The 143632-nt window shown below is 43.8% G+C and overlaps 1 protein-coding gene and 1 long non-coding RNA gene across 13 annotated transcripts; both read left to right on the forward strand.

The window, feature by feature from the left end:
- The first annotated feature begins 46633 nt into the window (after positions 1-46633).
- On the forward strand, positions 46634-120302 carry RNF152 (ring finger protein 152). 12 transcript variants are annotated; one of them, XM_078060227.1, is made up of 6 exons: positions 46634-46908; positions 48145-48268; positions 49074-50787; positions 56900-56992; positions 57386-57483; positions 112529-120302. In XM_078060227.1, the coding sequence occupies exon 6, from the start codon at positions 112688-112690 to the stop codon at positions 113297-113299; it is 612 nt and encodes a 203-aa protein (XP_077916353.1). In that variant the 5' UTR covers positions 46634-46908; positions 48145-48268; positions 49074-50787; positions 56900-56992; positions 57386-57483; positions 112529-112687; the 3' UTR covers positions 113300-120302. The 12 variants fall into 12 exon arrangements, with proteins under 12 accessions (XP_077916353.1, XP_077916348.1, XP_077916354.1 ...); XM_078060222.1 differs by lacking the exon at positions 57386-57483; XM_078060228.1 differs by lacking the exon at positions 57386-57483 and having other exon boundaries at positions 56904-56992.
- A 15199-nt stretch (positions 120303-135501) lies between these two features.
- On the forward strand, positions 135502-136988 carry LOC144379766 (uncharacterized). Its single transcript, XR_013443131.1, has 2 exons — positions 135502-135580; positions 136209-136988. It is a non-coding gene; the product is annotated as an uncharacterized LOC144379766 (long non-coding RNA).
- The last annotated feature ends 6644 nt before the right edge of the window (positions 136989-143632 follow it).

Here is a 143632-nt window from a genome sequence, read left to right on the forward strand (position 1 = left end):
TCTTTCAGAAGACTCAATTTCTGATCTGCTCTTGTAGCAAGGACCTTTAGGTGAGTGAAAGGGAAAAGCAGAAAATGCTTGTGGAGAGTGACTCTAAGGCTCCAGTTAATTTATGATGACAATCAACAACATCAGAATGCAAAAAAGTAGAATCCTCTACTGAGGTGCAAGAGGCAATCAGTTTATAAGGATTTAGTTAATCCTTATCCTGAGGGTAAGGAAACATTGCAAACAGTAAGGACATTGTCAGATCTCTGGAGTCTTTAATTTATCCCATAAAGTATATTCTGATTGTCATCAATTGACAAGTATTTATATAGGAAATGTTTACCTAGCAAAGAGTATGTATATAGAAAAATCAAGATGTCTCTCTTTATTTATTGACAGTTTTTGTGCCCATATTTGCACATGTACATAAGTATGTTTCAGACATAAAATTTCATAATTACTGAAACATTTATATTGGTATCATTTTATTTATATATAATTAATACAGAGAGATTTAGCTTTTTGACTTGCTGGGTTTTTTTTCTTTTTTAAAGATTATTTATTTATTTATTTGACAGAGAGAGACACAGCGAGACAGGGAACACAAGCAGGGGGAGTGGGAGAGGGAGAAGCAGGCTTCCCGTGGAGCAGGGAGCCTGATCCGGGGCCCGATGCAGGGCTTGATCCCAGGACTCTGGGATCATGACCTGAGCCGAAGGCAGACGCTTAACGACTGAGCCACTCAGGCGCCCCTGACTTGCTGGTTATTCATATTGTGGACATCATATTGTTGAGCACATTAAAACTAGAGAATGCCAGATTATTTCTACTCTCTCTTCTTTACAAAGGTGAAAGATTGAATCTTTGTGACACCCACTGGACGTCTGGGAAACTCCAAAGATAATGTAAGTATAATTGAAATCTTTACAGTTTTGGAGTTCTGATTTTGGGTTCTGAATTTGGGAAAGGCAGTATCAAAAAGAGTTAAAGGAGACATGATATGAGCATTAGTCATAGATGCGCTGGAGACAAGAAATGGTTTCAGGTAATCTTTTTTTTTTTTAATTTTTTTTTAAGATTTTATTTATTTGCGAGAGAGAGAATGAGAGAGAGAGAGCATGAGAGGGAAGAGGGTCAGAGGGAGAAGCAGACTCCCTGCTGAGCAGGGAGCCCAATGCGGGACTCGATCCCGGGACTCCAGGATCATGACCTGAGCCGAAGGCAGTCGCTTAACCAACTGAGCCACCCAGGCGCCCTCAGGTAATCTTTAAAGGAAACACAGCAATACATAAAAATGATTATTTGGCCCTCTATTTCAAAACTAAAGATGTTTTGTTAAAATTGATTTAAAAGTGTGACAAACACAACCAGTTTACAGAGCATTTTAGTAAGAAAGAGAACTGCTGGTATCTGGGCACAGAACGCCTTTTAACTCTTCTTGTCTCTCTTTGTTTTTGTTAGGAGCATTCTATCTACTAAAGGATCAATTTACCATTTTAACAGAGAGAGAGCCAAATTCTTATTTTACTCTTTTTGATTACCATCCATGTAGCAATTTGTAGTAAAGGATGCACAAGCCTCTTTCCACCTTACAAATAAATCAATTATCACTGAGCCAATTTTGCAAAAAATTTTAAGATATTCCTTTGTTCGTGTCAAATTCACTATATGCAGGCATTATAAGCCTAGGCTCTTAAGTTTACTTTTCTTTTTTTCTGTATTTATGACATATCCTCAAACTGCCTTCTATTACCTTCTGTCATGTTCTGGCACAACCAGACAATTTTATTTAAAATGGAACAAAGGGGCGCTTGGGTGGCTCACTTGGTTAAGCATCCAACTCTTGATTTCGACCAGGTCATGATCTCAGGGTTGTGAGATCAGACCCCACGTTGGGCTCTGCTCTCAAGTTGGGAGTCTGCTTGAGATTCTCTTCTTCTGCTCCTCCCCCTGCTTGCACTCTCTCTCTAAAATAAAGAATCTTAAAACAAAAACAAAAACAAAAACAAAATATATCCATCATCTTGCATATATATCTCTCTATAATCAAATACATCTTTAAAATGAATTTTTTTAAGATTTTATTTTTAAATAATCTCTGTACTCAACATGGGGCTCAAACTTACAACCCTGAGATCAAGAGCTGCGTGCTCTACTGACTGAGCCAGCCAGGTACCCCTAAAAAAATTCTTAAAGTAGTAAATTTATACATCCATTTTAACCTGCTAAATGATGGCAAGAGGATAGTAAAACTAGTGTTTTCAGGTGTGCAAGATAAGTATTAATACCTCGATTTACTGTTAGTTCAAAGTCTTAAAGTTAATTGGTGGGGGATATAAAATGGTGCGGCCACTGTGGAAAACAGCTTGATAGTTCCTGAGTAAGTTAAACATAGAATTATCGTATGACCCAGCACTTCCAATCCTGGGTATATACACAAAAAGACTAAAAACAAGTATTGAAACAAGTACTTGTACATAACATGTTTACAAGAGCACTATATTTACAATAGCTAAAATGTGGAAACAACCCAAATGTCCATCATGGAAGAATGAATAAGCAAAATGTGATATATATATATATACAATAGAATATTATTTGGCTGTAGAAATGAATGAAGTCTGGATAAGTGCTACATCATGGATGAACCTCAAAACATCATGTTAAGTGAAAGAAGCCGGACACAAAAGGTCACACACATATTGTATGACTCCATATGCATGAAATATCCAGAACAATTAAATCCATAGATAGAGAAAGCAGACTGGTTGTTTCCAGGGGCTGGGGATAGGGAGAAATAGGGAGTGACTGCTCAATGGGTATGAGGTCTGCTTTTGGGGTGATGAAGATACCATCTCATTTGGAACTAGGTAGAGGCTGCCATTGTACCACATCATGAATGTACTAAATGCCCCGGACTTATATGCTTCAAAATGGTTAGTTTTATGATCCATGAATTTCACTTCAATTTAAAATCCCTCTAAAAAGTAGGGATTTCATATATATATATATGAAATATATATATATATATATGTTAGCTTTACATTTTTATAACAAAAACTTTCTTGACTCATAAAATTTTAAAGCATTCAGTTTAATTAAGCTTTTGTGATTAAAAAAAACCCCAAGTTTTGTATAAACTAGAATATTGGTTTTTGTATTGTGATAAAATCAAGAAGAAATATAATTGCTTTGAATAAAAATTTTCACCCTGAATAAGACTATTTCTTAGACTTTTCCATAGATTTATAAACACTTATATTTATAAAGCAAATATTGAAATTCTTTAAATTGTGTTTGAAGTCCCTTAGCATTCCTTTGCTTTTTATCTTGTAAACCATAACCAAGGCTATTAATTTATCTGAGAGTTAAACTTTTTCATTCCTCTGAGGTATAGATTTATCAAGCTTTTAAAGTTTTCTCTTTCTTTTTTTCTCTCTTTTTTTTTTAAGATTTTTTTAAATTTTTATTTATTTGACAGAGAGAAAGACAGTGAGAGAGGGAACACAAGCAGGGGGAGTGGGAGAGGGAGAAGCAGGTCTCTCCCACTGAGCAGGGAGCCCGATGTGGGGCTCGATCCCAGGACCCTGGGAACCAGGACTTGAGCTGAAGGCAGATGCTTAATGACTCAGCCACCCAGGCGCCCCTAAAGTTTTTTCTTAAAGAACCATTACATTAACAACATTAAAATTTGATTTCTCCTTTCTGGAATTACTTTTATATTTATGTTACACTTTTTAAAATTATTATTTTAAATTTAAAAGAGTGTTTCTATATGCCAATGAAGACAAATGCTTTGATAAATATAAGTAACTTTACAATGTAATCTGTTAATTATTTTCCCTCTTTCATCTGACTAGTTTATCCATGGAATGCACATAAAATGAAAGATCTTTATTTTTTTTTTAAAAGATTTTATTTACTTATTTGTCAGAGAGAGAGAGCACAAGCAGGGGGAGCGGCAGGGAGAGGGAGAAGCAGGCTCCCCGCTGAGCAAGGAGCATGATTTGGGAATCCATCCCAGGACCCTGGGATCATGACCTGAGCCGAAGACAGACACTTAACCAACGGAGCCACCCAGGCACCCAAAATAAAAGATCTTTATAACCAATTAATCTCCACAACTTTTTGTAGGGGGAGGGGAAGGAAATGAAAGTGGGGAGAAGAGAGGGAGGGGATAGCCACAAATACAGAATGTGATAAACAAAATATTTAATTACCTTCCTTTTGCATGGAGAGAACAAGAAAAAAATTTTTTTTCCAAATACCAAAAGTACTAGTGGGGGCACCTGGCTGGCTTAGTCAGGAGAGCATGCTACTCTTGATCTCAGGGTCGTGAGTTCGAGCCCCAGGTTGGGACTTAAAAAAAAAAAGTACTTAGTGGTTTCAGTTTTATAACCTCAGCTGGGGATAAAAAATAAACACAAAAGCTCACAGGTCCAGCCACTGTAGATCTCAAAAGTTTGTTTGCTTTTCTAGCTGGCACAGGAAACTTTCTTGAGCGATAGGATCTCACAGAAGAGGCAGCGTTGCTGGCTGATGACTAGTCAAAGACTAGTCCCCCAGAAAATGAGAGGGAGAGGCAGGCAGGCCTTTGTCCCCAATGGGCCCCAGTCAACCTTCAGCTGGGGCCCAAGAAACTTGGCTCATTGTGAGTTAGGTTCAATTTTGCCCAGGGCCCCACAACACTTCTTTCTATATCCAATCTGTCCATAGCTTAGACTATTTCTACACGTCTCTCCTCACTTTATAGAATGTTTGTATTCACGTTTCAGCAGTAGAAGACATCAGAATCCCCAGGTCAAACAAACAAACAAACAAAAGGACAGATAAAAAAGATAGATGAACCAGTCTCTGTTATTTGCCGCCTGACAGAGATCACTAGAAACCTACATTCCCTCCCTTTCAGTCATCAATAGGGAATAAATTGTTGCCCATGCTCACACCACAACTGGGACTAGACTTGATCCACAAATGCACTTAGAAACATCCAGAAAACTGCAGAGTTAGGAAGGAGAAAAACAAACAAGAAGGCGGTGATAGTAAAGCTCTCTTGCTGCGTGAGATTAATTCTAGAAACCAAAAAAAAAAGCCTGTCTTGGTTCCCACAGTTTGTGAGGTAAGTGCAGCTAAGGTTGGGTCAGTCAGCTCTGGCGGGGAGGCCCCTTCCTTAGGTAAATCTCACTAGAACCTCCAGAACTGCAAAGAGACTCAGACACACAAGCATTTGGAAAAGAAAAACATATCTTTTCTTTCATTTTCAAAATGCAAGTGTATCGGACTTCAAAAGGATTGATGTGCCAAATAAAAAACACAGCAGGGGGCACCTGGCTGGCTCAGTCTGAGGGGCATGCGACTCTTGATCTCGGGGTTGTGGGTTGGGGCCCCATGTTGGGTGTAGAGATTACTTAAAATAAATATAAAAAAAAAATCCAGGTGTTTGGTAGAAAAATATCACAAAGATTAACAAGATTATCAAATTTAGACTATTGGTTTATGTGAATACTATATTTATATTTATCATATTTATTTATATTAATTTTTGTTATCTGTTCATAAGGAGAAAAGAATAATGTTTCATGTGATCATCATATTCACAGAATTTAAATTATACCTATAAACACTATTACAAAAGTCAAAGGTAAAACTTCCCCTCTGCCCCCCTTTTCTTTAAAGAAAATTAAGTTTTATAGGACATGTTCAAGATTTTATTATCTTGGGGGCCATAAGGGCAAAGATCTTTTTTTTTTCCCCCTATGTTATATCATGTGCTTAATTACGTTGGAAGCAGGAAAATGTGACAGCTTTATGGGTATAACAATTTGCAGTGTTTTCTGGAGACTTTTGGGGTTCCTTTCACACCTGTTATGGGCTGAGTTGTATCTCCCCACAAAATCATGTGTTGAAATTTTGAAATTCTAACCCTTAGTACCTCAGAGTGTAACTATATTTAGAGATAGGACCTTTAAAGAAGTGATTCACTTAAGGGGCACCTAGGTGGCTCAGTCGGTTAAACGTCTGCCTTCGGCTCAGGTCATGACCCCAGGGTCCTGGGATCGAGTCCCACATCGGGCTCGGGCTCGTTGCTCAGGGCGAGCCTGCTTCTCCCTCTGCCTGCCGCTCCCCCTGCTTGGCTCTCTCTCTCTCTCACCACATAAAGAAATAAAATCTTAAAAAAAAAAAAGAAAGAAGTGATTAACTTAAAATGGGCATTAGCTTAGGCCCTAATCCAATCTGACTGGTGGAAATTTAGACACACAGAGAGGCACCAGGGATGCACACAGAGAGGAGGGACCATGAGAGGACACAGTGCGAAGGCAGCTGTCTGCAGGCCAAGGGGAGAGGCCTCAGAAGCCACCAACCCTACCAGCACCCTGATCTCAGACTCCAGCCTCACAACTGGGAGCAAGTTAAGTATGTGTCGCTTAGGCCACCCAGCCTGTGGTACTTTGTCATGAAGCCTGCGCTGACTCATACCATGCCCTGCATGTCCACCGAAGGATGAGCAAGTCCCGAAAATGAGGCAGGGTGGGCAGCCAGCTGTGGTGACTTCAACAGCCTGATTTTTCAGGGTGGGGCTTCTCAATCCTGGCCGTACACTAGAGCTACCCAGGGAGTTTTTAAAAATAAAAATTCTCAGGCCTCACTTCCAGAGAATCTAATTTAATTCATTCTGGGGTGGGTCTGGACATGGGTGTGTGTGTGTGTTTTTTAAGCTCCCCAGGTGATTCCAATATGTAGCCAGTGAGACCCCACATCTGCAGCCCCAAGGTCTTACAAACGCTGTTTTAATCTACCTAAAGCTAGTCTACCTAAGCTTCTGAGTTGTGGTGTGTGTTTTTTAAGCTGCATCAGCATATTTTCCAAATCCTGCTGGAGAAACAGGAAACCAAGTTTGTGTTCCAATTTGTAAACCTAGAGTAGGGCACCCTAAGGGACTGTAGACAGTGTCTACTCCTAGGAGCTGGGAAAAATAGTTTGGCTACACATATTTGAACTAGGAAGAAATCATGAAATCATTTTTTAAAAATCCATCATCTATATAATTTCTTGGTCTTTGAAATGGATTTATACATTTCTGTAGGACCTTAATATTTGATCCTGGATGAGGGCACAGAGTAGAATGGACCATCTTGGGAAATCTCCAGAGCAGTATTTCTCAGAGTGTGCTCAAAGAGAAAAATGGCTGTAGAAGGAAGAAATCTCCAGTTAGCTAACTCTGGGAAATACTGCCTACAGTGTCTTCTCCTGGTGATTCATAATGCACGCAAACATTTTAAGGGATCTAAGAAGTGCAGTTTCCAGACTTCAGTGACCAGCAATTACCCTCCCTTTTGTTTTTCTTCCCTTTGGGTAACGGGCTGTTACCATCCTGAATCACCGAGTGGTCCTTGGAATACACCTAAGGCGATGTTAACTTCCAGGATTTTATCTCCAACTGTTTGCGGGGAGGCGCTAAATCTTCGATTTATTTGGGAAGCAAATGGCTTCCTGCTAAAGCATTTTTGAAGCTTCTAAGCCTAATTTAGGGGGTGTGGCCCGGGCTCAGGCAGGAGGTACCCCCCCTGGCACTTTGTCTAACGGCTGTATGATGGTGTATTTCCCATGCACTGTGTTGTCTTTATGGCCATCTCTGCCATTGGACTCTGAGATACTGAAGAGGGTCCTGCGTGCCGGCCTGTGGGAGGTAATAAGTGTTTGTTGAATGAGTGACTACATCAGTGGTGGGACACTTACACCATTGCCACACCCCCTTCACCATCCTGAAGTTCTAAGTCCTGAAAATTAATATATCTCTCTTGTTCCGACAGAGCTGGCTGAAGAGGAGTTATTCTTATCTGGTGACTCGCCATAAACCCGGTCCCCCAGAGAATGAGAGGGAGAGGTAGGCAGGCCTTTGTCCCCTATGGGCCCCAGTCAACCTTCAGTTGGGGCGCAAGAGACTTGGCTCATTGCAGGTTAGGTACATCCTTGCCCAGGGCCCAGTGACATTACTTTCTATATCTAAGCTTGTTGCCGGCCAGGAGTATTTCTAAAACATGTGTCTCCTCATTTTCTAGGATGTTTGTACTAACATTTCAGCAGCAGAACATTTTCAATGTATTACTGAAATTACTTTTATCTTCCACATTGTTTCCATGACAAATGGCTTGCAAGATTATAAATCTCATGAAACAGTAATGTCAAGACGACAGCAATCTTCTGCAAAATTCATAAGTGTTGTCTGGAAGAAGTTAGCCGGGAGAGACAGGGCTTAAATGTGATTTTGAGTGTTGTCATTACTGCAGGTGATTATTATTAAACCATCATCTTGATATATTTCAGACTTGTCCAAATAATTAATTGCTGTGAGTTAACTAGTCACTATGCATTTATCGAGAGCCAAGTCCTGCATTAGAGGATAAAGTAAGAGAGAAAACAGATCCTGCCCCTGGAGAGTTTCCAACCTAGTTAACAAGACTAAATAGGAATAGAAGCAATAAAGGTATCCAAAAGCAAAGCCAGTGAGTGATTGAGGCTACATGATGTATCTGCGACTAAGGTCTGTAGACCAAAGAATGGAGGTGGGGGCGGTAGCAGAGTTAATCCAGAAAGATGGAAGAGATGGGTTTTAAAGGATGAAGGGAGGAATGGCAGCATTTACAGCTAAGAGAAACAAACCTGTAAGAGGAATAGAGACCAAACTCAGAAAGGAAGTAATAGGGTTTTTTTGGTTTGATTTTTGTTTTAAGTTCAACATGGGGCTTGAGCTCACAACCCTCAGATCAAGACCTGAGCTGAGATCAGGAGTAGGATGCTCAACTGACTGAGCCACTCAGGTCCCCCAGGAATAATGGTTTTATTAAGTGAATTATTTAGAATAGCACTTGGACATCAAATAAAGAAAAATGTTACTTTGCCAATATTTTCAAAGATTTGCTCATGCATTTAATTTTGAAGTGGGGATGTAAGTGATCTATGGTGAAGGTCTTATGAATGTGACACCTAGTGCTGTCAAATCTGATGTCTGATGAGGAATGCAAATCACCTAGCTAGAAGGATTAAAATCATTTCAGATCATAGTCTCTGTCCTATTGGCTAGGAGGCAGGGAGAAAGCACTGGCTCCTAAATAGGGATGTTCACCCCCAACCTGCCTTTCTTTCTCAAACTTGCACTGGAGGCAAATATTTTTCTCCAGGCCCAGGATTTAACGCACCAAGACTAGGAAACAGTTTAAAGCCTATAATGAGGAAATCGAATCTGAGAGCTCCCTAACCCTTTCAAGACGTCGATAACTTTCTAAATTTAGTTTGTATAAGGTGAAACTCTTATAGGAGAAAGCAGCACTCACTCTGCCCTGTGGCAGTTTGAGATGTTTACAGGTAGGAATTTGATGTTTGAGTGAAGAAAAATAGTGGCACCATGAGGTGGGCCTGGCATTGGGGAGTGGGGGGGGGGGGAGTTGTCAAGAAGAATTAAGAGAGAGGAAGAAAAAGAAGTTTTACTAGTTGCATCTATATGTCCTCTCAATTCTGTTCCATACAGGATGGAATTTGCCAAAGGGCAAATTCAGGGAATGGTTGTGAGCTCTGAATATTGTGGTTTACCCAGATAGTTTTATATATTGTGAGATGCTAAAACAAATCCCACGCAATCCCCAGTAAAGAATGTTGGATTCAGAAAAAGAAGAGAATTATCGGGGTTGCTGTTTGATGGTTGTGGTTGGGAGGAGATTGGAGAGTGCAGATTACTGATATTCACAGGCTCTTTTTGTTTGAGGAGGATCTCAAGACTCACAGATGACAGGACAAAGTGATATTTAAAGACTCATATTAATGTCCACACTGCTAAATCCTTTGTCAAGCCTGAGGTTAATTCTAACCTTGGGACCGAGGTAATCCCTCCCCTCCCGCTCTTTCTCTTTGAACATCCTTAGTGCTGGCTCATCTTCATCCTTTGAAGGACTGTCCTGAGGATTGAAGAAGATAATATTCTTAAAGCACTTAGTGCAGTTCCTAGCCCTGAATATGAGGGAAACATTGTGGCTTCTTTTGACAATTATTAATATTAGATTTGATTTTTGTAAGCAATCAAAAGTAATTTAGAGGGAAGTCTGATGTATAAGGGAATGGGTCAAGCCAAAACTTGACATTTGGAGCCCAAAATGCAGGCTTCAGAAATGGTGAGGTTGTTTCATGTGGTTCATAAGCTGAAAGTGAGAGATTATATTTCACTAAAAATTACTGGAAGAGAATGCTTCGAAAATATCTTGACAGTAAGTTTCTGCATGCTTAAGGTGACAAGCTTCACTTGGATGTGTCCATTCTGGTAAACTTTCTGCAGAGCAGTATGGGGTGTTGAAAAGGGAATTAAAAAAAAAAAAAGTCAGGGTGTTCTCTGTTGCAGGGGAGAGTTGGGGATGAGGGCTGGGGTACAACCCAAAGAAACTGAGGAATAGGATCTCAGCTGGAGGCCTCAGTACGAGCCTGCTGTTGCCACAAGTTCAACTGTCCCTCTTGCTCCTGACAGGGGCCTTGGGGACTAAGAGAGAACCCCATCCTCTCCTCTACAGATGAGCTGGAGGAACAGCCTCCAAAGGTAGCCTCTCTTTTCACTTGGGAGGGCAGAGTTTGGGTGGTAGTATGGACCCGGATTTGGACTCTGGCCCCACCATGTATTAGCAATTGGGCAAGTTATTTAGTCATTCTGAATTCACTTATCTTTTCAAAAAATTTGGGCCATTTAACATGTTCTTCAAAGAAGTTTCTTCAGGGGTGCCTCAGTGGCTCGGTTTAGCCTCTGCCTTCAGCTCAGGTCATGATCCCAGGGTCCTGGGATGGAACCACCCCCCTGCCCCCCATCAGGCTCCCTGCTTCTCCCTCTCCCTCTGCCCCCTCCTCCTGCTTGCTTTCTCTCTCTAGTGCTCTCTCTTTGCTCTCAAATAAATAAATAAAATCTTAAAAAAAAAGAAGTTTCCTCAAAGGATTTTTATTTTTTGTTATCAAAAATTTTGAGGATTCCATAAACAGAAGAGTATACATAATAACCCTTCATGTATTCATAACCCTGCTTCAACACCTATTACTTTAAACCAATCTTACTTTTTTCCTACTTCTACCCAACACCCCTCCCCCCACTCCAGATTATTGTAAAGTAAATCACAGGCATCTTGTCATTTAATCTGTAGATATTTCAGTATGAACCTCTAAAAGATTAAGTCTCTTTTTAAAACTGTAACAACACGGGTGCCTGGTTGGCTCAGTCGATAGAGCATGTGACTCTTGATCTCTGGGTCTTGAGTTTGAGCCCTGTGATGGACAAAGAGTTTGCTTAAAAAATAAATAAATAAAATCTTTAAAACTATAACAACAATTCTGTAATCACCCCTAAAAATATGATCAGTAATTTCATAATATCAAATGTCAGCGGCTAAATCAGTGTTCACATTTCTCCATTAGTCTCCTCATGTTTTTAAGAGATGGTTAAAATTCAGAGTAAAATATGGTCTATTCTTTGCAATTGGTTGATGTATTTTTTTTACAGTTCATTTAACTAAAGTTTCTCTCTCCCTCTTAGTTTACTCCCTTGCTATTTCTCTTTTTCTTTTTCTTTCCTTCCTTCCTTCCTTCCTTCCTTCCTTCCTTCCTTCCTTCCTTCCTTCCTGCCTTCCTTCCAATTCCTTTGTAATTGTCATTTGTCTTGTAGAGGTTTCCCACAGTGAAGGTGTTTTAAAATGTAGAGTTTATTATTGTTCAGGTTTGGTGAGGCCAACAGATCAGGAGACACCCCCAAGAGGAGGGGGCGCGCCAGGCCAAGGAAGCCACACTGGGAAGCATCAGTGTCAGTGGGGAGGTAGAAGGACGGTAAGAAAATGTGGGCAAGAGCCTTTATTGTGGTCTGTGGGTAAGCAAGTTTGGCTGGCTGGACTAATTTCAGTGGGCTCTGGGACATAAGGGCTATCTCTAGTTGTTTGGTGTGACTAGGGCAAGGGAATATTTCCCTGAATTGTGAAAGCCCAGTAGAAGATGGGGGTGGGGTGGCTCTGTATTGGTTAGTTTGCATATGAAAGGTGTGCTTGAAGGTGAGTTGTTTACTCTTCCTAAGAATTGGTTAGCCGTAGGAGGACAGTCTCCCATGGTCAGTAAGACACCAGATGTCAAAATACTGAAATAAAAAGACATGCTTAATACACAAAATTTTGTCTGTTGCATCCCCATGTTGTCATTTTATATCTTTCTCTGTCCCCTGTATTTGCTACAAATTGGTAATGAAATTTAAAGCCTCAGGCAGGTTCAAATTCCGATTTTTTTTTTTTGGTGACTTCCATTCCAAAGAACATAGTATCCAATTATCTCTCTTTTTGTTATGCTAGCAGCCACCGATGAGCGATGTCTCGATTAATTATTTAATTAGGAATTGCAAAAGAGGGTTATTCTAATTCTACCATTCCTTCTTTATTTCCTAGCATGACAGTTTTTTCTGTAAAAAGAAATGTCTCCTCATCAACTATTTGGTAACTCAGAGATGGATTGCACAGGAAAGGTAGATTGAATGCTAGATTCTTTCCCTTCACCTGTTTTCAAAAATAATGCATTGTTGTTAGCATCCTCTGAAAGGGAGATTTAAACATACTTGATCAGTTTCAATCCACTGTAGTTATTCCTTTTTTTTTTTTTTTAAGATTTTATTTATTTATTTGAGAGAGAGAGAGCACAAGCAGGGGGAGCAGCAGGCAGAGGAAGAAGCAGGCTCCCCACTGAGCAAGGAGCCCGATGAGGGACTCGATCCCAGGACCCTGGGATCATAACCTGAGCCAAAGGCAGATGCCCAACTGACTGAGCCACCCAGGTGTCCCCACTGGAGTTATTCTTACTGATGCTGAAACTGTCCCATGTTGGGCCACTGGAAGCTTTTTCTTGCCCCAACTCTTTTTGACAGAACACCAGTGAGCTTCCTGTCTTCAGGGATGAGAAAAGTTCCGGGCATATATTATACATTTCCTATCTCAGACCTGGGCTCAACCGTATCTCCAACAAGCCCTGTTCCTTTTAATGGGAAATTATATTTGGAAACCATTATCTTATTGCTTTCCAGTGCTCATTACTTCTGAGTTGGTCATTACTTTTAGGTTTTATCAATGGATAGAACAAGGAAATACATGTATCAATAATTGGTTGGCGTGTCTATTAAGTCTCCCTTAAGTATTGTTTTTCCTTCTCATTTTTTCTTCTTAGATATGATGTGATGTGGACCGGGAAGAAACGGTCAGGAAAGAATTCTTGAGATGTTTTCGGTGCAAAGAGATAGTTTTATTAAAGTACGAGGACAGGACCCATGGGCAGAAAGAGTTGCACTGGGATTGTGAGGAGCAATCAATTATATATTTCTAAGTTGGGGCAGGGTAGAGGTAAAAGGAGTTTCCAAAAGGATTTTCATATGTTGGAGAAGACTTGCAGGATCCTGGAGGTCTAGCTGTTGTCAAGCTAAGGTTTGCGTTTTGCCTCTAGCAAAGCCTTAACTTTAAGGCAGTTGTGAGTTCCTTGAGGAATGTCCACTCTTGTCAATGGGCTGCAAGTTGTAAGGGAACTTAATTTTATCTACTTTTTTTTTTTTTTTTTTTGCCTTTGTTCTCCTCATCAGATAAATTCTTTCAGTTTGGTTGTTGAGTTCATACTGATGCTTCCAATTCAAATTTAGTTACTCAGGTTTTAAAATCCTGGTTGCCAACTCAAACCAGTATCCTTACTCATTTGCTTTATCCAAAATACAGACAATAGTTTCACAATAATAATTGCAGCACTACCACCAACAATGTGATAACTGAAAACAGTTTAATTTTTTTAATAGTTTGTTTTGTCCTTAGGTTACATTTCCCTAGAAGATGTTCATTTAAATTCTGTGTTTTAGAGTCATAGAATAATTCCTTTTGGTGAGGTTATGCTGTCAGCTTGATTCTCAGGTGCCCCTTCATTCACTTCATTGTGCTTTAGATTTTAAAGAATTGCATGTTTTTAAAATTTAAATTTGCTTCACAGTCAAGGTGTATTCATAGAAGGCTAGCTTTGAACCCAGTCTTCTCCATCCCATTTCCCTTACTTCTGATGTGAAATGCTTTGGGGTTGGGGAGCAGTCAAGAAAGAATTCTTGAGAGGTCTTTGATGAAAAAAAGGTGGTTTTAGTAAAGCACGGGGACAGGTCCCATGGGCAGAAAGAGCTGCAGTGGGGTTGTGAGGAGTGACTGATTATAGACTTTTAAGTTGGGAGGGGGTCAGGGATAGTGTTAAGTTTCTAAGGAATTTGGAAGTAAGGCTTCCAGGACCTTGAGGGGCTAGCTGCTGTTAAGATAAGATCGTTTACTAGTGTCTAGTAAAACATTAGTCATGAGACCCTTCAGATGTGTAGCAATGGACCATATGTTTGGAGGATGATTGCTAACATGTATCTTGGGGGGTAGAGATAAAGGAAGTTTCCAAAGGGATTTTTTTATATGTTAAAGAAGACTTATAGGATCCTGGAGGTCGGGCTAATGTCAAGCTAAGGTTGCCTTTTGCCCCTAGCAAAGTATTCACATTGAGACAACCGAGCTCCTAGAGAAAGGTCACCCTGCCTGTCCCAAGGACTTGGCAATGGGCTGTAAGTTATAAGGAGATTTAATTTTTTTCTACATTTCTTTTGCCTTTGTTCTCCACATCACTTCCACTGTTTTAGCTTTTGGTTTATCTTTTCTTGCGTCTCCTCCTCCTCTTCTTTTTTTTTAGTATGAGCAAATTTTAAAAAATATAAGCAAATATTCATTCCCTCCCCCCTAAGATAAAGGTAGCGTATTATACATGCTCTTCTCCACCTTGTCCAGCCTCATAGCTTGATGAGTTGTTAAATAACATATGGTATATGCACTGTATTACCTTTCTGAAACCTGAAAATTATGAATTCTGAAATATATCTGACTCTTTAAGGATTTCAGATAAGGCATACTGCACCCACAAAATACAAATCAGTTATTAGTAATTTTAGACTTTTTCCTTCTCCCAACATCTATTTTTGTTTTTTGTTTTTGCTTTTTTGTTTTTGTTTTCTGGTTTTTTTGTTTTTTGGTTTTTTTTTTAAGTAATCTCTATGATCAATGTGGGGCTGGAACCCATGGCCCAGAGATAAAGAGTCACACACTCCACCCACTGAGCCAGCCAGGTGCCCCAGATTTTTTTTTTAAAAGATTTTATTTATTTAGTTAGTTAGTTAGTTAGTTATTTGAGAGAGAGCGCACACAAAAGGTGGGGAGTGGGGAACAGAGGGAGAAAGAATCCCAAGCAGACTCTGTGCTGAGGGGGGAGCCCCATGTGGGCCTGGATACCACAACCCTGAGATCATGACCTAAGCTGAAACCAAGAGTCAGACGCTCAACCAACTGAGCCACCCAGACACCCCTGGATTTTTTTTTTTTTAAAGAATTGTATCTATAACACTTAGCCTCCCATTTTAATATAGCCAGGTAAATAATGTGACTCTCACAGCACAAGTTGAATGGGAACCAGAAATCCATGGGTTTTGCTTGCATAAGCCAAGACTGGGTAGGGTTCTGAGATTTCCTCCTAGGTAAAGTAACCTCAGGGGCAAAGATTTCTGGTGACAGGTTTGAAGACTCAGATTAATATTTTGAAATTTTAAGTATAATTATGAAGGAGATAACATTTTAAAGAAAACCCTGGCTAGAGTGTTTTCACAGAATTCTCAGCCTTTATTAACCCCCTCTGTGTTAGATTATCATAGAATTTTGATGGGGAAAGAACGCTACTAGTTGCTGGTATCTTCCAGAAACACTGGACCAACCATAACTTGAACAAGAAGCCATTCCTAACTTTGCTTGTTGCTTTTATGAGGAGCTATTGCATTTATGATACTTAGAGAGGGCAGGTATGAGCAACAACTATACTATGCTCCTTTATTGCCAAGTGGTTCCAGAATTATTAGATCATAAGTTTTATCTGGGAGGTAACTTAGGCCAAACTTTTTTCACAAGTGAGAAAACAGAGGCCTCTCACTGGGATAGATCATATAATGTGTATAATACTTGCTGCCCCTCCCTTATGCGAGGATCGTGTCCCTGTCCCATTGACAGAGCCATTTATCTTGCTCTGGCCAACAGACTGAGTGGAAATGATGTGGCCACTTCTGGAGAGATGCTTTTAGAGCCAGCATATTATTTTCCATGTGCTTTTTTCCTTCTGTCACAAAACTGGCCAGATCCGAGATAGAAACTGCTCCATCAGCCTCCATCTGAGAGTAAGGATGAGGTGGCCCAAAGCCACAACCTCCTGTGATGGACATGTGGTGTAAGTGGAAAACAATCTTAGTTCTAAAGATTGCTTGTTACCACAGCATAACCTAACCTGCACTGACTGATACCCTTGCCTACGGTCAAGCAGCCAGTGGTTAAATGTGATAGGCAGCCCCAGGGTCCTGCTGAGATCCTCAGGTTTCTGCTAGAGACAGTAAGTTATCCTTTGATTTTCTAAAGCTCACTTTCCTTACCTAGTCTTTTTATTTTTTTATTTTTATTTTTATTTATTTATTTTTTTAAATTTACTTGAGAAAGAACATGAGAGAGAGAACACAGAGGGAGAAGCAGACTCCGCACTGAGCAGGGAGCCCGATGTGGGGCTCGATCCCAGGACCCTGGGATCATGATCTGCGCCGAAGGCAGACGCCTAATGACTGAGCCACCCAGGTGCCCCTATTCTAATTTTTTTTAAAGATTTTATTTATTTATTTGACAGAGAGAGAGCCAGAGAGCACAAGTGGGGGGTGTGGTAGAGGGAGAGGGAGAAGCAGGCTCTCCAATGAGCAGGGAGCCCGACATGGGGCTCGATCCCAGAACCCTGAGATCATGACCTGAGCCAAAGGCAGAGGCTTAACCGACTGAGCCACCCAGGTGCCCTCTAATTTCTTTCTTTTTTTAAAAAAAACAGATTTATTTATTTTTTTGAGAGACAGAAGGAAAAAGAGAGAGAGAATATGATCAGGGAAGGAGCAGAGGAAGAGAATCTCCAGCAGATTCCCTGCTAAGCAGGGAGCCTGATGTTGGGCTCGATCTCATGACCCCAAGCTCATGACCTGAGCTGAAATCAAGAGTCGGACGCTTAACCAACATAGCTTTAGACACCTACTTCATATCTTGAAACTTTTTGAGATCCTATATATATGGCAGATACTAAGTACTAAAGCATCAGTATCGGTAGATATAGCAAGTATTAAGTATTACAAATATGCTCCCCATCAGACTGGGAGTGAAAACAAGGTGACTGAGAAATTAGTAATCTAGGAAGTAGAAGAAAGATGAAAAGGAGACAAGAAGTATATCATGATGGATGAATTTGTTTGGTATTTTCATTTTCCTTGCTCTGAACTGACAGAGAGGACTTTGGCAAGAAAAGTGCTTTCATCAATCTTTCTCATCTCTTTCACCAAAATAAGGAGATAGGAAGATTTCAGTTTATGAAAGAAAAAAAAAAAGGTCACTCCTAGGGTGGAATTATTAAAGTTCAATTTTGGAACTGTATCTTTTTGTTCTTATGTGCTCATATGAATATGCAGAGTTTGGGGGTTGAAGGACCCTTTCTCTTATTTCTCTCTCTCCCCCTTCCTCTTTCATTTTATTAAAAGAAAACCCTTAGAGCCAAGCTGTCATGTTAGTACCTGAGTCTATACCAGAGGGTGTGTGATAAAGGCTCTCGTAGCTCAGGTAGTGAGAAGTCTGGGATGGACTACTAAATTCTGTATCCTTATGAACTAGGTAACTGTTAAGGCCCCAGCATATTTATTCTAATATCTGTGGATTTTTGAGGAAATGAATTAAGAGGAAGAGATGATAATGATAATAAAGAAGCTGGAAGAAATCACTCCTTCCAGGAATTCTGTTCAGTGCTCCCTGTGATTCCAGTCACCCGAGTCAGTGTGGCATGGCCAGACATGTCTAGCTTCTACTGTCTATTGAAAATAGAAATTGTCTCAGCAAAAAAAAACTACCACGTGTATATACTAGGAGTCCATAAATATTTATTGAGTGCCTACTGTGTGCCAGACTTTCTAAGACTCATCCCCAAAATAAGCAATTTGGAATAACTTCAGGATTGGCACAAGATTCCACATCATCTTGGACCCAACTCATAATTACAGAACAATAGAAGAGATGGGAGTAAACCCTTGAAATACACTCATTTGGCTTGGCTTATAACATTTCAATTTAAAATGTGAACTGGGAAGTCAAGGAAGGCCCACAGATAAGCATCCAAATGGAAGAGGCTCAAACTGGGCGCTGGTATTGTGGTGTCTGGACTTTGGGGCAGCTGAGTGGCCAGAATCAGAGGGGCAAATCCACCAGCTGAGCTGCTCATGAACTCAATGACTCACCCTGAGAATTTTTATTGCCAGGTAAAGCATGCATATCTTTTGAGGGATAATTATAATCCAGTAACTGTGATGCGCCATGCTTTAATTAACTTGGAAGTTCCAAATAATGCAAATAATTTAAGAACATGGGGCGTATATATTTACAACCACAACCAGCATTCTATTTCACTCTCTAGTTCTGATAGGAGCTAGGTAGGAAAAAATACTCTTGATTCCATCCTGGTGTCAGTATGAATTCAATTCTTCAAGTCACCTATAATCTGAGGACAGCAAAATATCCTTTTCCTTCCATCAGCTTTTTCTCACTCATAGATAGATGTTTGAACAGGTATGAGAGGGGCGCCTGGGTGGCTCAGTTGGTTAGGCGACTGCCTTCGGCTCAGGTCATGATCCTGGAGTCCCTGGATCGAGTCCCGCATCGGGCTCCCTGCTCGTCAGGGAGTCTGCTTCTCCCTCTGACCCTCCCCACTCTCATGTACTCGCTCTCTCTCATTCTCTCTCTCTCAAATAAATAAATAAAATCTTTAAAAAAAAAAAAAAAAAAAAAAAAAAAAAAAAAAAGAACAGGTATGAGAGAAATGAGTTCTGGCAAGCAATAACTTGCAACTGCAGCTGTTTGGGGAAAAAAAGGAAACAAGGTAAGTTCAATCTACCACAAGAAGAAGGCTACTGGCTATTATCAGAGAAGCAGGATCAAGGACCAAAGGCTATCATCTCTCCACCCAACCATAATTTACTGTTTTATTACTTCCCCATAGCAGCCGGGAAGGCACAGGGACCCCTTGCCTTACGTAGAAATACTTGTCTGCTGACACATTAATTGGCCAGAGTCAGTGGGGTTGGCTGGGCTGTTTTGCCCAGGAAAGCATTTTTATGGGCTAGAGACTAATCAGTTGCATTTCACATATTGCTATTAAAAAATCATTTGTGAAAGGTGCTAGGAAAAGAAAGATAAAAGAGATAATTAATGAAACATATCAAAATAAAACCTTGCACTAATGCCCACTACCTCTGCCCTATTCTAAGTAAGACATTTATTCTATAGCTCTTGGGGCAAGGTGGCAGGGCCAACCATTGATGGGATTTAAGTCTCTGTAGTGCAGTCTTCAGTAGCATTTGCATTGCTGGGATTTGGGGTGCAGTAAGGTAGGTTAAAAACATGTGCAATTCAAGAAGTGGTAATGGAAGGTTATTGACAAATGATTTAGAATTTCACTAAGAACTAGAGGAAATTGGAGATTTCGTGGCAATGAATCACAAGAAGGAACTCTGCCATTTTTAGATAAAGAGTTGGCAAGTTTTGATGATCTAAGAAGACCAATCAGCCATGCATGTATTCTCCATGTATTAGTTATCTATTACTGTGAGACAAATGACCCCAAAACATAGCAACTTCAAAAAGAAAACCCAATTATGTATTCTCTCTCATAATTTTGGAAGGTCAGGAATCCAAGTGTGACTTAGCTGATGGTTCTGGTTCAGGATCTCATATGAGGTTGCTGTCAAGAAGTCAACCAGAGCTGGGGTCATCTGAAGGCTTGACTGGGGCCAAATGACCACCTGTCACCTAAAAGGATATTCTTCTTTAGTGCTGTCATGTAAACAAGATCTAAGTTTGAACTATGGAGAATGCATGAACAATTGCTTATATTAGATGATCAAAAATAGTAAGTTCTTTGCCAAAAAGTGACATAATTCTTCCTAGAACCTAGGAAGGCTTCCTAGAACCTAGAACCACCTCCCAGATAAACTACTAGCATTTGAATAAATCTTTATGACAGAGTCTGCGTCCTAGAGAACCCAAACTAAGACAGTGGATGATGTGACCACAGTCTTCAAACATATGGATGACTGTGAGTGATTAGATTTACTATTCAAAAGGGAGATGTAGAGGGTGCCTGGTTGGCTCAGTCAGAAGAGTATATGACTCTTGATCTTGGGGTTGTGAGTTCAAGCCCCATGTAGGGCATAGAGATTATTTATAAACAAACAAACAAACAAACTTTTATAATAGAAAAGGAGACCTAAGACCACTAGATAGTAGTTATTAGGAGGTGGGTTTTGGCTTAGGATAAGAAAGTATTCTAGAATAACTTAAGATGCCCATGACGATTAACTTTATGTGTTGACTGAGTTAAAGGATGTCCAGAGAACATCCCAGAGAACATTATTTGTGGGTGTGTCTCTAAGGGTGTTTCCAGAAGAGATTAGCATTTGAATCACTAGACTGAGTAAAGATCACCTTCACCTATGTGGGTGAGCATCATCCAATCTGTTGAAAGCCCTAATAACAACACAAGGCAGCCGCGGAATTCACTCTGCTTGAGCTAGGCCATCCATCTTCTGCTCTCAGACATGGATGCTCCGGGTTCTCAGGCCTCTGGTCTCAGACTGCTTTGAACCACCGGCTTTCCTGGTCTTCAGCTTGCAGATAGCAGGTCGTGGGACTTCTCAGCCCTGATAACTGCCGAGCCAATTCCTATAATAAATTTCTTCTAAGGTATATTTATGTCTATCCTATTGGCTCTGTTTCTCTGGAGAACCCCGACTAATACAATGCCTAAAAATGGAATGGGTTGCTTTAGGATGTAATACACTTTGGGGTGTTTTATAGAGGCTGGCTGACCACCAGGGGTACGTGATTGCTATGAAACCTAAACTAAGTGCTTTTGAAGGTCAGAGGTGGGCTTCCCGTGATGGTAATGAAGCTGAAACTTGTGTGTCGTCCTCTTCACAGACCCTTTTAAGTCCTAACAATGTGCTTACATGGCCACACACGTCCATAAATGTGCAGATCTTTGTATCACTATCGATTAAGGCCACTGATTGGTTTTGGTTGTGCTTTTTTTTTAGGTTTTATTTTTAAGTAATCTCCACACCCAACGTGGGGCTTGTACTCACAACCCCAAAATCAAGAGTCACATACTCCGTTGACGGAGCCAGTCAGGTGGCCCGACCACTGACTGTTTTGACTGCAACTTAATACTTTTTCTAGGAATTTCTTGAAACAGAATTTATCAGAATTCCAGGGTTTGTAGATAACACATGTGTAGCAGTGCTGGAAATGAGTACAATTCATTGTGAAGTTGCATGTTTTTATGGATTCCAACATATCAGATTGAATTTTAGAATATCTGACACGTCTTGTCCTGACAAAGCATGGTGGTTCCAGATGAAATAGCATGCAAAATTGCCACCCACACAGCAGAACAGCCTGAATAAACCAGTGACAGTGGCAGAAAAGAAAGCCCAGTGACAGAACTCTTACACTAAGAGTAATTTGGTTACTCTGTCACCTTTGCAATGTAACAGTAATTATAAAAGTATTCAAATTGCATTTGTGAATTCTTTGATTTTAGATTAATTTTTAATATTTTTCCAAAATTATTAACCAACCAAAATTTATTTTATTATTTTTTATTAAGTTTTAAAATTCCAGTGTAAACATAATGTTACATTAGTTTCAGGTATGTAATATAGTGATTTAACAATCCTGTTCATTACTCAGTGCTCATCATGATAAGTGTACTCTTTAAACCCCGCCAAAATTTTAAATGTGACAGACAGGAAGTATATTAGTGGAAACCAAAAAGGTAATCTGAAATAAAATGGTTGTCATATTTCCCAGCTTTTTAGTTTATATCTGTTGAAATTTGTTTTCTCATTTGAAATAAAATTCACTTTTGTACCTAATTTTGCATTCATAATGTGCCCCCCTCTTTTTCCTTTTATTTAAAGGGACCCACATATAATTGGGACCTACCACTGTCTGAGGTACTTTTGATTCTGAGATTCTGAGTCATGACTCTTTCTGTTACCCTGTCCTGAAGGGTAACCATATTGTTTACTATCTGATCAGGAACAATTTGTAGAGTGGAATAATGAGATGTGTGGCCTGCTAGCTCAAAAGTACAGACAAAATGCCCAGGAGTGCTTTTATTTATTTATGTATTTATGTATCATTTTCTAATTTTTAAGTAATCTCTACACCCAATGTGAGGCTCAAACTCATAATCCTGAGATCAAGAGTCACGTGCTCTACTGACCCAGCCAGCTGGGCACCCCTCCCAGCCATGGTTTTAATAAAATCTTAATATATAAAGTCAAGGCTGGAGAGACCTTTTGCTATCTATGCTATCTATGACCTCGTCCCTTTAGAGGGCTGTCATTTTGTTTTATGGGCTGTTTCTTTTTTTAAGATTTTATTTATTTATTTGAGAGAGAGAGAGAGCAAGCACGAGTGGGGGTCCGGGGGAGAGGGAGAAGCAGACTTCCCGCTGAGCAGGGAGCCCAACGTGGGGCTCGATCCCAGGACCCCGGGATCATGACCTGAGCGGAGGGCAGATGCTTAACCACCTGAGCCGCCCAGGTGCCCTGAGGGCCATCATTCTGGATGCCTATTCACACTTTCTACGAATCGCATGAACTAAAGGGACTCTATAAGAGTGTTATTGATAACAATGAAAGTGAAATGGTAAAACCATTCTTTTGAATGCTTTCCAATCTGTATAATACTGCCCTAGGGAAGAAGAAAGTCGGTGCTTATACAAATATGTATGAAAATATTAATCTGAATGATCAACATGAGGAGAAAACTGAATAATAAGACAACTAAAATTGGCAAGTTATAAAAGGGGCTTAAATATTCCTTGACTGTGAAAGAATAAGGTTACGTGGTTAGAACAGGAGTTAGCAGACTATTGTGCATAGGCCAAATCTGCGCCTGCCTCGTTTTGTAAATAAAGTTTTATTGAAACACAGCCACATTCACTTATTTCCATATCGTTTATGGCTGCTTTCACACTGTAACTGCAGAGTTGGTATGACAGAGACAGTATGGCCTGCAAAACTTAAAATACTCACTCATTGGTCCTTCATAGAAAATGTCTACCAACCTCTAGTCTAGAGATAATCTTTGAGCCAGACAAAATTTGTTTCTTTGGCAATTTGTAACATATATATGAATGGGGAATAATTCTTATTCTGTAAAAAAAAAAAAAAAAAAATCACAGTAAAAGATCTTAATTTTGTAATAAAAGAATTTTAAAAATAAAAAATTTTGTCAGGGGGCGCCTGGGTGGCTCAGTCAGTTAAGCGGCTGCCTTGGGCTCAGGTCATGATCCCAGGGTCCTGGGATCGAGTCCCACATTGGGCTACTTGCTCAGCAGAGAGCCTGCTTCTCCCTCTGCCTGCCTGCCTGCCACTCCCCCTGCTTATGCTCTCTCTTTCTCACTCTCTCTGTGTGAAATAAATAAATAAAATCTTAAAAAAAAATTTTTTTGTCAGTACAAGTTGTGAAGCTTCTCTATTCAGGTCAGGCTATTAGTGATAACTGCAGAAGAGGGGAAAGCTGAGGTTTAAACATAAGGCTTTAATGTTAATTGGCGCCAGATCTCAGCTTGACTGGGAAAGTTTCTAGGCTCTTTATTTAAAACTGCAGTTAAGATAGAGAAAGCTTCCTCTTATCTCCCCAGGGGTGGTGGCTTCCTCCCAGGCCACCCTTCTAAGCTGCTCTGTTCCAAACTACATGTTCTGTGTCCTGTTTTGGTCAGCGCCTGAGTCAGCTGCAGCCATCTACCTTTCCAGGATCACCAGCCCACGCTGCCCCTACAGCCCCCTGTGTGTACATGTCTGTGCATATGTACCTGGGTGTACATGAACATACACACACACACACACACCCCCACACACTGTGCTTTGGCTGCATTAATCTCATAGCTCTCTACATATTCCATAAACTTTCATGCTTTCTATGTCTTTGCTTTTGCTATTTTCATGCCTTTCTTGTGGCTTGAAACCACGCATTTGCCCCAAAAATCTAGCTGTGAAGAACATGAAACCAAATTCTTTCTCTTTTCCTTGGAGCATACTTGGGAAATGTGCTCCTCTGTTTCAGTCTCCCGTTTCTGAGCTTGCTTTCATTCCCACGCCTTCGGGCAAGTGAGAAGAAATTCCAAGGGTCCAATCGGTGCTCTACTGCTGGGGATCTTCTGAGCTACATTTTTAATACTTAGAGGAAAATTCTAAATTCACGAAAGCGCTAGCATCTGCAAACCACAGGGAAGCTTTCTGACTCTCTTTCAGGCAAGAACTAGTCTTTTTCACTTCAACCACAACTTCCCTATAAGCTCTGTCCGGGCAACGCTAATATCTCATTCCCTGAGTGGTCACTGATGCACTCAAGGGACTGGCTGGCATATGAAGGCATGTAGCCTATGTTTATTGTAGGAAAGAGTGAATGAACATGGAGGCACGGGTAGGAAGGTGAACTATTAGAGTCAGATGGTTGTCTGACATTTTAGTGGCCTATTAAACGACTCTAGCATGTCTGGCCGTTCCTCTTTGACAACCGTTTACAATTACTGCAATCCCATGACCCAGTGCAGGGTTGCCGTGTTACACAACTCTGGGATGTTCAGTGTCCAGGCTGACCCACCATACGCAGCTGGCTTGAGGTAGCGCTAAGAGCCTGGGTTTTGAGATGCATATGCCCAGATTTGATTCCCAACTTCAGCATTTATTAGTTTATTGACTCTATGTAAGTTCCTTAACAATCTCCATACTTTTACTTGTTCATCTTTACAATGGGTGATTTATCCATCATTGTGTTGTTATGAGAATTAAATAAAGTAAGGTATTGCACTTCAGAAAGTGGCAAATGCTTAATAAATACGCTTTTTGTGATAGGTGTTTGTGGTCAATTGTGAATCTTCATTGGAGATTTATGTCACTGTAAACTATCTTAGTGCAGAAAGGGTTCTGATGCTGTTATGAATATGTAGTGTGAGTGTAGAATATGAATGGGACCGTATTAGTTTTCTAGGGCTGCTGTAACAATTTATTACAAACTGGGTGGCTTCAACAACACATTTATGATCTCACTGTTCTGGAAGCTAGAAATCCAAGATCAAGGTGCTGGCAGGGCCAAGTTTCCTCTGAAGGCTCTGGGGGAGGATCCTTCCTTGCCTCTTCCAGCTTCTCATGGCTTCTCACAGTTCTTGGTGCTCCTTGGCTTGTGGCTACATTACTTCATCACCTTCTTCCCTTTCCTCTGTGTCTGTGTCCAAATTTCCCTCCTCTTATTAGGACATCAGTCATTGGATTAAGGCCCACCCAAATCCAGTGGGACCTCATTTTAACTTAAGTACATCTGCAAAGACCTTATTTCCAAATAAGGTCACACTTGCAGTTACTGGGGCTTGGGACTTGGACATTTCTTTTGGGGTGGACACAATTTAACCCACAATAGCGACCCTGAACATAGCCTGCCAGAGAGGAGAAGGTTTACTTCAGGAACTGGCTGTATAACCTCGGACAAGTCACTTAACATCCTTTGCCCTCAGTTTCCTTATCTGTACCATATGTGAAATGAGGAGCTTGGATTACGCACTTGCTCAGATCCCTTGGTCTTAACATTTTCAGGTTTCATGAAGTCTTTCAGATTCCAAATCCATGAAACCTGAACTCCTGAGGTTCTTCTCTAATGGTGGTCTGAGGTAACTGAAGGAAGGACATCGGCCTCACAGGTGAGTCTTGGGGCATCAGCCAGGATGGGTTCCACCTGAGGTGTTCACCTCCTCCGCGTCCCAGGAGCAGCTCCTTAGGAGCTGCATTCAAACCATGGGGGCCCATTTCCCACCAAAATTTGTTCTTTATTACCTCTTTTTTTCCCCATTCTAAACCACTGATACTAAATTTCATTTTGAGTTTTACAAAATGTGCCTCCATTTCAGTAGATTGCTGTAGGGTCAAACTGTATTTCAATCACTACTCTTGGCAACTTTTTTTTTTTTTAAGATTTATTTATTTTAGAGAGACAGAGAGACAGCACGTGCAAGCAGGGGGAGGGGCAGAGGGGGAGGGAGAAAAGCAGACTCCCTGCTGAGGGCAGAGCCCTACGCAGGGCTCGATTTCACGACCCTGAGATCATGACCTGATTCGAAATCAAGAGTCAGATGGTCAACTGACTGAGTCACCCAGTCACCCATGTTGGCAACTTTTGAACTTTTTTTTTTTTTGAGAGAAAGAGTGCGTGTGTGCGCATAGGGGTTGGGGTAGGGAGTGGGGGTGGAGAGGCAGAGGGAGAGAGAATCCCAAGCAAGGCTCCATGCCCAGTGTGGAGTCTGACTTGGGGCTCAATCCCACGACCATGAGATCATGACCTGAGCTGAAATCAAGAGTCAGATGGTCACCCAGGTGCCCCAACTTTTGAATACTATTTTTTTTTTAAAGATTTTATTTATTTATTTGAGAAAGAGAGCCCAAGATGGGGTAGGGTCAGAGGGAGAAGCAGACTCCCTGCTGAGCAGGGAGCCTGACGTGGGACTTGATCCCAGGACTCCGGGATCATGACCTGAGCCGAAGGCAGTCGCTTAACCAGCTGAGCCACCCAGGCACCCACTTTTGAATACTATTAAGAGCCAGGCTAGAACACGCAGATTTTTTTGGAGAGGGGTAGCAGATAGGAAAGCCCACCTAGGGAACTTCAAATGTATTTATGTTCATCCTATGCAGAGGAAGATGTCCCTGTGGTTCATTGGTTTAACAGTGGACCTAGAGATTCACACCTCATGTGAACCTGAAATCGGGGAAAAAGCCCTTTTGTCCAGCAAACACTCCATAAAGATTATTTGTTTCATACATATGAAGCAATTGACATATTTATAGCTTGGAAGAACACTTAGGATCTCCCTAGAGCTTTATCATTAAATAACTTTTAAATCCCAATGCTACTGGAGTCTTAGAAGTTGCAGTTTTTATTATGAATGATGTCATTACCTAGGAAATAACCATCTGAACCACATTCTTTGTAAGGATTATATAGACTATACCTCAAAAGTATAGATTTTTCTGTATACATGCATTAAACAATATAAACTTGCTAAAATGATTATGCAAATTTTGTAAAAATAAATATTTGGGGCATAAATATTTCTAGTATCTATACTCTATATTACATATATTAGGAGCTATATTTTGCCTTTTCATTAAGTTTTGCCAGCATGGATACAAAAAATAATGAAAACAGTCAATATAGCATTGCAGAATTTTAATTGAGAATAATATAGTGCTCTGGAACCTGATAATGAATATAATAAATCTCCCACAACTATGCGATTAATTTCCTGATTTATTAGGAAAGTGTTTGCAAAGGTAAAACTCAGCCTGGTTCCTATTAATATAGCACTGATTATGAATTAGTGGCATCTGAATTAATGAGGTTTTATTTTGAGTGAAACTTTACTTTTTAAAACAATTTGTTTTGATTATATAACATTTTTTGGTGGTTGCATCCATGATGTGGTCAATAACTGAAAGTGCCCACTCACGGGAGCCAAAGATATCACCCTCACTCAGGACCACCCTATCAGAGGCATCAATTGTGAAGACATGCCTAACTCACAGTATTAGTGATGACTACAGGTTATTTTAATCCTGAGCCAGTGGTTCGTGGTCTGCGCTCCCATGGTGGCTGGGAAGCAGTGGTGCCAAGTAAAGAACTCAGCCCCTGGAGTTAGACTGACCTGAGCTCAGATGACATTTCCACAGCTTCCTAGCATGTGATCTTGGCCTTCCTCAACTCCTTAACCCTCGGGGGGTCCTCATCTGTAAAATGGGTCCTATCACATAGGATGGTTAACAGGATTGAATGGGATAAAGCAGGGACAGCACTCTTCAGTGGTAGCCAGTGGTATGAATTAGCTCCAGGTTTTACTATCCTTTTTTTTTTTTAAAGATTTTATTTATTTGTCAGAGACAGAATATAAGCAGGGGGATTAGCAGGTAGAGGGAGAAGCAGGCTCCCCGCTGAGCAAGGAGCCCCATGCGGGACTCGGTCCCAGGGCCCCAGGATCATGATCTGAGCCAAAGGCAGACGCTCAACCAACTGAGCCACCCAGGCGCCCCAGGTCTTACTCTCCTATGTTTGGCAATGCCTAAGAGGCAGAACTGGCTTATAGGAAATGTTTATGGAACAAAACTGAAATCTCTACTATATAAGCTGGTGATTTCTGGAGGTGAAAAGGAAATGCGCCTTATTTGATCTTACTGTGGGATAGGTTGGTTTGAATTAGAGGATCTCACGGCCCTTTGAGGCTTAATGCTAGATGAGCCTATGCAGTATAAGAAATATGTGTTTGACTTCTGTCCCAGGTTCCTGGGGCAGAGCTCCTAAAACCCTTGGAATTTCCTGAGTTATAGGGGTGATAGGAGCATCTATTGTTATTTATAATAAGCTCCTTTGAACCACTCAACCTGAGCCTCTGCTAATGAGGTGACTTTGGGCAAAGTCCCTAGATAGCTTCAGGATGGGAGTTGGTGGCAGGAAAGACCAAACCATGATCAGAAGGTTGGAACTTTCAGCCCCACTGCCTGACTCTGAGGAGGGAAGAGGGGCTGGAGTTTGAATTCAGTCACCAATGGCCAAGGATTTACTCAGTCATGCCGACATGATGAAACCTCTTGACTCCCAAATGAGGGAGTCTAGGGATCTTCCACGTCAGCGAACACCTCCATGTTCGAGCGGCATGATGCACCCCAACTCCAGGGGAGCAGAGCCTCCTGTGCTCAGGATTTCTCTGGACCTCTCCCTCTGCACCTCTTCATCTGGCTGTTCATTTGCACTCTTTATAATAAACTGTAGTAGTAAGTATAGCATTTTCCTGGGTTCTGTGAGTTGTTCTAGATAACCATCAAAACTGAAAGGGGACATGGGAACCCTAGAATTTGTAGCCAAGTCAGAAGGAAGTGTGAGCAGCCTAGGCATTCCATTCGCGATTGGCATTTGAAGTGAGAGTGGTCTTGAACTAACTACTCCAGGGGTTAGTGTCAGAATGGAACTCAACTGTTGGATACCCACTTAGTGCTGGAGCATCAGGGAATCTGAGAGCTATAATGACCATTTCTGATAAGTTTCGCAACCAAACCCACCTGTGTCTCTTCTTTCAAACCATTAACTAGGATGGGTAGCTGGGACAACATTTCTCATGCTTCTAGGCTGCTGCAAAGGAGAAGTGTATGTGTTTCTTCCCAGAGTCTCCATGGTGTGTGTGCAGTGACACTGATGCGGAGGGGCGTCTCTCTCCTCTGGACAGCTGTTATCAGATGGGCATCTTAGGGCAAGAAATCAGTGGCCTAAATGAGCAACTAGGGGCCAAGGGTCAAGAAAATTGGGAAGTGAATTACCACAGCCAAGGTCATCCTTGAACTGCTAAAGGGGAAGCTGTGTGTAAGACCCCTCAGAGGTACCATACTTAGGATGACTGCCTAACCAGTATGTTCAAAACACCGCCTGACCCAGACTGGGAATACCCCCCTTATTCTCCAGGATTTTCTCAGTCACTACAATTCTTTCTGGAGGTGGGTAGGGTAGAGCAAACATAAATAAGCACATAAATAAATATATCTCATCTTCATTATTTTGTAACATTACTAGGATGAATCTCATTTTCAGGAACTTCCATGCCCTCGGGAATCATGTGTCTACTCCTGTGGTTCATATTTTCCATTTTGCAAAGCTTTTCCACAAACCATTTTCTTCTAGTTCTGGGCCTATGAAGCGAAATTAATTTACTCGCCTCCTTTCTGTGGTGTCAGCTCGGCCCTGTTAAGTTGGATGCTAGAGGACATGTGTTATAACGCTCCATGAGAACTAAAAAATGTTTTCCAGCTTCTAAATTGCTTTTTGTTTATTTAATTTTGTCTTTCACGGACTATATATTCAGCATATGCCTCTGGGGTCTTTTATACATTAACAATTCAAAACCCACTGACCTATAATCATATTAAAACTCCCATTTTATCTCCAGTTTAACCATAATAGAATCCTCTTACAGGAGTTGGGCAGAAGGCTTGTGAATAGATAATCTTGCCTCTAAAATGCTAGGGCTTTATGGAGTAAGTAGGGATTGTAAATTCAAATTGCAAGCCATTTTATTATTGTAGATTCTGTCATTATCATACAATTACAAAGCATTCCAAATGTTATTGGTTGATTCATTTAGCTATCTCCTGATCAGTTTAGTTTAGTTTTTGGTTTATTTTTTCGCTTTTTTGTTTTTTGTTTTGGTTGGGATGACTGACCCTGACAGCAGGGGGAAAATGAAAGCAGTTCATCGTGAAAGAGGTTGCTTCCAGGTTCCTTGCAGGTAATAGGTGAGAACAGGGCATCTCAGTGATTCAAAATCAAGAGGCCATTTTCACAGTAATTTGGGCAGGCTGTTGTCACTTAAGCATCTTGTCCTTCTAAAAAGTAGCTTAAGCCTGGGGCATTTGAAGGCAAGGCTAAAACGTGTTTCTCCAGCTAAACTTGGTCCTTACTGATCATGGAGGTTGGTCCCTCAGCCTGTTCCTGAGTGGAAAAGTATTTGCTTAAAACAACAGTTCCACCGAATGGCTGCCAGGTTTTGATGATCTGGACAAGTCATAATGTCATGTTAATGACAGCTTGGTCTAAATTTTATTATTCAGTTCTATTGAGAGTTATGAGGAAAAAGGGAAGAAGTCTAAAGCTGCACTATCCATGGCTATTCAACCTTTCGTGTGGCTGTTTATTTGATTTTTGCACTATTATTTGGGTTACCATGTCGTTAAGCCAACTGGGTAATTACAGCTGATAACAGAATCAGCTATGTAACAGCATATTTCTTTGGCCATGTTAGGACAAATGAGGTGATGTGTTAAGGCTGTGTAACTAGTTTATTACATGGAACGATCTCAGTGGATAGAAACAGAACATGGCGCGATTTCTTTTTCCTTTCACGGCTTTGCCAGATCTCTGCTCCCTGATCCATGATGGCACAGTGGGCACATCTCATTGCTTTTAAGTGGCTTTCAGTTATAAGAATAATCTCACTTAGGTAGCTGTGATTCATTTTCAAGAGTTAAAGTATCTCTTCTAGTCTAAATCAAAACTTCAGTCTCTCATTCAATCCGGAGTTTCTTCTTTCCCCTCTTGTGGCCTCACCCTCATGACTCAGAGATCCAGCAGGGAAGAACCCGCACCTTCATTCTTCTTCCCCCCTTTCTTTGTCCCCCAAATTGTCTTCTTGAAGACAACCCCAGCCTCTGTGAGGGGGTCTTTCAGTGCCCTCCCATTTCTGGCCTGGAGTGGGAGAAAGCTTTCCCTCTTTGATTTGATTACTTTCTCTGATTACTCTTTTTATTTCTAGTCCTTTTTTTTTTTAAGATTTTTTTAAAAAGATTTTATTTATTTGCGAGAGAGAAGGTGAGAGAGAGAATGAGCAGGGGGAGCAGCAGAGGGAGAGGGAGAAGCGGACTCCCCACTAAGCAGGGAGCCAGATGTGGGGCTCTATCCCAGGACGCCGGGATCATGATCTTTGCCGAAGGCAGATGCTTAACTGACTGAGCCACCCAGGCACCCCAAGATTTTATTTATTTATTTGAGAGAGAGAGCTTGCGTGCGCACATGAGCTGGGTGGGGCGGTGGGGGGGTTGGCGCAGAGGGAGAGGGAGAAGCAGATTCCCCGCTGAGCAGGGAGCCTAAAGATGGAGCTGGATCCCGGGACCTTGAGATCACGACCTGAGCCGAAGGCAGACACTTAACCGCCTGAGCCACCCAGGTGCCCCTATTTCTAGTCTTTCTTGAATAAGCTGCAGATGGACTTAGGACAACAAGGAAAAATCCCATTAAGCATCTGTTTACTTATATCACAGCACGCGTACATTCCAGTGTAGAAACCTTACCTCACACGGTTAGAGAGCTCTTCAAAGATCAACATAATTCCTCGAAGTACTTTAGTCTATTACTATGAAAGAAGTGACTATAGAAAGTGAGCGTTGAGACGAATAGCCCGTGTTGAGCTTTCAATGTTGTTATTTTGCCCTTGAAGGCCAGAGGATCTGAGTGTCTTCTTTGGTTTCTCCCTTTTGCGCATGATAAGGTGACACTGGTGTCCACAGTGACGTGGGTGGCTCGCATCTCACAGACAGAATCTGGGCCATCTGTCTCCTCTTGGCTCCACCTCTTAGGTAGTGGGTGGTCCGAATAATGTAGAGAAGAGTCCTGATCTTTGTGCTGTCTCTAATTTGTTTACATTTTCATTTAACTGCTCTGCTGGGAATATTAAATCAATGTGGATGATTTTTGAAGAATGTAATCTAGAAAATTCAATTATTTAGTGCCTGGAAGGGTTTCAAAGATTAAAATGCTGTGTAAAAATGTGTAAGCATTTATTATTAAAGTTAAATAAATGTTTGCTCCGTGCAATTAAATTGCATTGTCAAAATGGTGTGTTCGACTCCTCCAAACACATTTTGTGTTATTTGGACTTTTTCAAATGCTCCCGGGCAGAATTAGAAACTGCTCTCCTCTGTTGCTCCCATAGCTTTGTCTTTATACCTCTATTTTAGCTAAATTCAATTCAATTTGATTTGATTTAGCTTCAAATAACATTTATTAAGTATAAACTAGGTACTAGTTACTGTGCTGGGCTCCAAGGAACAAAAAGTTAAGTTGCACTTTCCATCAAACAGGAGTGTGTGCAAGTGCACGTGTGTGTGTGTGTATGTTTTAATTTTAATACAGTTGTTTCCCTGGTAACAACAAAACACAAAGGAGGCAGAGGGAAGGGAACCTGTATCAGTGTTCCAGATGCTGACAACTTCAAAAATGAATGATTTTGACTGCATTGAATTAGCTATGAAAGCTTTCAGCAAAACTGGGCCCTTGCCCTTGAGAAGGATTCAAATCTTTGTGGGTGGGTAGAGAAAGGACTTCTCCCACCCACCCCCATGGAAGAGGTACAACCAAGAAGTATGGTGGCAAAATTTTCCTTTCACTAGTTTTGCCCTTGAACTTGGTGAATACAGTTCTGCAAACTGGAAATATTTCTGAGGTTGCCACGTTGTTCAAGTTTCCAGCAAGTGTGCCACCCATGATGGCAACCTTCTTCCTGGAGTCAAGCGGTTTTCTCCATTTGCTCGTAACTCTGACTTATTAACTGAGGGATGACCCTTTTTTTTAAATTTTATTTTATTTATTTGAGAGAGCAAGCGAGAGAGAGAGAGAGCACGAGCGGGGGCAAGGGGCAGAGAGAGAGAGGGAGAAGCAGGCTCCAGGGTGAGCAGAGAGCCTGACCTGGGGCTCGATCCCAGGACCTTGGGATCATGACCTGAGCTGAAGGCAGATGCTTAACCATCTGAGCCACCCAGGCGCCCCGGGATGATCCTGAATATGAAACAGCTGGCATTCAGGAAAAAAATATTGGTGAAGAACAGCATTCATGATTATAAAGTCATTGCGAATATAAGAATTGCAACATCAAGATTTTGGCCTAGACCTTTGAGTATGAGCAGAGATTTTTAAGAGGGAAGGGCATTAAATAAACTAAACTAAGCCAAAAAAAATTATGTATTAAAATTAAAATACAAAAAGACAGGATAAAAATCACAAGTGTCAGCTACTCTTTTGCCTGTGTTAAAAAAAAAGCAGGATAGGGTCACCCACATTATAGATATTTATTATGGAAAGTTTGGATTCTGAAAAGGATGAGAAAATCATTTTCTGGCTTACCTCTTATCTATAAGCCTGTGTCACAGCCTATTCAAAAATCCTCAGAAGCAAAAATACTTTAAAGCACTTTGGTGAGGCTGCAAGTCTGATAGAATATGAGGTTAATCGAGTGTAAAAGACCAATAAAATAAATAAATGGTGAAAGTTAGGGGCAAAAGAAAGTGAAGGGAAGGATCACAAAATGAATGGGGTAATTGCCATTTTTATGTGCTCTGGAACAAATTGTGGAGGGTGTGGATCTTATTCCTTGAGAATTTGAAAGAATCTGTTAGTAAATGATCTGGTTCTGGAGGCTTTGTTGGGAAGTAGTTCTTTGATAGTTATTGTTATTACTCTACTAGTGCATTATAGTATTTCTGGTTTCAATTTTGGAAATTTACATTTTTTTCAGAAAATTGCCAGATTTTGAAATTTATTAGCATAGAGTTGAATATGATCTGAGAATTGCATATGCAAGTCTATGCTAGTCTATTCAAATTCCCCTCCATATTAATTTTCGCATACTTTGCCTGTTCTAAATTTGTGGGTTTTTAAATATTTTTTCACTTAATTTTTCAGAGATAGGCCATTTTGGTTATTTGTTCTCACATATAAAGCTCTTGAAGTTGTTTACCAATCCCTAATTTTATTATTTTGGGATTTTTACCTCTATTTTCTGCCTTTTCTTTATTTTAGGTATCTTATAATCTTTTTCTAGCTTCCACATTCAAATGATTAAGTTTTCTTTTTTCAACCTTTCTTGAATAACAGTGTAAGCTTTTAAAACATCAAATTTGTGTCTGGGCACAATTTCAGCCAAATATCCTAAGTTTTAATATGTGTGTTTCTAATTTTTGTTTTTTCTAAATAATTTTTATTTTTATGATAACGTAATAGGATGTGTATTAGTTGCCAGATGGTGGAGTGTTTTTTGTTTAAACTTCTATTACTTTTTTATTTGAATTGATTGTTAAAAGAGAATGTGACCTATATAATTTTTACTATCTGGAATTTATTGAAATTATCTTTTTTTCTTCTTATATGTTTAATTATTTGTGTGTGTGTACTTCATGGATACCTGTAAACTGGTATTCTGTTTTTTAAAAATTTCATTTATTTATTTTAGAGAGAGAGAGAGAGAGAGAGCATGCACATGAGTGGTGGGAAGGGGTAGAGGGAGAAGGATAGAGAGAGAGAATCCTCAAGTAAGCTTTGGGCTGGGCGGGAAGCCCAACATGGGGCTCCATCCCAGGGCCTTGAGATCATGATCTGAGTCATTCTCTGCAATTTGGTCCTTGGGTCTTTTCTCTTTACTTATGGAATTCCTTGGTGATCTCATTCATATATAAATTTTAACCAGTTTCTACCTGGTTTGTTTTAAAATCTAGCCCAGACCTAACCTAACCTCAAGTGATTCAGTCTCTCAGCTCCAAATGCTTGCTGATCTTTTCCACCTGGATATGCCACCAGCATCTCAGATACTCTGGGCTCCTAAGTTCATCATCCCATTCAGCCATCCTCCATAACTGACTGACTTAACCTCAAGGATGGCACTGCTACTGGTTTTCCCATGGATCGCTAACGGAGATAGTTGTGGGAATGCAAAAGAGGAGGTCTCTTGTGGAATGTTTCTAAGGATGCCATTTAATGTCATTGAATGGAAGTCTGTGGGACAATCCGGAGGAAACGTTGTCCGTATCACTACCTTTAGAGTTAGCCATCTCCTCTCCCCAACACTTGTCATACACTTGCCTGTTACCATCTGTGGATGACTATTTGAGATCCCATCAAAAGCAGCCATTTTCCATTTATTCTAACCCTGAATACAGCTGTTGCAAGTGTGTGCATATAATTCTGTCCTGGTCAGATGAGTTTGTTGGGGAGGTTAGTCCCTCAGGCTAGAACCCTGTTGTCACATTGGTATTTTTCTGCAGTTAGTCATTGGGTCTCATCGACTCTGCCTCCCCTTCCCCTCTCTAGAGGTTCTCAGCCTGGCTGCAAGTTAGAATCCCTGCGGAGCTTTCAGGAACTCCCTCACCTCTGCCTCACTGAAGACCAAATAAGTCAGACTATCTGGGATAGAGCACCTAGACATCTTATTGTTTGGAAGTTTATCCTGTGACTCTAATGTGTAGTCAGCTGGTGCTGGTAGATGAGAAACAGCATTGCCTGGGATCTGATGCTGACCTGGCCTTTAATTACTCTGACCTGGGGAAAATTCACACTTTCTGAGAATCAATTTACAATTCTGTAGAAGGTGATAAAACTTTCCTAGCAGAATTATTGAAGGGGCAAATGAAATAGTGGTGTGAAAAGGCATGGTAACTGTAAAGAACTAGGTACTATTATGATTATCACGCTCCTGGCGCTGCCAGTCTGATTTCCAGCCCTGATCACCTCCACAGCCACTAGGGCTCTCTTCTGTGACCCTTGTCTCCAGGATCTCTGCTTCCAATGCCACCTATATACCAGGGCCACGTCAGCTTTTCTAAATTACTCTCTTGCTCAAAAACTATCCTGCTTTCCATTTCCCACCAAACTGATACATCCTCAAATTGAAACCCAAATTACTTTTCTAACCTTATCTTCTATTTCCTAAATAGGGTTCATCTGCATCCAGGCACCACCTATCTAGCCAGCCAGCCAGCGAAGGTTTTGAGTTCCTATCGTATGAAGGCATTGAGCTAGAGCTTTGGGGAAATGCAAAGATGAACCAGAGGTAAGTGAACCAAGAAGCTGACCATCTAGGAGCTCATATAAATGATTAGTTTTAGTTAAATGTAATCTCTGAAGAATAAAGAATGCCTGAAATTCAACAGAAACAAAAAACAAACAACCTGATTCAAAAATGGGCAAAGGACTTGAGCAGACACTTCTCCAATAAAGAAGGTATACAAATGGCCAATAAGCACATGAGAAGATGTTCAACATCACTCATCCTTAGAGAAATATAAATCAAAATTACAATGAGATATTATTTCACACCCACTCGAATGGCTATTGTACAGAAAAACCCTAGAAATAGTGTTGGCAAGGATATGGAGAAATTGGAACCCTTGTGCACTGTTGATGGGAGTGCAAAATGATGTCATTATGTAGTTGCTGTGAAAAACAGTATGGATATTTCTCAAAAAATTAAAAGAATTAACAGGTGATCCAGCAATTCCACTTCTAGGCATATATTAAAAGAATTGAAAGCAGGGTCTTGTACAGATACTTGAACACCCACATTTATAGCAGCATTATTCACAATAGGAAAAAAGTGAAAACAACCCAAATGTTTATTTGATGAATGGATAAATTAATGGTAGGTATATCCATACAATGGACTATTATTCAGCCTTGAAAAGGAAGGAAATTCTGATACATGCAACAGCATGGATGAACCTTAAAGACATTAGACTAAGTGAAATAAGACACAAAAGGACAAATGTATGATTCCACTTGTATGAGGTACCAGAGAAGTCAATTTCATAGAGACAGAAAGTGGAATGGTGGTTGTCAGGGACTAGGAGGAGGGGGAATGGGGAGTTATTGTTTAATGGATACAGAGTTTCAGTCTGGGATGATGAAAAGTTCTGGAAATGGCCGGTGGTGATGGTCACACAACAGTGTGAATGTACTTAGTGCCACCGAACCATATACTTAAAAATGGCTATAGTGATAAATTTTATGTTATGTATATGTTATCACAATGAGAAAAAAATGCTGTTTCTGTCTGTTAGGACTTTGAAACTCTGCATGACAGTCAACTTGGCGTTATTAGTTTCTCATAAAATGATGTAAATACTGTTCTCACAGTGGAAAATCCAAGCATACGTGTGGAAGTGGCATATTGGGATGATTTTGGCTATAGGTAGTAGAAAACAATGGGAAGTGTCTTATACAAAAAGGGGATTATTTATGTAAGTTGCCCAGGATCATACTTCTCATAAGATTCAGTGCGTGGCTATAACCTGTTAGTCTATTTTGCTCTTCTTCCATGTAGCATATCCCTTCTTTTGTTGTAGCATCTACCCTATCCCACATGATTTCAACAATCCCAGCTTGTCATGTGGTCACTCGTGGTGGTACCATTTCTCTTACCAGGATTGGTTTAGGGATGAGTATGTGACACAGTTCTGGATTATGAGTCACAAGAGGAAGTTGGCTGGAAGGCTTCTAGAAAAGAGTTCGTCACTCTGGGAAGAAGTAGTTCCCTTTTTTGTTGCTGGATGTTACCTGATCTCCATATGATGTCAGAATGGGGGCAACCATCTTGTAACAAGGGGAGTTTTCCCAGAGAACGCTCGAAAGGAAGGAGGAGAGTAACAATACCCACCTCAATTGGGTGGATGGGAGGATTAAGTAAGATGATGTTTGCAAAGCACCTAACAGTGATTAGACACATTATTGTATTAAACATTATTTCATTACTCACACAATAAGTGCTTCACAAATGGTAGCCATCATTGCTCTTCTTCTTCTCCCAAACATGTAAATGAGGATTTGCTTGGTTATCTTTTTTAGCTTTGCCACTGTAGGTAAGTACTCGGGAAATAAATGGCCCCTGGATATTCCACCATGGGTTGTGGTATCCAATTCTATGTGAGCAGGAGTCCTAAGGTGTATTCGTTTGCTAGCGCTGCCATAACAAAGTACTGCAAACTGGGTGGCTTCCACATCAGAGATTTGGTTCACAGTTCTGGAGGCCAGAAGGCTGAGATTGAGGTCTTGGCAGGGTTGGTTCCTTCTGAGGGCTGTGAAGACGGGACCTGTTCCAGGCCTCTCTCCTTGGCTTGTAGATGGCCATCTCCTGCCTGTCTTCACATCTTCTTTCTTCTATACGTGTCTTTGTCCAAATTTCCCCTTCTTACAAGGACACTGGTCATCTTGGATTAGGGCCCATTTTAATATGTAATATTTTAACTTGATTACCTCTACAAAGACTCTCGTCCAAATACGGTCACGTTCTGAGGTACCGGAGGTTAAGACTTCAACAAACAAGTGCTGAAAGGACACATTTCAACCCATAACATAGGGTAAGAATAGCTACTGGAAAGTCCATTTTCCTGTAGAGCCCAGAGAGAATTTTCATGTCATAATTCTTTATCCCATCTCTACCCACCCCCCACCCCCCACCCCTTGGGATTTGGAAATAACCCTAAATCCCACTTCGGCTGAGCTGGAGTAGCTAGGTTCTTACAGATTTGTGGAGAAACAACTTAAAGAAAATCCTCTGAGAGGGGATGTAGGAAGCATGACTCTTATTAAGCACTGAGTGTGCGCAGGGCAGGAGCACGCTAATCTGTATGATGCTGGGGCATGTGTGCCTGGGTGGATGAAGTAAATAAACCAGAATTCTAGTCTTTAAGGACCTGTTGATGGGATAAATATGTGAGCAGCTGTAAGGCAGATGTAAGGCAGAACACAGGAAGTGCTAAATAAAAGAACGACTGATGGGTCATAAGAGTTCACAGAAGGTAAAAATGAATCTGGTTGGAGAAATCTGAGTGTGCTTTGAAGGGACACGAGGCCATGGTGAGAGACAGAGATGTATATACCCTTGGAAACTTTGAAAGTACCAAATCTTTAGAGATTGGCCATTATAAGTGTAGGCCACGTGGTTGCGTAAGGTACAAAGGAAGTGTGACGGTGAGGCTAGGGAAGAGCAAATCCTGTTGAAATCTGGCGGACACTTGGGGCCCTGCAGTACTGTGAGCCACAGTGTCAGCCTTGGAAGCCACTTGCTGACCTTGAGCTACAACAGGAGCAGCTTGGAAGAGGCTGAGATGCATTTAAGCCCAATCAAGTGGAATTACCTGGAATTACCTGGAGAGCATAGTCTATGGCAGATGTTCAGGGGAAGGACCTTGGGTTTGGCAGACCTCCGTCAAGTTTGTGCTCACCATTTACTGGTCCTGTCTTCTTGGGCAAGGTGTGTAAATGGTGTAGGCATCAGTTTCCCTGTCTGTGAAGTGGGGGTGATCATACCACTTCTCAGGTTCTTGTGAGTATGAATGGAAATACTCTGGTAATGGTCAGCAACACTATTTGGTACACAGGCCCAAGAACCGTTCACAGCAAAAAAAGAAGTTGCTCTTTACTGACTTCGGACTTGACTATATCTCGAAGTTCTCTTGCCCTGTAGCAGAATAATTTGTGTTAAAACAGATATGTGAACGGGGAGATAGGAAGCACTCAAGCAGAAAGGTTGAGAATGCAGTGGGGCGTGCTTTACTACACCCCCCTTCCCAACACGCTCCACCCACCGGGAGGGAGAGAAGTAATAGCAGAGGAAAGACGTTAAAGCAAAAAGAGGTAGAAAGTATATGGAGAACATCCTGTTCTGCTTTGCCCTATCCTGACCTCCACAAAGGGTCGGACCTCTCGGAGACGCAGCCAGGGGTTGCCATCTCTCCTCCTGACCACTAGAGGGTGCCCTGATTTGACCCTTGGGATCCAGAAGGGCCAGAAACAGATGCTTGCTTCCCTTGTGTGGGAAAGATTGCTGCTCAGAATGACTGTGGCTCAGAGCAAAAACAGCGGGGAGAAGGGGTGGGTGAAGCCAGGTCTGGACCTGGATCAGGTAAAGGGGTGCCAGGTCAACTTGAGTAAGATGCAGGCTAGGAATGGAGTCCACAAGATGGAGCCAGCTTCTTGGACCAGCAGAGCAAAGCATTAGATTCAGACTTGGGTCTGAACAATGGAGATGGAACGTCCTTGTTCTTTTTTTTCCTTTTCTCCTGTCTCAGAGCTGCACTGCTGTACCATCTGGCAGCTGGATCAGCGGGTTTAGTGGCCGAAAGGAGGGGAGCCAAGTGGGTTCCAGGAACCTGACAGCTGATGGAAAGGAAACATAGGGAGAACAGTGATTGATGGGCATGATGAAGGCACACCTGGAGGGAATGATAATAGGACTGTTGATAAGGGGAGGGACAGTGAATAACACAGGAGCTGCATTATTCCAAACCTTCCCTGGCTGATCAAATGGAGTCACTCCAGCCCTTTAGGCAGTGAGAACAGTGTCTCACGTCGATCATACACGGCAAGGAATTGAGTTCAGTTTATAATGATTTCCTGCTACCATACTTAGAGCAGACACTAGCAACTGACTGGTGGATAGGAGGATCTTGCTCAACCCCAAACTGTCCAAATGTGACGAGAACACAGCAGATACCTGCTGTTGACTGCTGTTGAGGGGGGTGTCCAAAGGACTTTGGCGTCATAGTCTAAGGCTGACATTCAGCCCGGATGCACCAAATGGCCATATTGTGTATGGTCATTATCCACTATAGGTGGATGCCTAGGCCTACAGCGGGTTAAACATGTTGACTATTACCCCTGACTATGCTCACATAGTTCTAGACAGCTGATTCACAGTGTCAGCAGTACGTATCAAAGATGAGGTTAAAAAAAAAAAAAGTGAGATGGCTTTGTTCAATCCATCACCACTTTTAGAAAAGCAATTTAGATATAGTTCCGATGAAAATCCTTTGGGGTTTCCAGAATACTTCAGTATTTTGTTCCAGATGAGGCTTCATTGTCCTTAGATAGATAGCACCTGATTCTAAGTAGGTAAGACATTAGACAGTGTGTCAAATACAGTACCTTTCTCACTTACAACACCTTATCAGAAGGTGTTTATTAGTCTGGGGGCATCTGGGTGGCTCAGTCGTTAAGTGTCTGCCTTCGGCTCAGGTCATGATCCCAGGGTCCTGGGATCAAGCCCCGCATTGGGCTCCCCGCTCCGCGGGAAGCCTGCTTCTCCTTCTCCCACTCCCCCTACTTGTGTTCCTTCTCTTGCTGTGTCTCTCTCTGTCAAATAAATAAATAAAATCTTAAAAAAAAAAGAAAAAAAGAAGAATTAATCTGTCGGAATTGGCTTAAGTAGGGCCCCAAAATAAAAACCAATTTTGAAATGTGCACTCTCTTTAGCAGTCATTATTAGTAAACTATCTAGGCTATGTAGACTTTAAGACTCTTCTTTTGACTTTTAAAAAGATTATATATGCCTTAAGGAGGCAAATATCACATAAGGGAAAAGTAAGTTTGCAAAGTGAATAAGAAAAACTCCCTTTTCCTCCTGGGTGTTTCTCCTTTACGTTCATAGAACACTCCACTTCTGACACTTCTGGTCACCAAAGGTGTGGTTCCCCCCCTCCGCCCCCCAAAACAAGCAATTCTCTGTGACACCAGCTGGGTGTCTTACAATTTAACTCAATTCTGACGCTACCTAGATGACAGATCCCACAGGTTAAGGGTTCAGTCCTACAAGACTGCTGCCCCTGTCCCCCCATGCCAATTGCAAGTCCAGGTGATCACCTGTGCATCTGACCACCGATGGGCCAGAAAGCAGAGGTTCCCATCACCTCCTGCCTTGGTTTTGTGAATTTGGTAGAGTGGCTCACAGAACTCAGGAGAAGTTTACTTACTGTTTATCAGTTTATTATAAAAGATATGATAAAGGATACCGATGACCGTCCAGATAGAAGAGATGTGGAGGGCAAGGAAGATGGGAAGGAGTTGGGAGTTTCCACACCCTCCCTTGGTGCACCTCTTCCCCCCAGACCTCCACATATTCAGCTACCCAAAAGCTTTCCAAACTCTGTACTTTGGGGATTTTTATGGAGGCTTCATCACATAGGATCATTTATTAAATCCATTTCCAGCTGCTTTCCCCTCTCTGAAGAGGGGGAGGTGGGGCTGAAAATTCTAAGCTTCTCATCATGGCTTGGTGTTTGTGGTGACCAGCATTCACCTAGGAGCCCACCAAGAGTCACCTCATTAGGACAAAAGACATTCCTATCCCCCAGGAAATTCCCAGGGGTGTAGGAACTCCGTGTCAGGAACTGGGGTCAAAGGCCAAATATTAGAACAAAAGATGCTCCTAATGCTCTTATCACTTAGAAAATTACAAGGGTTTCAGGAGCTCTGGGCCAGGAACCGGGGGCAGAGACCAATAAATATATTTTCTGCTATTTCACACAAATCAATTTGGTTTAAACTGTTATTAGTTTAGGAAGGATGATAATGTGTTTGGTTGAATATGCCTCCTTGGCTTATCATTGACAGTGTGTGAAAGCTGGCTCACCATGGGGTGCTACTTCAATGTTTTCAAACAACTTTACTGAGGTACGATTTACAAACCATAAAATCCCCTTGTTTTTAAGTGTGCAACTATTTCCGTAATTCGATTTCAAGATGCAGTTTTATTTTTTTTTTTTTTTATTTTTTTTTTTTTTTTAAATTTATTTATTTGACAGAGAGAGAGCGAGAGAGGGAACACAAGCCGGGGGAGTGGGAGAGGGAGAAGCAGGCTTCCCGCGGAGCAGGGAGCCCGATGTGGGCCTCGATCCCAGGACCCCGGGATCATGACCTGAGCTGAAGGCAGATGCTTAACGACTGAGCCACCCAGGCGCCCTAAGATGCAGTTTTAATATATAAAACTCATACATGTTAAACAGAAAACTCACCCTCATTATTGGGCTGGATTAGGATCTTTAGAGGTTACAAGCATTGAGTAGGATTTGTTTGTTTCCCATCCCAATTCCCTCTTTCTTTCCCTTCTTCTCTTGTTTTTCTCCTTCTCTCCCTCCCTCTTCATGTGTTAGGTGCTCAGGGTAGAAGGTAAAAGATAATCCCTGCCTTCAAAGATCGGTAAGACAGTCACAAAAAGCCATGAAACAGATCATCACATTCTTTTTTTTTTTTAAGATTTATTTTTTTTTATTTGAGAGAATGAGAGAGAGAGAGAGAGAGAGAGAGAGAGAGCACCAGCGTGGAGAGGGGCAGATGGAGAAGGAGAGAGAATCTGAAGCAGATTCCGTGTTGAGCCCAGAGCCCTACACAGGGCTCGATCCCAGGACCCTGAGATCACAACCGGAGCCAAAACCAAGAGTCAGACACTTAACCAACTGCGTCACCCAGCTGCCCCAAGATCGTCACATTCTTTTGTGGAAGTGTCATCCCCAATAGAAGGGCTGTCCCTGGTCTTCTGGGGTCACATTTCTCTCAGCTCCATCGCAGGTTCTGAGATTTAAGGGCTCAGGCCAAGAAACATTTGTTGGGTACTGTGCTCAATGCTGTGGGTACAAAGATGAGTAAGAGCTCATCCCTGTCGGGATTTAAATGGCTTTCGTTCCACCTCAGGTGACTAAACATCAGTCAGTGTTACTGGTCTGACTGACCTTGTGACCCAGTCCTAGTATCTCAACCTTTGCCCGTGGGAAGTACAGACCCATCTCTTGTACCCCATCTGATAAGGGCGACTCTCCCTGTTTACTGCCTGCCTTGCCCCCTCACTTCCTGCAGCGGGCTCCTCAGAGGGCGCCTTCTCAGTGGGGGACCCCTCCGGCCACCGAACTGAAATTTTAGCCCTCTTCTCACACACAGACTTCATCACCCTCTTTCCTGCTTGCTTTGCTCCCGTTTCCCTTTTCACCCCCCAACACACAATTCATTTTACCTATTATGTTGTATATTCTCTGCTTTCTCTATTAGAATGTGTGTTCTGTGAGGGCAGGAGTTTGGGTCTGTTTTCTTCTCTGCTCTGATCCGAGGGCCAGGTTCCCCGGTACACAGTCCACACTCAAGGAATACTTGTCGGATGAATTCATGAATATCTGATCTTTATCTTGTTCCCCAGGGCCAGAGCCCCTCCTGATAAGCCTCTCTCTTCAAGACCCCGGACGCTGCCTGGCCCCTTGTCTCATTCCCACCGCGGGCAGCGCTCTCAGTCTGGAGGGTGAGGCCAGAAGCTTTGGCCACGCTGCCCACCAGCTTGCAGCTCGGGCCCCGGCCTGGTCGCAGCTGCCTTGCTCCCGGGGCTGCCTCCCTGAAGGATCTGTTCAGACATGTCATTGCCTATTCCTCCCCTGACTCGAACGGCTGCTGCCGCCCCGGCGCGGCCCCCGACTAGTCTTAGAACTGGTCTATCCCAGTCTGCCCCAGTTAATTAACCTTCTCTACATGACAGCTTTACAAGACTGGACAGAAGGCAGAACACCCATGATGTGGTGTGAATTAAAATACCAGCCAGCGGGAATGAATGAGTAAGGATGGAAGTCACCCCACACCATGCTGAATGCTTGAATCCTCCCAAAGAATTGTTTTGAAAGCAGCTGACAAAAGAGGTTCAATATTTTGAAATAATTACCGGTCCCTGAAATTAGCTTCTTAAAAGTAGTCTTTAAAGTCACTTCTTGAATAATCATAATATTTATAGGCTAAACGTTCCTAGTAAAATTTTGGGATGTGATAACTCACCATCCTATTCCAAGCTCCTGGTCAACATCAGAAGTTTTCGATACTCTCATTAGCTTCTCATTGAAAAAAAAAATTTTTTTTTTCTGCCCTAAATTTGAGGCCAAAAATAAAGACTCCTGAAGTCTTCTACTTCAAGTATACCTGAGGCTTTTGAAACACACATCTAGCTTTCACTGCTGCCAGGTGCACAGTGAGGCTATAACTTCGGGGTACAAAAGGACACGGGTAAGCCAAGTGAACGCTTTAATTAGGAGCCTAAGAGAGGACTGACAGCGATCAAGCTATAAAGCTATAAAGCTGTCTCTTGGTGACCAATTTCTGTATGTGCTTAGTGACAACACATTTGGAAACACTATGAACAGGTTTTACTTGAGTACGTTTTGAATTTTAGTAGGTCATTCAGAGCCCCCTCGATGGTTTGCAGGGTTTCCTTTTCATTTTCTTGGCAGAAGCACTTCAATGAGTTATTGGGAGAGGTTAGAATGGGAGTTCTTTCTTTGTGGACAAGACAGCAGAACATAAAACAGCTCCATTCCAGCAGCCAGGAGGCTGCATGCTCTCTGTTGTTTGACTGGAGTTCCGGGCAAGTGGGTAGGCTTATCCTTACCAGAGTCATAGAATAGAGTTTTGGATCTTCATTCTGCATAGAAATCCTTTAAAAAGGCACCAAGGAGCATGGATACCATCCTCTACCAGCCACCCCCTCTCCTCCATTCCCCAGTTTTGCAGTCAACACAAGAGGCAAGAGACCATGTCTTTACATTTTCTTGGAGTAACTAGTCATTCTAAGCATGTTCCCTAAGGTAGAAGTTAGGTTTCAAGGTGGAGAATAAGGTGGGCCGCGGTGGTGCGCACCTGCCACAGAATCTTCAGGATTTGCACCTCCCTCTTCTCTACCCTCCCCGCCCGCACCCCCTCCCATGGAGCCAGGTGGGGGGTATCCATTCGGGCTTCTTTGGAAGCGTCCTCCCCTTCACAAAAGCAGGACCGCTCCCTGCTTGGATTACGTGAACTTTCAGGGGCAGCCAAAAAGTATCTGCGGCGACGCGGATGCCAGGGCAATTTCTGGAAACGCGACGATATCAACTCCCTGGCTCGGTCCCCCGGTCGCGAGCCGCACGCTGGTCCCCACCAGCCTCGGCCCCCACCCCAGCCCTGCCCTCCTGCCGGCTGAACGCGGCCCGGTCTCACACCTGATCGCCGCTCAGGTCCCCCCCCCAGCTCCCCCCCGCCACCAGCGCGCGGTGCAGAGACAATGTCGAGGTCCCGGCCCAGGTTGGGCACTTGGGGCACGGCCTAGGGAGCGCGCGGGCCAGGGTGGGCAGCTCCTCACTCGGGGGCTGGGTGTGCGATTCCGGACCGACAGACGGACGTCCAGGACGAGCCGCCGTTAAGGGGGGGGGGGGGGGTTGGAGGAGGTGGAGCCGCCGGGGAGGGGCGGTGCCGCGGGGAGCGGAGCCCGGCCTCCCGCCCCCACCCCGCTTCGGTGCCTTAGTCTGGGCGGTGACACAAAAAGCTCCCGCTTGGAGCCGAGCGCCTAGCGGCGGTGTCCGACCGGGAGCGCCGAGGGCGGCGGGCAGGTGGGGCGCCTCCCGAAGGACCGAGCCGGGAGCCGGGGCGGGAGGCGCCGACGCCGCGCTCCCCGCGCCCGGCCCGCAGCCCGCCGCGCGCGTCTGGCCGAGCGGGTGGCGGGCGCGCCGGGACCACCCCGCGATGCTGCTGCCGCCGCCGCCGCCGCCTCTGTAGGGAGCGCCCGAGCCCGCTGCAGAGAGAGGTCGGTGACTTTCGGTTTGTTTCTCTGCTCTGCCCCTCCCGGGTCGGGGGCGGCGAGAGGGGCGCGAAGGGTGGGATGCCTTCGCCCCCACGGCGGCCGAGCCCGGAGCCAGGGAAGCAGCGAAGGGGAGCCGCCGCCTGGTGTGTTGGGGGGCTCCTTCTGGGCAGCGGATGGGGGTGGCGGGCCGCAGGGGTCCCGGGGAGGGGAGTGCGGGGCACAGCGGGGCGGTCCCGGGGCGCTGGGGAAGGGGGCTCCCTGGAGTTGCGTTTCTCCGGAGCGCCGGCGGAGTTGGGCTGGCGGCTGCGGCGGGGGAGCGGCGCTGTCGGCGGCTCCGCCGAGTCCTCGGATGCCCCCTGGAGCTCCAGTCCGAGGGAGCGCGTCTCGCGCCCGCGCCCGCGCCGCGCGCACCCCGGAGGGTGCACGTGCGCGCGCGCCCCAGCTGCGCCCCAACCCCGCACGCACCCGGGACGGTCCCCTAGCAAGCCCCTTGTCGGGCAAGGTCCCCACCCCCAGAAGTTGCCCTCGCGCGCCACTCCGCGGCCCCGGGACCCCTCTCGGGAGGAGAGGGAGCCGTGGCGGGCCAGATGTTGGGGGTCTTTTGTGCGGACCCACGTGCCTGGGGCGCTTGCTTCTGGAAGGGCAGCGGCAGGACAAAGCCGGCTGGACGCGTGGGACGCTGCACGCGAGGCGGCGGTCCCCGATCCCGCCTAGGGTGGGGGTGGGGCGGGGGGAGCGCTGCACGGTTTTGGAAAGAGTAGAGAAATCGGCAAAACAGTGACAGGGACTTGAGGTGGCGGACAGGGGCGAGGGAGAGGATGCTCGCGAATGCAGCGCTGGTGTGTGTGTCTGGGAGGGTGACCCGGCGCCCCGCATTCCCTCATAACCCGGTTTACTAGTATATTTTGCTAGTGTGTCTTTGCCCCGAAATATTATTCTACGCCTTCTGGTGTTTCTTTCTTTCTGAGGGGTTACATACAGTTGCTGGTGGAAGCTCTACCACCCGAGGAGAACTTGGAGGCGGGGGAGACTGCAGCGGAGTGGGGGGAGGGGGTTATTTATCCTATAGAGACAATTAGGCAGCGTTACGCCCCCTCCGCGGCCGGCCGGCTCTCCACACCTCCGCCGCCTCCCTCCACCTCCCCGCGCACCCACTTCACCGCCGCCGGCCGGGGAGGGTGCTTGGATTTCTTTCTCTGCTACGCGAGTCTAACCCTTCCTGCGTGTATTTCACTGCAGGCTGAACAAAGCTCAGGCTCAATTGTGCTTCCTGCTTGTCAGCCTCTTGCCTCCCAAACGCGTACCATTTCCACTTGATGTCATCACGCAGAAGGGGGTGAAAGGGACTCGGTGACAGATTCAGGTAACCCCCAGCAGTCTGGGTAGCCGCCTGGGTCATTTGGGCCAACAGTGTTTGCACGGGGCTGTTTGGGTGGTTTCTGCATCACACCATTCCTTTCCTGTCTGTGTGGAAGAGCCGCGGGGGGGCTGCTGATAATTCCTGGTTCTGAGAAAGAAATTGCAAATGACTTGAAACCTTCCTTTGAAGAAGTCGTTGAGGGCAGGGCGCCTTTGGGGTTGAATCAATTCCACCGGGTTTCCATTGATGGGAATTTTGATGTATTCAGTACATAGGCAATTGTATCTGAACGTGGGGTTTGGATAGATGCCTGCTTTCTTATCTGTAGTAATATATTTTGGCTTCAGTCTGTTCATGGATATCGCTTGTTGAAAAGGTATCATTGTAAGGCCGATTGTAAATTTGACCAGTGCTCAATTAGGGCATTGGTCAAATGTAGTAACCTTACGAAATAATGTCTCTCCTGCAAGCCTTCATTGTAATAGTGTTTGCAATATCAGGAGGGACATGCCAGCACTAAGTTCCTGGGAGGTGGAACAGAGGGCAGTTGGGGGAGCAGAAAGAGAACAGAGAAACGGCGCTTTGGTTAAGTTTCCATTTATATAGCTATGAACCATTAGGCTCTCAGGCTGCATTTTATCTTTAGGTTGTTGGTTCTTTTCCAAAAACTCTGGCCTGTTCCTTTCTTTCCAAGGATAGTTCTGTTTTGATGTCAACCTAACGAAATCTGGGGTTCTCTGGACGGGGCTCAATGAAAATGTCACCTTCAGACGTGTCAGATCACCTTGGCATTGGCATTGTCTCCTAGAGGGCAGAGTCCTGGCATCCGGCACGAGGAGCAGAAAATAAGAATGGTTATGGAGGTGGACTCAAGGTTCATCTTGTAGGAAGAAGGCATTGCTGAGGGCCCGAGGCTCCTGGTGCTCCTGCAGCGCGGGGTCTGTGGCAGATTCTCCCACCACCATTCCCCGCCCTCCCCCCCGCCCCCCCCCGCCATCCCTTGAAAAATTAAAATTTAAAAACTTGAAGGATTTGTCGTTCACCTCTAGGGTAGTTCTGAAAGGTGACTTTAAGAAAACCTAAGTGACACTGGCATGTATCCTTCTCCTCGGAGCATCCAGGAATCACCAGGAGAAGTAAAGGAGGTATCGGGTCCCTGCTCGAACAAAGGCCACCACTTCGGGAAGATCAGATTCGTGATGGTGCTAGGACAGAGGGATTCTGTCAAGTAATTTTTATGTCAGCAATAACGCAGGGTGTGTGCTGTGTTCCTGCAAGAGGAAAAGCCACGTGATGGGATAATAAGGAGTGTAATAATGCAATAGAAACAAAGGGTGTGGTTTTTTTTTTTAAATAGAAAAAATAAATACCTCACACACAAAATTCCACATGGGAAAACGGCTGCCTGCGCATGTAAATGCACGTCCAAGAACAAAGATAGCCACGGTGCAGTGTTCGGTTTCACTGTGGTTTTAAATGGTGTGTAGGAATAAATCATAATAAAGTGTTGTATTGATGCTTGTTTTGTTTTTTTTTTAGGTGGAGGCTCCCCACCCCCAGAGGTCTGCAGTAGTGTGTTTAGCTGTGGGTCGGGGGGGCCCTAGAGGGTTATTAGACCAACCTTTGCCTCCAGTGCCCAAGTCCTTTCTACAATGTTCCTTTAAGTCATTCAGCAGATGTTTATCAAGCACCTGATAAATAATAGGTTCTGTGAAAAATGCCAAGGGGTGGGGGGGGGCTGTCTGGAGACATAAAGATGAACCACCTTCGGGGAGCTTATGGAAGACCTGATTCTAATTAAGTTCAATGGAAGCCAGAGAGAGAGGAACAAAGGGTGGTATTGGACTTCTGAGGGAGGAGCATATGGTCATTGAATGCCTCTTTCATTGGGGAGATCACTACTTCCTAAGTGACTGGACCTGTTGTCAGAAGGTGACCTTTTCTTCATAGGCTTTAAACTCTGCAGCTGAATTCCACACAAATGTTTAGATTTCACTGTTGTTGAAAGGTCATTCTGTTTCATTCCTTATCCCCCTCAGAGTTGCTTGAACCTGTCTATCCTGTCTGCACCGTCTACATTGGAAAGAATTACTTGAATTTTGAAACAAACTCTGCTTTTTGGGTATTATCTGATTTAAAAAACAGATGGGGGACAGGAACTTTTGCAGGTTTCTCTCTTTTTTAAAGCAGCGATGTTATTGGCAATTTAGGTTAGGTTATGCTGCAGTAAGAAATCACCTCCAAATCTCAGTGGCTAAACACAGTTTCTTTCTTTCCCGTGCTGTGTGCCCGGCGTGGTCAGCAGGTAGGCCCTGCTTGTCGCAGTCACCCGAAGACCCAAACTGATGGAGGTGTGATCTTGAGTGTGCAGCATTGGAATGGAAACTAGAGGATCTTGCTGTATTAATGACATGATTGGGCCCAGAAGTGACTTATATTGCTTTGGCCAGAACTAGTGCTCGGACCCCACTGAAACCACAGTTCAGTATCTCTTGTCCTGCAAAAGGGGGAAATGGATAGAGGTGAGTGATCACTAATGACTTCCACAGGTAATGTGGCCCAGATGAGGTTACAAAGTGTCTTCCTGTGAGGCTGGCTCATGCTTTGTAGACATTGGGTATTACACAAGTATCACTTGAAAGAATGAATGATAACTATTTTGAAGAATCCGGTCCTACCCGCACATGGTATTTACTGATGTGTTGGTATTATATTTGCTAATACGATGGTACACTGACCATCAAATAAAAAAAATTATAATGGTCTCTCTTGTTGCCTGTTTTGAGTAGTTGTTTATTCTGATGTGATAGGCCGGGAGATGGTTCTAGGGCTAGTTCTAGGAGGTTCTGTGCTTAGCATTATGTAACAGAGCTGTTACTTACAGACTTTCTCTCCCTCACCATCTGCCTCTTATCTAAGACTTCCTGAGTTTGTTTGGACAGCCTGGGGTAAGAAAGGAGTTGCAAAGGGGGGTGGCCTCCTACAGCAAAGATTGCAGGGCCCCAGAGAAGACATCGAGGGGGCCCGAATGTGTGTAGGGTGGCCTTGGGCCACCCCCTCGTTACTCCGATGTTTAGAAAAAGCACTTTGGACGAGCGACGTTTTCTGGTCACGGGACCAGCAGAACACCCAGAGAGTTCTGGGACATTCATGCCCCCATCAGCAACCATGTCGACAAGGAGAGTGGTTAAGTTTTAAAGCCTGCCTTGTTGCATTTTCCCTAAAAATAGTTGGGTGCCGAGGAATAGGCATTGCAAGGGGCAGCGGATTAAGTAGTTGGTGGCCTGTAGAGAGATTTTGCTGTCGGAAGTGCTGGTTCCTCAAATATCTTTGTTCATGTTGTGGTAAACGTGTGCATGGATTAGAATTTTTAGGATCTGAGAAGTACCTTCGGCATAAGTGTGGAATTTAACAAAATAGTGTTGCTTCTGGCTCAGTAATCACCTCACTCGCTGAAGTCATTTTTATAAAAAGAGCTCTCCCTAGACAGGTGATACGGTGAAATGACAGCTGGTCCCTGAGTCACAGTGACTAGGGGACATCAGTGTTAGCCGAAGAATGCAGAGGCTGCCCTCTGCTTCCCCTGAGTGACAAAATACTGCACCCAAAGGGGGGAAAGTGGGAAATGAGTGGCTGAGAAGCCGGCAGGGAGAGCCAAATATAGCCCGTCCACGACCTCCAGGAAAGAATCGGGGTGCGTGTGGTTGGGCTGAGGGCGAGGCGCAGACGGGGCAGGAGGGAAAATGATGCCCTGAGGGACTAGTCTCGAAATATATTTGGGAAGCTCCAAAAGACGTTTCTGTGTTTTGTTTGGCCTCTGAGGGCCCACCACTTAATTAATTTCATAATTAGTCAGCTGACCAGGTAGAGGATACTTGTGGAGTGAATGCTGTGCCTGGCCCCAGGTGCCGTCGAAATGTCCAGAAAGCCAGAGGGGAGGAAGGTGTGGGTTTTCCTGCTCCTTCCCTCCTGACTTTGTGAGCTGCCCGGTGTTCCAGGAGTCCAGCTAAGTGATTGAGATCACCATTTGGATTAAGTACTCGTTTTATGTTTAAGGATTTTGTATTCCTGGTTGGCTTGCTGTCATGGGAAGACCTGAGGCCAGCAGCTGCGTGTGTGACTTGTTTCTCCTTTGGGTGGCCCTTGAAGCCTGTGGTTTTCCAGCCTAGGCCCTTTATGGCTGCTGAGGCCCGGAGTACATTTTTTGTAGAATCGTGGGGGCTCCTCGTGATCTACTGGGAGCGGAGGGCGTGAGTACGGCAGGATGTCTTATTTGCCACTGGATTTGTTCATCCCCGCATACGTAAAGCTCGCTGCAAACATCCTGCCTGCTAAAACTTATTCTGACATCACGCAGGCTTCCTGGGCTACCAGACTTCATGCAGGGAAGGTATTGATCGAATGTGGCTGGGAGGGGCAAAGACGTGATGAAGTGGGGTCTTGGGGCGCCATGTTCTGTGCCCGTGCTTTCTCTCTAGTCCCTCCGACCTACCTCCCAAGGAAATGTAGCTTTCCTGCCTCACTTTCCATTTATAAATCCAGAAAAGCACATTTAGTACACTCCTCACTGAGGTTCTACAGTCATTGATGAGATTTTGGCAAAAGCTTTGACAGATACCGTGGAAATAGGGAATGTTCTTATGAATATTGGGATTCTGCTGATTAACAGATGAACGGTCCCTCCTTAGTGACAGTTCCCATCTCCCTTAGTGTCTGTCCTCACCACCGTCTCCCACCTGAAGACTTTATTTCTCTCTGGACTGTGAGAGTGGGTACCCTTACCTCCTGGCTTTCCCACCCCAATCCGTATGACAAAACGCTGATACCCTTGGGACAGGAGGCCATTGTAAGTGTTCATTCCCTTGCTTAATACTTCTCAGTGGCTTCTGTCTTTTGGGGATGGAGTTCATATTTTTCAGTCTTCCCTTTAAGGTTTTTCCCACCTAGACCCAGACTTCATGTCTATCCCTGACTTTTGCTCTGCCTAACTTTAAAACACTGGATGGTGAACCCACAAGCCCCCAGAAATGCTTTGCATAGCCTGTTTAAAATTCTGGAATATTCTGTGGCCTACGATGTCCTCTCCCTATATTCTGTCAGTCAGGGTGTGACTTGACTCTTATAACTCTTCTAAAAAATTTAACTTTGTCACTTTAGCCCATAGCAATCCTTCACTCCTCCAGAGTTCTCTGGTAAAATTACCTTCATCTCTCATTTTGTTCAACATTCATTCATTCTACAAGGGGCACTTATCATAGGTGGTCTTGTATTATCACCCAAGATTGAGTGGTCTCTTTCTTTCTTTCTTTCTTTCTTTCTTTCTTTCTTTCTTTCTTTCTTTTTTATTTGAGAGAGAGTGAGAGAGATCCAGAGAGAGAGAGCACGAGCAGGGGAGGGGCAGAAGGAGAAGCAGACTCCCCACTAAGCAGGGAGCCCGATGCCACGATGGGACTCGGGGCTCGATCCCAGGACCCTGGGATCATGACCTGAGCGGAGGGCAGATGCTTAATCGACTGAGCCACCCAGGCGCCCGTCTTTTTCTTTCTTTTTAATTGCAAAGAACAGAAACCCACTCAAGCTAGTTCAGATAAAGGGTGATATACTGAAAAGATGTCCCAGGATGTGAATGGGACTTTTCCAGTCACTGCTCAGCTGGGGGAGAGGGTGAGGGATCTAGTTTCCTCCAAGGGGGCCTTGGAGCTGGTGGATGTAGGGACTGAAACCAGCAAGATCTCATATCTCTTGCAGGCTCCTTAGAGATGAATACTGGATGAGGTTTGAACCTATTTTGTATTCCCCACTGTGTTTGTACAACATAAGGGCTCAATAAATACTCAATCGTTGATGAATCTTTGACAGCGCAGAAATGATTTTGACCTACTGATAAAGGAATTATAGATGCTTTTGGCCTTAGACTTAAAGGAAGTTAAGAAGAAGGAAACTTTTTTCCCCCCTGATTTTATTTATTTATTTATTTGAGAGAGAGAGCACGAGCGTGAGTGGGGTGGGGGAGGAGCAGAGGGAGAGGGAGAAGGACACTCCCTGCTGAGCGCAGAGCCCAACACAGGGCTCGATCCCAGGACCCCAAGACCATGACCTGAGCTGAAACCAAGAACTGGATGCCCAACTGATGGAACCACCCAGGCACCCCGAGGGAAACTTATTTTTAAGAGCTTCCCCTACTTGCATTAATAATGATTAAGTATTGAATCAAATTAGAGTTGCCAGGCGTCAGTACGCATTTCAGTAGTTGGGAAGTGAACATTCTAACAAGATGAATTGTTATTGGTAGTCTGTTTTTCATCTTCTGTTTGTCTGCTTCTTCCAAAACAACAACAGACATCTGGTTTGCTCTACCTCTTTTGATTTTGGAATACTCGTTCCCAGGATAGAAACCCTAACCCTTGGAATGCTTGATCATTATGGATAGCGTTATTAGGAAAGAGGAAATGTGTTTAGCTGCGTGGAGAAAATGGCCACGGATACGTTAACATCAAAATAATGTTCTCAGTTTGAGGGCTAATGAATGGAGCTGAGCTCAATGTCTCAAAAACAAAGTATTTGGTGTGATATTCTTTTCCAGTTGTATGGCTCTGGGGTGGGTTTGTAAATTGCTTCCTTGCAGGTTAATATGAGGTTAAAAGTGGTTGGAGAGAATGTGGGTAGATCTCTGTACCTCGTCTGGAGAATTTGCCCCTTTGTTGCATGCGACATAAGGATCATGGTCATTGTAAGGGAGTGATAGCTAATTCAACCATCCAGGTAGAGAGCCATCTTTATCTAGGGTAAGTACTTGTCCATCTGGTCCTACTCCATCATCTTAACACTTGAGAAACCTAAGGTAGGAATCCATCTATTCACCTCTGGTGATGGGTAAAATAGCATTTGAAATACTGAGAACCAATGGCTCAAACCCTGTATTAGGTATAAAATTGTATATTGTATATATTAAATTGTATATACTAAATTGTGCCTGCTGTTTACTAGGCACAGTTCTGCACAATTCTAAGTAAAACCCTTGCCTTGCCTTAGCTTAATGTACAAACTTAACTTGTAATTATTTCGTTTTCTGCCCTTTTTTTTTTTTGCAGTGGCAAAGCTGAAAGGGGACAGAATAAAAGAAATGTATCTGATACTCTTCTCTGTCAATTCTTGATCTGTTACCATACATACCTGTCTTACCTAATTCAGTTGAGTGATTAAAATTCAGTTTTAATCAGTTGAGTGATTAATTCAGTTGAGTGATTAAAAACCTGGAATTTTTGAAGCAAGATGGGTTTGGGTTCAAGTGTTGGCTCTGCCGTAATGACGTTGAGTAAATAAGGTCTGACTGAGCTTTGGTTTCTTCACCTGGAAGATGGAGGACAACCTCACTGAGTTGAGAGTAAGTTAGATCTTTGCATAAGGCGCTTAACGTGTTGCCCTGTGCATTGTAAATGCTGCATTGTGGTGGCTGTTATTAATGTCCCTTTTATTCAGCATCTACCATCCACCAGTTGTGGTGTTGAAATCTGGAAATCTCGGGATGAATAGTTGTGCTCTACCCTGAAGAAGCTCTTTAACTAGCCATGAAGATAACCACATCCAAAGAACTACGGCCTTTGGCGTTTTTATGAGGATTTCCTTTGTATGTCATGTCATCGGAGTCTTGTCACTGGAGAGTCTTTGTAAAGCTTTGCTTGAATGGTGTGGAGTTTAAGATGATAGGCCTTCTCAGGAGGAAGCTGGAGGAAGCTGAGAGGCTCTGGGACAGCCTGCAAGCAATCAGGCCTTCCTTCAAGAGCACCAGCCTCCTTTTTCCTGTGGCCTCCCTCCTCCCAGGCTAGGCAAGCATCTGGTTTCCAGGGTCTGGTTTCTTGGGGGGTAGGATGACCCACTGACTCAGCATGTCCAGGAGGACTAAGAGGATACCTGCGTGGAGGGACTTTCTGTCTTAAAACCAGAACGGTCCCAGGAAACCTAGCATCAGTTGGTTACCCTACTCAGGGGTCCTGCCCTTGTTCTGGGATTGTTTTTTTGGCCCCCTGAAGCAGCCTTTGTGGACATTTCACATGGTTGGATAGGCAGCCATCCTCAGAAAAGAGGCAGGAGAGAACAGGGCTGGATAAGCCTGGCTTTGTCAATCCTTTTCTTTATGAGTATGCTTTTTGGAATAGGATCTTTATTATTGTTGTTCTTTTTATTAAAGAAGAGATCTCTTGAGCACAGGCAAGAAAGGCCACTAGACTATACAATAGGACTGTAAAGTTGGCGGGATCTTTTAAAAATTCTCCTTAAGCCATAGTATTTGCTGTGCCTGGAAGGGATTTTGTACGGGGTTTGGTACACAGTAGACATTCAATAGATACTTGTTGAAGGAATGGTGGAATTTAATCTTGAGGAAAACTTTGAGAGCTGGGTTCCATTTCAGGGCTGGGTTGCTGATCGTTGCAGGATTTCAGGCTGGGCCCTTGGGTGGCTACCTTGGAAATGCATGGCCCTCTATCTGTTCTGGGTTCCTTGTTGTGCTGCTATCTGGAGTGTATTTATGTATCAGCTTAGGCTTTTCTTGACCGTTTTGTTGTTGTTGTTGTTGTCTTTCTTGGTGGAACCACGTGACACCGGCTGATGCGTTGCCTTGTCTTTTGTTTGCAGCTAGGATGCTTCTGGAACGTGCACATGTTGTGAACATAACGGTTGCGTGATCGAGTGCTTGTGTACACACTGCCCAGTGTTTTCCTCCTCGAGGTAAGGGCGCGATTTCCTGATGAGTCTGTTCATTCCAAGTGGGGGTTGGGAAGGGAAGCAGGCCTAGCTCCATACTACTGAGTGGAGATACCTGGAGCCGGGCTCCAATTGGCCTGCATTCCCTCTTTCTGAATCTCCATTACTAACACATGGGGTTGATGGCAACTGATAAGGCCCTGGGATAAGCCACAGATTTTTCTGGTCTTTAGCTGATGCCTCCAACGATAACCCTTTGTGTTCTGTTTCTTTTTGGGAAGTGTAACTATTTATCTGGGGATGTTAGGACCTGCAGCAAATTGCCAGAAACAGTAATTAGTTTGCTAGTTCTGCAAACCCCATGCGCATAGCACTTGGGGGCAATTGCTAGACATTTACGTCACTCTTTCAACTCAGATTCCTGGGTAATCACCATGCACACTGAGAAATCATACTCATTTCGGTTCCTGATAAGCCAGATTTCTTCACGGCCTGTTGCTTCACCTGAGGAAAAGGTAAATGGTTTGTCTAGGGAAGGGGGGGGACAAGCAGAATTCACTTTATAAATTGCCCTTATTTCTACACACAAATACTAAATATTAGTTGAAAGAGTTAGTGGGGTTTTTTTGGTTTTTGTTTTTTGTGTTTTTTTACAGAATCACACGTTTATTTTATTTTTTCCCGAACAGCAGAATCAGAGCTATCCAAAATGAGTCGTTCACACACCTTGAGTTTATGTTAAAATAATAAACGAGGTGTTTGAGAATTGGATCTTAGGGCAGTCATTCTTCCCAACAAGAAGTTCTTTGATTTGCAAGAAAAAATGTCTTCACCAAGAAGTTAAAAAGAATATGTGAGGTTTTACCCCAGATTTACTACATCTTATTTGTGGAACCTGTCCGTGGAGGTGCCAAACCCTGTCTTTAATGTGCTCCTTAAAATAACATTCTCTGGAATCAAGGCCAGTCTGGAATGGAAATTGAAAAAAAGATGCTGTCCAGACCATTTAGAATTCCTTGTAAATTAGGAGGGCAGTGATAATCAATTTTGAAGTGTAAATGGGAGTCAGCCTCGGTCGTCTGGTCGCCTTGGTGTTCATTTTGTTCCTTGTCCTTGGCTTACTGCAAAGGGCAGCTCCATTAGACTCTGTGGCCACTGTAAGTAAAAGTGACTGGGGCTTCCCGTGTGATCACCTAGGACACCCCAGAAGTGGGGTGGTGGAGGAGGCCGCTCGGCACGGGCTGACGCTCCTCTGGGTTCTGGAGTCCACTTCCCTGGGTTTAACTTCTCCTTTGAGACTCCGACTTGTGAAGAAACAGATTTCTTCCTTTTATGAGGCTTTTTAGTGCTAGGTGACTGGTGTCGTTCGATATAATCTATAGTACTTAACAGCTAAATACACTTTGTTTCCCCAGAGCGGATCACAGCGAAAATGAGAAAAAGAGAGTGAGGGGCAACAGTTTGAGGGAGGAAAAGTGAGTTAAGCGAATAATGGGGTAAACAATGGTGTAGGAGGGGTATTTTTTAGACTCAATTTTAGCTTCAACATTAAGAACAACTGTTGTTTACATGGTGGTATTGACTTCGTAATTAAAAGCATCTTGCCCGAAGCAAAATTGACGTTGTTATTAATAATGCATGTTTTACAAAATGACATGGAAGCTTATCAGATGTTTTCCTTCCCAAACTGTGTTGGATTCCACAGTGTATTTCTGGGGGGAATGGGGGAGATAACTCTAGTACAGAGATAACAGATAATGTGTATTATATGCTTCAGGCTCAGGGCTAACTGCTTTCAGCATGTTATCTGAGAGGCAGTGGATCCTGAAAAGTTAGGGGACTTGCCCAAGGTCACACGGCGAGTTTATGCCAGAGCCCCGGGAAATGAGCCTGTGCGGTCTGTGCTCTTCACCCCAGCCTGGGAGCCACATCCAAGGCTGGGATTCGGGATTGAAAAAAGCAGTAACTCCTTTTTAAAAAAATGGGTTCGGTGTCATATAACTCAGGAAGTGATCTGACTCCTGCACTCTCCTGTCTCTGGGAACAAAGATGGATGATTTTGGTCCGCATCTCCCTGAATCAGTTTGACGCTGACTTTGAGGCCGTATGGTTTGAAAGCGTCAGTGATGAGTTCTGCTGGGAAATTTGCAGTGAGATTTCCGACTATTATCTGAGCTTTGCCCTGTGCTAACACATTTCTATGTAGTTGGGTGATGGAAATTGTTTCTTGAAGGGCCACTTGACTGAAAGCCAGTGTGTGTAGCTGGGCGCTTATGACTTCCATGAATACACTACTAAAAAATACTGTTTGAACAAAAAAGTACCTCTTACAATGGCTGTTTGTGGGTGGACCCTCCTCCCCTAGTTACTGTTTTGCCCCATTCCAAAAGGGGAAGAAGTCCTATCCTTTCATATGGCCATTCCTTTGTTCATGGAGTTCCCTCTTCCTGGGATGCCATTTCTTCCTGTCTTCCTTGTCCCCCTTCCCACAAAAACACCTTGTTCTGTTGGAAAGCTGTAAGTCCGTGCTTCAAGACTTCCTTCCCAGTCCATCTGCATATGGATCCTCCTCCAACTCTCTCCGGAAGAATTAGTGTTCCTTCCACTTGTTCTTTTTTGATCCCACTTCCCTCTGTGTGTGATGGTTCTGTATGTGGTTGCCGCCCTGCTCCACTTGAGAATTCTCTGAGTGCAGGGACCTTGTCTTGTTCAGGAGTTTGGACGAGTGGATGGAGGAACGAACGAGGGAATGAATGAACAAACTTCAAATATGGGTTCCTTGGGATTGATTAGAGTGTATCTTTGTGACAAATGGCAGTAGACCTGAGCATTGACAGGTCATATGATGGTGGTGAGTGGCTAGATGCTTACCAGAATCTCAGCATTGGTGACATTTGAGACTGGATGATTCTTTGTTGTGGGGAGACTGACCTGTGCGCTGTGGGGTGTTTGGTAGCATGCCTGGACCCTACCCGCTAGATGCCGGTTGCCTCGTTGTGACAAGTGAAGATGTCCCCCGACATTGCCAGTGTCTCCTGGGAGTCACAGTCGCCTCCTGCTGACAGCCACTGTACTAGGCTACTTTCCACGTGTGGGGGTGGGCGGGGCATGTGACCGATTGTCACCAATGGGATGTGTGTGGGAATGAGAGGCGGCTAAGAGTGGGAGTGCCTTTTCCACATTTGCTCTCTTTCTGGTCTGCTGGCCAGCTGCAGGGGGGTGGGGGGGCGAACTGTGAAGCCCTGGGCTACGATGGAGCCACAGGACGGGAGAAGCCACAGGACGGGAGAAGCCACAGGACGGGAGAAGCCACAGGACGGGAGAAGCCTGAATGACTGCGTAGAGCAGAACCTCCCTCACCAAGCGGAACTGGAATGCAGCGTGAAGAAGAGGTTAAACCATGTGTGACTTTAGGCCCGTGAGATTTGGGGGTATTTTTTCTGGCCGTCAGTCTCCCCTGCCTCACCTCCCCTGACATTTGGATAAAGAGATCTCGTTGAAGCAGCTGTAGCAGGATTCCAGGTCATAAGTAAAAACAGATCTTCCAACCATGGAGAAAGGGATAGGTATTTTTGTTTGTTCTCGTAAGGCATCAGCCTTAGTGCTATAATTCTGTTAATTTCTAGATTTTGTCAGAAACTAAGATGAGGAGAAATGTGAATTTGTGATTCCACCACTCTGGTAATTCTGACGTATGACTAACAAGCACTTTTGAGCTATAAATAATTTTAGTAAAAAGTAATAAAATATCAAATGTCCTGGCAGGTTTCACTTCACTGTATGGGAATATGCGCCCGTGGTCCAGGCTCAGGTTGTTTATTTGTGGCAATTTATGTATAATGTGTTTTAACATTTTGGGGGGGGAAATGACAGATGTTGATACCCTACAGTCACAACTGTTCCCCACACCAGTAATTAATAAGTCACCGTATGATGTGATGGGCCTTGAAACGGACTCCTATTTGCATAGTCCTGCTGGATGCTGTGGATTAGTGTCCTTTAAAAATCTGACCCCGAAACCTTGCTTATCAGACCAAATTCAGTGCCTAGTTCTGGATTTCTTGTGCAGCAATTAATTGTATCTGTGGTTGTCTCTACACAGAGCCACGGACCACAATGCATAAGTCAGACGGTTTCATTTGGCCCCCACCTGGACGACAACAGCGGGGTTGTTTGTGGGAGACAGTGGCTGTTTGTGGGTGAGCCCTTCGACGGCTGAAGGCTTTGTGTCCGATTCAGTGGCCGAGGTGCCCGCTCTGTGTGCACAGCATTCCGTCCGTGGTACAAGATCCACCCCTGGTGAATTTCACCCTACCTGTCAGTCAGCCAGAGACCCTACCAGTCAGTCAGGATGTCGAGCCAATGTGGATTGACGATTTTAAGATGGTAAAGTCTTCCTTTCTAGTAAAAATCCTGCTAGGCCTCTTAACTACCAAATAGGTGATTCTTGTGGTTTTTTTCCCCCCATATAGAACATTTGCACCATAATAAGACTAGCGAACATGGATAGGACTAGTTATATGCCAGGCTCTAAGTGTTTTTGCATAGTGCGTGCATAATTCTCACTACAGTCTGAAGGGGAAGGTACTTTTAATATCTCCATTTTAATTTGTCTCTATAAGAACTTGAGGCCAAATGACTTGCTCAAGGTCACAAAGTGAGTAAATGCCGGAGCTTGGATTAGAACTCAGCCCCAAATGGCTCCGGAGTTGAGGCTATGATCTATCAGTATGCTGCCTCAGATTCTTCATTCTGTTCAGGAGACTCCTTTTCCCTGAGATGTTCTATATTTTCATGAATTCAGTGAACATCTGTATATGATGGTTAAAAAGAATTACTGATATTATTGCTTTATTTTTGCATTGTTTGAGCATAATTTTCCAATTTAGTTGTCAACTGATGCTCTTGGATCTTCCATAACTCTTGGCACAATGCTTCCTCCTAAGGAAGTACTAACTTAGCACGTTGGTTTGATTTTTTTTCCTACAGAGCTGCTCCTTTAGGAGGTCACGTCGGTAGGAGTAAGAACACATGCACACAAGGAACTCACATGCCAGCTGGTAGTGGATGAAGTGGTACTAGAATTCGGAGGGGAGAGATTACTTCCTGCTAAAGGATTTAAGATGGCTTCATGCAAGAAGTAGCGTTCGGCCATGCTCTTGGAGCATAGGGAGTAATCTGGCCATGTGGGCAGGGGAGTGGCATTCCAGGAGCAGCAAGGTGCTAGGGGAGGGTGGATCTTGTCTTCCGGACAACAAACAATGCTTTATGACTACAATGCGAGTAGGCAAGCCGGACTGGGAGGAAAAGGATTAGAATAGCTGGTGGGAAGGGGGCCTTGGGGATTTATTTGGCAGGAAGTCGTTGATGGTTTGGGGATTGGGAGCATGTGGGTAGGAAGCTGTGCTTTTGGGAGCTTAATCTGGCAGCAGTCAATATGGATGGGAAAGGACAAAGGTGGGGAGACCAGTTGGGGTCCAGAGAAGATGTAGTGAAGACCTGCACCCCAGGAGGCAGGCCACAGGAATAGAAAGGATGCATGAATGCAATGAGAGGTGGGAGATAAACGGGTTTTCATGTCTGGGTTATGGGGTGAATAACAGTAACAAATATAAAATGACATGGAAAAGGCCAGATTTGGAAGAAATCAAGAGTTCTCTTTGGAAATGGCATTCGGAAGAGAGGACAGAGTTGTATCCACATCCAGACGGCTATTGTGAGTCTGAGGTTGAACCATGTTGCCAAGGAGGGGAGAGAGAGCCTCTGAGAGCTTTCTGCGAAAGGACATAGATCGAAAGGGAGGCAGGAATGAGGAAAACACATTTGTTTCCTGGAGCATAGGACACTTGCATGTACTGAAAACTAAAAGGTAATGTGTGACTTCATGTTATAGTGGAGCTAAATTTATATTTATTCTCCCCAGATTGATTATGATTTCTCCTAGATTTAAGACATTTGAGATATTTTGCAGACTGTGCATGAAGAGGGTTCCCTAGGGGGCCCTGCCTGGAATATTGGGAATCTGGTGGGACGATGCTCTGCTCATCCGAATTGGCCATGGTGTTTCTACTTCACTAAGCCCCTGGGCATGCTCAGGCTGGTCTGCCTTCTTCCTATGGCCTCCTTGAGGATGCCTGCCTTTTTTTTTTTTCCTCCACCCCTCAGTTCAAATCCTAACTCTTTCTCTGGTACCGTGCCCAAGGCCCATCTCTGAATCCCTGATGATTGCAGGGGAAAGGGATCTTCGCTGCCTCCTCCATCTTGCAGACCTAGCGTGGGGCCCCGGGGTGGCTGGCTGCTGAGTGATGATGGATGTGGCTTGGTTGAGGGCCGTGCCTACCTTATGCATCTTTGCATCTAGGGACCTGGCTTATTTTTTTTTTTCTTTTCACCAGTAAATGTTGTTGTAACTGGTTATCTTCTATCTCTAACTGGCTCTTAATCTCCTCAAAGACTGTAGTGATCTAACACTTGTATATCCCCCACACTATCTTGGATGTGGTATCTTCATGCTACTCGTTGGTTAAGGGCTGTATCATCAGGAAGTTTTCTTTTGGGGGGCATAGCATCTTGGTAGCCGAGTCTCGTATTGGCAATGGGAAGTATGTTGGTTCGCTATTCCAAAGACATATTGAGTATCTTGATTGATTCTTCTCTCTGGTCAGTTAACGTGCTACGAATCTAGCAGCAAGGGGATAGTATTGGGGCAAATTGCCCTGTAGTTCGGCCTTTGGGTTTCATGTAAGAAGTTGGGGGTAGGTTTTCAGGAACCAAAATATACTTGGAGCCCCAAACAGGTAAAACAGTAGTAGAGGCCTGAAATTAGTTTTTATATGTCTAAAATTAAATTAATCAGACAAATTCACTTAGTATGGTGTGAGGAATGGTCACAAATACACAGAATAAACTACTCGTTTAGATAGATTAGGAAATACTTTGAAGATGGGAGAGGCTTTCATTTTCCTTTTGTGAGGTTGTTTACCAATGCAATCTCTGCGCCCCTCAGCCTCAAAAACTCTAGTATAATCAGCGCCGATTAGTTTGAATCAGCTGCCCCGTGCTTTGTTCTAGCTGGTTCCATTGTCTCAGAAAATGAGTCTGCTTTCTTTGGGTTCTGGAAAGGAACCTTATTCTGTTCCTTCAGAGAATGTGTCAGGTGGACTGATGTTCATAACTGACTGTTGGATAATAAGGTTAGTACATTAGCAGAAAAAGAAGCAAATGGAGGTGACAACATTTTGAGTAAAATTTTATTTTATTATTTTTTTGAAGTAGGCTCTACACCCAATGTGAGGTTCAAACTCATGACCCTGAGATCAGGAGTCGCATGCTCCAACTACTGGGCCAACCAGGCGCCCCTTGAGTAAAATTTTAAATATTGAATACCTTTGAATTGAATTTACAAGTTAAAGAAGTAATTGCTAACTTTACTTGGCAGTAAGTAAATCCAAAGCATTTTGTGAAGCTCTATATAAGTTACCCCACCTAATTATCACAATGATTTAGGAGTAGGTTCTGTTTTAAGCCCCATTTTTTTTGGATGAGCAAACTGAGACCCAGAGAAATTCGGTAGCTTGGTTAAGGTTAAGATTATGCTCCCAAGGGGCAAAAGGAGCATACAAACCCTGAATCTGGGGGCATCTGGGTGGCTCAGTCAGTTAAGCATCTGCCTTAGGCCCAGGTCATGATCCCAGGGTCCTGGGACCAAACCCCAAGTTGGGCTCCCTGCTCAGTGGCGAGTCTGCTTCTCCCTCTGCTTGTGCTCTCTCACTCTCGCTCGGCGTGCTGTCTCTCTCTCAAATAAATAAATAAAATCTTTAAAAAAAAACCCCAAACCGAACAAACAAACAAGAAAACCCTGAATCTGATTAGTAGTAGCACTGGTACTCAGACCATCATGATACAGTGGTCTTTCAAAACTTTGCAGTAGAAGTTATGGAAAAGTACCAATACCAAGAAAGCAATGCTATTAGAAACAAAATATACTAACAATAAGCATCTTTATAGTAATTATTTGCTGGCTACAAAGATGAACATGATATTAAAAATGAAATACTAAAACTTTCAGAGTTTTAATTTCGGTCACTCTGTGCCGTAGTCATAATAGAGTTGTAATTAATTATCTTATTGTGGCTATTTTATTTCTACACCAGAAATTCATCTGGAAATTACGGTGCAACAAATAGCCACTGGAATCATGATGGTAGTAATTATATCCGTGACGTAATTGTGCAAGTCTAGAATAATGAGGTTATTTTGAAGGATGTCCACTTCAGTGGAATAGTGAATGCTTTTCAAATATAGAACAAGCCAGAAAGGAAAGAGGCCTAATTATGGATTTGTAACCTATAATGGAAATAGGTGAATTTTCAGGAATATTTTGGAGATTAAAAATTACACCATGCAGACTTAATTCAGAATTTTTAACCAGATACTATCAAGGTCATTAGTAATATTTTTGCTCTGGCAGTTTTTTTTTTTTTCCCCCTAAGTAAGCATTATTCATCTCTAGCCTGTTAGTGAAACCTTGATTTCTCACATTGGAAGTAACTTACATTCCCAGGTTTGCTGTCCTCCTGACTGTAGGGCTTACTCCCCTTCTGGAGTTTCCCCACAAGAGGTTTTCTCTTCTGCCATGAACAACTCCGGGGTCAGGAGCTTGCAGTGTCCCAAGTAAATTTTATGTCCCATTTTATTGTCAGGAAAAGCAGAGCCTAAAGGAGGCGAATGGGTAGACCAAGGTCTGTGGTTCAGAGGTGGACCTTGAGTTAGCCCCGACAGGATACACCATGCTGTTCAACTCTGGTCACGCTCCAGGAATCATTCCATGCTCACCCCAGCTGCCTTCCTTCTGATAGTCCCCCATCAGCACACCACAGGACCCTTCAATGGGATCTCACCCCACAGGTCTGCAGAGTGTCCATGGTTTTACCAGTCATTCCTTGTGCTGTGTTGAAAACAGCAGGGATTGTGGTCACTTGGTAGACTGAGGGCCATATCCCTACTCTGCTAATTCATCAGCCTTATGATCCTGAGCAAGTCATTCTGTGTCTTCATTTAAGATGAGACCAGTAGTACTTATTTCAGAAGGTCATGGTGAAGGTTAATAAAACTGATGCGTGGTGGAGCCCTTGCAAGGTGTCAGGTGCTGTTTTAAGTATTATGTATATGTTAGCTTACTTAATTATCGGAACAGCCGTCTGAGGGGGGAACCAGAGGCAGGCCCAGAGAAATTCAGTGATGTGTCTGGTGTCTGAAGCTGGTACGTAGACAATTCATTATAAATTAGTTCCTTTTCCTTTTGGGTTTTATGTCCCTGAATCCTTTGCTAAAATGTGAGCACCCTTGTGAAGGGAAACACAATCACCTCCATAAGGGTGTTGTAGCTAATCGCTTGGATCAAGTATCTGCCAGCCCTGCTGGGAAGCAGGTGCAGATGGGGTGTGGGCGGGTCTGATGGAGGGAATGTGCAGAAGACCACAGGTTGTAACATTATCCAGACAGATTGGCCCCACTAAGACTTGGGGATGGGGTGGTGGGAGGACTGACTTGAGCACCAAAACCAGGGCAGGAGGCGTGAATGCAGGAAGACCGGGAAGCACTCAATTTAAACTGGATCGTTTTGCCTTGGATGGAGCTGGGCCCCTTTGGCTTCACTTTTCTTTTTCTTGGATCTGAAGAAGTGAGGTCTACAAACATGCTGGCAGGAAAATAGGACTCTGGTCATTTTTCCTTCTTGGTTAACCTTAAAGGAACTCTTCTTTCCACATCCTTAAAAAAGAAAAAAAGGGAGAGAAAGAACAGTGACATCCTGAAGCAAAACCTAAAGGGAGTGGGGTTGGGGTCATCGTTGGCCGAGACACAGACCTTGGCTGGACTCTGGAGCGGTGCAGATGGCGGGCTGGGGAGTCTTTCCTGGAGGGGAAGCAGGCCAGCTGTGAAGAGCCAAGGGGTGAGGGGACTGACCCTGGGAACACGAAAGGGAGCGCTGCACACTTTTCTCCTTGGGTAGAAGAAAGCCCGAGCAGATGAGGTCACTTAGTAGGAAAAAAGCGGTGTGGGAGACAAGCAGAGGAAATGTACGACATGAAGATCTTTAAAAATGCCACCCATGAGTATATTTGTAATAATAAACCCCATCCTCAGACACTGATCCGTAAAGCCTGTTTCTCTCTGGAGTGCATAGGCCATGTCCTGGCTGTAGCGACATTTGGCCACCGAAGGCTTCTCGCCAAGCTCTGAGCCCCACCTCCACTCCAGCCTCTTTATAATCCTAAAAGCAGGGGATTAGAGTCAGACGTGGGTCCAGTAAAACAATATTTCCGCATCTCCAAATGATTTCTTTCCCAGACAGGGCAAGGTTTAGGAGCAGTGGAAAGAAATGATATGACAAGGTATATGGTGAGGCCTACTTTGGGTTGATAAGACTTGCCCATCTTCTTTTTCTTCTTTCATGGATTAAATTCAGAGTGAACAGGATCCACGCAGAAGTCTCCACCAGAAAATACAAATGCTTATAGTGAGTCCTGATGACACTGTCAACTGTCGTGGTTTCCTGTTCAAAGCACAGATGCTTACACACTTTCTCATTTCGTCTTTATATCATTGTTGTGTCGTTAGCAGTTAAAACGTGAAGATTGAGATTTCCCATTTCTGTGGATTTCTCTAATTAGAATTTTGTGGTAATTGAAATGGTGGAGACCGGGGCTTCCTTTATTTAGCTGGTTCTACTTACAAAGAAATGGAGAACTTAAGGTATTCGTGGAACAAACAAGATCACCTGCAAGGTGTTAGAATGTTCTAAAAAAAATCTTTTCTGAGAATTTCAAATGCTTGTGAAAGACCTGTATTTTTATAAACAGTGAATACTTTTAGTTCTTCTGTTTAATCACTAAAGTGGGAACCCTGAGAACCTCAAGGCTAGGCAGTCCCTTTATCAGCCCGCTTTACGTCACGTGGGAAGGCTCCTGGACGTCATTGACCTTTTCCTGCAAACTGCTTTTGTAAGGCCTACTCCTGACTTCCCTACACACTTTCCTGCTCTGCCTCTTTCCTCCGTGTCACTACAGGGCACGATACTGATTTATGCCTGTCATTCGTTTAGTGGACAACCTCGAAGGTACTTGTAAAGCCTGTGCCTAGCCTTGTGACCTGAAATGGCTTTTCTGGAGCGCCCTGCAGGCTCAGCGAACAGTGATGGGAGATGCACTCCCCCCGTCCCGTGCTCTCTGAGCTGACACTGGGCGGGTGTGGCTGCTCTTGAGACCTTGAATAAGCTGGGAGGAAAAGAAAATATTTTTAAAATGCCTTTCCCTGGGAGAAACACCCCCGAACACAGTGTTGTAAGCCTACGGTGACACCTGGAGCTGACCTCTGTAGTCAGCAGCTCGTTCTGAATGCCTGTTCTGCCTACAAGGAAAATGGGGAGAGATCGGGAAAACCCAGCTCCACCCATTACCGTGAATCTCCTTGGAAGGTTTTGTGAAAGAGCCTCCGGCATCCAAATCGCAACCCCTCCACCCGCCCCCTGGGGGTCATTAAGTTCGAAGAAGGTGAGCCAAACAGATTTAATATATAGTTTGTTTTAGCTAGCATATTAGTTTTAGGTTAATTTTACATAACGGTAGGGTTGTATTTTTATGTGCGTTTTGTGTATTTCCACAATGCCGCGGGGTTCCTCAGAAAATTTGCGTTCATTGGACATTTATAAACCATTTCATGGGATTTAGGAGCATTGTCATATTTTAAATTATGACCATGAGTTACTGTTGTGATCTTTGCTTTGCATGCTGCATTGCTGATGGTATTGGGGTTTATTTGATGCTGAGTTCATGCTCAAGAATGGATGCCCGTCTGGTAAGACTGGTACTAGGGGTGGGCCAGCCTGCTTTCCATCCCTTCACCCCATGTGGGGGCGACAGAAGAGCTGCAGGGAGTGGGTACACTCCCTCCTTAAAATCGAAAAAGAACTTCCTTCACGCCTCTCTTCTCTCCCCCTCCTGCTGCTCTCGGAAACAACAATAAAAACCAGTCTGAGTTGTGGATTCAGTTTGCCATCCCATTTTTGTGATGCATGGGTAACTCTTGAGTTCCCATTCTGAAGATGATCTCTTGCTGATTTTAAATCCCAAACAGGCTTGTTTCATAAGGCCACTCGCTAGCGAGCAGATAGCTGGGTGTTCTTCCCTTCATGGTTGCAATGTTTGCATGCTTGATGGAAAAAATACTCCCTGATAGAGCTTTTATAAAGTTCACATAAATCCCGCCATCTCCTCGTCTTCACTCTTTAGGGACCGAACTGGGTCATTTGGGGACAAGCCCCTGAGTCTCTGGTTTGGTTTGGTTTTGCTTAAGTGTCACTGATGATTTGCTGTAGCACATTCCTTAGTTCCAGAGGTTACAGAGCATCTCACCATGGCCCTGCTACGCCGTGGGAACCAGGGGCAGGTCGTAGAGAAGCCAGCGAGCTGGCTGGGAGAAGGCCACACACTCAGGGAGACAAAGGTGCACCCCCACTGTCGGTAGGCAGCGGTGGATGGTCAGCTGAAGGAATGAACTTGGCACTCCAGGAGCATAAAGGTGGGGGGAAGAGACCCCAGAGGGGGACTTGGAGGCTGTCCCAGGGGAGAGGTGGAGAAAAGAGCAGGTGCACATAGATTAGAAAAGGCAGAACGGGAGGTTGGTGGAGAAGAGCGTGTTTGTCAGATGAGGCTGCAAATGTAACCGAATCACCAAAGGACCCATAGAGCCTGGTGGCTACATGGGCGCTGCTCCCTTGGTAGTAAGGAGTGAGTAGAATATTCGGAGTGGTGGTGGGGCATGATCAGCTGGTTCAACACATGGGCAGTTGGGCAGAAAGTGTGGGTGTGAACCCTGGCTCTGCCTGTTACTTGCTCTGTAACTTGGGCTTTTTTGAACCTCTTTGCCACCATCTCTTGCTCTGCATTGTGGGGACGAGGAGGACACCTTCCCCAGGTTGTCCCAAGGATAAAGGAGTCACTGTATGTAAATCCCTGGCATGGAGTGGCACCCCTGAGGGCTGGTGGGGATCTGACCTGCCATTTAGGAGCAGCACACAGGCTGGTTGGAGTGAGACACAGCCTGGAGACCGGGTACCTGGTTTGTGGCAGTCTGGTAGCCGTTTCCGGAGAGGTGCCCTGGGGGACCCTGGTCTTCTGAGTTCCTTTGGAGGTGGGGTGTGTGTGTGGTCAGGAATGTCCTTGCCTGCTTCTCCTCTCTAGCCTCGGCTGTGAACCCAGGCAGTGGTTGCTGGAACCGACCTGAGAGAAATTTCCGGAAGCAGAAGCCTTGATGAAACTTCAGAAGCATTATATTGTCTCGTCTTTTGGATAGCATGGTTACTCTAGTGCCCAATTGTTCTAACGGGGAGATATGTAATTAGATCTCAGCTGGCTAGGCTTCCTTGCAAACGAAAGGAAAATTGCCATTTTTATAGTTTTATGCAGGTTTCTTTGGGGAGATGCAGACAGATATCATGGGGTATTTGTCTTTAATTTAAAATGAGTTTCCTTGGAAATTCATTGGATTATATGTCTAAACTCTTAATGTCGACAAAACTGTTTTCCGAGGCGCAAAAGTATTGGTCCATTATGAGCCTCTCCGAGGCAATAGGGACTCTCAGTACTGAATCCCACTACGGGATGGAGGCCTCCAGCAGGGGATTATCTAGGACTTGGGTTTAGGCAGTTTGCAAAACAATTCAGCAAAGTATATAAAGGCAGTGGGGGAAGTCGTATTGCTTTTTCTGTGCGCTGCCAACCAGGTTTGTCACACGGATTAGTAATTTAGATAGGAACAGCCATGAATCACTGCTTCGAGTTTCGCATTTAATTTTATCCTGGAAGCAATTTCCTTTCAAATTCTCGAGCTGTAGTTATCATTAATGAATTAAACATTATGAAACCCAGCGAACTACTAATTCATTTTGAAATGAGTAGACATTTACGTCTAAAAAAGAAACCTTAAATTTTGTTCAGTGGTGTTTAATATTTTCAAGCTGACAAAACGTGGAATGGCATTTCGTGGCCGTGCGTTCCCAGAATGGTTAGTGGCTGGTCCCGGGAACGTGTGTCTGCCTGACATCTTGGCTGCAGGCTTTAATGGGCAGGAAAGAAGAAATCCAAGTTTTCCCAGTGGCCAGCGACTGGGTGTTTTCCAGAGGGGAAAGATTTAAATATTTGGAAAAGGCAGCTGATTACAGAGTCCAAGCTCTCCACCCAAGGGCCTTATCTCCAGGGCCTTCCAGCTTAACCCTTTCGATCCTGTCCTTTCCTGGGACCCAGGCCATCCCACTGGGTCCCTGCCTTCTCAAGGGCTGCTTTGGGAGAGGGCTCACTCAGTGAGAGGTTGCTGGATGCAGTGTGTGGGAGCTCCCGCCTCTGGAACACTCAAGGCCAGCTTCAGGAGAGCACGCCCCGGCGCAGGTGACCGCTGGGCAAGGACAGAGCAGTGCTTGAAGATTTTAGAGCACACGGTGAGCCGGCATGCAGACAGCTTGTATTTCACGCCTGGAAAACATGTGCAGTTTTTTTTTTCTTCCCTCAGAGACACCTGAATGTAAAAAGCCGGCCAGAGAATCGGCAGATTGTGTCGACAGCCACGTTCTGGGACTGTTGCTACCTTCAGAAAAAGGGAAAGGGGCTGTGTGTCAAGGCCAGCAGATTTGATTTGGTTTGGACATGCAAGGTGTCTAGAACTTTTGTTTAGCTTGTTTTGTTTTGTTTCCCCATCTCACCTCTTTTGAAAACCTTTTGCTTTGTCCACTCGAGGTCTTCTTGGAATGGTCGTCTCGTCTGTGTGCAGCCCGTGACCTCGTCTGAGCCTCAGTTTCCTTGTGTGTAAAATGGGGATGATAACACCTGCCCCCTTCCTCTGTCACCCAGGTGGTCGTGATGATGAAAGGCGATCAGGGGTATGACAACACCTACCTGGTACCTTTTATAAGTCTGTGAGGCAGAGAGGCGCCAAGAGGCTCAGGGGGGAGAAGGCAGGACTTCCGACTCCATTACCTCCCCCACTCAGGACCTGAATTAGTCTCACTTAGGGGAAGCAAGGTTCCTCTGAGGGATGCAGAGCCTTGTCTTTCTTCCTCCAGTTCCATCTGGTGGGCGGCCATGCTGCGGAAGTCCCTGAACACAACCATATATTTTTCTTATTTGGTGCTGCTGCCAAATCAAGAGGTTTTTGGGATTCCTCAGTTTTCCTTTCCACCTTATATTAATTTCCTAGGGCTGCCCTAACAAAGTGCAAGGAACTGGGTGGCTGAGAACAACAGAAATGCATCCTCTGACAGCCCTGGAGGCTGGAAGTCTGAATTCAAGGTGTCAGCAGGGCGATGCTCCCCTGAAGTCCTCACTGTGTGTGGGGGGGCCCTTCCTTGCCTCTTCCAACTCCCCCTGGCTTGTAGGCAAAGCTGACCTCTGCCCTGTTGTCATAGGACCCTCTTCCCTCAGGCGTCTCTTCCCCTCTTGACGAGCGCCCCCGCGGTGTTGGATTAAAGGCCCTCCCAGCAGTATGACCGTATCGTACCGAACCACCTGGGCGGTTACCCTACTTCCCAGCGAGGCCGCATTGTGAGGTACAGGCGGCTAGGACTTGAACAGACGTTTTTGGGAGACTCTGTTGCATACCCCCTATGCACACGCGCGTGCGCACACACGGATTGCTGCACACGCACACACACAAGTGGATTGCTCCTCATCTACTCACCGACACCACAGCTTCAAGCTCCTTTGCAGGGGCAGTCCGTGCCAGCCTAGACAGGGAGGCAGCCCCCCTCCCCCCCCGGCTCTTTCCAGAACTGGTAGCTGCGTGTCTCCGGGGATGTGTCACGAGCCGCCCCCCCCCCGCCCGCTCGCCCCCGAACATGGTCTGCCAGAGTTATGCCGCCCCCCTTCCGGAAGCAGCTTAGAGTTTGAATTCGCACCAAACAGCGCTTTCAGGCTCTGCTGCCGATTTCACTTAAGTCAACTAAGCCTGAAACCAGAAAGCTTCGATGGGGCCGGTGGGAAGTACGAAAGTCCTTCCAGTTTTTTGAAACAATTGGTTTTATCAGAAGTGCTGGGGTGGGAATTTGAGCCAATGCGTGCTGCGGCCCCTTCTGCGAGGTGGAATGAGTGTGCGGCGGCTTTGGGGTCGTGCGGGCAGGTGACTGGGACACCAGGGAGCCCAGGCGCTTGTCCCTGCCTTGGGGTCGGCCCACGGGGGTTGGAAAGGACCTCCTCTGCCCCCTCCCGCACTGGGTAATTGACATAACTCCGTGCGCAAGAAATGTGGTTTTCCAAGAGAGGGTTCATACTGTAAGCATGAAGGCACGAGACTCCGGGTTACTCCTCGTTTTGCCCGCGACTTGCCAACGGAACGTAGGCACAGTTCTTATTAGAATGGGATCCTCGGTTTCTCACCTCTGTGAAAATAGTGGAATTTGCTGCATCATGATGTCTGCAGGGCAATTAATAGGTTGCTGTATGCAAGTCGCTGGCAGACCTCAAGTGAACAGTGAGGGGTTGATGATGAGGACAGCCATTCACTAGCTCTATCTCCACCCGTACATGGAGTTTAGGCTCAGACAGAGGCATTTAAATAAGAACATGGTCCGAAAGGCAGAGGGTCACTTGAAGAGCTGCTGGTCTTGTTCTCAGGGCCCTGCCAGGCCCGGAAGGAGTGCGGTATATTTCCCCGTAGGAGCCCTGGGTGGAAGTACACCTGCAAGATAAGATGGAGGAGCTGTGGGAAGGCTGGGGGCTGGGGGCGTCCCCTTGGGGTGATGGGTTGCATAGGAAGTTTAAGGAGGCAGGATTGGGGAATGTTTCCAGAGGTGGCAGAATGTCAGGGACAGAGTTCCGGTCCTAGGGTACAGGGTTGAAGGGACAGCAGGTCCAGATGCTTGGGGGAGGGAAAGGCAGCCAGGGGTCCAGTGGGCTCCAGACCTGAAGGCTAAGGAATCAGGAAGGGACCGAGGTGTAGGTAGAGGAGCGCTGGCAGGAAGTCTGCACTGAGCTGGCGTTCTGGGGGAATTGGGCGGGGTCCCTGGCGGGTTGCACCAAACTCCCAGACGTCTCCACTAAGGTTAGGGTTAGTCCTAGAAACTGGGGTAGGTGGGGGGGATTCATTTGTGAGAAAAGAGGGCTGGGGCAGCCTGACTCCAGGTTGGGACAGAGCCATCCTCCTACCCTGCTTTGTTTATTTGAGTAGACTTGTGGACTCGGTAGCAGAGATCCCAAAATAAGGCTAAACTCCTCTCCACCACCTGAGTGTAGACTAGAGATGTTTTCCTGAGGCTGTTGTTTTAGTTGTCTCATTCCTTAAAATCACAGGGCAAATGCATTATTTGGGAAAACACTATTGAAGGTAGATGTTTATATACCTTCCATGACAAATTTACCTAAAATGACTATTGATTAACAGAGCTGGGACTGAGAGGTGTTTGGTGATATGATGCCATCCCCAAATAGAATGAACAAAGGCCCACAGTCCTATTTTTGATTGCAGGCCAGGGCCTGGAAGACATGGAAATAGTGTGGAACCGTTTGCTACTTTTGTGCCCTGTACAAGCAGATCATGGCCATGAACCATGACCTTGGGATTTAAAAGAAATATCTGTATGCACAATGGAATATTACTCAGTCACAAAAAAGAATGAAATCATGCCTTTGGGGACAACTTGGATGGATCTAGAAGGTATTAGGCTGAGTGAAATAAGTCAGAGAAAGACAAATGCCCTATTTCACTTATACCTGGAATCTAAAAAACAAAACAAGCAAAAACAGAAATAGACTCATAAAAGCAGAGAACAAACTGGTGGTTGCTAGAGGGGTGGGTGGGGGTTGGATGGGAGAAGGGGCAAAATAGGTAAAGGGGATTAAGAGGTACAAACTTCCGGTTATCTTGTCACTTATACAAATAAGTCATGGGGATGCAAAGTACAGCACAGGAAATGATCACGTTGTATGGGGACTATACTTAGCGTGATGAGCACCAAGTGATGTATAGAACTGTCAAATCGCTATGTTGTACACCTGAAATTCGCATAACACTGTATGTCAATTATACTTCAATTAAAAAATGTAAAAAAAGGAATAGCAGGTTATGAGGAGAACTGCAGTTAATATAACAGACCGTGAGGAGCATTCTCTTGCCTGTCTCTGCTTGTAGAGAAAACCCTGTTTGTGTGGCTATTGAGAATTGGCTTCGTTTTGCCAGGAGCCAAACCAGCATATTCTGAGGCCTGAAAGATTCAGAAGCAAGGCCCAGACAAAATAGATGACAGCTTTTGATGTAAAAATTATTTTAGTTTCATCATGAAAACAAAATCACTTAGACTGTGTTTGATGTCCTGAAGCCTTGAAATAAGGAGTTTGGTGATCAGGGTTTTTGTTGTGACTCGACTTTGGATGAGTCATTTAATTTCCTTAAAGTCTCAGTTTTTCTCATCTGCAAAATTGGAAAATTTTTTTTACATTTTCTCCCTTTTCCAGTGTTGGGGGTAATCTTACACTGAGTAATGTACACAACCCTGGAAACTGACATGTTATAAAACTGGTAAGTGGGGATTATCGGCACGAAGGTGAAAAGTCAGATTCTCCCTCTTTTATGCCTGTTCCCTTGCATCTTATTTTAGTTATATTCACTCCAGAGTTTTGATGGAAAAATGCTTGTTTTTCCATGTTTTACTACTTAATTAATCTAAAATGTTACCCTGAGTAATGGCACTATATCTAGACAACGGCTGTTCCAAGAGGAGAAATTGTGCAGAAGGATGTTTGTAAATAATGCTTAGGTGACACGATTGTGATAATTATGGCTTTTTGAAGATGAGTTTTATAGCAAGTGTTCAATTTTCCTGTCACTTTTTTTCTGGGCTCTCCCACTTAAGCAAGCACATTTGTTTCCTGGAACTAGCTATTCGGGGATCTGAATCCTGAGCGAGTTCAACAGCTCTGTGAATCCACTTTTCATTTGCTGTGGCTAATTTTGCAGACCCTCAGAGGATGAAGGTTGCTCTACTGTCCCCCTTCCCCACCCCAGGTAGGGACAGGAGGAAGAAGGTACAGCAAATTCCTAATCACTCAGTCTCCAACTCAAATGAATAGCTATCCCTGCATCAGACTGACCTTAAACACTGTGCTGGACCCTAGGTGGCCAAAAGGGCCCTAGTGATGATGCTTCGATGGTGCTGCCTGTGGAATTCCCATCCCAAGGATGACGCCGCCCCCAATTCTGGCCCATCCCTTCTGTACTTGGGAGGCTCTGAGTGCTGGAGGCAGCATAAAAATGCAGGACCCTCCAGCAGTTAAGTATAAGCACTCTCAGGAGTCTTTGAAATAAACTCCTGGGTCCCCCAGGTTTTGTAACTTTCCCCAGGAGGGGGACCCATTTTCTATTCCGCCATGTTGTTCTCCAGCTTACGTGTCTTCTCCAGCTTTTAGTTGTTCAGAGTCTTGACCATCAGCTTCTTTGTCTTCACTTTATTCCCCAACTCAATTGGAATCTAATTCCAGAAGACAGCTAGTAAACTTTGTTAATGGATCTTTTGGAAGCTTCTAGAGTCAGAATTGGAGGAGCCCTTGGAGGTCATCTTGTCCAGCCCTCTCACCTTACCAGTGAGAACTCTGTGGCCCAGAGAAGTTGAGTTACTGGTCCAGGTGAATTAATGGCAGAGCCAGGACCAGAACCCAGGGCTCTGTAACTACCTGGATGTCGGGAAACATGGAGTAAGGATTACTTAGCAGGTGTGCTATCTTTTAGTTTAGCCAAGTTATATCTAAATCACATGGATTGGAGCATCCTAATTTTATTACGAGTTTATGGTTGACTCCTGGTAAACCGGAATTCCCATATAATGCTACCTTGTTGAAAAGCTTTAAACATGCATTGGTTTAGTTTTCTGAATGAGTGACCCAAACTGACTCTTAGAGGTCAGGGAATCTTGCTGCCCCCAAGAATCATTCCAAATATTGGTTATAATCGTATAAAATGATAGCTTTAGAGCAAGGATTTGGCATGAATACAAGCCACAGAATATATTCCAGCATTCCCCCTCTCCCCAACTGCATTAGCTTATTTAAAATATAATTTCTGGTTGCTTGAATTATTCCACATGACCTTTAAAACCCTGTTTGCCATTATTTTATAGTTCTGGGGAGAGAGTCGATGCGTTCTCTTCTTCCTGGAAAATCATGTAACTTGCTGGTGTTCTACCAGTTGCATTCTGATGCGGCATTGATTTTTTTCTTTTTCTTCCCTACCATTTTCACATCAGATTGAACACAGACTCAGGCCAGGTATAAACTTGGCAGTGAGATTTGCTTGGCTTGTTTACCTCCCCCCATTGTTAAAGTGGCTGTGATTCAGCACCAGGTTCTTCTGTCCCCGATGTGCTTGGGAGGAGGGGTATGTGAAATCCCAAGCATCAGTGGAGGTGTGACCATCATATTAGAATGTCCTTTGTGTAGAAAGCCTTACCCACTACTTCCTGATGACTTCAGCTAAAATGATACCACATTGTAGAAGACCACTGTCTGAGCTTCTAAATACATACCACCTCCTCAGTTGAGAAGAGAAAGTAGTTCTGATTAGGCTGTTTCAAGCAGACAGTGTATGGACATCACCGATTATAGATTTTTCTCGAGATTGTTATGTGTATGTGTATGTCTTAGCAAGTTCAGATTGTTTTGCTCTCTTACAACCGAGAGCTTGCTTTTTCTCTCCATGTACTACCTTGTGCAGCTAACTCAGGTAGTTGTGACATCATGGTCCGTATAATGAATTACTGCCTCAGGGGGCTTGCTGGTTCTTCTGGGCCATAGGGAAGGGGCCTGGCTTGAGGCATGTTTACCAGGAGTAGTGCATGGAAGTTTCCACTTGGCATATATTGGCTGAGGCACAGAAATAATGATTGAGGGGGAGTGAAAACACTTCTTGTTAACAGTGTGGTGAAAACTTGGAAAAGAAAGTAATATTGCAAACATCACCTTATTGTGGGGAAGCAACACTTGTGGCAGAGAGAAAGTGGGACTGAGCGTTATGAGGTCAGATTTAAAGTCAGCCTTGTCCCAGACATGGGACCTGGTTAAGTCATGCAACCCTGAGCCTCAGTTTTAATGGAAAAATAAGGATGGTGGGCAGGGGGAATGGGCATAATGGTAATAGTGGTGACATTTGCCTGACTCTGTGGCAGGCTGAATAATGGCCCCCAGAGATGTCCTTTTCCTAATCCCTGGAACCTGTGAATGTTATCTTACAGGGCAAAAGGGACTTTGTGGAAGTGATTAGGGATCTGGAAATGGAGAGATTATCCTGGATTATCTGGGTGGGTCCAAAGTAAGCCCAAGGGTCCTTCCTTATAAGAGGGAGGCAGCAGAGCAATACATGGAAGGAGCTATGGGTTAGGAATGCAGGTTGCCTCTAGAGGCTGAAAAAGGCAAGGAAACAGATTTTTCCTCTCAGGGCTTCCAGAAGGAACCAGCCATGCCCACACCTTGACTTTAGCCTAGAGAGACTAATTTCAGACATCTGTTCTCCAGAACTCTAAGAATAAATTCATGTTGTCTTAAGCCACTAAGCTTGGGATAATTTGTTGTAGTAGCAATAGAAAACTAATACCTCCTAGCTCTTGTAATGATTAAATGTGACTTCGTATTTATATATTTATAAATCTCAAAGTGCTACATAGATGTTAGTACTTTCAAAATGCATTTTTATATTCATCTGCATTTCCACGTGAAGGTGGTCTAGAATATGTCAGGAAGACCAGGAGAACAATTTCAATTAAGCAGTGAACAGATTGGGTCTGAAAATTTAAATCCATGTTATCAAATAATCCTAAATTGTGTCATTGTTCCTGGTCAGTAGGTCAAAAGTGAGTCACTTTTTACTCGAGCAGGCAGGTAGATGCCTTACTTTCTGTACCTGTGGGTCCCAAGCTTGGAGGCAATAGAGTCTCGGGGAGAGCTTTTACGTGCCCCAGTGTGCAGGCCTCACCCAGGACAATTAAATCAGAACCTCAGCAGGTGGAACCTGAGCAATGGTATTTTTTTTTTAAAGCTCTCCAAGTGATTGTAGTGTTCAGCCAAGAATGAGACCCATTGCAGAGGTGTTGTGTCTGCTAAGTAAGATTTTAAATCAGTCTTCTGAAGTCTGATGATCTAGATGTTCTTTTGAGTTTTGGGGAAGATGCTCTGCCGAGGACTCTAGGTTATATCTTTCAATGATATTAACTTATCAGTTCATGAGCTATGGTTTAATTTTGGCAAGAAAGACAAACGTATTAGCCATCAACTCTTGCGACGATTACAAATAGATCGGTGTGCCCCGATGGCAGACACAGTTTCAATAAGCAAATACCTTTCTCCTTGTATTGCCCCAAGGTTTTGAAAAGCGATAGTGAGGGAGAGAGAAGAAAGATGTGGAGACCTTCTCCTTAAATGGTTGATCCCCTTGAGGATTGAGAAATACTGCTTTTACTTATATTCTGTGTCCTTATGTCTCCAGTCTGAAGGAGGAAATAATCATTTTGAAATTTCTTCCTTGGGAACCACTGTTGGCAGAAGCCGTGGTCTTTGAAAGTTGCCTCCCTGTGTTCCTGGGTGCTTTGAGCTGAGATGTGTCACCGAGGGCCTCTCTGGGCTGCCTGTCACTAAGATTGCCCTGGTCTTTGACAGCTGGTGACATTATCTGCATGGTGTATGTCACAGGGAGGGTATTGTAGATAAAATTGTTTTTATAAATCACAAGGTGCTATGCAAATGTTGCTGTTATATTTTCAGTGGGAATTCTGGGTTGAAGTTAGAAAGATGATAGAAAGCCTGTGGCATAAACTTATTATATTCATGTATAAGAACAGTTGGGGGTCCTTATTATCTAGGTTCTAAGGTAGCAACCGAGTAGAAGCACTGGGTCTGATACCATGAGATGGCATGGGATTTTTTTTATTGGTCATTTAACCAGTTGGGCTTAATTTTCTTATCTATAAATGAAAACCTTAATGATTGGCTTTCTTCAGGCTGCCTTGGGTGAATTTGGGTGTCCAGTGCTAGAGTGTAGCTCTGGATTATATTGTTTCAGTTTAAATCTTGGCTCTGAAACTTACTGTCTGGGGGACACTTAGAGAACTAATTTCTCTGTACCTCGGTTTCTGCATCCTTAAAATGGGTGAATGAGATACCTACTCATAAGACTGTGACAAGGATGAGGTGAGGCCCATCGAAAACATGGTACCGTGTTACATCGGTCAGCTCTTCCACTTCCTTACCCTTCAATCTGGGGCAGCTCAGGAGCTTGGCTCAGTGTTGTTTTTTCCCCCATTTTTCTTTCTTTCCTCCTTCTCTCCCTTCAATAAATGTTTATTGGATACCTACCACTCCTAGGAACTATAGTGTGGCTACTGTGTTAATGCAAAGTAGACACTGTGGTCCAGAACTTGAATGGTTTTAAAAGTTTGATTTAAAATATTGGTACAAAGTGCTGATGGGGAAGGACTGGGTGAGTAAAGCCTGTCCGTTTCTGTTAGATCAGAAATGTAAGACTTCAGATGGTTTATCTGTACCAACCAGGGTCAGATTGGAAGATGTTTTTTTATAATTGTGGCTATCAGTAGATGGTCTTCGGGACCAAACAGAGGAAGGTCATTGGCATGTTGCTGATCCACTGAGTGGTTCCCTGGGAAGCTGACGTGGTTCTCTGATCCGATTTGCCATAGAAGCAGTCATTTATCAAAGCAAACATGGTGGCTGGGCATTTCCGTGTGCTTGGCGCTGTGCCAGTTCTCCGGGGGGCTGGTCCCTGCCAGGTGGAGCTTCCTGAGTATCAGAAGACCTTACGGTGGAGGGTGGGGTACTTACATACAATGAATGCTGGGTAGGAGCTTCAGGAAGTTTTCACCAGATCCCTGAGCTCAAAGAAGCATTTGGGGTATTTTATGGTTCATGAAATTTTTTATTTTTTAACCTGTATTTTGGGTACGATTCATTCACAAACAGGTTTACTTTGTTGTCATGAATTTAGAGCTTTTTCGTAGAAAATAGTCCAAAATGAAATCCTCTTTCCCCAAGATTTCTCTCAGGACACATTACTTGTGCTCTAATCAAGTCTATGTAGCTTGACCCTGCTTTTCAGTAACTTGGGTTTTACTATCGATGCGAGCTATCAATTAAATTTGGTGGCGATCATAATAGCCATTTGTGTTCTTTTCTTTTCTTTCTTTAAGATTTACTTACTTATTAGAGAGAGCGCGCACAAGTAAGGGGAAGAGCAGAGGGAGAGAATCTTCAAGCAGACTCCTCGTTGAGTGCAGAGCCTGTCTTGGGGCTCAGTCTCACAACCCCTGAGATCATGACCTGAGGGGAAACCAAGAGTCTGACACTTAACCAACTGAGCCATCCAGGCGCCCCCTATTTGTGTTATTTTCAATTCTGCTTGTAAAGACAAAAAAGAGAATTATTTTAAGGTCATAGAATAATTCTGGAGAATGCTCAAAGAAATTTTGTACTTTGACCAATTCTACTTAGAACCACATATGAAAAATGATAATGAGGATTATAATGATGATAATGATTACATTCTGCTTTCAAGTGGTTATTCTATTCCTGATACTATCCTGAGGGCTTTGCACACATATTCTCATTTTATCACCCAGCAACTGTGTGACCGCGCATGCTTTCTTAGTGTTCACATTTTACAGATGAAGAACACTAGGGCACAACAAGGTTGGATAAATTGTCCAAGTTCAGATGGTTTGACCAGTGAAAGGTCTACCATTTGACTCCAGATGGGTCTGACAGATGTGCTTTGTATTCTGCTGTATTGTCGCTTTGGGCAAAATCCACATTTAGGAGGTTGGGGAAGAAGAGCCTCTGGAAGAGACTGGAAGGATATATTAAGTAATTCACTTCCATTTGTCCCTGACAGGTTTGGATGAAAGGTCATTGTATTTAAAGAGCTAGGGACACTGAGCTGCTGAGAAATTGAATATTGCCTCTGGTCACAAAGTAAATCACTGATAGAACTTAATCCAGAAGCCAGGTGCTCTTCAAACTCATTCAGTGAAGGTTCAGCCTACACCATTGCACCATCTACATCAATTCAAATGCGTTGATGAAGGAGAGATCTGCTTTGTTATGGGTCCTCTGAAATCAGAGGTTTAAGAATTTTTCATTTGGGTTAAATTCTAAAACTTCTTTTTTCATATTCTGGAAAAGTGCACAAGCTCTGGCATCTGCTCAGTGGTCAGCTCGGGCAGATTGCTTCAGCTCAGCAGTGATGCTTCCTTTGTGTGGCTCTTGGGAGGAGTGGGTGCTAATGGCACCTAGAACTTTGTAGGTATTCTCTGTAATTGCTCAGTGATCGGTCACTTATTATGCATTTGAAGTAACTTTAGAAGAGAGAGCAGGATTCTCAGAACCGTGATCATGGGCCTAGGGAAATCCTTCAGGGTCAACTTCAAGGTAGCAGAAATGGAGATGTTCTGTAAAAGAAATTCTCTGGCTATACCACATAGCAATTGCATCTCAGTTTTTGTGTGTGGGGAGTACTAGAGACCATTTGCTTTGGTCAGGGCACTTAGTACTTAGGTTATGAGCTGTTAACCCAACCCACCCCCCACCTCCCACCCAGGGCAACATTTCCCTGACACATTTGCTCCTAAATCCTAGTGGATCCACAGCTAACAGTGAGGGGAAGTAAGGAAAGCTCCCAGCCCCTATCCAGGCTCCCCTTCCATGTTCTTCCCTGGACCGGTCAAGACTCCAGGATCTCGACTAGCTAACAGGGGTGTGCTGGACATTCTCCATTCATCCCTCCAGACCAATCTCCTGTCTTCCCAGATCTTGGGCTGCATCCCCCTGCCTCCCTTGCCCTCTGGCTTCAGGTTGGGTTTGACTACTGGCAGGAGATGGTAGGACCTCTCCTTTCCCACATCCTTGCTCCCTCCCTGCCCCATTTCCCTTCCAACTCTATTCATTGCTGTTGGGCAGGCCCACTTTACAGATTCCAGAACTTCAACCTTTTGTTGATTGTGGTGACAGCTCCCTCCTCTTACCTTTCAGTTCTGGGGTTGGTAGGGGTCTTCGACTGTTGCTAATCCCTGGTGGCCTTGCGAGGACCCTCACCCTCCTCCCCGCCTGACCTATACACAGGCCCTTCCTTAGATCTCTTCAAGTACTCCTCGGGAAGATGTAGCCGTGTCCAGCTTAGGTCAAGCACAGACTGGATCACTGAGTATTAAAATGGGAAGCATATGAGTGTTGCTTGCTATATTCTCTTACTGAGTTCCAGTTTAATTAGAGGAAGGTGATAGCAGAGGAGGGGTAGTGACTTATTTTTAATTTTTACTGTATCTGACATATACACTTCTCTTTTAGGGAATCGTTCAAACGTGGTATAATTATTAATGATCAGAAAAATTGTGGAAGCCTGATATCTCTTGCAAAAATACTGGGAAACTTAGAAAGCTTTGGTGTGGTGGGACAGAGAGAGAGAGAAAGAGGACAGAGGAGAGCGGAGTAAGAGCCTGTTCTTCCTGCCCCCCCCCCCCGTTTCCTCCCCCCATAGAGCTTTAGTTGGCTGATGTGCTAGAAGCCCAGAAGCACCTTTTCAGTGTAACGTCTGGTATGTGCCAGGCACAGTCCTAGATGCTGGGGATGCAGCACCAAATAAGACACCATGGAGCTTGTGTTCTGGGGATTTAGGAGGCGACGCCGAGCAAAATAAAATCGATTAAGTGACATACAGTGTTAGAGGATGATGTGTCTAGACAAAGATAACCAGAGAAAGAGGGGAGGAAATGCTGGGAGGCATTGCAATTTGTAAAAAGGCCATCAGGGAAGGCCTTCTTAAGAAAGTGGTGCTTGAGCACAGACTTGAAGGAGGTGAGGAGGAAGGACATAGTGATATCTGAGAGAAGAGACTGCAGGCCCGGGGAAGAGTGAGCCTGGAGGAGACGGAGCAAGGGCTGAGCCAGGGGAGGCCCGGGGTGTGATGGCACACACGTGGGTCATTGTGAGAACTTTGCTTTTACTTCTCACGGCATGTGTAGCTGTCATAGGCTTTGAGGGAGGAGTCCCTTGCTCTTTTTTTTTTTTTAAAGATTTTATTTATTTGAGAGAGAAGGCACGAGCAGGAGGGAGAGGGAGAAGCAGGCTTCCCGGGGAGCAGGGAGCCCGACGTGGGGCTTGATCCCAGGATCCTGGGACCATGACCTGAGCCGAAGGCAGACGCTTAACGACTGAGCCACCCAGGCGCCCCTGACTTTTGTCGTCCTAACATCACTCTGGCTGCAGTACCGAGAGTAGACTGTAGAGGGCAGAGGAGGGGGCAGGGCGTCAGACCACCATATTGCCAGCGCTCCTGGTGAGATGGGTGGTGGCCAGGACCAGGGTGGGGGAGGGGAGGAGGGAAAAGAGTGAAGCTGTGAGAGACGGGAGACCGGATGATGCTGACGGTTGTGGCTTGTGCTGCTGGAAGGATAGGGTTGCCAGTAACTGAGATGGGGAGGACTGTGGGAAGAGCAGATTTTGGGGTGTGTTGGGGGGAGACCCAGAATTCCACTCTGGACATGTTAACTTTGAGATGTTTATGAGAACCCCCAGTGGTGATCTCAGATGTGTGACTACTGTCCATGTTTGAATGGTAATTTCTGGTTCAGATTATATTACCCTTGGTGGCTGGCTTTCTCTGATGTGTGTTTTAAGAAAAAGCAATGTTTATGCCATGGCCGTAATGATTTTGAGCGCGAGCCTCAGGCAGCCTCTATTTTCCACTGATGCAGAGCTGTCTTTGCAGAGTTAACAGATTCAAGGACACTTGTGGGAATTTATTCTGAGCCAAGAGACTTTTGGCAGTGTTTTACCAGCTCCTACTATAACTGCACCAAACCTTTTTTAGAGCAGAGCTGCGTGCCATGGCATGATGCACTGAGGGTCTCAAGTCAGCCAGAGGCAGACCTCATGCACAGGGAAATGGCACATTCCGCAAAGCTCCTGTTTGCTTGTGTGTTCAAACTTTGCTGCCCTTTCAGAGATATTTTTGCTTTTAAATATTATTCTGCTACCTCTTTCTTGTGCTTTTCTCTCCACCTCTTTCAAAAGGTCTGTTTTCTTGTTGGCAATGTCCCCTCTGCTCCCCAAGTGAAGTCAGACCACAAGTAGGGGAAAGAATACTGGTGTTTATTGAGCAGCTATTATGTGCTGGTTACTGGGTTACCTTACCAGTTACCCATTTAATCCTAAAAACAATATTTTGAGATTGGTGTAATTGTTCTTGCCTAAGAGGTGAGGAAACTGAAACTTAGTGAGGTCAAATGATTGGCCTAAGGCCACGCAGCTAATTAGTGACGAGTTGAGATTCCAGTGAGTGACTTTCCAGGGTCCAGGGCCTCAGCTCTGCCCAAGCAAAGTTCTCTCTTCAGGCAGGTTAGTGCTTTTAGATGGTAGTGCATTGCTTTGTCTGGCCTTCTTATCAATTAAGAGGTACTAATATTTCTGTGTCTGCTGCCCGTTTCGTAGATGTTTCTCAGGTTTACTGTGGTGAGCTCAGTGTTGGTAGGGGGCAGCAAGTCCTCAGGGCTTATATTTGAGCAAACATGAAGTAAGGGATTATGCTGGCGAGGAGTGGGAAGAAGAGGAGGTGGGGAAAGAAGCTCTGGCATTGGGCACAGCAAAAACCAAAGCTGAGGCAGGGTTGAGACCGGGTGGAGGAGATTGCACAGGTGCAGTGGGAAGGAAAGGGAAGAGGGTCTAGGGGAGATAGATGTGGTCTACTCTGTGGGGCTAAGTGGTGGTCGGTTGTACCTTTGACTTTCTATTTCATGATACCATAGCTGCTCTTCAAGATAGTTTTTTGGGGGGTGCCTGGGTGGCTCAGTTGGTGAAGCGTCTGACTCTTGTTCTCAGCTCAGGTCTTGATCTCAAGGTTGTGAGTTCAAGCCCCGCATTGGGCTTCATACTGAACATGGAGCCTACTTAAAAAAAAAGTTTTTTGGGAATTTTTTCAAGGTTAGGAAAAAGACAAGAGCCAGTGCAAGCATGGTTGGATGACTGTGCTTGGCTGCATTTTGAGCGGGCTTATCCTCAGGCTCCCACGTGCTAGTGTGATTCCTGGGAGGACAGTTGTAAGTGGGAGGAATGTCAGCTGGACAGCTAGTGTCTCCGGGTGGGGAGTGGGGGTGCTTTAGAGGATGCTCGCATAAACCCAGCGGCGTCTGAAAGTATGCATGTGCCTACCTGTGTAAGATGAAGGGCTGGAAAAACCATGTTGTAGGGCGCCCGGGTGGCTCAGTTGGTTAAGCTTCTGCCTTTGGCTCAGGTCATGATCCCAGGGGCCTGGGATTGAGTCCTGCATCTGGCTCCCTGCTCAGCGAGGAATCTGCTTCTCTCTCTGACCCTCCCCTTTGCTTGTGCTCTCTCTCTTGTTCTCTCTCTTAAATAAATAAATAAAATCTTAAAAAAAAAGAAAAAAAGAAAAACTCTGTTGTCAGGGAAGAATTTTTGACTATAAACTTCACACTTCAGCACCTACATAGATGGAAGGTGCTGGACACCTTCCATCTATGTAGGAAAGCTCTGGGATGGCTTGGTGGGCATGCGCTGTATGCCCAGCTGCCATGGGCCGGCTTGCGGACTTGGAGAGAGGTCTGGCACTCCAAGCCACCTTCATTGTTTAGGTTTTATCTGAGATCCCCAGCATTTCCCTTCTTCTACAGCAAACTTGAAACTGTCACCTCTACAACTGAATAAGAAAGTTATTTTCCCCCAGCCTCCCTACTATTATAAAAATCTTCCCAGTGTCACCAACATTTTTTTGCCCTTGGATCCACTTATGGCCCCCAGGAGAAACAGAGGGAATAAAACAAATGAAGTAGCCTCTTTGTTACTTGCCCTCCATAAATTGTTCATCACTAGGGTGAGCAGCAGCCACCGTGAATAGCTAAGGGCCATCACAGCCTTTAAAAACTAAGGTAAAATGTATTTTGCTCATTCCCTTAAGAAATCAAGTTTCACTGAAGCTGATTGCCCTCCTTGGAGACACAAGTTTTAAGCACATATGACCTGCAGACTCATGTTATTATTACTTTTATTCCCTCATAATCTCTAGAGTTATTGTGGAGACACAAGATGAATAACTTGTTGGACAATCTGTGCTAGTGATTTAGAAAGAGAATCTGACCTCTGGGTAAAAAATGCTGCTGTGAATGCCCCACAGTCCCAGACATGTTTGTCAAACACAAACAACAATAACAAACACCTGAGAAGCACCAGAGTCCCTGTGGCTTTATTCCACCAGATCCAGGTGATAACGTCCTCGGCTATAGCAAGAGGTGGGCAGCACGATGCTGTGTTTATGATGTCCGGTGTCCTGTTACCCACAACTCTTTTCAGATGAGTTGTGTGGGAGCTGTGTGTTTGCTCGTGAGTTTGAGTTGGACTTTCACACAAAAGGATAAGCATCGTTTGTGCTTTGTAGTTTTTATGCTCTGTGCTGTTTAGACCCCTCCATGCTGTAGGTTTTTAAACACTAGTTGGCAATCCCGAAGAAGTTCATACCGAATTCGGTGAGGCTTAACTTGAGAAACCAGCAAAAACGGCTGGAAACACACCATGAGCCTAAGTCCTTTCTAGTGAGAGCGGGCTCTTCTGTCAGGGTGTGCATGTGCTGAAAAGAAAACAGTCTTCCAGTCCCTCAGAAATGACTCCATACCCACACAGGCCATGCTGACCCCCTTCCTCCAGGGCAGGGTCGGCGGGCACCTGGCCGGGTGTGAACTTCGGCATGCAGACTCTTGGAGGAAAGCCCATCCAAAGCCCTTCCATTCTGTGGAGCTAACGGGTTGTGGCTGAAGGGGCTTTGCCAGAAACAGGCAGGAAACAGGAAGCGACTCGGGGCAGCTCACCCGGGAAGGCGCTCAATAGTTGAGCATCTGCCCTTTGGCCGCAGAGGACGGGCGAGGCCCAAGAAGGGCCTTGTGTGGGTCCTGATTTTTGTGAAAACAAGTCTCTGTGGAAACAAAGCCCTTGTGACGGTCGGCCTGAGTCTGACAGCTGCCGGGCCTGTTAAAATGACAGCGGGATTCAGAAGAGGAACGGGCAGCTTGGAACACGAAGGAATGTGTTCTGCTTTCACGTCTGGCGTGTGGTCAGCTGTCAGTTAATAGAACTGTGCTGTGAGTTAGAAAAGCAGGCCACAAAGGGTCTTTCAGGAAATGCTTATAATGTGGAGTTATTCCGACCCTCGCTGTGTCGGCTGCAGAATGGAACAATGGCTTCTTCCTAACAAATTGTTTAGTAGGAAAAATGTGGTAATGGGAATTGCTGGTTATGTTTTTAACAAAGTGAATATGTGATAAACCTTAAAAAAATCCGTTTAGTTTTGTAATTTGCTATTGTAGTCCTTGTGCCGGGTTTAAAGTAATAACTTCCAGCATGTTCTTCAGGTCAGATCCAGCCTGCCTCCTGTTTTTGTAAATAAAGTTTTATTAGAACACAGGCACATCCCATTTGTCGGGGTATCGTCTATGGCTGCTTTCTGGGACAGCGGCAGCGCTGAGTTGTTGGAGCATATACTGTGTGGCCCACAAAGCCAAAAATATTTACCCTCTGTCTCTGGACAGAAAAACTGTGCTGACCTCTTTTCTAGAAGGTTGCCGCTCAGAGCAGCATCGGTGATTCATTGGCACATTAACGTTGGAGAAGCGCTGGCGGAGGGCAGGGGTTCTTCCCCTGGGGCCTCCGTGATCGAGCTCCGTGAAGTTAGAGGCCCACTCTGCTTGTGAACATGTGTTTTTCTGCACCTCTACCCTCTCAGACATAGAGGAGTCTGTACCCTTTATCACTTTCTCAGAATGGTTGTAGCCCTGAGAGTGAGGAATCATTAGTCTAGAAGAGGGAGACCTTGACCCTGAACTCACGGATTCATGTTTGACATGATGGTTAGAAAGATCTCACTTCTCTACGCCCAGAAAAGTCAGGCCAACGCAGAGGCTTATTTATTTATCTATTCTTAAAATAAAGAATATAAGATTTGCAGCCTAGCACAGCTGTGGGATATGACATTTTGTAACTGTTATTAATGGATAAGGGACTGTTTCATGGATATTGGTTCCTTGAGCCTTAATAGCTGGTGTCATATCACGTTGTGGTTCTGGACATATTTATTACATGCCTTTCCCATTTGCAAAAATGAAAGCTCTGAGGTCCAAAATTATAGGCCTTTGTAGTAACTTTTTATGGGTATCCACTCGCAATCACTGCTAGTTAGGCTGACAACGTTATTAAACATCCATCATGTATGGAACCCTGTGGAAACGCCCAAAAAAACAGCAGATGGACTGCACAGTGGGCTGGGGCTGACTTCTGGTCGCCTTTCCCATGCATGGCTGTTTCAAGGACTCTGTGAGTCTTTCTCACCCCAGAATAGGCTCCTACAGTAGGTAGTAGGAACTAGAAGATTTATATGTCATCTCTAGGTTACCTGGATGGACACGTTTCTGGCGATGGAAGCTGAACAGAGTGGTAGAGGAAGGAACAACAATGGTGCTTTTAGAAAAAACTGTGATGTCAGAGGCAGAGACAGGGAAGAAGCTCAGAAATGCAGGACTAACTGAGGAGCCCTGATTTTGGAACCAAAATATCACCCCCACAAACTTAAAAAGGTACATATCACTTTGCTACACCACCTAAAACTTTTTTTTATCCATTAGAAATTAACATAGGGAAAGATGGACTGTCACCGTGAAGAATGTAAATATTTTTTTAGTGCTGTTTTTTAGTGGGAAAATTCTCCTCTGGGACAAACAGATTCCTGGGGTTCTGGGAGCTGGGATGGATTGTGCACAGGGCAGGGCTGGCTTTTGGGCTGCCTGGAACCCATGGACTCTGAAAGTCCACCTGGGAAGCCAAGAAGTTAGAAACGAACACACAGGGTGGTATGACAAGGAGAAAGACCAAGGATGACACAATCAGAACTAAAAGCTCCCAGACCAGAGCATGAGGCTTTGGAAGAGGAAGGGGAGCTATGAGTGACAGGATAGGACCCCCACTTTGTAAGCCTAGCTCCTTGGGTTGTGGGCTATAAAGAAAAGACAGACCAGTCCAAGTTGCAGGATCTTAGGCGATTTAACTGACGTTGAGGCTTGTCAGCTACATGGGAGCAAGATGTTGGGACATCTCCAGTGGAGCTCAGCTCCCAGCTGTGTCCACTGACAGGTCCTGGGACCAGTGATAATTGATTGCCATGAGGATACCCATGGTTTCTAAGATCTATCTTTCTTCCTTCCTCCCTCCCTCCCTTCCTTCCTCCCTTCCTTCCTTCCTTCCTTCCTTCCTTCCTTCCCTCTCCCTCCTCCCTCCCACCTTCCCTCCCTCCCTCCCTCCTCTCTTCCTTTCTTTTTTATTTTCAAGTTATCTCTATACCCAACGTCGGGCTCAAACTCACAACCCCAAGATCAAGAGTTGCATGCTCTACCGACCAAGCCAGCCAGGCACCCCACTAAGATCTTGATTTCTTTCTTTCTTCCTTTTTTTTAAAAGATTTTATTTATTTATTTGACAAGAGAGACAGTGAGAGAGGGAACACAAGCAGGGGGAGTGGGAGAGGGAGAAGCAGGCGTCCTGCCGAACAGGGAGCCCGATGTGGGGCTCGATCCCAGGACCCTGGGACCATGACCTGAGCCGAAGGCAGACGCTTAACAACTGAGCCACCCAGGCGCCCCAAGATCTTGATTTCTAAATTCCATTCTGCAAGTGAAAGGAATGGGCTCCTGGGAGTAGTGGCTGATTCTGGGCCTGGGACAGGGGAAGTATCAGATGAGCCTAAAACATCTTTTTGTGTCACAAAGTAAGAAAGTGCTCAAAGAATGATGGGGACATAGGAACAGCCTGAAGGAGCCCCCGATAGCCAAACCTAGGGTACTTATAACATCAAAATAAATACAGCAGTAATGGGTCCTAACTCATTGAATAATATAAAATCAATGAGCCCATACTAGTATGGATAAAATAAATAAGGAAAAGAGGACATTCTACCTTCAACAGAATATCAGCTAATAAATGTAGAAGAAAGGGTAGAATTAACAATCACCGTCTGGCAACCATCATGTTATAGTTAATTCAGGCAAGAAATTTTAAAGCATGCTAAAGTGGGTGGATGCAAGTTTCATCAGGAATAAGATTTATATAGCCTCAACATACCTCTCTACAAAATACTTGTTAAATACAAAAGGGAGGGGATTAAAGAGTAACTTGAGAGTGGAGAAATGTGGGCGACAGAAGTGTCAAGTTAATACAACATAACCATCTGCTAGAATCACTTCTCTAATCTCTCTCCTCTCCCCACCAAATACAATGTGTAAACTGAATCTATTCGTGAGAAAGCAACAGACAAACCCAAACTGAGGGGTATGCTACAAAGTAACCCCTGATAATCTTCAAACTGTCAAGGTTATAATAAAGTCAAGAGAAGCCTGAGGAGCTGTTCCAGATTGAAGAATAAAGAATCAGGACATGCAAATAGAATGTAATGTGACCCTGGATTCTGTCCCTTTGCATCATTAGGACATTTGGTGGAATTTTCTGATTTTAGTGGTTGCACAGCAGTTACGTGGGAGATACGCCGAGGGCACAACAGTAGTGGGACCTCTGGTCTGCAGCTTACTATCAGACGTTTTAGGGAAGGGGAAGCTGTCTGTTTTTTTGCAACCAGGTGGGGTCCTATGAATAATCATTATGTTTAGTGAAGTTGTGGAAGATGATGGCAAAGGTCAGCTGAGACTGCTGATGGGTGAGGAGGGTTGCGGGTAAATCGGCAGCCTGTGTTGGTGTGGGCAGAGAAGCAGGTACCAGGAGGGGCAAGAAGGACAAAGCAAGTATAGGCAGTTTAGGATAAAGGAGCATCAACCTACAACGGGCAGAAGTCCCCCAGGAGGGAATAGGTGGGAGGCAAGGAGGTGAGTCATGAGAAAAGGATAGGTAAGACTTTGATCTGGATGGGGAGGGAAAGCAAGGACCTTGGGAGGGGCTTTGAAAAGCAGAAGTGCATCAATCTATGTGCTGTCCTTTGCTGGACCCTCCGATGCCATCCTAGTAAACGGTGGCTCTTCCACCTCTTTCCAGCCATGAATGTTAGTGCTATCTGAGGATGCTCTGTGGCTATTTGTAGATACTTTGGGGCCAAGTTGGGTGGGAGGGGTGGCAGGAGAGGTGGTTTTGCCAGGGACTAAAGAAGGATTACAACAGTTTATTCTAGAAAGAGAGGTTGGTTTAAGCTCACACTGAGGTACATTTCATTTGATCTTGCTTCTCTGAGATTCATTTCTGCTAATACTAATGAAAATGAGGCTGGCTTCAAGTACAGGCTGAAATGTGAGGACTTAAGTATTACTCCTCCACCTTTGGTTATAGGGCTGAACTTTGGAGTCCTTTTTGCGATTGCTTCTCTGGTCCCTTGAACATGCCAAGTGAATGAAAAGTTAGGAGTCCGAAATTGAACGTATAGGATGGTTCATGTTTCATATTAATTTAATTCACCAAAGATATGAATGCCTAGCATGTGCTTAAATGCTGTGGTTCACAGAGATAAAGAACACATATTTCCTGCTCTACAGCAACCAAATCTGGGGGGTGGGTGGGAATTGTAAGTGAACAAGTAGTTATAATGCGGCATGGGGAGAGGTTTCATAGGGGCTGATAAGGAGCTGAAGAATCGGGGAGGAGGGAGCCTCCAATTTGGTAAGGGTTGTGGAGGGAAGCCTTCAAGTCAGGAGGAGAGTGTGTGTGTTTCTTCAAAGAAAGGCCCAGAGGCAAGGAACCAGGAGTTGGAGGGTGTCCTGGAGCCTAGGGGAGGATATGGTGGTGGGAGATGGAGCCTGTGTGATTAAGGGGGATGGGATCGAAGGACCTTGTGTGCCATTCTTGCGAAGTCTGAAGGAAAGAGTGCATTTGGGTGCTGTGAGCCAGGAACTCTGCTAAGCACTTGGCCTGGCAAAATAGAAAATGAATCAAGAAAAGTGCAAGGGGTGCCTAGCTGGCTCAGTTGGTAGAGCGTGCAACTCTTCATCTCGGGGTTGTGGGTTCGAGTCCCACACTGGGAGTAAAGATTACTTAAAAACAAAATCTTTAAAAAAAGAAAGAAAAGCACAAAGTAGTGTATTCGTTTGCTTGGGGTGCTCTAACAGAGTATCTGGACTGGGTGGCCTAAGCAACCAGAGTTTATTTTCTCACCGTTCTAGGGGCTAGAAGTCTCAGATCTAGGTGTCAGCAGGGTTAGTTTCTTCTGAGGCCTGTCTCCTTGGCTTGTAGATAGCCACCTTCTCCCTATGTCTTCATGTGGTCTTCGGAATACCCATCTGTGCCCTAATTTCCCCTCCTAATCAAGACATAGTTATATTGAATTAAGGCCACCCTAGTGACCTCATTTAAACTTAATCACCTCTTTAGAGGCCCTGTCTCTAAGTACAGTCACATTCTGAGGGCCTGAGGTTAGGACCTCAATGTATGAATTATGGGGTTGGGGGGGGAAGCACAGTTCAGCCCATAACAGTCAGGAAGTTTTATTTTCGTAGATCCTCACACATTCTTGAGGGGTGATTGGCAGCTTTTCAAGAAGTGTAAGAGGCTTGCTTTGGCTGCATTTAGCTTTCTCTCACCTATAATCTTGGAAATAGAAGGAATAACTAAACAGGTGGAATGGAGATGAATTTTACACTTCACCACATTTGCGGACATCATGACACTTCAATCCCAGAATACTTCCTGCCTATATCTCCTGAGAACAAGGACATTCTCCTTCGGAATCACATCATCACACCCAAGAAATTCACCATTAATTCAATAATAGCATCTAATATACAGTCCATATTTAAAAATGTCCTTTATCACTGTAGAGATCCCCTCCCCACACACACCCCCAGTCGTGGATTCCCAACACGGTTCACGCATCTTCTTAGTCTCCTATAATCTAGAACAGTCTCTTTGCTTTTGATTTCCTTTCCACAACATTGCCAGCTTTGAGGAGCTCATAAAAGTCCTCCATGTCTTGTTCCTTGTGATTAAATTCAAGATGAAGCCCTCGGCAGGGTACCGCACAGGTAAATTGTGTTCTTCCATGTGCTATCGCAGGAGGCACGTGACATCAGCCTGTGCCATTGGATCTTTGGTTAAGGTGATGCCTGCCAGATCTCTCCATCGTAGAGATGACTTTTGTCTTCAGCGTTTAATAAGCAATCTGTGAGCTGATCTTTGAGGTGAGTAAATATGCTATGCTGCCTTCCAGCAACCTTTCACCCGGTGATTTTGGCATTTATGGATGATCTTCACCTAAATCAGTCACTACACTGGAGATGGCAAAATGGTGGTTTAAAAAATTTAGTCTGTCGTTTTTCATATATTAACTGGGATTTGTCATTAAAAAAGAACTCCCTCTCCCTTCCTCTCGTTCTTCTTCTCTTTCTGCACTTTTCCCCCCCTCTGATTATGATGGTTGTGTTGTCCATCTGAGCTCAGTTCAGTTGTTTCTGTTTATATATTTAATTTTAGGGTTTGATTTTGTTCATCCTTTTTGATTTAATTAGTTTTTAAAATATGTAAAATGTGTACATGATTCAAAAGTCACAGCTGTACAAAAGATATACTGAGAGAGATCTCACCCGCCCCATGCCCTTCCTCTTCGTTCCCACCCACCCCCTTATTTGTGACCATTGTGACATTAATTGGTTTATTCTCTGTTTACTTTCATAAAAATAAGCAAATATATCTTCTTACTCCCCTTCTTTCTTCCACCTTGCTTTTTCCCCACTTAGTATAACCAGGCTGTCATTACAAAGCAATTCATAGCATCTTCCTCATTCTTTTGTATGACCACATTCCATACTACTCCACTGAGTGGATAGAAACCAATTAGCTTCTGTGAATGGGAATTTAAATTTCTTTTCCCCCCAACATATGGCTGTTGCAAATAATGGTGAAATGAATTACCTTGTGAATGTTTCATTTTGTATGAATGGAGGTGTATTTTCAGGGTGAATACTTAGAAGTGGAGTTACTGGGTCGACAGGTAAATCACATATGGGTTTATTAGATAAGGATACCACCCCCTCCTGCCGTTGTGTTCTCCCAAGAGCGGTGTGTGAGAGTGAGTGCCTATTGTGGGGTAGATGTTAAAGCCCTTTTTGGTTAGAGTAAGGAATTATCAGTGACTCTCAAACCTCACTTGCCATGACAATCATCCAAGGAGGTTTTTGCAGATATTTACATTGGGCCCCCACTCCCAGGCCCTGATTTATTCAGTCTTCAGTGGACATTATGAGGCATGGACTCAAATTATTTTGTAGAAGTACTAGTTTAACATCTGAGTTTTTTTTCCTACCCAGTAACTCCTTCCTTTAACTTACCATTCTAGGAAGAGGTAAATAAAAGCATACTGTTAATGCATGAATCTTACCATGTTCATGATTTCTGAATTGCCTACAATACTGGTGACCGTATGTCCTTAATTTTTCAAAAATGGCCTGATTTCAGTTAGTTTTCATTCAGTCTCCAAGCATTTATTGAGCACTCACTTGATGGCAGTCATTAAGGAAAGAATAGAATACAGGCCAGATCCCTGTCCTCAGGTATTCATTCTGGCTGGGTGGGGGGAGATGCCGGTGAACAGGAGTCCATTGAACCCCTCAGCTGGTCAAACACAGGGGGTGTGTAGGTTCCTGCCCTGAAGGAACCCTTTCCAATGGGGAGACACAAGTAAACAGAATATGAGAACATAAGTGTAGCACCTAACCCAGCTAGAAGGGTAAGAGATGATTGCTAAGAGTTGGTGGTGGACATCTGGGCTGAATGTTTCCAGGCCAGAAAAGGGGATGGCATGCTAAGCTAAGAGAATGAGGTGTGTAGAAGCTTAGAGGCTCTAAGAGAGGCACATTGCTTTTATAGAAGTGCAAGTGACTCAGAGTGGCTGGAGGGTAGAGTTCAAGCCAGGGCACGACAAGTACTTGAATAAGTAACCAAGGGCCACATCATTTGCTCCAGTGCCTGGTGAGAGTAAGTACTCAATAATTCACTGGATGGCTGATTGCATGAATGATGACTTGCTGATTTGTGGAATAAAGCAGGTTTGCATTAGCGTTTTGCACCCATAATAAAAGGAGTTGGTAGTGCCAGTGTATTTGATGTTTTATCTTGTGGATGAACTTTTTTTTTAAATGCAAATGGCAATCAGGTTATGAAAGTATCCGTAATTGGGAAGAGTCACCTGTATGATGTATTGCCCCATCCTGGATTGATGGACAGAAAGAAAAATTTCAAATAAAAATTTCAAATTATTGTCATGATGTTTGTGTCTCTTTATCTGCTTATTATAATCCAGTTTCAGGGATAGATGGCATTTCAAAAATGCAGAGTCCCTTTGGCCTTGAGAGCCCTAGAATGTTTCCCATCAGCTAAAGAAAAACAAACCGATGAGACTAACAGACGGGCCCTCGTGTTCAGTGATGTTAGCTCTAGAATCACTTCCTCAGGAAATTGTATTTGTGTGTGAGTCTGTGGTTCTCTGGTCTCCTTGATACTCCATTGACGGGAACACGGAGGGATTGCCACAGTTAGAGGGAAGGACGGAGTGGAACTGGATTGTGGCTGTGGAGGGGGAGTGGGGGTGGGGCGGGATCTGCACTGTGAATCACCTTAGACTGGAATTTCTTTGAGGCTTTGCTACCTCTTCCCTCCTTTCAATGTAGGTTAAATTCGACCTTGTTTTATTTTAAGTTACTCAGTAACTTGAGAGCATTAGAGAATTATTTTCTGAAATGGACTGGCTGTCTCAATAAACCAATATAATCTGATTCCCATGACCTACATCAGCTAACGGTTTGTGAGACATCTATTTTCATTTAAATCTGTATTTGTTGTTTTCCTCCTATTGTTGCTACATCTCTGTGTTTTAAATTCAAAGTAGAATTGGGTTAATATTAAAAAAATATTAACCTATTGCTTTTAGATACATTTTGTGACTCTTCTGAGAAAGGTAAGTTATGAGAAATTTTTTCACAAAGGAAATGAAAGCTGAAACTCAATAAGTTAATTGGAAGATTAAACAGGCTTAGTATTTACAGTGTTTTTTTGCTTCAAGGGGACTTGGTGAGAGTAGGGGGGAGAGCATGATGTCCAAAATTGCTTAATTTTTTTCTTCTTGAAACTTAAATACTTTGTGTGTGGTCTTGGATATAAACATTTGGATAATCCATAACCTCACATTTCGGTTTGGGGCTCCTTGTGAAGTTGAATATTCTTATTATTGAGATAATATGACTGCAAGATGAAGATATGCTCTTTTATCTGGGTGTAATTTAATAAATGAGCACCCACTGTATACCATCTACTGGACTTGGCAAGCTTTATTAATCTGTAAAGATGTGTCTGTTTGAAGAGGGGGATCTCAAACTGAATAAGCAACAAAGAGAGATGGTAAATCTGAGCATTTCCTTGCGTTGAGGCGGTGACCACAGCCAGGGTTTAGAGAAAGGAATTTACATGGCAGAAGATAGCTTCGAGCTTGGTGACAGTCATTATTTGACAATGTGATGTCCTAATAAACAGCTCTAGCCTGGCACCACAGAACCTTTTACAAATACTTTATACTGTGCCTTTTTAGAGAGGAGAATAATTTGAACACTGCTAAGGTTTAATCTCTGTGAACTTGAACATTTGTAGTTCATAGTCTCTTCTCCTCCCTGTTTTTTTTCTAGAGGACCCAGTAATGAAAATACCCATTTCTTTGTTGTCTAATAATTGATTTGGTGAAATATAACATCATATAATTAAAATTATGCGGTAATGCTAGTTTCCCAGTGCTTATCTAAGTTTCTCATAGAAGTCAGGACTCGAGCAGTTAGAAAACTTGAAGATTCAGAGCATTTTGGCCATCTCTGTAACCTTCAGACCCTGTCCTGCATTTTAGTAAGCAGCTCTCCTCAGAAATCTGCCCTCCATCCAGTTGTCTGAACCAGACAGGACTGGCAGGCTCAAGTCGTAACAACTGACCTCTATGCCTGCAAGGTGGACACTAGAGTTTTATTTATTTATTTTTTAAGAGATTTTTATTTATTTGAGAGAGAGAGAGAGAGCGCATGTGTGTGCAAGAGTGGGGGAGGGGAAGAGGGAGAGGGAGAAGCAGACTCCCCGCCAAGCAGGGAGCCCGATGGGGGACTCCATCCCAGGACCCTGAGATCATGACCTGAGTAGAAGGTAGACACTTAGCCACCCAGGCGCCCCGAAACCACAGTTCTATAGGAGAGGTTCGGGAGGGGCTATGTGTAAGAGCAGGCAGGGAGCGTGTGATCACAGGTGGGGGTTGGTATGTGTTCCAGCACATGATCATGGGCCAGAAAGGGGGTGTGGTCTTCTAGGCATGACCTTGCTATCTGGGCTTTTCTGGCCTGACAGTTAGAATGTTCCAGTCATTGCAAAACAGCTTGGTCAATGCCTCAAGATAGTGTGATAAGAAATAAGCACCATGGGTTTCAGTTAGAGCATGAGTTAAGCAGTCTTGTCTATGTCTGGTTTTAACTGTTGGGGTCTATAGTTGTGCAAGAGGGCTCCCTGACACTCCCTCTCCTGTCAAATTCTAACCAGCCTCAAGTTCTCTTTGTTTGCTCTTCCCCCTTCCCTTCATCCCCACTGCCTATGTGACACCACCCGTCCCCCCGAACCAGTCCCAATTAATTCCCCAAGCTGCTGCCCCAGGAGCCTTAACAAATAATGCACAATGGAATATTACTCAGCCATAAAAAGGAATGACATTCTGGCATGGATGAACCTTGAAAACATGCTAGTGAAATGGGCTGGACACAAAAGGACAAATATATGATTCCACTTATATGAGGCACCTAGAATAGGCAAATTCCTTGAGAAACAAAAGCAGAATAGAGGTTACCACGGGCTGTGGGGAGTTACTGTTACTCAGGAGTACTGCGTGTCAGGGAGGAAAAAATGCCTCTGCCCTTCAAGGTCCTTCTAGCTGGACTGAGAATCAGATTGACAAGAGACAGATGAACAGGAGAAAATCAAATGTAGTTTCATACATAAGGGGAATCCACACAGACATGAAATCCCAAAGACAGTGAGGCACCATGGGGCTTATGTGAGCTAAGGAGAGGGGTAGCGTCTGTGGACACTAAGGGGAGAAAGACCATTAGTGGGGAGGTGGGAGGAGATGCTTGGAAAACAGAGGTTGCCCTGTTGTGCAGATAAATTTCTAGGTAAAGAGGAATCTCTGTGAATACATCTCTTCCTGGTACAGGCAGACAGTTGAGGGGGAGGTAAAGAGCTTTTCCTGAATCTGCTGGGTTTGGATTGCTTTCAACTCAAAATTTATCTTCATGTCAGAGTGGCCCGTCTTGGGGCAGCCTGCCCTTGGCCCTCCAAGAGTTTCTGTTTGGGATGATGAAAAGTTTCTGGACATAGTGATGATGATTACCGGACATTATGAGTGCGCTTCATGCCACTGAATTGTGTACTGTAAAATGGTTAAAAAAGAAAAAAAGAAAAGATCATGCGGTTATGATTGTGATATTCCTCCCCAGTGAAGTCTTCACCAGCCCTGTCACTCACAGGATAAAATCCAAACCCTGAGAAATAGGAAGGGGAGGGGCCCGCCCTTCCATTCCTGAGCTTCCCACAAAATCAAAGCTGCTACTTCTGCCTGCTACCGGGTGCTGGGCCTTTCTCAGTGCCCCTTGCTGGGGGTTTGCAAGGAGGACAGGGAAGGGCCCTGCCATGTCTTGCTTTCTTTCCTTCCCCTACCCCCCTCTTCCCTCCTTCCCCTTTTCTTCCTCATTCTCTCTCTCTCCTCCCTTCCTCTCTAGCTGACTTATTTGCCCTCCTTGGGGGCATGTTTTGTCCCCTGCTCCTACTGCTACCTAGTGAACTGACCTTCCCCAGCCGTTAGGGACAGCTGCTGTGTTCATTGGAACCCGAATGCGAAGGCACAGGAAGCGCCATTTTGGCTTTGGGGCCTTCCTCCTGTCTTGCTTTGGGATGGTGAAGCCAAGGCTATATTTTAACCCCCCACTCTGTTTCTTTGCCTTTCCACTGGGCTCAGAGCCCGGAGGGAAGTACTGCGCTTAATTGATTGATTAGTTAATGCTGTTCAGACTCTACCACCTCCCTGTCTGTCAGGCTCGGCACACGCCTTCCCTGTCCTTCCTCATCAGGTAGTGATAATACCAGGAAGAGCCAGCTGGGTGGCAGGCACTGTTCTAAGAGTTTTACCTGTGTTATAACGCATTTTAATCTGCACAGCCTATGAGGTAGGCGCTGTTACTACCACCTTTTGCAGACATATGTGAGTACTGCTTGAGGCCACGGGTTCCGATCCCTGCCCCTAACCACTTGTACTGCCTCACGTAGGGCTCTGTGCCTTTGCTTATGCTGTGGCCTCATCCCTGAGCTTAAAATGCCACCTTTTCCTGAAAAATCTTGCCGGGCTTCCCCAGGCAGACACAGGTGCTGCTTCTTCCATTGCCATCTGATACCCTACATGAAGCCCAGACCACATCACATGGTTATCTTTGCAGGGAGGGTCCCATCTTTTCCTCTCTGGATCCCCCAAACCCAGAATAGTGCCTTGTATTCAGTACGTATTTGAATAAGTGCATTCAGAGTACTATTTGTTACTCTGTAGTTTTCTCTGGGAAATACGAATGTGAAGTTGGTTCAACACCTTATTCCTCAGAACATGGTCCTGGGTCATCTGAAAGTACACTCCGAATATTGCCACTTCCCCTAAACCTATACCTACAGATAAACTACAAATTCAAAGCTAGATCAGAGCTGGAGGCAGGGAGGGAGGATGGACTGGATGAGGCACAAAGGGACCGTGTGGGGTGATGGAAGTAGCTTGATTGGCAGAGCGGCTACGCGCTGTATATACTTGTCAGAACTCATTGAACTGGATGTTTAAAGTGTGTGCGTTTTATTGTTGCCAAATATTATTTCAGAGTTGACTTAAAAATAAATATAAGAAAGCAAAGGAGAAGTCTTTTGGATTTCTTGGGAGGTTAGGAAAGATGCATTAATGGTTGATGGCATTTGGTTGTACCACCGTTCGATATCCAGTTTGGAGGGGGGTGTGCTTTTTTTCTTCCTCCCCTGCCTAAATGGAAGGTCAGGTCCTGTTGAGTTACTACAGCTGGGTGCCAGAAAAAGCAGAAGCGTAACAAGCAGACTGACAGCTGACTCCCCCCCGCCCCCCACGCCCCGTGGCCCTTCTTGGGTTTGGTTTAATACCGGCGCCTTTGGGGATCCTTTGCAACTTCAGTTGGAGACTTAACTTATGCCGTGAATCATCGAAATTGATGCTAGGTAGGGAGACTGCAGCAATAAACACTCTCTGCTCAAAGAAAATAATCTTACGAATGGCTTCCGAATAGATTTATTTAAAGAGATATCCATAAAACCCACCAGGTTTTTAATGTGCTGTTCTTTTCAAATGTTTAATTTAGAATGTTTTCCAGGTAATCTGAAGAAATCTTAAGAAATATATATATTTTTAAATGTGTAAAAGTAGGTGAGTCTTAATATTTAGATTTTTTTTTTTTTTTAATTGAGCCAAGGGGTGCCTGGGTGGCTCAGTTGGTTAAGCGTCTGACTCTTGGTTGTGGCTCAGGTCATGATCTCAGGGTCGTGAGATCGAGTCCCGCGTCGGGCTCTGCGCTCAGTGCAGAGTCTGCTTGAGATTTTCTCTCTCTCTCCCTCTCTCTCTCCCTCTGCCCACCTCCTCCCCCCATGCGCTCTCTAAAATAAATAAATCTTAAAAAAAAAAAAAAAAGATAAAATTGAGCTAAGACTTTCCTGTCCTGCACTTCCTTCTAGCCTTAGGGTGTCTCAGATTAATGGAGTTATCATCATCATACATGTTCTGTGGCACTTTGAAGGACTTCTCCATGTGTTTGGGAAATATACCCAATGTCCCTTCTTGATAAAGGTGAAGCACCATGAGATAGCAGCATAAAGCTGAGATTAGCCTGGCCATATCTAAATTGGTTCAGCTACTTCTTGGCTTACCATAACTGTGGAGATGAACACAGGATTGTATCCAAAGTTCAGGCAGTCAGGCAGCATTACCGTTGTGTCTCTGTGAAGTTCCATCAGATTAGGGGTTGTCTTTAATCTGGAGTGGTCATGATAAATTCTAGAGTTATTGCCCATTTTGTCGAAGTGATAGATCCATATTTCTAAGTGGGAAAGAAGTTTGGAACCCTACCTCTGTGTTCTCGCAAATGGTCGTAGCACTTGCTGTTGGTGGGTGATGGTCATTGAGGACCATCAATGGTGGTGAATGATGAATGATGGTCATTGTCAATGTTCTTTGCTCACCTCTCTTCCTGTTGTCTGAAAACAGTGATTTAAAAAGGTGTTGCATCTATACATCTGATACTCTCTTACCTTCCCTAAATAACTATGAAAATATTTTGCCTTCTGGGGCATGACAGAAAGATACCAGCTGAGATAACTAATGTTAGAGCAAGAAGCTGATGTGGGGATGGGTGTCTCCAGAGTAATACACTGAATTTAGGGGATTAAGGGCAGGACTGAGGAGAAATGGTGGTGATCTGGGGTCAGCAAATGATAGCCTGTTGGCCAACTCCAGCCTAAGCCTGTTCTCGTAAAGGCACTGTTCCTTGACTGCTGTCCATGACTCCTTTCACACTTTGATTGCAGAGTTGAGTATTTGTGAACGAGCCTGTATGACCCGCAAAGCCTAAAAGCCTAAAATACTTATCTGCCTCTTTACAGAAGGTTGAGGGTCTCTGATATAGATAAAAGATAAAATACAATGGGAAAAAATTAAACAACAAATTGCCTGAAGGTTTCTGTTTGTGGTTGGGCAAAAAAAAACAAAGTGGGGAATGCACATACGTGGTTCATATTATAGAAATGCAAATATATACATAGGAAGTCTGTCTGGGGCCTTCAGAGCTCCCCTTTACCCCGCACATGAAGAGCAGGGCAATGGGGACCCACGGCAGAGAGGGGCCTCTGCTCTCCAGGGAGCTTACTTACTTAGAGCCTCACGGTCATTAATGCACAACTCCAAGCCCTCAGACCCTTCCCCCCAGTGATGACCTAATGTGCTTCCCTGGCACTGGGCTGTCTGTAGATGGCCTTGAGATACCACCTCAAACTCCTGCTTCTCTTGAGGCTTATAGGCTCAGAGCCCACCTTGCTATCTGGGGTGATGCCCACATGGGTCCGATGTGATGCTTAATCATAAAAGGAAATGTTGGTGTCCTTCCCTCTGACTTTTCCTGTTCTCCAGTGTCGTTGGAGTAGAAAGAACAGTGGGCCGGCTGGTAGCCCCTTCCGTTCCAGCATCCTCTCTGGTTCTAACAGACAGTGATAGTTCTTTGCTTGGTAGTTCTGTCTAAGCCCTGTGCATGATCACCTGAAGAACACATATGATCACTTGAAGAAGCAGTTCCTTTCAGTGCTCTGTCTGCACCCATCCCCTCCTGTGGTTCTCTTTCCATAGCTCCTCCCTCAAGTGCACGTCTAGGCTCCTTGAGGGCAAAAGCACTAGTTTGCCATAGTGTCTCGGTGTCTTGGATAATGCTTGGCACATGATGGATTCCCAGTAAATATTTGTTTACCTACCGAATGTTTTGCCTTAGTAGATGTCCAGCCATTGGGAAGGCTTCGGATTTTTGTTCGTTTTTCATTTCTTTGGCTTTACTTATATGCCTGACTTGTCAGTTCCTTCAGCTGTACTCAGAATTCTAGGAGTTGGAGTAATGGATCGTTTTCCCTTTGTTCTACCTGTCTGTCTGTCTGTCTGTCTGTCTGATGGCATCTTTTATTATCCCTTCTCTCCAGGGAGCCTAGGGATCCCCTGACGGTCCTTTATATCTCTTCCCTGCTTTTATGAGCATCTGCAACTTTTTCTTTACCATTACTGGGTGATCAGAACAAGTGAAGGTGAAGCAGAGCGTCTGATTTATGCCAGGGTTAACCTCTGTATGAGGTGGACAGCTGTGCAGGCGGCTCTTCAAGGGAAAGTTGGGACCACCTTACCCTGGTAACAAGTTTGGGTAATAGCGATATCTTCCTTGGTCTAAGAAGGTTATTGATTAGACATAAGATAGTTATTCCTTGGATTGTTGCTACAAATCAAAGTTGTGGCTATTTCTGTTAGCGCATTAGCTCTGCTTAGACTCATTCGTTGAACCAGAGGCACAAAGGAAGAAATTTCCTTTTTTTTTTTGTTATAAAGAATGTATTTTAATATGTCTACAGACTCAGAACACATTCTATACATGTCCAGTACTGTACAAATTTCTGCTAGTATTGTTATTTTTTATTATGTTGATCATTTACCCTGATATTTTTTATTGATATACAATTGTTTAGTCCATAAGTAGTTATCTTTGTTTCTTTACAATTGGTATGCTGCTTATTTCTTCTACTTGTCTGTCTTAACTGTGGTTTCCACATTAAGAGTGAATCCTAGCAGTGAGAACATTTTTACTTCCCTGATTTTAATGCTTAAGTTTTTACCAATAATGATGTTCTTTTTTTTTAATTTTATTTTATTATGTTATGTTAATCACCACACATTACATCATTAGTTTTTGATGTAGTGTTCCATGATTCATTGTTTGTGTATAATACCCAGTGCTCAAAGGAAGAAATTTCTAATGTAAGTTGCCTCCCATTTACTTAGCTGCCCACTCTCTCACATAAATGTACATTCTTGTAACATGATATTTACAAATTATCTCTTGGGTATCATAAGCACGGAACAAATTGCCTGACAGCTCTGTCATGCTGTCAGAAACCCAGCACTGTGTTCACGTAGTAGAACTCTGTTTGCTAGGATCATCTAGTCCAGTGTCCTCCTAGGTGAGGACCCTGCAGCTCTCAGAGAGGTGACTCGCTTAAGGTCACCCATCTGATTAGGGCAGAATTAGAGCTAAAATCTTCATCTCCTGACCCCTAAGAGCAATGATTGTTTGATAGCTATTAGAAGAAGCAAACCCACAAAAACCAGCGGTTATTGTCACTCATGGCCATTGTGAAATTTGGTTTTAATTCCTAAAAATGTCTTGATTCCAATATACTTGGATTTTAAATACGCATCGCCAAACTGTGGATGGATCACATTCATTTATCTTTTTCCCAACTTGACTTAAATGCTTCTGAGTAAATGAAATGCCCCCAAGTAAATAACATCTCCAGAGACCGTGGTTCAGCTTCAGCTGCTCGGTTAGTTGCATTTTCAGAGAACAGAATTGGCGCTTGTCCTGAGCCCGGTCTGTCAGGACTGCGGGTCGTGTGGCAGGTCCCCAAGGCTGACCTTGGCATTCTGGCTGGTCTGCTGCCCTCTGCCTGTTTAGCCACGATCTCTCTGTCCCACCCGGCCTGCCCCTGCTACCAAGGCCACTCTGCCTCCAGATGGGGTCACCATTCCCTGCTGCATCCCTGTGGTCATCCAAGACCAATCACTTTCTAGATTCTTGACATCATTAAATACAGCAAACTACGGATGCCCATGGGAGGAAACAATGCAAATATTAGAGTTTGGGCTGATGGAATTCTCATTTAACATTTGTCAGAGTCCTCGAATCCACTCCTTCTCCATTAAATCAGAGAGAGCAGTTAACACCAGTTGGACTCTGCGTGTATCAGGCAATTGTGTCCTGAGAGGATTGCTTTCTGCTACCAGAGGACTGGAAGGAAGTCAGCGACACACCGGTCACTGCCAGGCCATTCCCATTGTTACCACTAATCAGACTGTTTGCTAAGATCCAATGTAACCAAGTGGTCTTGCCAACTGAAATACCACATTAAATGGAATTGTAATTATTTCATTTGATCCCATTTCAAATATTTACTTTTTCTTGAAGAATGAAGTAAATGGCCTGCGTCAGAAAGACGTGCTATTTCAATAGAGGAAGAAAAGCAGTACAGTGTCTAGTTTAATCTCTGACTTTGAGATTTTTCTCAACATGACCATTGAATTGAAGGTCCTGATGGAGACCATCAGGTGGAAAGGTTCAAGGTCAGCCAGATGTAATCACTATTAGTCCATGCCACAGTTCTGAGGAGAGGCCTCCCAATGAATGTCATGGCCACAAATCTAAATCAGAATGTATGAAAGGTCTTAAGAGTCTAAGCAGAATAAAATTATCTGGATTATTTATTTCATCAGCTTTTTTATCCTCATGTGCCTGGACTTCTAAAAGTAACTGGGACTATACAAACTCAGTATTGGAGACCTGTGCTGCTTTACCACCCACTAAGTTCATAGTATGATGATGCCCACACCTTTTATAAAGGTGCTTAGAATTATCTAGTTTAGGGGCGCCTGGGTGGCTCAGTCGTTAAGCATCTGCCTTCGGCTCAGGTCATGATCCCGGGGTTCTGGGATCGAGTCCCGCATCAGGCTCCCTGCTCAGCGGGGAGCCTGCTTCTCCCTCTCCCACTCCCCCTGCTTATGTTCCCTCTCTCGCTGTGTCTCTCTGTCAAATAAATAAATAAATAATCTTTATTAAAAAATTATATAGTTTAAAAAAAGGGGGAAGTTTTATTTTGTGAACATGTATCAATATGGTAAAGCATCGAATATCCTCTGCCCCCAAACAATAGCAACATACACAACCCTTTAGTTCTTGGCATTTCCCCCCCCAAATCATGCCTCCTCTAGTTACACAAATCTCAATCCATTTTTTTTAAAAAGATTTTATTTATTTATATGAGAGAGAGTGAGAGAGAGAGGGCGCGCGTGAACAAGGGGCCAAAGGAGAAGGAGCGGGAGAAAATCTCGAGCCGACTCAGAGGAGCAGGGAGCCCAATGCGGGCCTCCGTCTCACGACCCTGAGATCACAACCTGAGCCGAAACCAAGGAAAGCATTTTAGGGGTGCCTGGGTGGTGCAGTCGGTTGAGTGCCCGACATCTGATTTAGGCTCAGGTTGTGATCTCAGCGTCATGAGGTCCAGCCCTGCATCGGGCTCCACGCTCAGTGGGGAGTCTGCTTCTATCCTTCTCTCTCTCTCTCCCTCCGCCCCCCCCCCCCCCCGCCGCGTGCTTGCTCTCTCTCAAATAAATAAACAAATCTTTTTTTTTTTTAAAGGCATTTTAAACCAAGGCATGCATTAGGACTGCGTTCAGTGATTATTCAAGGCCTTTTATCTTTATATTGTACTACTGACCTCATTTATGAAACTAAGTACTGTTTTATGAAAATATTTGAAAGTAAGTTCTATCTTATTATAAACCATAATTATTTTGAGAATGTCCTCCTTCAGGGGCTATTTCTCTTCTTGTGATCTGGTTTTTCAGATTCTTTCAAAATAAATTGTTCCAACATATTTCAGTATACACCTGTTTGTATGCATTCCAGTGAAGTGCCCTTTCCTCTTAAATGTAATGAGTGTTTTACTTGACTGCCATATCTTGCTCCAGTAAGGAAATAACACCAAACTCTGGTTCCTGAGGCTCTCGCCAGTGTGTGCCTTGTGTATGATGCATTTGACCAGGCACTCGAGTTTATGTTCCAGCTTACATGGGTTTTGTTTGCATTCCCTTTCTTCTGTGATTGACTCACACCTTTCCAGGTTCCGAAGAAAAGGAAAAGGGATGATTCATCATTAGCTTCGGTCCATAGGCTCATAAATTTTCTTCTCTTTACCTAACTAATCATCATCATTACTAATTATGCTGCGGAAAATAAACTGGAATACAGTATAGGCTGGCTTCATACTGAACACGTCCACGGATAAATCAGAGATGCTGCTGCCAAAATGGCTTGAGTGGCTAAGCGTGGAAGATAGGAACTGTTTCCCCATTCTGCTTTGGTGTTCAGCCTCTATCCTAGGGCCTAGGCTTACTTGGATAGAGTTGGAAATTGAGTAGTATAATCTAGTTTTAAGGGAGCTCAACGCCAATTAAGTGAACATTACTTGGAACGTAAATTCATGAATAAAATTGCATGTTGGTTTTGTTGAAAAATGATGGTGTGGCAGGTCTTGGGGCAGGGCCAAGGAGAACACTTGCATTCTTCCTCCCAAGCTGTTCAAAATGGCAGTTCTTTGAGAGCCAGGGAGAGCTCCCTGGGCAGATGGCACACAGCACTGGAAGGAGTCTGGAGTCAGGAGGGAGGGAGGGAGATAACACCAGCGCTCCTCGAGCCCTTCACTTGACTTCCGCTACAGCTCCATTTTCCCTCATTAGCTGGTGAAGACGCAGGCTTCTAGAGGTTCAGTGACTCGCTCTGGTGTCACAGCTGGTGGTGATAGAGCAAGGATTGGACCCAAATTTCATTGAGGCCAAAGCCTCTGTTCTTCCTCCTCTGCTAAGCTGCTTCCCACATTTTTATATGGAAGTAAGGTAAAGAATACGGCAGGAAGGAAGGGTAGTAAATCGATGGTCACTGTTTCCGTACTGGTGTCAAGAAATATTTTTTGTCCCAGCTCCATGTATCTTGAAGGTGGTAGTCCTGAGCGCCATTGTTAAGGAAAGCTGTCTCCAAATTCATAAAACTGCAAGAATCTGTGCTTTTTCTCTTACCCTTCCCCAATTCTGTCATTTCTGCCTCCATAGCTCCAAGCAGTCAATCCTTCCCATCCACACACATTCACATCTCCCTGTGGTCTGTCGCTGTGGCCTTATCTCTGTCCCTGGGCTTTAACGCTAAGGATAGAGAGGAGCATTTGCCGAGATTCACCAGCAAACCCTGTGTTTTGCCTTTGGATTTTAAGAAAGAATACATTCCGTACCTGGGGTCTGAAATTAGAAGGTTCTACCGTAACTACTGGCCCACTGGGGATTTCCGTTGCGCATTCCCCACTGCAGAAGTCTGTCGGCTCTCCCCTCTCCAAGCTCCACACGCTCCCTTCACCTGCACCTGTCGCTGGCAGTCACGGCGTTGGACAGCAAAGCGCAGAGCCTGAAGCTTGGAGCACTCCCGCCTCCCCTGCTTCTCTTCGCTCAAATTTCTCTGTTCTCAAAACAAAGTGTTTGATTCCTGGCCTTCTCAGCTCCTGGCCTGCCCCTTCGTCTCGCACTACCTCAAAAGGGGCTCCGGTGCTCCCATTCTAGCATCCCTGCCGACTGCGTCACCTCCCTGATGCTCCATTGAAAACACTCTTAAAAATACTAAGGATCTCCTGGTCACGAAAACCCGAGGTTCCCTCTCCATACCCTTATGCTGCTCAGGCCTGGGGATGTGTGCTGGGAGATGTTGATAGCTTTCCTTCTGCTTCTGTCCCCATTCTTCCTTTCCATCAGACGGAGCTGTGTGCTCCCCGAGGGTGTCTCTCTGTTCTGTTCCGTTGTCTCTGGCTGATAGCTCTTCTCTGTGGCCATCACCTGGGTCTCCAGGTCCACACCTGACTCTTCTCTACAATATCAGCCCCACACTTTCAGCTTTTGTCTGACTCTTTCCTATCTTCCTGCATAACTTATTTCGTATATCTTTCCAGCACCTTAACTGGAATATGGCCCAAGCAGAACTCACTGTCGTTCTCTCGGGATCCCTATTTCTCTTAATGATGCCACTCTCCTCTCCAGACTTTCTGTGCCTTCTCCCCACCGTACAGCCACGTTGTAATTCACTGCCGGATCCCACTCGGCTTCCCTAGAACCACTTGGCACCTCTCATCTCTTCATCCTGATTGCCAGTCTTTCCTTCAACGACTCGTTACCTCTTGTCTAATATTATAATAGCTTCCCAGCAGTTCTTTCCAATGTATCCCGAATATGACTACCCTAATGAATCATTCTCATACTCTTTATTTTTTTTTAAAGATTTTATTTATTTTTTAGAGAGAGAGAGAGAATGAGCAGGGGGTGGGGATGGGGAGGTACAGAGGGCGAGGGAGAAGCAGACTCCCCACTGAGCAGGGAGCCCCACACAGGGCTCAATCCCTGGACCCCAGGATCATGACCTGAGTGGGAAGGCAGATGCTTAACCGACTGAGCCACCCAGGTGTCCCCTCATTCTCATACTCTTAACCTGTCTGGTGTTTTCCCATCACCTGCTAGAAAGCCCCACATCCTTGGCCTGGCACTCAAGGCTGTCCACGGTGTGTGGTCTGTGCCTGGCCATGCTCACCTCTCCCCTCCCTGCAGGACTGTGCTCTCCGGCTGGGCCAGCAGGAGGGTGCTTGCAGGTGCTGTAAGAATTTTGTTTCTTTAAAAGGCATCTGGGGGTGCCTGGCTGGCTCAGTTGGTGGAGCCTGTACTCTGGATCTCGGGGTTGTAAGTTTGAGCCCCACTTTGGGTGTAGAGATTACTGAAAAATAAAATCTTAAAAAAATAATAATAAATTAAAAAGGCATCTGTTTCAAAGACCTAAGCATCAAAGCTAAAACTATAAAACTCTTAGAGGGGGCATTTTTAAGTTACTCTTGTAACTAAGAAAAAAATCGTCTAGCCAGGGCCACAGGTTGAGTCTAGAAATAATTCTGTAGTTGCTCACCCTCTTTCCTTTGCTCACACTGATTTCCGAACCTGAAAATAAACTGCCCCCTGATTTTACATGTCCAAATCCTCTCCATATCCAGGTCTTTCACTGAGCCATCCCTGGTTCCTCCGGCTTCTCTATGGCTTGTATCACTCTCTATTTATATTACAACTGTTTACATGCATAACTGGCTACCGCTAGGCTGGGAGTTTCTTGTGGGCAGTGACAAGGTCTGAGTTACAAGGGACAAAAACAAATACCATGATGCTTGACACATGGCAGATGTTCAATAAGAATTTGAATGAATAAATGAATGGAAGAGGAAATCTATTCATGTTTTCTTTCTTAGCTAACCTGAAATTGCTTAAGAGTAGGATCTGGACCTGATTCATCTTGATGCCCTAGAGTAGCTAGCTAGCATTGTGCTTTGTTCCTGATATGCTCCACAGATATCTTTAATTTTTACTTTTTTTCAGCTTTATTGAGGTATAACTGACAAAAGTGTAAGGTATTTAAGGTGTGCATGGTGGTGATTTGCTATATGCATTGTGAAAGCACCCCCCCAATCTAGCTGATTAACATGTCCATCACTTCATATATATATTTTTTTCAGTGAGAACAGTTGAGTTCTACCCTTAGCAAATTTCAATTATTCTATAAAAAATTCTTGAATTAGTAGCTAGATAAGCAGTTGATTATGATATGAACTTTCCGAATGCTGTATTACTATATTTGACTTTCAGTAATTTAATCTAGGCACTCTTACTACAGCTAAAATGTTTTACAATTATGTTGCTCTTTTTGACTGTCATTGTTAACTTTTACCAGTGATTATTTTTTGCTTTATGCTTTTTCTGCATTTCTAATTTTGATTTTTAACAAATCATATCATTGGCAAGGAGTACATTCTTAATTTCACAAGGGAAGTTAGAAAAAGAAGGTTTGCTTTTTAAGAAATGTGCTGGAGCTTTTCCATGTTATTAGCTCCTGGCTCTGGGAGTGGGTGGGGTTCAATGACTGGCAATTATTTCTACAATAGTGGTTGGGTAGTTCTTTCCAGAGTCATTGTGACTCCATCCAGAGACCCGTAATTTGGACGCTTTCAATAGGAAACAGAGTTGGGCAGCCTTCACTGAAACACTGGGTTCCTCACACCCCAGTTAAGTTGAACTAAGTTACTTTGCTTTCTTTCAACCAGGAGGCTGGCACTCTTTTTGTTTTATGGTGGGGGGCTGCCTGGTGGGGCGGTGCTTGCCAGTCTTCACTGACAGCCTCTTGCTAGACAATACTTGATTCTGACTGGTGAGTTAATAATATTTGCTTGTAGTCCTGTTACTTGGTGCAAGCCTAAATAGTAATGCAATTAAAAGAACGGACTGAAAAATACTAGGGGTCCTTGTGTGCCTTTGTGACCCCTGCTGCCTGAAGGTTCATTGTTGCCGCTGGTCTTTGTTGCAGTTGTTTTGAGTTTTTGTCTCTTTTAAAACCAAGTGACAAGAATTTGTTTCAATGACTTGGTGGGAAAAAAACAAAAACAAAAACAACCAGATGCCTGTGTGTGCTTCTTTGGCGGCATTGTTTTAATTTCCTATGAGAGAGGAATTGAGCGAACTAGTTAGTTACATGGAGTCACTAGATTTGGGAAGTCGTGCCTGAATCTGGCAATGAATACTTACAGGAGGGTAAGTAGAGTCAGGAAAAGAAGACCAGAGGGTCTAAGGAAAGAAATTTACTTCTAGGAGATGCTACAAAGTTATTGGAAACAAGAGCATTTCTCCCGTGTATTTTAGAAGAACAAGCCAGGGTCCACCGAAATACACAAAACAGAATCAAGACTCCCTCTTTATGAAATACGGGGCATTGTGTTACCCCCATGAAGGTATTCCCTTTAGAAATGAGCAAAGTATTTACCCTAAGAAGCCGCCTGAGACAACTCCTTTACCTTCCACTGGGCATCACCCAAGGAACTCCTGTAATCTCTCTCGAGTGGGACATTTTTACGTTTTTGACCCAGTGTCAAGACTTTTGAACTCCGGCAGATGTGCTGACATCTCAGCTTGTTTGAAATCATTAACTTTTCTGCATTTTTTTATCTTCTTCAGAAATGAACACACTTGAGTATGCTCTATGTCCGTGAGCTCCCCGGTCACCTGACGACTTTGGAAAGACAAGAAGGAAGGCGTGGGAGTGCCGGCCCCTGAACACAAGCTCCTTCCCCTTGGCCTTGGCCCTCCTGCTTCCCGGCCACAGGCACGGCCGCGATGGAGACGCTCTCCCAAGATTCCTTGCTGGAATGTCAGATCTGTTTCAACTACTACAGCCCCCGGCGAAGGCCCAAGTTGCTGGATTGCAAACACACCTGCTGCTCGGTGTGCCTCCAGCAGATGAGGACGAGCCAGAAGGACGTGAGGTGCCCCTGGTGCCGGGGCATCACCAAGCTGCCCCCGGGCTTCTCCGTGTCGCAGCTCCCCGACGACCCCGAGGTCCTTGCGGTCATCGCCATCCCGCACGCGTCCGAGCACACCCCAGTGTTCATCAAACTTCCCAGCAATGGGTGCTACATGCTGCCCCTGCCCATCTCCAAGGAGCGAGCGCTGCTGCCGGGAGACATGAGCTGCCGCCTGCTGCCCGGGAGCCAGCAGAAGGCCGTCACCGTGGTGACCGTCCCCGCCGAGCAGCAACCTCTGCAGGGCGGGGCGCCCCCGGAGGCGGGGGAGGAGGAGCCAGACAGGCGGGGTGTGGCGAAAAGCTCCACCTGGTCTGGGGTGTGCACTGTGATCCTGGTGGCCTGCGTCCTCGTCTTCCTGCTGGGCATCGTGCTGCACAACATGTCTTGCATTTCTAAGCGCTTCACTGTGATCTCCTGTGGCTGAACAGGGCTGCAGGGAAGTCTCTCGTGGGTGCCAACTCGGGGTTGAGCAGGTGTTGGTGATGGGATCGCAGCGAGAAGATGGGGGGCGACGCTGATCATTTGGTGCCAGCCATGGCCTCTGGGCTACCACTTGATTAACCGGAGACAGACACGAAGGGCAGACGTGAGGTCTCAGCGAGATACCGGGCAAATCATTCTGAGTGTTGGTGGCAACAGCTTCGAAGACGATTGCATGCATCCTCATAATCATTTATTAAATGGACTGTAATTTATGATTTGTCAAAATCATGTTACGAGATAGACCTACTCTACTTAGACGTTAAACCGTGCAAGTGCATACAATGTGATCTCTAAATGTGGTAGATTAAAACAGAGATGCTTATGTGTACAAGTAGAATTAAACCTGAGAATCCACGTAAAAATTCAGCAATGACGTGCAGTGCTGGTTTCTTTCCCCTTTTTAATGGAAATCCAGTCTTCATTTAGTTGCTGAGGCTTTTTATACTTTTTGAATGGCACTGAAATTAAAATAAGTGAAGTGGACGGTCATTTTTTTTGGAGAAAACGTCTGAACAAGTGTTTCCAGTGTGTTGTGTTTTGTTACATACCTTCATTTTTCTTCCCTTGTAATTAGAGCTTGCTATGTGTTTATTGAACTGAAAGCCCAACAGGGGAGCAATAAACTGAGTAATAATGAGAAATGCCTAATCCCACAGGAACCCTATATGCCAATTTTTCTCAAGCCATCTCACGAAATAAGAATTTTAAATGTAAATATTGTGTACTTGTGTGTGTGTGCATGTATGTGTGTGTCATTTGACTTACCTCAGGTTTTGAATCTTTTCAGAAGAATCCCAGGAGTAAGACTGTGGGCCTGAATGAGTCCAGGGTCTGACTCGGTGGCCACCTCTTGGGCACCGGGATCTGCCCAGTGAAGTGTCGCACACCCGTCACTTCCAACATTTGCTCCTCTTCTGTGTATTCAAGTCCTGTATTCTGTGAGGCACAAATGGAAAGTAACAGAAGATTCTGTCTTTTCTCCCAGTTTGGAGGTATTGTAATAGACGTGAGTGTTGTTCATTGATGACAAACCTGGACTGACATTTTAATAGACAGTCCATGATTGCTTTTTGAAAGATGTTCCGTGAAAGTTAAACCGTTAGGATTCCAGTTTCTTCTTGTTGGTATAAGTGAGAAAATCTCTTGTATTTCAAAATATGTTTTTATTGAGAAAAGTGACAAGATAAACTAACAACTCACATTCCCAATCTAAGTGGATCAGTTCATCATAAATTCTCAAATACTCTTAAGTGTGTAGTGGTCTACAGACCCTGGTGAAGGAAGGTCTGCTGGCGTTAAGTGGTAAATTCCTGTGCCTGGATGTGTGTGTGTTCAGAAAAAGCTGTGAGCTTTACAATTCTCTTCTAATTTCTTTTATGGAATTCATGAAGCGAGTGTATTTGAGAGCTCAAAGTAGAAATCAGGTTAAAATGCCATTTTATTGTGTAAGCTATTGGGCATTATACAACAAATAATCTAGGATTTATTTGGTATTAATAATTTAGGTATCATATTAGCTGAATACTATTCTTATTACGTAACATAATATACTGTTGGGTTAGTGTTGATTTCTCAGACTCTGCCAGGCTGCCGTGATGCATGTCTGACCTAATTTCTATTCCTCTCGGAGGAAAAAACCCCACAGAAAATGTTGCATTAAGAATGCTACATTTCAAATGGACTTGACCCTTGCAATTTTCAGCCAGGCCATATTTGAGTTAATTTTGTGAATGATATCTACATCTGTTTATGTACAGTATGAAATGACTGGCCCTGTAGTGTAGTATGTCCTAGAGTTCTACGTGTTAAGTAGGTTGTACATAGACACTAATGTGCGTGGCGATAGAGCGCCCTGTGTTTCTTAGTGCAAAGCCGTAGAGTAAAAATGTCCACGTAACTTAAAAACAATCCCATGCTAGAGCTGCAGTGAAGCAGTGCAAAATTAATCGGCTCTGTGATAGATTCTTGACTTTACAATTTAAGGTAACAATAACACCAAAATCAGAATTTTGTGTGTGCATCTTACTGACCTAAGAAATCTTGTTTAAATGGATTCTGCCTGCAGTTATTTGTGCATTGCTTGTTAAAGTGTGCAGTTGTGCACACGTGTGTGTATGTTTGTGTGCGTCCTATCTCAGCCTGCAGATAGAATTTTTGTAGACTTGATGTTTTCATGTTAGTTGGCATCCCATCCTGCTGGCCTCTTCTGGCATTTCCCCACGACACTAGCAATTCATCTACCCCGTGTGACAAAAGTCCAGTGACACAATCAACCGGAATTCACAGTTGCACATCAATTAAAAAAATCACAACTGAAAGCACAGAAATTCAGAGCTGAAAGCAACCTCTGGTGGCTTCATTTTGTACATGAATCCATGGAGGCCCACAGAGGTATGTGGCCCCTTGTAATTCTGCAGCAAAAGGGAGACAAGAACTGCATTATAGTTTCTCTTGCTCCTTCCTAGGCCTGTTGATCTCTCTATTGGGCTATGGTCTTTTGGAGAGTGGATGAATTCCCTTTACTAAATAGTGTTTTAGTTTTTTGTTTTTTTTAAATATATATATCTGTTTTAGTTAGCATCTACCTTTCTGGGAAATGAAAGGATGAGTATAGACATTTAAGAAAAATGATGTGATTTGAATTTTTACAATTGCAAACCATTTGCTCCCCCCCCCTTATGTAAAGGACAATGAGTGTTGTGTAAATAGTAAACTTTAAGAAGCATGAATTTTCATCTTTATTAATGATCTTGACATAAGCGAGAGAATGCTTAATATGTTACGTAGAGCCAACCGAGTATGCTATCAAAAAGCATTGTCTTTGGGAAATTTTTGTATAATGACCTGGGGCATAAGTTGTGATGAAAAGGCAAATTGGTTCTCAGTTTCAGTCATACTTTATGATTAGAAAGCTAAAAGGTATTTTCTTTAAGAATATAATTAAGTTCAGTCTCGAGCATGACTTAAAAGTAGGTCCATTGAAGGTTAACCCATGTGCTGGTGCAGCCTTTGAGATCTAGTCTGTTCAATAGATCTTTCTCCAATGATGGAAGTGTTCTATGACCTTTGCGGTCCAATATAGTGGCCACCGGCCACATTGGCTAGTGGGCAGTTGAAGCGGGGTTAGTACGACTGAGGAACTGGATTTTGTATTTTATTTCATTTTAAGTTATTTAAACATAGTCACTCACTTTTGGCTGTGGCTACCATATCGGATCGTGTAATTCTGGAGGGTTGCACAGTAGGATCGAACATGAGAGTGTTAACAGAGTAAGGCTAAGAAGACAGTTTGTGGTTTAGTAACATGCAGTTGGCTAAAAAAAATCCTTTCTGGGCTTAAAAAGTATATCTCAAGTATGGTGATTAAAAGTCATTGATTGAAAAAATAAAATAAAATTCATCGATTGCCTTTTGGGGTTATTACTTCCATACTTTGGGCCAAAGAATGGTCAGTGAAGCTTAAAGAGTGCTTTATGAAGCCCCTTTTCTGGGATCATTAGCTGCATGTGAATCTATTGTCCAGAAATAGTAGACAGTAGCTGCAAAAACTTGTGACTCGCAAGCCATGCATGACCCGTACTGTGAAACTGTGTTTAGGGTCTTATGGCCAAAAAGTAAATGTTACAGAAAAAGAGAAAAAAAAAAAAAAGCCTAATGAAATTCCTCTTCACTTCGAGCATCTCACCCAGACTTCATCACTGCATGAGTAAGGTGTGAAATGTAAGAGCAATCATGTTTTGCAGTGTTCATAGAGGGTTTTTGTTTGCCCCTGAAGTCTGCCGGCTCGTCGTCGTGTTTGGTGTGGGCACATGTGGGCATCCTTTTTCGGATACCAGACTACAACAGAGGTACTATTTTTAGAGTGAGATTTGACACTTGTCGTCTTGTTTGGTTTTCCTTTTATCCCTTATCACTGAACAAACTGCCAATTTGCAGCCTTGCACAGAGGCATTTTTTTTTTACATTAAAAAACATTGCCCATGGAATTTAAAGACTTGAGGGTTGTTAAAGTTACTAAAATTGCTTTTTAAGTGAGTAAAGGAAAGCAGAAAATTCAGTTTGAGATATATTTTCATAGAAAGATGAGACTCTTCCTGGTAGTATGATATTTATTATGGTCTAGATTTTGATTTGAAGAGTTCCCATTGCTTTATTTGAAATCCTGTGCTGTGTCAACATTGGCTAGTCTGCTTTTCATTGTTGCTGAATGTAGCGTAAACATGCATTTGTGTCAATTTAGCAAAATCTGGTGAATTTTTTTTCTAGAACTCGTCAGTGGGCATGACCTTTTTAGCTTTTAAAATTATTTAATTTTTTTTTTGCCAAAATGGTCGTTTTTCTTTAGACTTAAGAGGAATTTAGAGGTCCAGAGGTTATTGGTATGAGAGGAGTGATATCGAAAAGGTTTGAATTTCTATCTTCTCCTAAAAGAATGATGCTGCCAATCAGTCAGCGTTTTGTTTCCACACAAGTCGTGTCACCAGTCAGTTGATCTGTCATCCTTGACCTGGAAGTAGAGACTGTTCCTTGCCATTTTCATCACTCCCAGTAAAATATCACTTACAATATAACCCTTACCAAAACAGAAGCTCCAAAAAAGAATGAAGTAATCAAGAAAATTCAGTAACTGTGTTGAAAGTAGTAGTCTATCTCAAAAGCAATGAAGATCAGTTAAATATTATTAAGCATGAAATACTTCTAAAAAATAAGTGGAAATTCAAGCCATTGATTTTTTTTCTGACACGATTCACTATATATAAATACACATATCTCTGTCTGCACATATAGGTATAGACATATAGGTAGATACACACACATGACTTAGCTGTAACAGGAGTTAAAAAATCAAGTAAAAAATATTGTTAGTCATGCTTTCCAATTTGTGGGTTATATAATGTTGAATTTAGATACTAATTTCTTAACAAATGCTATGGGCTGCATACATTATATCAAACCAACCACCTTTGGGAATGTCTAGATGAATAAACCCCTGAGACCTCAAGCATATGAAGAGGTGGGTTCTACTGTATACATTTTATTGGAAAGCCATTGATGATCGAAGAACATAAGCAGGTGGGGCATTTAATTTCTGTCTTTCAAATGGCTTGTTTTTTGGCTCTGTTCAGGCATCATGGGTGGAGTACCATTATTCCTGAACTCTTGCAGCATGGCTCCAATTTTTCGGCACAAGTTTACTTGCACAGTTGGACCAAGGGATTTTTTTTTTTTCAGGATTCACTGCCTGGGGTACCCCACTGTGTAGATCTCACTAATGATGTAGTGGTGCTTGAAAACACTCATCTCGCTAGCTGGACTTTATTACTCTAGTGTAAGATTTTTGATATGATTCATATTATGATCTTTTTAGGGACAATCAGTAATATTTGGGGCAAAGTACAGAGGAGTCTCTTGAAGTCTGCAACAGCATGCATTTTCTTTGTTTTTCTGGGGGTGCTCTCTTATAGTTGTCCCTGTTCTTCTAGAACGCTGCTCTAAATTCATCACTATGGGCTGTAGGGCTAGTAGCCTGTGTGAAAGTTTTCTGTATTCTCCCTGTGAGTTACTGGGTTATTCCAACAAGAGTTTTCCAAAGGGGATGTTCCATTTTTAATTTGACATTTGCTTTTTGAGAATCTGGAAGTAGACGATTGAATGTGAGGGTGGTAAAGGAGCATGGGCTGTAAGAAGGAGGAAAAAGAGGAGGAAGATGTCCCCTGGGAGGGGAGCAAGGATCGACCTCAATCGGTGTCATCTCTATTTAAATGGGAGGACAGAGTAGCTGCTGTTGTACACTGTGGTTCAGGAAACTCCTGGTCTGATTTTTCTGGCTGAGAGACAGGTCTGTGGGAGCAGTGGAGATGTGGCCTCAGGTCTATAGCAATAGATAGATGTGCTCAAGACAGTGAGAAAATAGTTGCATAAAAGGAGAGAAATCTGTAATGGGAACCTGGGTCGAGAACAAAATATATAGGAGCTGAAGGTCAGTCGTGGCAGAAACCAGCTGAAGAAAGAAACACAAGGACGACTAGGAATAACTTAGACAAGCACAATTAAATTCCAGATGTTTAAGTTGAAGACCTATAGGGAATGGGCTCGGCCAATGAGAGGATCCAAGGAGGGCCCGCCTGGGTTGTCCACGCGCTAGACAATCTCAGAGCCTGCTCTAGAGGTGGCTGCTGAGTCATTACAGACAAACTGTAATAACACCCTCTTAGCAGTGGGATGCAATGCCCGTGCCTGTGGATGTATCCCGACTTGAGTAGGTTGATGCTATTGGGAAGACTCGTTCAAGAATATTTTGGTTTTCAATCCTGGTTGTTGTCATTTATTATATTTTCTTTATTCCACCACGTGTTCCTGTTTGCTTCACTTGACAGTTGCAGGAGGGGAGGCTGGTGTCAGCTTGGGGTGGGTGCAGACTTCCCCATCATAAGCCATGCGGCTGCTCTGGAGGGTTCCTGCCGGTCTTCCAGGTCCACTGGTGGGTTCCCTGGCCCTCTTGATAACTAATACTCCAGTCAGATGGCTAGATTAATGCTGCTCAGAGGCTAACTCAAGTCCTTGACATGTTTCATTCACAATTATGTAGATTATTTATTTTAGGAGCTTTTCTTTTAAAGGGCCAAATGGCCCTACAAATAAATGAGCTGCTGGGCTGTGTAGAAAATATTGTTCAAATGTTGCCAAATAATTGACTTTGTAAGGGGGATATCAAGCTGCTGTTTATAAATCTGAATGTCTTAAAAGCATTCTTGCTTGCTCTCTCTGGTGTAGATGGTGTCTTAGCAAGTCCTGAGTTTTTCCAATGAACCCAATTTTAATATATGGTATTTTTGTATGCCAAACTGGTGTCTTGTCCTTTGTATATGTGGTAATGTTGATTTTATGACTACTGTTAAAACACATTTGCTATGATTAAAATTCATAAAACGATTTCAAATAGACTCACGCGTTGGTTTTTTGTTGTTTTTTTTTTTCCCACCCCATGGAGAAAAAAAAAAATTGGCTGGAATTTTCATCATCAGCTACTCTAAGAATTTTAATAGACTTAGGTAATAAAGCAACAAGGAGCTCCTGAGCCAAGAATTTTAAGCGGAGGTGACCTTCAAGTGCCTCCTCCAAGAACCCGAAGAGCGCATTTGTAATGAGTAATAGCAAGGATGGTGTTGTAACTTGAGTTTTCATGACTTCCGGTGGCCCTACCTTTCTCCTTCTCCTGTTTAGAAATGGCATTGCGTGTGTCAGGCCCCAGATGGACCATCTTATTATACTATGTGTAGAACAACTTCACATAGGCGCTCGTGTAGTGAGAGGCAGTGTGATCTGCCTCTTGGCTCTGAATCCGGAAAGGTATCCTTCAATGCATATTTTCATCAGTGGGACAGAGAGTGTTTGGGAGAGCCTTTTTTGATAAAAGCATCCTGTCTTTCAGTAACTCTGGATCACATCAGTGAATTTCAGTTCAGTTTAGCAAGTGGCCTAATCCTTCTTAAGGGGTTATCAATGATCTGATAACGCATGCTAGTATAAGCATGACCTGGCTCTCTGGGCAATTAAAAAACAATCCCCATAGTTTTAAAAGTGTGAGATTACTGTGATTCAATACCCATTTCTTGTACCAAAAAGCAAGCTCTGTACTAGGGAGTCCAGATCTTTGGAAATGTGAAATTTATTTCACATATTTTAGAATTTCTCATATGGATTTCTCTGATCTCAGAGTGAGCGGGCATGTGTGTGTGTGTTGGGGCCAGTAGGGATTCCCTTATAGTAACTGCTTCCGCATGCTTGAGCTTTTCTAAAAAGGGGCAGAAAGGCATTTAAGGCATCTATTAAAGACCTTAGCTTTTCCAGGTCTTAGCTCCTCCATGCCCAGGACTGGATTGTCCCTATAGCCTTATCTAGAGACTTCTCTGTAGACTTAGTGGGAATTGGGGTAAATGACAGGGGGACACAGGAGAGCCCTGCAAGCATATCTTGCCTGGGGAGGCCCATGTTGGCAACCTCTTTCAGATGAGGCTCTATTTGGATAGCTAGTGCAAGTTTCCTGCCTCTGGGTGTAGGGTTGGAAGAAGGGGGGGGATCCTGTGTCAACTCCAAGGTCTTTGCCATTCTGGCCCCTCCCTGCCAAGGGGTACTGCGTGTGAGTAACCGAGGGTCTGGAGGGGATGGTAGAGGATGCACAGGGAGTGATTGGAGCCAGGCCCGGCATCCACTGTCCGCCACCCTCCGCCTCAGTCCTTACATCTGCGTCCCCTCCAAATGTTCGGCCAAATTTCCTGAAATGAAAGCCTGTTTACCTGCCAATGCATGAGTTTTCTCAATGCTTTTGTTTCCAGCGAGGACTCTTGAAGAGAAACCCATGTTCAGTGTACATAGTGTAGCACTAGGCTGGGGAAATGGCAGCTGCGGGGAAAGGAACTGATCCTGGAACCTGACTGAGCCTCTGCTCTTCTTTTTATAGGTTTGAAAACTTTTGCACAATTCTACTTGACCCAGAAAATGATATAGCTGTAATTGGATTCAGTCTCTCTTTCTTCCTCCTGTTCCTTGCATTCCCCATCTCTTCACACTATTTTGCTTGATAAGTGAATGTATTTATTCTTATTTGCAAGAGTAAGCGAAGGTAGAGGTGTGCATGCACGTGCACACATGCATGTGCGTTGTGTGTGTGTGCATACACATACATGTGAACATGTCATGGGCTCTTGGCACGGATTTTTTTTAAAGGTTGAAGGAGTGAAGATCTTTAGAGATAGATCAAAGTAGAGAAAAGTACACCAATTGGGCTACCAAGAAAGGAAAATTGATATGGACTCCCTTGGAAAACGAGGGGGGAGGAAGCTCTTCTCGGGTCACTCATTCCTTCTCGGGGCATTCTGGCTGCTCGCCAGACACTAGAGCTGCCCAGACGAACGAGATGGAAATGGCCGTTGTCCTCTTGGCCCTCACAGTCCTGGAGGGAAGACAGGCACTAATAAATACAGTTTCTGTCCAATGCAGGGGTACATGGTGTTTGAACGCACATGACAGGGAACAGGGCAGGCTGATCTGGTGGGTTCTGGGGAAGAGATTAGTCAGAAAGGGCAATGGCTTCTAGAATAAGCTCTGAAGGATAAATTGGGGTCAGTGAGGACCGTTTGTGAAAACACATGTAAGAAGGGATAATAAGACAGAGGAGGCATGATGCCTTTTATGGAGGCAGAACTGGCTTTTCTGGTCAGGTTCCCTGCCATTCATGTGTCGCCTTATGCCACGTCGCACTGTAATTGATGGTATTTCAGGACGACTCGCCAGTCCCCAGAAATATCCACAAAAGAGCATTTTACAAAAGCCCAGCTACAGGGTCTATTCCACCAGTAGTTATTTTCATCAGACACCACTGTATGTGGAACCGACCCCACAGTGACTATTTCACCTTGCTGCGCCCGCAAAACGTGGCAGTTTCCCTCTGCCGGTGCCCTGTGTGGAAGGAAAGGACAGGTGGAGACTTTTGTTCCAATAGTTATGCTATTAGTTTCTGAGTTGAACAGGTTTAAAGTCTGATGCTACTGACAAAGGCTACAGATCAGCTCTAAGGTCACGTCTTGAGAAAAACATTGCCCAAGCCGTATTTGTGATAGTTGTAGGCATTATATGAAAAAGGTTTTGTGGTTAAATAACCTGGGAAAACACTGGGTTAAACAGGGATTTTTTTTTTTAATTGTAGAACTTTCTAGAGCCTTTAACATGTGTGGCATGTCCTCTTGAGAAACAGAACCAATAGGATGTGTGTGTGTACACTATATGTTTATATATGAGAATATACAGGTGTGTATAAATCTATCATATTAGGGTATGTATCTATCTATAAAGAGATTTATTTTAAGGAATTGGCTCATGTACCTGTAGAAGTTGGCAATCTTCAGAGCAGGCCAGTAGGCTGCAGACCCAGAGAAGGGCTGTTGCTGCAGCTTGAGTCCAAAACCAAATGCTGGCAGAATTCCCTCTTCCTCGGAGGTCACTATTTTTTCTCTTAAGGTCTTCAACTTAGTGAATAGACCCACCCACATTAGGGAAAACAATGAGCTTTATTCAAAGTCCACTGATTTAACTGTTAACCTCATCTACAAAATACCTTCACAGCAACATCCAGGCCAGTGTTTGACCAAATATCTAGGCATCATGGCCTATCCCAGTTGACACATAAAATTAACCATCACAGTATGCTAAAGGGCCTTGCAAATCTGGAAAAAGGAAACATAATACATATCACTTCCTCCCAATTTATGTGAGTAAAGAATTCATTGTTTGCAGAACACCTATTAACATCTGGTAAAACAGTTTGGAGACTATTGGCCTTGAATAATGATTCACAATTTTGTCTTGCTCCAGATAATCAAAATATGGCCAAAAAAAAAAAAAAAAAAATATATATATATATATATATGCAGTGCTTACTTTTTATGTAATAAGATTAAACCATTACTCATGTTTGCTTTTTAAGACAATAACATGTAAATGTAAAATAACCCAATACTTTTATTAGATTTACTTTCATGTTATATTGTAATTTGCAAGCTAAAATTCCATGCACTGCACACATTACTGATGAAATGTTCTCATATTAGCAAATTATGGGGGAAATATGTATACATCTGCTTTAGTAATAAGGGAATGGATGATTCATACTTGAACACAGTGCATACATACCAGAGTAATTTTGGAAAATTACAGCCTAAAAATTCATAAATATTCATTACTATATGCTATGGGGTTAAAAACAACTCACAACAAACTAAATTGATAATGATGAACAAAACTAACAATAATTTGCTGTTAAGAAGCAGAAGAGCGGCAATTAAAAAACATGATTATTCAAGGCAGTACTGATAATTAATATGTATCCTTCCCCCAGATTGTAGGAATCCAATTACTTGCATATGCACACATGTAACTGGAACCTTGCAGTATTAGTAAAATACTGAACTGGAGCCATGCCTACATTCTCCAAAGTCTAAAAAGCACTGATTTTAGTTTAAAAATACCAAATGTAGCAAAACATATATAGACAGTTATTAATGAGTTGATCTCATTCAAATTAAGAAAAAGTTTTAGGATTGTCAAGGGCAGCCCATTAGGAAGATTCGCTGGCCCTGCGGTGGGCCGAGGGCCATACTTTGAGAACCACTACATAGAGGATTAGGCAAACAAAGGAATTTATGAATATATGCAAAACACATAAATTAAAAAATTATTTTATTTCATAGAAAATCATTTTAATAGAAATATAAATTTCGTGGAATAAAATCAATAGTTGTAATAATTACTTTTTTAAAAAAGATTTTATTTAGAGGGGCGCCTGGGTGGCTCAGTTGTTAGGCGTCTGCCTTCGGCTCGGGTCATGATCGCAGGGTCCTGGGATCGAGCCCCGCATCGGGCTCCCTGCTCGGCGGGAAGCCTGCTTCTCCCTCCCTCACCCCCCCTGCTTGTGTTCCCTCTCTCGCTGTGTCTCTCTCTGTCAAATAAATAAATAAAATCTTTAAAAAAAAAAAGATTTTATTTAGAGAGAAAGCACGCGCCCATGTGTATGCATGCTCGAGCATGGCGGGGGTAGGGGCTGTGGTGTGCAGAGGGAAAGGGAGAGAGGAAATCTCAAGCAGACTCCCTGCTGAACATGGAGCCTGATGCAGGGCTCCATCTCACTACCCTGAGATCATGAACCCGAGCCAAAATCAAGAGTCGGATGCTTAACCGACTGAGCCACCCAGGTGTCCATGTAATAATTACTTTCAATATACTCAATGCATAAGCAATGTAAGGGCTATCTATGCTTCTATAAATTTCTATCAGTTTATATAAACTTTAAACACAATTGGCCCCACTGCACAGTTAAGTTCCCTGTTAAATTACATCCCCCACCCCCACCATTTAGGACAAATCACACCTCCTTCCTAGCTTTATGTCAGACAACAAAGAAATGGTCCTGATTTTACCCCATTCTAATGTGCCTCATTCCCCAGCCATCAGAAGGGTAACATTCATTCCAAAGTAGAAGCTTTGCACTTCCTCAAATTTCAGCCCAGCTCCTCTAGCCTTTTCCAGAGCAAATACTTGGTGGCTTTTATTTCTATGGAAACCATTATTAATTTCAGAATGACTTCAGTTTATATAGTTCTGAAACATGGTGTTCTGCTTTAAAAAAAAAAAAAAAAAAAGAGGATAGGGATGCCTGGCTGGCTCAGTCAGTAGAGCATGTGACTCATGATCTCGGGGTTGTGAGTTCAAGCCCCATGTTGGGTGTAGAGATTACTTAAAAATAAAATCTTAAAAAAAAAAGGATTGAATATGTAAATTTTGGAGAAGTAGAATTAGTGGATGTGTGACTACCTGGGAAAAGACTTCCTATAAGAGAATTTGAACACGGTACCACTGAGGGAGGGGATCGGGTTAATCCTGCCCTGGATTTATCCTGATAGACCTATCTGTGCCTGACACTCAGCACTGCACCCCCGAGCACTCAGAGGAGTGATGGAGGCTCGGTGAGTATTTGCTGAATGAATGAGGGTATGAGTCATTTCGTCTGCTGGGATGGCTCGGCACGGTCAGGTTCGGATGCACTGCCGATTTTGGAATACCCAAGGGGGCTGGGATTCTCTTCTTTGCAGATCTGATCACTTTCCGCACTTAGATTCTTGCTACTGCTGTGGGGAATAGTTTGCTTTCTCTTTCCTGCCCATCAAGCTCATTTTAATGAGCTGCTCCTGTTCAGCTGTCTTCCTACAATACAGTCATTTTCTCTTCCTTAAAATGTTCATGCTTGAGGCTGACTGCCTTGGTGACTTCACTTGTTAATCAGAATGAACTGATGTCACGTCTATTCCAGCCCTCTCACTTGACCATCTGCAGATGTTGTGCATTCCCCATAGCCCATTGGCACACAGGACGGCGCTTGATTTTGTTGTCTTTAATTATGGTGTGTGGTGTGTGTGTGTGAGGAGGGAGAGGGCAGGGCCGGGAGTCGGGGGAGACAGGTGAGGCTGCTGGGGTGGGACATGTAAGGGGGCGCTCACTCTGAGGGGCATCCGCTGCCTCGGCCTGGTCCCGGCTCTGGGAGGAGCAAGGGAGGATATGTGTGAGTGTGACTGTGTGTGTGTGTGAGTGTGAGAGTGTGAATAGATGAGCGTGAGCACGGATGTATGGGTGTGTGTAAGTATGTGAGCATGAGTGTGCATCAGTGTGTGAGAGTGCAGGTGTGAGCATGAGTGTGCATCGGTGTGTGGGAGTGCAGGTGTGAGCATGAGTGTGCATCGGTGTGTGAGAGTGCAGGTGTGAGCATGAGTGTGCGAGTGTGGGTATGTGTGAGCATGAGTGTGCATCGCTGAGTGTGTGTGAGGGCGATGAGTAGTGACTGTACTGGATTTAAGGTGGCGCCAGATACATGTCGGTTTCCCCAACAGTTGCACACAGTGTGGGCTCTGCACACAGTAGGTGCTCAGGAAACACTGAGTGTGCTCAAGTAGAAAATAATCCAAATTATAAGGTGATACCTTATCTTTCCAGTGAGAAGTTCTTAAAAAAAAAATGCAGTTTAGGTCAACTTGAATATATAAACTTTTATAGGCATAGATATCAAATGTCTGCTTTAAATATAATTTACCTTATTGTACAATATATTTTCAATCTTAGGTGCCTTTTAAAAAAAAATTCTATCAGGTGACCTCTATACAAATTTAAAACTAGGGACACCTGGGTGGCTCAGTTGTTAAGCGTCTGCCTTCTGCTCAGGTCATGAGCCCAGGGTCCTGGGATCGAGTCTTGCGTTGGGCGCCCCGCTCGGCGGGGAGCCTGCTTCTCCCTCTCCCACTCCCCTGCTTGTGTTCCCTCTCTTGCTGGGTCTCTCTCTGTCAAATAAATAAATAAAATATTTTTAAAAAACTAAAAAAAAAAAAAAAAACTAGCAATTTCCTCATTTTACCATGGAGATGATCATAATAGTACATGATTTATAGGGTTGTTGTGAGGGTTAAAACATTTAATGCAAATAAAGGACTTAGAACAGCGCCTGGTATGCTGTGAGGTCTCATCCAAGGACTGTGCATGCCTGCCTGTGTGTGGGCATCTGCGTTTCTAGTCCACGTGCCTAATCCAGTAGAGCTTTGTTATTCAAAGTATATAAACCTCATAACAGGAAAGACAATAAGGATGTGAAAATTTGGGCTACTTTCTCCTTTTGGAGGGGTCATTTTTTGAAGTAAACGATCTTATCTTTTCTTTGGGCATATATAGTAACTGTCAGGTAACTGTCACTGACTCCACTTTGGAAAAGACCTGCATTCAAATTTCAGTGGAAGGTTCTAGAAATGTAAGGTGAAAGGTGTGAGCAGGTGTGAGCATGAGTGTGCTATGAGGCTATGGAAAAAGGCAATTGGGAGACAAAGCCTCTAGAAAATAACAATGACGAACTCTTTGTGCAAATATGACTCCCTTTGTTTCTTAAAATTTTTCATGCCTTTGGGTGAAGTTTTTTTCCCTCTTTTCCCTTTTTCCCAAACAAAAAGTCTGTTTCATTACAGTCTTCACTTTGCTCTTCAAGACTGAGTGACTTTAGGTGCATTTAATTCTACTGGATTTATTTGAGGAGCTCAAGAACTAATTTATTTATTCTATTTATTTTTACAGCATGCCCATTACCCAGGGATTCTGGGCACATATAAATGATCTGCTTGGGACTGGCAAACAAGAACTGGTGATAAATGGACAGTGAGCACACCGTCTGAAAGCATTAGTCAAAAGGATTCTTCCCTTCCAGAAATGCTTGGTTAAGCAGGTTGGTCTTTCAGTTTTCTTGGATCTTGACATTTTATGTTCACATTGTTGCTTTTCTTTTTTTTTTCTTTTTTCTTTTCTTTCTTTCTTTCTTTCTTTCTTTCTTTCTTTCTTCTTTCTTTCTTTCTTTTTCTTTCTTTCTTTCTTTCACAAATACAACAAGAAGAAAGAGGTTCCTGGGTGAAGGTGGGCAGAGAGGGGCCCCTTGCGGGGCAGTTGGGGGGGGACCCAGAGGTGGGGGAGGTGCCGCCCAGCCATTAGGCAAAGGCCTGGGCTCTGTCCCCTGGAGGTCTATTCACAAAGGGGAAGGTTCTGGGTGGATGATTCTGCATGTCCTCAAAAGGTCATGGAGTTTCAACCCAGGTTCAAGGCAAAAAAAAAAGAAAGATGCTGGTCCCCCCAAGGGCAGGTCAGGAAGGAGCACACTGAAGAAGAACCAAAATTGAAGACCTCCTAAGTTTCCCACTCAGGAGAAAAGCACGAACAGTGACATGATCAAAGAGGATCCAGAATGCTGTTTGGGTTGCTCCCTTGATTCCCTCCTCAGCTGAGGAGACCCGTCGGACACCACATTGTCCCTGCCGCTTGCTGTCAGCCTTTGAGCAGGTCACCTCATCTCTCTAGACCTCCGTATTCTTATCCAAAAAATGAGAAAGTTGGCCTGCAGAGAAGTTTTCAGAGAACGTTCCCTGGGAGCCATAGGGCCGCCAGGGGAAGGCAAGGGGACGATTGTGGCAGAGTCGACCAGTCCGTCATTGATTTCTGTCTGGTAAAAGGAGTCCTACTGGAAGAAAGAAACTTGACACTCACTTTTCTTGGTGATTTCTAAGGTGATTTCTGCTTTTTCTCCAGCCAATCTTTCCCCACGAATTGGGTTGACTCTAATTTGGGTCTAAACTTGAGGTGTGGGCAACCTCTCTCACGGGGGTTCAGGAAAAGATTGCCAACATGGCCTTCCTTAAGGCTGTTCTCTCTACAGATTGTGGTGACTGTGGGGGTTGTGCCCAGAGCCCATCTGTCATTTTTACAGAGTTTGATGTGAGAAAGTGGCTGATTTTAAAGAAGCAGCATCAAAACATTGTGGCTTCGAATGGGCCTCTCAGCCCAAAGTGCCCTCTAAATGGAAAAAAATTATTACAGCAGGACTAATCTCTTTTTACGGCGATAAAACACAGACCCAAGCATATAAAGATGGTGGCGGAATCAGCCAGATTGAACTCTGAATGGAAAATGTTTTTCAACAAACAAGTCTGGGAGCCACAAATACATGACCAACTTAGCAAGAGGTCGAAGTGGTGACTTTGGCTCTCTGAAGGCACTCCTGTTGGGGACGCAGGCGAGCGGAGACACCACCCAGAATCCGTGTGCGCTGACGGGCCACACAAGGCTCACCTCCCAGCATCCGCGGATGGTAGAGAAGCCTGAAAGCAAATTAAAGCCTCACCCAGTGCTTTTTGCTTTTCCTTCGTGACCAAGACAGAGCTTCACGGCCCCACCCGCCTTTCCATCTAACGCAGAGATTTTATGGATTTTACCCCCACAGCAGGAAGGAGGCCCAGGCATCCTATCAGGCACCCAGAAACCCTGGTTATTAACTGAGCCAGAGCTGTGTGTATGGATAAGTGGACTCCCCGCTTGTTTAAAAAACAAACCAAAAACAGCCCTGCATTCCTTCTCATTTGCTGGGCCACTTGTATCTAGATCAGTAACTCCACGAATTCTATAGTTCACTAAAAGTTTTGGCTTTCTTTGAAATTTTCCATTCCCTCGACCAATAACCTATTGCCAAGCAGCCTTTCATTTTCTGGGGATGCGTAAACAGGGAAATAGTTTTGAGCTGTTGATGTCATGGGGTGGGGGCAGAGAGGACACCTGGTTCCGGGTAAAGTTTGGGTCCCAGCTCAGGCTTTGCAGCTAGTTCTCTGTGTAACCTTGCGAAAAATCAGTTCACCTCTCTGGACCTCAGTTTCTGCATCTGTAAAATGGGGATGATGGAACTTACTACCTTGCACAGTTGCTCTGGGGCTCAAACACGGTAACGACGCTTGTGAAAATGCTTCAAAAAACTTAAAAATATAGCATGTATTAATGAAATGCTTCGGTTAACAGCGAATGCTCATTAAATACCTGTCAAATGAATGGCTATAAAGACTAAAAAATTAAGGGCACCTGGCTGGCTCAGTTGGTGGGACATGTGACTCTTGATCTCAGCGTCATCAGTTCAAACCTCATGTTGGATGTAGAGATAACCTAAAAAAATTAAATCTCTTGGGAAAAAAAAAGACTAAAAAACAATAAAAGAAGCATCGAGCTTGTTTATTTTTCTTCTACATTCTTATGGCCACTGCCCTGGTTTCGATGCTCATCAGGAAACTCCAGTCAACTGTTGGCTGATGTCCCTGCCTTCTGCTTTATCTCTACTACCCACTTTTTGTCTTCTTCACCAATGCTAGTGTGTTCTTTCAGAAACCACAGATCTCTGAGATGCCCTCCTCCTGATTAAACCCTTTCCTGGCTCCACCTCATCAATAAGACCAGGGTCCCCGTCCCTTAGCGTCACACACAGGGCTCCTGCTTCCTCCCCCTACCTACCTCTCCAGCTTATTTTTAAGCTCCAACAGTGCTAAAGGATTTTAAATGTTCCCTGAATGCAATTGTCCATCCACTGTCTCTCCCTACCTTTCCGGTCTGACCGGGAAACGACTCAGTTTCCGAGCCTTGACGTCATATGTGCCAGGAAGCTGCTCTGACCCTCCGAGAGCTAGTTCGTCAGTCCCTCCTCTGTGGTAGTCGGTATCTTATTACCTTTCTGCTTGGCACTCTCATAGAACTCATTGGCTTACCTACCTCTCTCCCCTAGCTGATTGTGATCTACCTGTAGGGAGGCATCCTACTTAGTTTCTTTGTGTAAATGATCCGTAGAGAATATTCTCTCTTGTATCTTTTCTCTCACTGGTACTTCTCAAACAGTGCTTGGCTATTGAAAAAGTGGATGCTGTTGGGGCTGATAAAAGGTATGTCAGGATTTCTGCCCCTACACTGAATGGCCTTGTTCAATGGATTAGACCCCTCCTCTCCACCCACCCCTGCCCTGTTCCTTCTTCTCTCTTTTCCTTCATTCAAAGAACTTACAAATATTTCGGTCAGCTTCCCCACTGAGAGTGGTCACTGTGATCCTGTTGTGTGGGGTGTCCTCTGCTCCCAAACTTTAGCATGATGGCTGGGGATGGGACCACTGGACAGGGAGCTGTGCAAAGGCCCTGTGGCAGCTTCTTCTCCTATGGCTAATAGTCCTGGATCTCAGAGCAGTACCTGGTTAGCCAACAGGCCACATTTACTAACAAAGACTTATTTAAATAAATTTTTAGAATACACACAGAGATATAAAATCAGTCCCTGGTTATGTTTCCAAAAAACTGAATTACTAAGACTCCTCTGTATGAATGCTCCTTCTGTTTTTATAACGTTGGATATTAGTGTATATATGAATTATTATTTTCCTGGTTTTTTTATGTGAGAATTCCAGGGCACAGAAAGGTTAAATAATATTCCTAGAACCATATAATAGTTAATGGCGGGGTCAGGATTCAAATCCAGACAGTCTGAAAGCCAGAGATTTGGACAAATCAGGATCCTTTCTTTTTAAGAGAATTAAAGCTCTGAATGATGCATTCTTAGGTGGTTTTTATGCTCAAAGTATTATCCTTTTTGTATATATTTACCACCAAAATAAGGAAAGTGGTGAGGGAATATGGGGGAAATGAACAAAATAAAAAGTAAACGGGATCTTTGCCACAGCACGGATGGACCTTGAAAACATCATGCGTCATGAAATAGGCCAGACCCAGAAGGACAATGCTTGCGTGATTTCCCTCAGATGAAGTACGTAGAGTGGGCAAACGCACAGGGACAGAAAGTGGAATAGAGGTTACCAGGGGCTGGTGGGGAGGGAGGAATGGGGAGTGATTGTTTAATGAATAAACAGTTTCTGTTTGGAATGATGAAAAAGTTCTGGAAATGGATGGCGGCGGCGGTTGCACAACATTGTAAATGTACTTAATGCCCCTGAGCTGTGCACTTAAAAATGGTAAAAATGGTAAGGAGCGTGTATATATTACCACAATAAAAAAAGAAAAAAAAAAAGAAAAATAGCAGTTTTATAATCCCGGACAGCGGCTTCCTCTGGAGGCCGCCGAAGAGGCGCGAAGCGTGATTGAGGGCTCTGCCATTTGCTCTCAGCAAATAGAATTTAATGAATCACGGCCAACCCCTCTTCAGCAGCTCTCCCCAGTGGGGCAGTGGCTCAGGACAATTACTGTTGACAGAGCAAAATTGTGTATGTGGGTGGGGGGGGGATATAAATTTCCTCCTCGAAATTAAGGAATTATGCAAAGTCAATGCGCTATATCTCATATCTATTTAATCAGAGCTCACTCTATTCTGCATACAGGAGAAGTAGAGTCATTGGAAATGCGAGGGGTCAGCCGAGAGCAGAAGAAAATCCTTCTCGAGCCTCCCGCTTGGGTGTCCTGGGGCAAGAGTTGCAAGGCAGTAGTCCAATCCTGCCAGAAACTGTTTTATTTGACCTGCGATCGTGTTTATCTGAGTTGCCAATATTTTAAGATCTGGCCATTTCTTACAAATATGGATTTCTAAGTTTTCTGGAAACATCTGAAAGGCCCGGTAACGGGGCCCCAGCCTCGTGCGCAGCAGAGGGGTGGTGGATGTCCAGTGTAACCCTGACACTTCCAGCCCAAACTGCTCTCATTCACTCCTGTTTTCAGCTCGGCCCCCTGGGCATTTGAGTTCCTATCTCAGATGCAAGTCTCACCTGCCCTTTATCTCATCTCCTCAGTAAAACTGCCTAGACCTCCAATCCCCTCCCTTGGCAGCTCTTCATTCCTATAGCTCTTACTGTGCCTACACTATTCTTGGCCCTCATCACAGATTATCTTTTATAATGTAATATGGACATGACAGAAAGTTCTAGACTTTCTGAAACAGCAAATGTAATTATTTTGCACTACTCTCTATTTCTACTTTAGAAGACTCAGTCACTCATGACCCAAACTAGATTGTAAGACCCTCCAGTTCATAGACTACACCTCAAAACATCTGATTTTCCTAGCACCAGCATGGGTTGGGTTGGTGTCAATAATGAATCAATAGGTTTGGGAACCTCTTTAAGAACTCAGATGACTCATGAGTTCAGCTATTTAGAGAACTGTGCTAATGCAGCCAACGACATGGACTTCATCCCTTGGAAAGTCAATCCACTTGTCCCATCCTGGGTACATGGGCCATATCTCATCCTCTGGCCAATAGCTGTTCTTGCTCAAAGGGCAGAAAGAGTGATGGACCCATGCAAATTCATCCCTTAGTCCTGGGGAAGAATTCATGGCTCCTGGGTTGGTCTTATTATTTTTGTACAAGGAGGCTATCCCTCAGAGAGTAAAGGTATTTTTATAAAAGATGACAGCTATTTGTTTTTAAGTTCATTCTGCTATATCTTGAGTGAATCGATGATGAATTAATTATCATAACTCAGTAACCAGTATTACTTATGTGATAGGAGAAACAGTGGTTTGGGTATGAAGAGAGAAGACCATGACAATCAGCAATGTTAAGATAGAGTGTGTGAAGTTCATTGTTAATGAGAAGTCACAGTAATTTATAGGAAAAACATTCTGGATCTTCAAAGAAAAAAAGAAAACCAAAGGAAACTGTCAGGAAATTGAGTTTCAAAGTGTTGTCCCTTTATAGTTCAGTACTTTCTAGTAAAGTCAAATTCGGGCCGTCCTTTCTTTGCATAGTACAGCGTGAGCTGAAACATGTGCGTGTTAGAATCATGACCATATCGTTCTGGATGCACAGGGTTTGGTAAATATAGTAGCATGCAAAGCAAGGACTCCACTGAAGACCAGTAAAGGTTGGTACATTCCCCTTATCTACAAAGAATGAGGGATAATCAAGGAAGATAAGAAGACATTTCCATGATCACTGAAATAAACTATGTTGTGAGTTACTTAATATTTCAGGTGAACGACTATTTTGCATTGATAGATTTGTTGGTAAATACCAAGACTCTCCTTCTGGCTCTTCATACCATTCACCCTAATACAAGTCAGAGTAGCTAGGTTATGCATAGTAAGAAACAATCCCTTTGTCTCATGGCTGAGTCCCACCCAGCTTATTTCTCACTCTTACAAAGCTGTTTGTGGGTCTAGGTGATTCAGTCTAAGACAAGGATTCAGGCTGAACAGAGGGCTCACCATCCCAGAGCTGAACCTCCTAGAACATGTGACCTCCTCAGGTGACGGGGCAGATGAAGAAGGTCTCACAGGGATAATTAAAGGCTTTGGCCTGGAGTGACGTGCGTCACTTCTGCTCCAGAACATGGTCCTGCCTGACTGGAAGGGGAGCAGAGAGATGTGATCTCCTCACATGCCCCAAAGGAGAGGCAGAGAAGAAATGGGTAAGCACTAGACATCACTGCCGTACATTTCCAATCACATTTGGAGTTTCTTCACCTGACGTATATACCAAAATCATCTGGTTAATATTCCAATTGTTCTCTGTAAACCTAGCTTTGGGGAATTGGCAATAAACATCATCACTTTATTTAGAGATACAACTCAGGGAAAAAAAGAGAGAGAGAGAGAGAGAGAGAGAGAGAGAGAAAGGAGATCCTCATTCATTCATGTGTTCAGCAAATATTTGTTAAATGTCCGCTATGCACACTGACCCAGGTGCTGGGATTCAGCAATAATCAAAACACACAAAAGTCCTTGTCTTTTTGAAAGTGTATTTTTGTGGGGGAGATAGACAATGAAATATATGTATGACAAAAACAATACGCATATACTGTAACTCAGATGAGAATTAGTGTCATGTCAAAATAAGGCCCAGGGAAGAGATATATCATGTGACTGGGGTGGGGTGGCAGGGCATTTTAGATAGGTTACCCAGGGAAGGCCACCATGAGCAATTTTTTTCGAATATTAATACATGGCAAGCATGGTGGGGAGAGGAACCAGGTGGGTTTATGATCTAGATTCTACCCCCAAAGGATTTCACAATGGAGGAATGAGATGGGGACTATATAGACTATAAAAAAGGTTAAATGTGATTTTTAGAAAATAAGAGTTAATATTTACTGACTGTCAGCTACATGCCAGGCACGTTCCATGATTTAACTTATTTAACTTTCACAACCACTGGCTATCTCATTTTTCAAAAAGACAAACGTAAGCTGTGATTCCCAGAAGGTAAGCAATTTGTCCAAGGTAACACAGATAAGAAGTAGCAGAGCTGGGCCTCAAACACAGTTCTCTGCCTCCAAAGTTGTGCACCTAACTACTACACCCTACTGACTTCTCTAAATGTGATAAATATCACAAGAGAGGTGCACTGAAAGGTGAGAATCTATTACTACTTGGGAAGAGGGAAATCAAGGAAGGCTTCTTGGAAGAATTGGCATGCCTGGGCCTAGGTGAATTACTGGGATTCAAGGAGAGGGCATTTGAGGAGGTGCTAGTATAAATAGTGATGTGGAGTTAAAAAGGCTCAGGACCAGAAATTTGTGTTTGGCTAGAACTGGTGCATAGAAATATGGAAATAATCTTGGAAAGAAAATTTGAGGTTATATCACAGAAAGTCTTAAATGCCAAGCAAAGGAGTTTGAATTTTGTTGAAAAGAAAGCAAGAGTAGCTATTGAAACTTTTGAGCAGAGAATAGAATGTAGAAAGGCTGTGTCTTAAAAGAAATAAACTGGTCAATGGTGTCAAGAATAGATTAGACAGTTTGGTCAGGGAGATCAATCAGGGGTACTTTCCAGGGCAATGTCAGTGGAGTGGAAAAGCATGGAATGAGCAGTCATTTCAGTAGAATGGAGAGCATTTGTAACGAACATGGGAAGGGGGGGTCAGGGAACAGGGAGGGAAGAATAAAAGATAACTCAAGCTGGTGAAAAGTCTAGATAATTCTTTATTTTCTTACAATTTACCCTTTGTTTCTGCTTCTAACACTTATCTTTGATCCCCAGACAGGAGTCAAAAAAGGAATTTTACTGCAGTCTTTTTGTGAAATTCAATGAATGCCAGTGGAACAAAGCTACTTAAATTATGAGCTGTAGAGCTTCACATCTCTTCTCCCAAGGAAAATCTCATTAGCCTGCCATTTGGAAACTCGCACATTCAAATTTGACTCTGTTTGGCGTACAGTTTGATCCCTTTAAAAGTGATAGTTTTTCAGGAGTGTGGCAGGAAGCCTGAAATTTCAATTAGATAAGCCAGAGGTTTACCTGTTGGAGGAGAGAAGGTATTATCTTCCTGTTGCTAGGTGATGGGTCTCTAAAGCAATAGTTCAGTCTTAAAGGATCAGAGCTCTTTTTAAATTCCTTTTCTTTTGAAAACAAACATCAATTTAAAACTAACCCCAGATGCCGCACTCTGGTTCTTTAAGGGATAAAACCACTTACCTGCCATAAATCCACCAAACCTTCTGCTCACCCCTTCCCCAAACTAGATAGCCCCAATGTATGTGGGTGACCAGCTGTTACTACTTCTGTAGGGTATGGGAAGAAAAATGACAGCCAAGATGAACGCTGGGAGCCATTCTCCCTGCTCGGTATGCTTCATTGTGTTACAATTCTATGACATATATACTATTTGTTTCCCTTTAATGGACAGTGTGATAGTTAATTTTATGTGTCAACCTGGCCCAGGCTGTGGTGCCCATTGTTTGGTCAAACACTCATCTAGATATTGCTGTGAAGGTATTTTTTAGAGATGAGTAACACTTAAATCAGTACACTTTGAGGAAAGCAGATTATGCTCCATAATTTGGGTGGGCCTCATCCAATCATTTGAAGGCATCTAAAGCAAAGTCTGAGCCCCCGCCCTGAAGTAGGAATTATCCTCAGGAACGCAACATAGAAACCCTGCCTCAGTTTCCAGCCCACTGCTCTCTAGCGCTCTAAGTCCACACTGCGACATCGACTATCAGAATTTCTCGCCCCCCAGCTTGTCCTATAATTTCAGACTTTCTAGACCCTGCAATTCTGTGAGCCAGTTCCTTAAAATCGATCTCCATCTCAATCTCTATCTATTGGTTCTGTTTCTCTGGACAACCCTGGCCACGACAGAGGGAGGAAGTGAGGCTTACCTAGGCTAACTCGTTCAAGGTCACACAGGTAGTCCGTGGTGGAAGCCTCCGTGCCTAACCACTGGACGATACTACCTCCCGTACCAGGACGGGGAGTTACTCATGGCAATTATATTCAAACTTGAAACAAATTTTTTTTTTCAAACAAACAAAATAATTTTTTAATGGGAAATTTACAACACATACGAAAGTAGAGGGGATAGTACAATAAACCTCTATGTAACTATCATCTGCTTAAACAATCATCAACACAAGGCTAATCTTTTTTTTCCTGAGATATAATGGACACATTGTATTAGTTTTAGGTGTACAACATAATGTACAACATAGTATATGACATAGTGACTTGATACATGTATATACTATAAATTGATTACCACATTAAGTTTAGTGAACATCCACACATTTGTTACAACACATAGTTACAAATTTTTCTTTCTTGCGATGAGAACTTTTAAGAGCTCTCTTCGCAACTTTCAAATATGCAATAGAGTATTGAACTCCTGGCTGATCTTGTTGAAACAAAATTTTTAATGAATTTTATCAGACTCTAAATAAGGACGTATAGATGCTGGAAGACACTCTTCCGGTTTTCCTCTCTTTGTTGCACTTCTTCTCATCTCTGAGGGGGAGTCCAATCTGAGTCCCCCCAAGAGGTATATTCTCTCTTTCCTGAGCCTCTTTCTTGACCCGGTCCCCGTGAATTCCAGGTCTCCTATCCCCTACACGTGGTTCTAACAATGATTCCCTGATACGTTTGGCTTAAGGAAGAGGCAGATCGTTTGAGTTTGAGTCCTGGGAGAGAGATATTCATAGCACTGTCACAAACATCTTTCTCTTCTCTTAGAGATGCAGGGGTGTGGTCTGTGCGGAAATTAGGGGTGTATATGAAATTTATGAAGCTGTTTTAGGATAGGAAAGCATGGTTCCCAGAGGTGGAACCTAGTACGGTCCAGGGGATGAAGTGTGCATCTCCAGATCCCAGACTGTGTGGCGTGATGCAGCAAGGTGCTGTCTTCCCTGGGCTGTATTCACTGTGAACAGTTAGAGCTGAGTATACACGGGGCCCACGATCAAAGGGGGAACTTCTCAGAAAATAGCAATTTCTAGGAGTCTCACCTAAAAACCCATACCTAGCAATGGGATAGTGGAATGAATCATTTGCACAAATGTCATTATAATTTCCATCTCTGCCCTTGAGACTGACTCTAGGCTTGGCCGTGTGAGTTGCTTTTGTCAAGGGGACAATAGCAAATGTGACACAATCACAGACTTAAAACTAGTTGAGCATTGGGCCTTGCTCTCACCATGTGAAGGAGACCAGGAGACTGGAGGATGAGAGGCCCCATGGAGAAGAGATGAGCCATCCCAGCTAGGGGGCGCTAGACCAGCCATCAGTGAGCAAGGCCATCTCATCAGTTGGCCGTAGCACCTGAGAGGCCCCAACAGAGCTCAGCTAAGCCAGTCCAGAAAAAACTCCCAGGTGACTCACAGAATCATGAGCTAAACAAAAGCTAAATTGTGTTGTTTTAAGATACTTCGTTTCAGAGAAGCTGGTTATACACCATAAGCTAATTGATAGAACCAGTGACCTTCGTTAAAGATACCATTTCCTCCTAAAAAAATTCTAGAACATGTCTATCAACTGAAATAGACCCAACATACCCATAAGTTGTTAACCTTATGAAAGAACTTCAGTTCTTTTCTTTTTTTAAAAAGATTTTATTTATTTATGAAAGATTGAGAGAGAGAGCATGCGCAAGCAGGGAGGGGAACAGAGGGAGAGGGAGAAGCAGACTCTGTGCTGAGCATGGAGCCCAATGCGGGGCTCGATCCCACGACCCTGAGATCATGACCTGAGCAGAAATCAACCGGCCAAGCCACCCAGACACCCTGAATTCATTTCTTCTCTTTATTTTACATATGATTTATGATTTATACTTCAACAATCCAATTGTTATAACACACTGGTATCAAAGTGCATTAACTTTCTCTCAAGTCAAAATTCAGTAATTAAGTGTATTTCATAGTGAATTTTAGAGTTTCATTTTATCTTGTTGCCAGTCTGTTGAAAAGCCATGGTGATGTCAATAATGCTTACAATTTACATAATATTTCACGTTTCCAGAGGTATCCAACTGTTGTTAGACAATTCCAACAGCATTTGGCTAAGTGGGAGAGTACATATTCTAATATGCCACCAGAATATAAATACTATAAGAGCAGCATTATTGCCCTACTTGGTTTATTGTTTTTCCACAGCACCTAGAACCTGAAACATAGTAAATGCTTGATAAACATTTGTTTAATGAATAATGGTTATGGACCCAAAACACTTGCTTCCATGTGTAGCTCTCTTTCAGGTACTATGAAAAAACACATTTCCCCCCCATATTTTCTATTCTCTATCAAATAGATAACTTCCTTTGTTCTACTTAGTTATCTTTACAGCAAGACTACTAATATCAAAAATACTCAACTCCTTTTTAGAAGTAGGAGTTTGATTTTGCTTCAAAATGTCTATTAGATGCTGAGTGGAAATGATGAATAGAGGTGTTATAGGACCAGTGTTGAGCTAATGTCTGGAAATAGGAAAGTACTATTAAGCAATGCATTAATCACGTGCTTACCGGAGAGTCATCTAAGAAAGAGCCCTGTTGAAATCAGTGACACTTTATGTTAATTTTCCTTAAGTACTGCAACTCATCAACCATTTCAAAGAGTTCTAGATTGCCCCAACTTGTATTATTTCTATTTATATTCTTTTTAATCTAACAAGGAAGAGAACCCTCCAAGGCCTCTAATAATCAATAAGGCCATTCATTATGCATAAGGCATAAACCACGATGGTGAACAGAGTCATCTTCCTTTGAATGAATGCCAATCCACTCTCAAGCTTGGCCTGCTACATTAGGGACAAGTGTTGAGAAAACCTGGAACAGTTTGGGCTGTGGTTCAATCAGAAATTATTTTTACCCAAAGCTGTTGAATTCTAGTTGTGTAGATAATGATTGCACTGAAACTGAATTCTTAGCTCGGCCTGCACATTTGAATCACTCAGGTCATTAAATATATATACATATATTTTCTATATGGTATTTGTGAATGGGCATATGGGGACTCTGGGTTCCCAGCTGGACCAGCATCAGTTTTTCTGTAAGCCTGAAACTGCTCTAAAAAGATAAAGTTTATTAATTAAAAGAAAGAGAAGAAAAAGAAAGATGCCCACACCCGCACACTAATGCCTAATCCCCAGACCACATGAATCAGAATCAGAATTTCTAAGGCTGGGGTCTGGGCATCCAGATTTGCTTAAAGCTCCCCAGAGGCCTCTAATGTGCAACCAGGTTTGTGAACATTTGCCTTAAGGGTACTGCCGCTTTTCTGGCTAATTGAAGTAGCCCCTTGGTGGCAAATGGGTAAAGAAGCTTGATTTTGCTTCAAAATGTCTATTAGATGCTGAGTGGAAATGATGAATAGAGGTGTTATAGGACCAGCGTTGAGCTCATGTCTGGAAATAGGAAAGTACTATTAAGCAATGCATTAATCACGTGCTTACCGGAGAGTCATCTAAGAAAGAGCCCTGTTGAAATCAGTGACACTTTATTTTATTGGAGTCTCAGGTACCTGTCTGTGCAAGATAATGGGCTTGAATTTAGCAACTAAGCGCACAAAGGGTTCAAGGAGACAGTCCCTCTCCCCCCATATGTTTACAGTGAGATAGTCCGGGGTTGGCTCAGGGTCCTAATTATGGTAATAACCGAGCATCCTTCACAATAAACTGCACACAGGATCCTAATTAATGAGCTCAATTCATCTGAAGTAAAGCGTCCACCTACTGCGCAAGAGGGATGCATATCAATCAAGCCCAAGTGAGACATGGGATCTGCAGAATGTGTTCTATTAATGCCATTTAACATCTTTTATCAGAGGCTTTCAGAGCACTTTATAAACATTAACTCTCACTGTACTCTTGGGAAAGTTACTAATAAGGCGCGAGCTCTGAGCAAGCAAGCGTTCGCCTTGATCACCCCAGGAGTTCCGGCTTGTCAGCCTCTGGTGGGGCCCGGGGGTCCTTTGGGCTCCACTCCCAGCCCAGACTGGAGGAGGACCCAGGAAAGAACAAGCAGCAGTTGGTGGGGGGAGAGAGAGTGTAGAAAGTGCGGTTTCCGGGCCAATCCTGACTCACATTGGCACTTGAGGCAAATTGCAGAGTTCAGTGTCTCCGCCGAGAAATCGTGATGCTACCTCACCCCAGTTTCAAAGGACTGTCTCAAGATGGGCACTCCATCTCTTTAAGGGGCTCTGCTTGCTCCTCCAGCCCTGAAGTGTGGTTTGCCACCCCCTTCCCCAGGCGATAGAGTAACACGGGGAAGGGTGGTGAGTTAGCCGGGCCCGAGTTCAAATTCTAGCTGTGTGACCTCGGGCAAATGACTCAATGTCCCCATGCCCCCAGTGAGGTTTATAGTATTACTCATCACAGGACTCTCGTCAAGATTTAGGGAAAGGAGGATGAGGATCCTCATTGGGATTCTGCCGGCACGTTCACACAGCAGGCCGGCTGCTTCCGACATTATTAAGACCATAGTTCTCGATCCACGTGACTATGACTAGTGTTAGGTTTCCCCTATCCCTGGTGTAAGACTGGAGTCGAGAGACCAGTTAGGAGACCATTGTGGAATCCAGGCAAGAGGGCCCTGGGGCCTAGTTCAGAGAGGAGGGCCGACCTGAGAGCTCTTTAAGATACAATGTATTGATTGGCTGCCATTTAAACCTGGGGTGGACATTTTGGGGGCCTCCCTTTTGGCTCCTGTTTCTGTCCCATCCAGGATTCCCCACTGTTTTCTTTTCCTAGGCAAAGAACCACACACTGAGTGGCTTAGAAGAACAGAAATCTATTCTCTCAGAGTACTGGAGGCTCGAAGTCCAAAACCAAGACCCCCTCTGAGGTTTTAGGGAAGAATCTGGGCCATGTGTCCCTCCTAGCTTCCAGTAGCTGACAGCAATCCTTGGCATTCCTTGACTTACAGACACATCGCTCCAGTTGCTGCCTGTCTTTACATGGTGTTCTTCCCTGTGTGTCTGTGTGTCCCAATTACTCTCTTCTTGTAAGGAAACCAGTCATTGGAGTAGGACCTAATCCAATGGCCTCATCTTAAATTGATGACATCTGCAAAGACCATTTCTAGATAAGGTCACATTCACAGGTACCAGGGACTAGGACTTGAACATATTTTGAGGGGAAACACAGTCAATCTACAACACCCTTTATGAGGTTTCAAGCACAGCAAAGACAATACGGTAGCCAACAGTTGTTGTTTCTCTTTCATGAGTGCTAATTGCCATCACCCTACAGATGCCCTCTTCCCACCAAGTTGTGTGGGAAGGAGGGTCCTGGCAGGTAGGATGATTAGCTTCCCACTTGAAGTGAGTGAGCCAAAGTTTGAGCCTCAAAGGGGCTCTGGAAATCTAGATCAGCCTCCAACAGGCTTTGGAGGAGGAGATAGGGACTCCCTCAACCAACCCTCCCAGGCAAATTCCAGCTGACTGCCTTCTCCCTACTTAACAGGGCTTTGAGGCATTAAAACTGATGCCTTATCATCTAACAACAGATGCTGTTCCTGGTTCTTCTAGAAGTAACTTATCGCATTTGCTGATATTAAATACTTCTATAACAAATGCAGTTCAAATGCCTCAAAAGCAGACTTTAAAGAGTATACTCAACACCAGGGATACTACATCATCCCGAAACATTTACTACTAATGAAAGTCAACTCATTTGAATATTCAAATCCTTTTTCCTAACACACAGATCAAACTACATTAAAATATTCTTTTTGACACTAATAAGCTTTCTGATGGCCCCTCAGATGGGCAGAGCGCTATAAGTCTCTTCTCAGAGCACTGGCCTACCTGGGGATTTTCCAATTTCCCAGAATCAGTATAATCGACAGGATTATAACTGATGGGAAATGGCATGAGAGAGGAGGAGAAGTAGAGGATGATGGGAACTTTCTGGTTTGGGTAGTTATTGGTAATTCTGCCATTTCAGCAAATGGCATATTAGAGGAGAAGTTGGTATGTGCATCGTGGGGAGGGGCCAAAATGAGTTCAAGTTTGGACATGTTGAGTTTGAAATGTATGTGAGACATCCAAGTGATGATGTCCAGAAGGCCAGTGACTATGGGTGGAAAGTACTGGAGTGAGATCTCTACTGTAGATGTTGACTTAGGCATCATCAACATTTGATGGTACCTGAGGCCAAAGAGTGGATATGACCACTGAAAAAGTGTGAGGATAAAA

This window comes from Halichoerus grypus, chromosome 13 (genome assembly GCF_964656455.1).
Source record: "Halichoerus grypus chromosome 13, mHalGry1.hap1.1, whole genome shotgun sequence".
Taxonomy (NCBI): Eukaryota; Metazoa; Chordata; class Mammalia; order Carnivora; family Phocidae; genus Halichoerus; species Halichoerus grypus.

Coding starts and splice junctions, on each gene's coding strand:
- RNF152 (XM_078060227.1), top strand. CDS start 112,688: ATGGAGACGCTCTCCCAAGATTCCTTGCTGGAATGTCAGATCTGTTTC.